Genomic DNA, 121896 nt, shown 5'->3' on the forward strand with positions numbered 1-121896 from the left:
CCATAATGAAAAATAATGTACATAATATGACTGAATAATTTTCCTGTACAGAAGAAATTAATACAACATTGTAAATCAACTATAAGTTGTTCAATAAAATAAATTTTAAAAAACAAACTCCTGAAGTTTTCATTTCAATAAAATAAATTAGAAAAATCAGTTCAATAAAATAATTAAAAAAAACAAACTCCTGAAGTTTTCATTTGCTTTCCTATGTGTTGAACTGATTTACAGGTGAGTTAAAGTGAACACAATTTAGAAAATTCAATGACTTTACAAAGAATATGAAACTTACAGCATTTTTTTCTTGTAATCTAATTATTGAATAAGCAATTAAGCTAATTTTTACTGAATTTATGAAATGAAAATCAACTAAACATTTTAATTAACTTAATTTGAAGATTTGTAACCTATGATTTTTTTTTAAATAGCGGAGTGATAAAGTCATAGTTCTGCAGCAATTCAGTATGTTTACAATAGGAATAATTTCACTTTTAAGATATACAAAGAAGATAAAGATGAACTAATGTATAGAAATTTTAATAGACCATGTCTTAGGCCTCTAAGTATTGTTCTTTTATAATAGTTATGGTTATAAGTGTAATTAATTCAAAGAGAATTTGATTTTTGTCAACTACAAGATTTTATCAGAAAAATACAAAGAAAATTCGTTTGGATATTGGAGGAGGGGTGGAGGTCCAGAAGAGACATGTCCCTAAGATGTTGTCAAAAGGTACTTAGGGGATGGAACTTTAATATCTAAAAGAGGTATAATGTTAAGTCAGAAGCACATTTTTCAACTCTGCAAGGACAATCAGAAATAAAAAATGTCAAAGACTGACCTCTCTGGTCCAAGTAATTATGCAATACCTAGCCTTCTCCTATTAAACTTTTGGCTAGAGAATTTCTTATAATTCTAAAGTTACAGAGCTAAAGTACTGCTAGCTTTATAGAAACAGCGCTTCTCAGAGTCCCATTCTCCTTCATTGTGGAGTATCTTTTAAGACAAATCATATCACCTTAAAAGACAGGGATGGAAAGATATGTTTAGAGATACTGCTTAGAATACATAGTAGAACAAACACAAACTAGGAGCTGGTGACTTTGTTCCTTGGTCTGACTCTTACACCTCTCCCAGAATGACCTGGGACAACTCATTAACTTCTGGGAGTTTCATAGCCATATGCCAAAGGTTTTTTGTTTGTTTGTTTTTTCAATTGTCAACTCTGAAGAATAGACTGACAATTTACATTTGGAGAAATACATATTCCTTAACTCATGGGAAAATGTTCATTCTCTAATTTAAAAAATGCAATTTAAATCAAATCTGAGAAACCACCAAACACCTACTAAAGAGTAAGAATTCCTTTTCATAAGTATTTGTGCTGTGCTGTGGGAGAAGGCAATGGCACCCCACTCCAGTACTCTTGCCTGGAAACTGCCATGGAAGGAGGAGCCTGGTGGGCTGCAGTCCATGGGGTCTCGAAGAGTTGGACACGACTGAGCGGCTTCACTTTCACTTTTCACTTTCATGCATTGGAGAAGGAAATGGCAACCCACTCCAGTGTTCTTGCCTGGAGAATCCCAAGGCCGGGGGACCCTGGTGGGCTGCTGTCTATGGGGCCGCACAGAGTCGGACACGACTGGAGCGACTGTGCTAAGTCGCTCCAGTCGTGTCCGACTCTTTGGGACCCTGTGGACCATAGCCCACCAGGCTCCTCTGTCCATGGGATTCTCCAGGTAAGGATACTGGAGTGGTTGCCATGCCCTCCTCCAGGGGATCTTCCCAACCCAGGGATCGAACCCAAGACTCCCGAGGCTCCTGCAGGTGGGTTCTTGATCGCTGGGTCAGGTCTTAGTTGCGGCACACTGATCTTTGCTCTTCGTTGTGGCATGCTGCATCTTTAGTTGTGACAAGTGGGATCTAGTTCCCAGGTCGAACCCTGGGCTCCCTGCATTGGGAGCTCGGAGTCTTAGCCACTGGACCACCAGGGAAGTCCCAAGAATTCCTTTTGATGATAATAATCCTTAAGGAGTAATGATAAAATTGGATTCACTCATTCATACACTAGGAGTTCAATAAATACTCATTAATTGACTATCCATTGGTGGTCTTGAAAATTGTTACTTGGGAATCAACATGGTTACATGTAGCAAAAACCATATTCTGGAATAGCTCACACATTATGCTGAAAGATGAAGGATGAGGGCAAACTATTTTTCCAATCTGTCCTAACTCAATCCACAGGCTAATAAAACTGAGTACTCTTAACTTTGCCAACAAAGGTCCATATAGTCAAAGCTATGGTTTTTCCAGTAGTCAAGTATAGATATGAGAGTTGAACCATAACGAAGGCTGAGCACCCAAGAATTGATGCTTTTGACTTGTGGTGCTGGAGAAGACTCCTGAGAGTCCCCTGGACAGCAAGGAGATCAAACCAGTCAATCCTAAAGGAAATCAACCCTGAATATTCATTGGAAGGACTGATGCTGAATTTGAAGCTCCAATTCTTTGGCCACCTGATGCAAAGAGCCAATTCACTGGAAAAAGACCCCGATGCTGGGGAAGACTGAAGGCAGGAGGAGAAGGGGGCGACAGAGGATGGGATGGTTGGATGGTATCACCAACTCAATGGACATGAGTTTGAGCAAACTCCAGGAGATGGTGAAGGACAGGGAAGCCTGGCATCCTGTAGTCCATGGGGTCACAGAGAGTCGGACACAACTTAGCAAATGAACAACAGCTCTTAAGCAGGCAGAGAAAAAAGAAGACAGGTCAATTTGTATAGGGGACAGTGGGCCATAAGACAGCCACAACCTCAGGTCACATCTCAGGTTGACACAAGGTACCCTGACAACGAGTTAATCACCCAGTCCATCACAGTCACACCCCTGGACCGCTACGACAGCCTGTGCTCACTCGAACCGGAGCAGCAGACCCCCTTCCCCCAGGTCTCCCAGCATCCCTGAGGGAGCAGCGCTGCCCACCTGCCTCAGAGAGCACGCGCACAGCTTCCATCACCGCCTGGGGTGGGGGTGGAGGGGGTGCTTGCCTTTTATTTTTTATTTTTTTAACTTTTTATTTTGCTTTTTTGTTTGTGTCCCCATCCTCATTACTGCCGCTCCCAGTTTTGTTTTGCTTTCTTTTCTTTCAGCCCTCTGCCAAACTCACCTCGGCGGTCCCAGCGGCCCTGCCTCCAGGATCTTGTCCTGCCCTCACCTTTGTGCCCAGACCAGGATGTGGGAGACTCTCCACTGCCTGCCCCAGGACCAGGCCTTCGGGCAGTTGGGGACATTCTGGTCTTTAATCAACAGAAAGCCCCTGGCAGGGCCAAAGCGTGGAGCCGTGGGGCCTACCTGAATTTCTGGCTGGGGCGCCCACGGCAGCCTGCCTCTGCGTTGCTGCTCCTGCCAGAGGCTGCCTTCTGGTGGCCCCCGGTGGACAGCGCCCTGTGCCGCCTTCCTTGCCCTGTCGTGAGGGTCGGAGCGGCCTGGGGCCGTCTAGCTCCCTTCCCGCTAGCGGTCGGAAAAGCAGTCAAGTCCGTGGCCTGGGTGGCGAGGAGGCGCGGCCCCCTGAAGCCGCGCTCAGGATTGGGTTTCGGGCTCCCCCTAGTGGACGGGGCTTGCGTTGCCCCGTGGGCAGCCAGGAGCTGGCGCAGAGCCTCCGGCGCCGCCTCTGGGCCCTGTCTTCGCCCCTCGCCTGCTCTCCTGACCCTGTGGATGAGGCAGCAGGAACTTTCGGGAGCTAGCCTTCCCACCCACTAGCCCCGAGCCGTCCCAGGGCTTCCTTCCAGCCAGTCTTACCTCCTGCTGGACCCCGTCTGAGAATGGGGGCCGAGATCTCCCTCTTCGCTCTGCCTGGGGCCCAGGGGCGCCATCCTCGGCTATTACACATCTTGCACCCAGAGTATTGAGTATTGGGCCCGGTGGACTTGGGTTGAAGAGAGGGTAAGGGTGGGGGCCTGGTACGTACCGAGGTAGGGGCCTCTGAGAAGGGAGGCCCCAGGCCATCTCACTCCTTCGCCCTCTCTGGGCCCCACATTCTGCAGCCTTAAGGTGAACGTGTCAGTGCCATGGGCCCTCACGAGCGTGCCTCAGACTCCGTGTGTGTGTGTGTCTTGTGGGCAGGCATCTCTGTACATCTGGGATGTAGATGTACGTGGTGTGTGTGCACGCGCATGCGTGTCGGGTGTGTGTGTGTGTGTGTGTTTGTGTGAAGGCAAGCGAGTCCTGGCCTCCAGTATGCATGGTTCGTGTAGGCTTGGGCTGCGTGCTGGGGACCAGGGCCGGAAGAAGTGTGGCCTAGCAGGGGAGCCACACTTGAGGTCCACTTCTTGCCCTGTCCCCGCTTTCCCCCCAACATCTCAATTTGGAATTTGGTTTTTGTGGTTTTGATCTCCCCACCTCACTTCCTGTAGATAGTTCACAGAGAGACATTCTGGGGTGGGAGGTGATGTGGATGGGTGGGGTTCTTCTTCCCTTTTTGTGTGTGTCTGTCCTTAATCTAACAATTCTCCCTCCTCCCCACTGGCCTGGCCCCCTTCCTTATATTTGTACACTCCTTCCTCTAATCACCCAATCTAAGGTGAAATAACCTTACTGTCCAGATGTCTTCCCTTGGGACATGGGCCAAAGTGTGGGCTTGCTTGCCAATGAATCCCAACTTCAGCTGATTATTCAAAAAGGCAAAAGATTCAAATCATTGAAACGCATAGTCCTACCTACCTTCTTACTGTTTCATTCTGTAAACAGGACTGTGTATTCTGATGATGGACCCATTCTCAATCAGATGCAGGGGCCTACTCCTCCTGGGCCTGCATCTGCACACAGCAGTATTCACTTCTTGCCTAATTTACTCCCACAAGACACCTATTTGAATCTAAGTCACATTGCTTCAATTGCTTTCTCTTGGTTGATGATACAAGATTTAATCACATTAGGAACCAAGGGACTGATGCAGTCAGCAGGTATTGACTTGCATAAGGCTGTCACTTTTGTTTTTTATGACAGAACTTGCTATTTATAAACATGCTGAGGTGTTTTCTCTCCTTTCCTTTCCTCTCAAAGTGGGATAAGCACAAATGAAACTTTGTTGCCGTAAAGTACTATCACAAAGCTTCTCTTACCTCTTAACCAAATAATCCTACTCCTAAAAGCTTTGTCTAAAAAAACAGTTCAGAAGTAAAATATCTAAAATAGCAGTGTTTAAATAGAGGGTATTTTGAGGAAGAGGGTATGTCATGAATGTTGATGAAAATGAAAAGGAAGATCAAGGTGAAAATGGAGTTTCATTGTTACTCAGCTGCTCAGTCGTGTCCAACTCTGTGATCCCATGGACTGCAGCACGCCAGGCTTTCTTGTCCATCACCAACTCCCAGAGCTTGCTCAAACTCATGTCCATGAAGGTGATGCCATCCAACCATCTCATCCTCTGTCGCCCCCTTCTCCTCCCGCCTTCAATATTTCCCAGCATCAGGGTCTTTTCCAGTGAGTCAGCTCTTCACATCAAGTGGCCAAAGTATTGGAGCTTCAGCTTCAGCATCAGTTCTTCATTCCAATGAATATTCAGGGTTGATTTCCTTGATTGGTTTGATCTGCTTGCTGTCCAGGGGACTCTCAAGAGTCTTCTGCAACACTACTGTTCATAAGCATCAATTCTTTGGTGCTCAGAAAAGAGTTGCTGGTTAAGAAAACTGAGAAGATGTCAGTGCCACTCACTGACATAAGGAATGCAACATGTGGCTGGTAGGGGCACAGCCAGTGCATGTGCTGTGTGGCTTCACCTGCCTGGGCATGAGGGTGGGAGAAGGCCTTTCATACTTTCATAATTCATATGAATTCATACTTTCATAAATGTTTAAAGCAAATAAGTGACAGTTCAAAATTTTTTTTCCAAACTGGCACTCTCAGCACCCATGCCTTCAGGCCATATCCACTCCCTCTCCTCCTCTCCAGTTTTTCCACAGAGTTTTACATTTTTTAGAAAGTTGATTTCAAAAGAGAATATGCGACAGAAACCATATGTGGCCTACAAATCCTAGAATACTACGATCTAGGTCTTTACAGAAAATGCTTGCTGACAGCTGATTTAACCAATCATCATTTTTACTGTCATGCTTGTAACTTCAAAAGAGATTAAGGAATAGGACCTGTTCAATCTCCCGTCACATAAAACTCACTTGAAGTGATCCTGTTGAGACATAATTTTATGTCTTCTTCCATGCTGCCCTCAAAAACTTCCCTGGGCCAATGCTGCCCCAACTCACAATGCTTTCTACTTCTCTATTTTCTGATTTTTATCAGCTGTGGACTCAAAATTATGCAACCAAACTCTCAAACATGGCTTCTGGATGAAGCTATCAGTAGCTCTTCCATGAGTAAATTGTGAATTTTAGTGAAACATTTTACCTCCTCATGTATCTTTTTATCTTTTAAGCTGTAATAATTCTGATAGCTAGATGTCATGGCTCGGATGGTAAAGAATCCACCCACAATATGGGAGACCTGGGTTTGATCCCTGGGTTGGGAAGATCCCCTGGAGGAGGGCATGGCAACCTACTCCAGTATTCTTGCCTGGAGAATTCCCATGGACAGCGAAGCCTGGTGGCTACAGTCCATGGGGTCACAAAGAGTCGGACATGACTGAGCGACTAAGCACAGCATAGCACAGGAAACTTCTGCCAATATACTGCAGGCACATGCAATATAAATCTAGGTTTTGCCAATGCTCACAATTTTTCTGTTTTGCCTATTTATGGGTTTTTTAATGGCTTCTTGTCTTTCCTCCCCCCTCTTAAATAGCTTAGTCCATATTGTCTTAAAAGCTGATCTTCAGAAAATCACTTTCTGTAACTTTCAGCTTTTGGGGTCTCTCAACTTCAGAATTTCTCCATGGGATTATCATTTAGTTTTCCTGCAATATTTTTGACTTAAAAAGGATAACTTTAATGGTGGGGTAGTAGTATTATTAAATTGGTTATCATACAAATCTGTTTCTCTCCAATATAAAATTCAGCTTTCTCAGATTATTTGCTTTAAAACAAACACAGAGAGGTCTGGGAGGAGTTAAGAGATGGTTCTACTACTGCGCATTAAGAATAGCTTGGCACAGGGAAAACATTGGGGAGGCTTAAGGATACAGAGGTGTTTGCAGGTGATGCGGTGAGAAAGTGATTTAGGAGAACTAAAGTGCCTTTGAGGTAGACTTCTGAGATTTGGTTCCCTATACTCTAAACTTCCTCTGATTCACTCTCAGGCCTTGTAGTTTGGTTGGGGTTGAGCCTATCAATTAGAAGAGACACCATGTCAGGCCTGAGATTGCTATCCTTAGGAAGATTTACCTGCAAGTTTGGCCCCTGGCTGAGATCTGGGAATGTAGATTTTGAGGAGGTTCCCAAACTGTACAAACAATGCAGTTGATGCTAAATACCTGCTTTCCTTTTAGGAGTCTGGAATTCTACTGTGAAGTCTGGCAGAAGATGCCTGTATGACCAGCATCCCGATGAAAACCTTAGACACTGAGTCTTGGTAGGCATTTCAAGTCATCACAATCTGATACTGGGAAAATGAAGCATGTCCTGGATGACTGCATAGGGGAAGAACCCTTGAACAGGGTGGAAGAAGACATAAAATTATGTCTAACAGGATCACTTGAATGCTTGTACCTAATTTCCTCTGGACTTCATTCACATGGCCTTTCTGATTTTGCTTTGTTTATTTTGATGTAATAAATCATGGTCATAAGTATAAAATTACATGCTGAGTTCTGCAGGTCCTGCCGGCAAATCACCAAATCTGAAGGAAATCTTGGGGTTCCCCAACACACCATCCTTAGCTTACATGCATGGGCCCTGATAGATGCAGGCCAATTAGCATACCCATCGTTTCTAGCTACTGTGACGAGTTAAGGGATTGCCTTATAACCCAGTCACAGCTAGTGTGACCAGATGAGACCTTCGCTGGGGCTTCTGGGAGAACCCAGTGGTCTCTCTTCTGCTGGTTGATTAGAAATGGGACTATAAGGCTGCACCTCTTGGCTAACGTCTTGTGACCATTAGGAAAATAACCTGGAGCTGCTGGGGTGACACCACATGGAGCTTGTGGATAAAGCAGGCAGAGAGATGGCAAGGAATTGGCCTGGCTTCCCTGGTGGCTCAGTGGTAAAGAACCCGCCTGCAATGCATGAGCCTCAGGAGACATGTGTTCAGTCAGGAAATTCCCCTGGGGAAGGGTACGGAAACCCACTCTGGTATTCTCGCCTGGAGAATCCCATGGACAGAGGAGCCCAGCAGGGTACAGTCCATAAGGTCGCAAAGAGTCGGACACCACTGAAGAGACTTGGCAGGCATGCATGGCACTGACTCAGCAATTTCCCTGCAAAGTCAGTCCTACCAGTCTAGATCGTTTTCAGTTTGATGAAAGGGGTTCATGCCAATTTGAATTGGCTTTATTACTTGCCACTGAAAGAATTCCAACGGATGCAAACTTGAACCATGCTAAAGGGTCTGACAGTTAAGATAACCGAGTAGGAATTATCACAGGTTTCTAAGCTGGGGAGTGTTAACCTGGGAAGTTCAGATGTGTTAACCTCCGGGGGCTGCAGGGAAGTGGGGGGTAGGAGGGTGGTGGTGAAAGACGAGAGACCAGTTGGAAAGCCACTAAAATGAACTATCAAGTATGAGGTACTATAGTGCCAGTGCTTGGGTAGCAGTGATATGGAGAAAAATCCTTAAATATTCAGGAGGTAGAAGTGATAAGAGCTGGTAAGATTGAATGTGGGGTGTGAGGAAGAGAAAAGTCAAGGTTCACTCTGATTTTAACTCAGCAAAAGGTGATGTTCTTAACTAAAACAAAATAAGAAAAGACAGACTTAGGAGTGGAGAGGAAGATCACATGTTTATTTTGGGCACGTGTTTGCAGAAACTATACTTGACCCTTGAACAATGGGGATAAGGGAGTTAAGAGGACTAACCCTCCATGCATTCAAAACTTCATATAGAACTTTATACTCAGGTCTCAGCTCTCTGTATCTGTGGTTCAACCAACCTCAGATGGTGTAGTACTGCAATATGCATTTACTGGGAAAAAAAAAAAAAGACAAGTATAGGTGCAGCCATGCAGTTCAAACCCAAATTGTTCAAAGGTCAAATGTATATGAAAATAGTCTAGAAGTCATTTGGCACTGTGGGTAGAACTATAGAATTATGAAGAGAACAGAGTTGAAAATAATAGAGTTATGAATACTCAGGTGATAGTTGGAGACACAACAGTAAATGAAATCATCTAGGAAGAAAATGTCTATCAAAAAGTGAAGACGGCTGAAACCACATCAAAAGTTCTGAAAAGACAGGTAGACAGAGGAAGTTACCAAAGAGACAAGTAGAAGTCAGAGAGATGCAGATGGAGGAATTTACCAAAGAGACAAGTAGAAGTCAGAAAGAGTAATCCATAGGTTCATTTAAGATGATAATATATTTCTCATTGGCGAATAAAAGAATAAAGAATTAAGAAGGATGGTGTATTCAATATTAAATATTACAAAAAGAGTAAGGAGCATGAGAATTAATGAGAAGCTACTAAATATGGATACCAGTAACTCTCTGATCACAAGATCAACAGAGATAGGTCAGTGAGATAATTAAAAGATCACTTTCTTAGTATGTTTTAAGCATCTAAGGTATACATTCATCAGTATATATTCATTATATATGATGAATATATATATTCATACTTCCATTCATCAGTGTGCTGTGGCATTTGATTAACTTTACTGTGCCATTTCTATTTGAAAGGACACTAAGCTGTTCCAGGCTCAAGCATAAAAGACAAACATTAAAAGACTGCCATTTGTTGTTTTTTTAAATTCAACTAACAAACAATGAATCACTCTAAATTAAACTTATATGATGCAGCAAAAGCAGTTCTTAGAGGGATATTCATGGCAATAAATGCCTATCTTAATAAAAAAGAAGTCTCAAGTAACTTCATTTCACACCTCAAGGAACTAGAAAAAGAAGAACAAATGAAGCCCAAATTTAGTAGAAGAAAGAAAAAAAAAAAATAGAGCATAGATAAAGGAAATAGAGGCTAAAAAAATAAAACTACAGAAAAGGTGAAGGAAACTAATAGCTGATTCTTTGAAAAGACAAACTAAATTAACAAACCTTTACCTAGACTCACCTCCCAAAAAAAGAGACAGAGAAAACACAAATAAATAAAATCAGAAATGAAATAGGGAATGTTACAATGTTACAAATAGGGAATTGTTACAATCACAGAAATAAAAAAGGATCACAAGAGACTGCTATGAACAACACCAACAAATGGATAATCTAGAATAAATTTAAAAATTCCTAGAAATGTACAAAGCCCCAAGACTGAATAATGAAGAAATAGAAAATCTGAACAGACCAATTATTAGTAAGGAAGTTGAATTAATATTCAAAAACCTCCCAACAAAAAATGTCCAGGACCAGACAGCTTCACAGTGAATTCCACCAAACACTCCATGGAGAATTTATATCAATCCTTCTAAAACTCCTCCAAAATTAGAAGAGGAAGAAACTCTTCCAAACTCACTTTACAAAGCCAGCATAACCCTGATACTAAACAAGACAAGAATGACACTAGAAAATTACAGATCTATATCACTGATAAACATAGATACAAAAATCCTCAACAAAATATTAGCAAACCAAACTCAATACTACATTAAAAGGATTACATGCCACGACTGAGTGGGCTTTATCCCAGGCATTCAAGGATGGTTCAACATCTACAAATTAGTCTATGTGATACACCATACATCAAAAAAAGGTATGGATAAAAACTGGATGATCATCTCAATAGATGCAGAAAAGCATCTGACAAAATTCAACATCCACTTATGACAATAACTCTCAACAAAGTGGATATAGAGGGATCATACCTCAATGTAATAAAGGCCATATATGACAAGTACAGAGCTAACATCATATGCAATGGTAGAAAGCTGAAAACTTTTCCTATAAGACTAGGAACAAGACAAGGATGCCCACTCTTTCCACTTTTAATCAGCACAGTGTTAAAATTACTAACCAAAGTAATTAGGCAAGAAAATAAGTAAAAGTCATCCAAATTATAAAGGAAGATATAAAACTGTCACTATTTGCAGAGGCTGTTATTGTTGTCCAGTTGCTAGGTCATGTCTGACTCTTTGCAACCCCATGGACGGTAGCACGCCTGGCTCCTCTGTCCTCCACTAGCTCCCAGAGTTGGGCTCAAATTTATGCCCACTGAATCAGGGATGCTAGCTAACCACCTCATCCTCTGCTGCTCCCTTCTCCTTTTGCCTTCAATGCCAAGGACATGATGTTATATTTAGAAAACCCTGAAGACTCTATACAAAAACATTAGAACTAATAAATGAATTCAGCAAGATAACAGGATACAAGATTAATATACAGAAATCTGTGCATGTCTTCACAGTAACAATGAAATATCAGAAAGTAAAAAAAAAAATCTCATTTAAAAATCACATTAAAAAAAAATCTATGAATAAACCTAACCAGGGTGGTGGAAAGAACTATACACTGAGAACTTAAAAAAACACTGATAAAGGAAATTGAAGGTGATACAAAGAAATGGCAAGATAATCCATGCTCTTGAAGTGGAAGAATTAATATTGTTAAAATGAATATACAACGCAAAGCAATCTGCAGATTCAATGTGATCCCTTGCAAATTGTCCATGACATTTTTTTTAAACAGAGTTAGAACATATAATGCAAAAATATACATAGGATCACAATAAAAAGACCCAGAATTGCCAAAGCAACCCTGAGGAAAAAGAACAATGCTTGAGGAATAACCCTCCCAGACTTCAGATCATACTACAAAGCCACAGTAATCAAAATGGCACGGGATTAGCACAAAAACAGATACAGAGATCAATGGAACAGAACAGACAGCCCCACACACCTATGGTCAATTAATCTTCAACAAAATAGGCAAGAATATACAATGAAGAAAAAGATAGTCTCTTCAGTAAGTGGTGTTACAAAAGCTAGACAGATGCATGTAAATCAATGAAGTTAGAGACTCCCTCACACCATACACAAAAATCAACTCAAAGTAGCTTAAAGGTTTAAATATAAGACAAAAAACCACAGAACTCCTAGAAGAGAACACAGGCAAACATTCTCAGACATAAATCACAATGACATTTTCTTAGCTCAAACTCCCAGGGCAATAGAAATGAAAGCAAAAATAAACAAGTGGAACCTAATCAAATTTATAAGCCTATGCACAGCAAAGGAAACCATAAACAAAACAACAAGACAACCTATGGACTGGGAGAAAATATTTGCAAACAATGCAAACAACAAGGTTTAATTTCCAAAATATATAAATAGCTCATATAACTCAATATCAAAAAAACAAAAACAAACAATCCAATCAAAAAATGAAGAGAAGACCTAAATAGACATCTCTCCAGAGAAGAAATATAAATGGTCAATAAGCACATGAAACAATACTCAACATCACTAACTACTAAAGAAATGAAAATCAAAATGACAATGAGGTATCACTTCACACCAGTCTGCATGGCCAACATCAAAAAGTCTACAAATAATAAATGCTGGAGAGGGTGTGGAGAAAAGAGAACTCTCATAAACTACTGGAAGGTAAATTGGTGCAGCCACTATGGAAAATAGTATGGAGGTTTCTTTAAAAACTAAAAATAGAGTTGCCATATGATTGAGCAATACCATTCCTGGGGATATATATGGGAAAGATGAAAACTCTAATTGGAAAAGATACATACACCCCCAACATTCATAGCAGCACTATTTACAATAGCCAAGACAAGGCAGTGACCTAAATGTCAATCAACAGATTAATGGATAAAGAAGCTGTGGAGCATACACACACAATGGAATACTACACAGTCATAGAAAAGAATGAAATATTGTCATTTGTAGCAGCATGGATGGACTCAGAGATTATCATACTAAGTGAAGGAAGACAAAGAAAGACGAACATTATATAATATCATTTACATGTAGAATCTAAAAAATACTACAAATCAGCTTATTTATAAACTAGAAATAGACTCACAGACACAGAAAATAAACTTACGGTTACCAAAAGGGGAAGGGGAGGGAGAGAGAAATTAGGAGTATGGGATTAACAGACGTACACTACTATACATAGAACAGACAAACAAGGATTTACCATATAGCATAGGGAACTGTGGGGTTCTCAAGTGGTTCAGTGGTAAAGAATCCACCTGCCAATGCAGGTGATACAGGTTTGATCCCTGGATCAGGAAGATTTCCTGGAGGAGGAAATGGCAACCCATGCCAGTATTCTTATTTGCAAAATCCCATGGAAAGAAGAGCCTGGTGGGCTACGGTCCACGGGGTCACAGAGTCAGACACGACTGAGCAACTGAGAACGCAAACAGGGAACTATATTCAATATATTGTAAAAACCTATAAAGAAAAAGAATCTGAAGCTGTACACCTAAAACTAATTCAATATTGTAAATCAATTCAGTTCAGTTCAGTTGCTCAGTCGTGTCTGACTCTTTGCGAACCCATGGACTGCAGCACGCCAGGCCTCCCTGTCCATCACCAACTCCCAGAGTCTACCCAAACTCATGTCCATTGAGTCGGCGATGCCATCCAATCATCTCATCCTCTGTCATCCCCTTCTCCTCCTGCCCTCAATCTTTCCCAGCATCAGGGTCTTCTCAAATGAGTCAGCTCTTTCCATCAAGTGGCCAAAGTATTGGAGTTTCAGCTTCAGCATCAGTCCTTCCAATGAACACCAGGACTGATCTCCTTTAGAATGGACTGGGTGGATCTCCTTGCAGTCCAAGGGACTCTCAACAGTTTTCACCAACACCACAGTTCAAAAGCATCAATTCTTTAGCACTCAGCTTTCTTTATAGTCAAATTCTCACATCCATACATGACCACTGGAAAAACCATAGCCTTGACTAGACGGACCTTTGTTGGCAAAGCAATGTCTCTGCTATTTAATATGCTGTCTAGATTGGTCATAACTTTCCTTCCAAGGAGTAAGCATCTTTTTTCATGGCTGCAGTCACCATCAGCAGTGATTTTGGAGCCCCCAAAAATAAAGTGAGCCACTGTTTCCCCATCTATTTGCAATGAAGTGATGGGACTGGATGCCATGATCTTAGTTTTCTGAATGTTGAGCTTTAGGCCAACTTTTTCACTATCCTCTTTCACTTTCATCAAGAGCCTCTTTAGTTCTTCACTTTCTGCCATAAGGATGGTGTCATCTGCATATCTGAGATTATTGATATTTATCCCAGCAATCTTGATTCCAGCTTGTGCTTCATCCAGCCAAGCGTTTCTCATGATGTACTCTGCATGTAAATTAAATAAGCAGGATTAAATACTTGACATACTCCTTTTCTTATTTGGAACCAGTCTGTTGTTCCATGTCCAGTTCTAACTGTTGCTTCCTGACCTGCATATAGCTTTCTAAAGAGGCAGGTCAGGTATTCTGGTATTCCCATCTCTTTCAGAATTTTCCACAGTTTATTGTGATCCACACAGTCAAAGACTTTGGCATAGTCAATAAAGCAGAAGTAGATGTTTTTCTGGAATTCTCTTGCTTTTTTGATGATCCAGCAGATGTTGACAATTTGATCTCTGGTTCCTCTGCCTTTTCTAAAACCAGCTTGAACATCTGGAAGTTCACATATTGCTGAAGCCTGGCTTGGAGAATTTTGAGCATTACTTTACTAGCATGTGAGATGAGTGCAATCGTGTGGTAGTTTGAGCATTCTTTGGCATTGCCTTTCTTTGGGATTGGAATGAAAACTGACCATTTCCAGTCTTGTGGTCACTGCTGAATTTTCCAAATTTGCTGACATATTGAGTGTAGCACTTTCACAGCATCATTTTTTGGATATGAAATAGTTCAACTGGAATTCCATCACCTCTACCAGCTTTGTTCGTAGTGATGCTTCCTAAGGCCCACTTGACTTCACACTCCAGGATGTCTGGCTCTAGGTGAGTGATCACACCATCATGATTATCTGGGTCATGAAGATCTTTTTTGTACAGTTCTTCTGTGTATTCTTGCCACCTCTTCTTAATATCTTCTGCTTCTGTCAGGTCCATACCATTTCTGTCCTTTATTGAGCTGAGCCTATCTTTGCATGAAATGTTCCCTTGGTATCTTTAGTTTTCTTGAAGAGATCTCTAGTCTTTCCCATTCTATTGTTTTCCTCTATTTCTTTGCATTGATCACTGAGGAAGGCTTTCTTATCTCTCCTTGCTATTTTTGGAACTCTGCACTCAAATGGGTATATCTTTCCTTTTCTCCTTTGCTTTTTGCTTCTCTTCTTTTCACAGTTATCTGTAAGGCCTCCTCAGACAGCCATTTTGCTTTCTTGCATTTCTTTTTCTTGGGGATGGTCTTGATTCACATCTCCTATACAATGTCATGAACCTCTGTCCACAGTCTGCAAATGGTTTGCCTTGGAAACAAACAGAGATGATTCTGTCGTTTTTGAGATTGCATCCAAGTACTGTATTTTGGACTCTTTTGTTGACTATGATGGCTATTCCATTTCTTCTAAGGGATTCCTGCCCACAGTGGTAGATATAATGGTCATCTGAGTTAAATTCACCCATTTCAGTCCATTTTAGTTCGCTGATTCCTAGAATATCTACGTTCACTCTTGCCATCTCCTGTTTGACCACTTCCAATTTGCCTTGATTCATGGACCTAACATTCCAGGTTCCTATGCAATATTACTCTTTACAGCATCAGACCTTGCTTCTAACACCAGTCACATCCACAACTGGGTATTGGTTTTGCTTTGGCTCCATCCCTTCATTCTTTCTGGAGTTATTTCTCCACTGATCTCCAGTAGCATATTAGGCACCTACCGACCTGGGGAGTTCATCTTTCAGTGTCCTATCTTTTTGCCTTTTCATACTGTTCATGGGGTTCTCAAGGCAAGAATACTGAAGTGGTTTGCCATTCCCTTCTCCAGTGGTCCACGTTTTGTCAGAACTCTCCACTATGATGCATCCATCTTGGGTGACCCTACATAGCACGGCTTAGTTTCACTGAGTTAGACAAGGCTGTGGTCCATGTGATCAGATTGGCTAGCTTTCTGTGATTCAGGTTTCAGTCTGTCTGCCCTCTGATACCCTCTCTCAGAGCCTACCATCTTACTGTTTTGTAAGTAGTTGATATTGTAAATCAACTACTGCTAAATTTTTAAAGAAAATCTGTAAACACACAAAGACCTTTATCTTGCCTTAAAACAGAACTCTATTATATAGCAGTATGAAAATGAGTATAAATATGAAAATTCATGTTAAAATTGGGGTATCAATAAATCAGAGAAGAGAAAATAATACAGTGTAAAAGACACCAAAGTAGCCTCTACTCATTTAATTTTCCTTACCACTTATAAATGCTATCACAATTCTAGAGACTGGACTTGGGTGAAAATTTTTATTATGAAGACATCGGTCTAAGGACAGAAGGATAAACATGTGCCAGCTTACAATTCCTTGTAAAAATAATAACAAGAAAAATTAGTAGAAAATAAAAATCTGAAAGTTATCTGGATTCTGAAAATGTTAAGCAATTCTCCCTGTACCTTAATTTTGATCATTTTTGCTGGATTATTTCTGCATATTTAGGTGAAGAGAGTATTTAATTTTTCTGTTGTAATTAATAACGTAGCACATCCTTCAGAGCTTGGCATAGTCTTTAAGAATCATCTGGAGCTTCTGGCTTAGCAAGATATTCCCTCTGGCCTTCAGCCTGCCACTAAAGAATGCCTGGAAAGGAGAAAGGGAAAGAGTACCAACCTTTGTTACATCACAGTTTCTATCTTTTTAAAAAAGATCATTGTTAAGACTGAATACAATTGAGTTAACAACTCTGGACAACAAAGGCAACTTTTATCTAGCAATGATAGTTTAATGATTATAAATAGCACCCAATTTTTAGATATCTAAGAAAAAATAAAGATGGCTTGTATATTTTAGAAAACCATAGAATAGAAAGATCTGGTGCTTCTGCTTCAACCTATGCTTCTGGCTTTAATCCATGTTCTTAAATGTGAATTTGAGATCATATGAATAAAAAGGCTTTACTGTATTACTAACAATAAAAACATTCAATTCAGAACTTTAAAAAATAGATTTAAAATATTTATTGTATCTTCATGAAACAGAAGGCCATATATTGGCAAAATAAGATAGTCCAACAAAGCGGTACATAGATCCTAAGCTGCAGCATCAGAATGCCTGGGTTAAAATCTAGGCTCTGCCCCTAAATGGAAGGTGAGCGTGGACAAGTGACTTCACCTCTCTGAGCTCCAGCATCCTTATCTATAAAGAGTAGGACAATAGCACCTAAATAGCAGCTTTGTTGTATGAGTTAAATGAAACAGTGTGCAAAGTTCTTTGCTTAGCGCCTGACATACAGAGGTAGGTATTAAGCTCATTATTACAAGTAAAAGGCCGTCATGTTAAAACACTAAGAGCTCCAGTTCTTTTCTGACCTGACAAAAGAAATGTGTGCAATTTCTCCCCCACTGTCAAGTAATCTAACAGTAAAATAAAAATGATAAAACACATACAGCTTACTAAGAAAACAAGATATGGAATATGACGTGAAAAGAAGTCTCTAGATTTTTAGCTAGATTGAAAAAAGTAGTAATATCCATGTATACTTAACATTACAAAGCAGCCCCACAAATAAAATGTCACTTGGGAAGCACAGCCATCAACCTGAACTGGGCATACTAGCAAAAGAGATGTTCAGAAAGCTTAAAAACATGCTCAAGACCATAGTGCCAGCAACAAGTAGGCCAGGACTTGAATTTGGGTGCTCTCTGCTTAACAGTCTCTCCTGATCATTAACTAGCAGCAACTTAATCTCAGTACCAAATCCTCACCACCTGGAGGAAAAGCAAAAACTACTTAAACTTTTTATCCCAAAATTAATACAGGATAATTTCATTCAATCAGGATCAAGTGCTAAGCTTTCACACTGGACACTGGAATTTTAAAACTAAGACTGCTTTCACTGCGCAGCTACAGACGTGATGGTCTGCAACTCCTGCAGAGAGTCACTACTGAGACCTGCTTGCCAGGAGCTACAATCTGAGAGGGATTTAAGAACCAATAACACCTATTTCCTTGAAGTAAATACACCAATATGTGGTGGTTGTTACTGAATAGAAGAATTTTGTAAAGAAATCTCTGTTCCTACTTAACTGTTTTCTTAGGACAGGTTCCTAGAAGAAGAATTACTGAATCACGGCATTTAGATTTTCTTGACCATACTTCCATTATCATGGTTTTCAAACTTTGTTCCTCACTGCACTAGGGCACTGCAGTGAACTCAAACACACTTTGGAGTATTTAAATTTTTTGAAGGAAATACAGTGACATTGCTCAAAGACAACACAAAAAACTACTCTTGTTTAGATCTAACTATTTAATAAACTGAACCATTAGGTATTTCTTTTGGCCGAGCAATGCCAAACAAACTTTTCTTTATTGAACTGTAAGTTGCCATAAAAGAAGTCAGTGAAACTCTCACAGTGCAGTCCAGAAAGACTGTATCAAATGAATATTCCTTCTAGCTACGTGTGAATTCTCTTATCCCAACCTTAATAATACTATTTCTCCAATCTTTGAAAATCTGAGGCAAAAATGACATGCTTTAATTTGCATGTTTTAGATACTGGGGAAAAATTAGTAATTGTTCTTATGTATGTTAGTCATCTCCCTCTCTCATTAATTATTGTTTCATGTCTTTTGCTCATTTTTTTTACACTGAGGTCTTATTGTTGCCCATAGATTTTTTAGGTTATTGACCCCAATATACTATGCACCATCATTTCCCCCCCTCCCCAGGTTTATGGAATGTCTTATAGAGGGAGCCTGACAAGCAGAAGTTTTACATTTCTACACAGCCTAAACTACTATTATTGAGCTTATGTTCCTTGTTTCTATCCTTTCTTTAATCTATTCTTGTATTAACTGAGCATCTAAAGTACCCTAGGCAATATTTTATGCTAGAAAAGAGACATCTCTCCCTGTTCTCAGGGTGCTAACATTACAATAGGTAAGTCAAAAAACAAAATGTGAACAAGTAATTAAAGACATAAATGCTATTAAGGAGGTTATGAAAAAATATAACAGGAGGGAACTACTCTTGATAAAACAAAGCCAGTCCTGTAAAAAGATAGGGATTGAAATTCCAGAAAAGGCAAATGAATAGACGTTGAAGGAATAAAAATCGATGGGAAGGAACTAAGAGGAAAGGCAATGTAAACTGATTTAGTATAAGTGATGCGGCAAGCAGGGAAGATGGGCGAGGGAAGCGTCACAAACAATATGATAACAGGTAGTTTAGATTTTATCTAAGTGCAAAAGAAAATCTTGGAGGTTTTTATCAGGTGGAATAACTGGTAATCTGATTTCATTCTTAAGAGATTATCCTGGCTCCCGTGCGAACAGATTGGTGGAAAGGCAAGACTAAGTGTAGTAAGACCAGTCAGGAAGCCAGGTGAGCGATGATGGAAACTCAGGTCATGATGATATCCCTAGTGATGAGAGAAGAAAATGAATACTAAAGATACATTTTGGAGAAATAACAAACAGGATGAAGGATACAAAGGATACAAAGGTAAAGAAAGATGCCAAGACAATTCTTGTATTATTGAGCATACTAATTTCAGTAGACAGATCACTGTGCCATTTCCTGAAAAAAGACTTGGGGGAGAAAATTAAATCACAAGTTCTAAATGGGGCATAATAAAGTATCCCATCAGAGACGCAAGTAGAGAGCTGGTTATATCACTGTGGAACTCAGAGAAGATGACTGAGTGAGACAATTAAATCTGCAAGATGACAACATGTAGATGGCTCTAAGTACCACAGGATAGATGGACTCATTTAATAAGAGTATTATTTAGAGAAGAGTCCTGAAATGAGCTCTCAGAAATACCAAAACCCAATGGCTGGGGGTAAAAGAAGAAGACACCACAGGAGATTAAGAATAGCCAAAGGTGGAAAAAGCAAAATAGGAGAATAAGGTGTCATAAAAGCCAATGAATGAAATTATTTCAAAAAGTTGGTGGTTAACTGAGTTAAATGCTACTAAAATGCGGAGAAAGACCTAGACAGAGAAATATTCACTGGATTTAGGAGTTTTATGGTATCATGTCTTATGTTTAAATCTTCAAGTCCTTTTGAGTTTATTTTTAACCTTTTTTTTAACATAGCCGCTAGATAATTTTTGATTACATATGTGGCTCACATTATTATATGGGGCTTCACTTCTTGGCTCAGACGGTAAAGAATCTGCCTGCAATGCAGGAGACCCAGGTTCAATCCCTGAGTCGGGAAGACCTCCTGAAGAAGGGAAGGGCTACCCACTCCAGTATTCTTGCCTGGAGAATCCCATGGGTTTTGTTTGTTTGTTTGTTTGTTTGTTTGTTTTTAATTAGTTGGAGGCTAATTACTTCACAACATTTCAGTGGGTTTTGTCATACATTGACATGAATCAGCCATAGATTTACACATATTCCCCATCCCGATCCCCCCTCCCACCTCCCTCTCCACCGATTCCTCTGGGTCTTCCCAGTGCACCAGGCCCGAGCACTTGTCTCATGCATCCCACCTGGGCTGGTGACCTGTTTCACCACAGATAGTATACATGCTGTTCTTTTGGAATATCCCACCCTCACATTCTCCCACAGAGTTCAAAAGTCTGTTCTGTATTTCTGTGTCTCTTTTTCTGTTTTGCATATAGGGTTATCGTTACCATCTTTCTAAATTCCATATATATGTGTTAGTATGCTGTAATGTTCTTTATCTTTCTGGCTTACTTCACTCTGTATAAGGGGCTCCAATTTCCACGGTTTTAATTACATGTGCAGCTCACATTGTATATCTAACATGTGTCTAATATTAAAACCAGGACAGCACTGCTTTAGACAATTCTTTTGTGAAAAGGAAAAAGATTTAATATGGCATGCTGGATGGGGATTGCTTTAAGACCATTGTTAGCTTGCCTCTGTGCTGTAGACCACTTACATCATGAAATGAGAGAGAATGATGCAGAAAAGAGTGGAAGGAGAGCAGCAATGACTTTGAGTAGATACCTGGATGAGAAATGAAGATGTCTTTGACAGAAAGAGGGAGACCTCCTTCAACGTAATATACAGGAAAAAAAAGAAGATGGATGCAGATGCTGAAGGGATTCTCTGACAGCTCAGATGGTAAAGAATCCTCCTGTGATGTGGGAGACCCAGGTTTGATCCCTGGGTCGGGAAGATCCCCTGGAGAAGGGATGGCTACCCACTCCAGTATTCTTGCCTGGGGAATTCCATGGACAGAAGAGCCTGGCAGGCTATAGTTCATGGGGTCACAAAGAGTCAGATACGACTGAGCAACTAATACACGCAGGTGCAGATGCCAACAGAATAGATCTGGTGATGGAAAGGTAAATATTTTCATCTGAGGTCTTTCTTGTTTTCCCCAAAGAAGCATGAAGAAAGGTCATCAGCTGAAGACAAATATGAAAAACACATCTCAGACAATAGGAATGGAAGCTTAGTGGAAAATCACGGTAAGATTGCTAGACAGTGCTTAAAGACTATTTGAGATTTGTAATTAAAATCTGGGGCTTCCCTGGTGGGCTCAGTGATAAAGAACCCACTGCCCAATGCAGGAGATGCAGGTCCAATTCCTGGGTCATAAAGATTCCCTTGAAGAAGGAAATGGCAACCCACTCCAGTATTCTTGCCTGGACAATCCCATGGACAGAGGAGCCTGGTGGGTTACAGTCCATGGAGTCGCAAAGGAGTTGGACATGGCTTAGCAAATAAACAACAAAAATCAGAATTTTAAAGGGAATCCAACTTGTCTAGTGGTACAGTTTTCCTCCTAACTCCTTCATCTATTCTGGTACAGATAGAAAGATGGCAGAGAGTAGAGTTAAAATAGGGTGGAATTTTCTACACAAGTAAGATGAGAGATATACGGGGAGATGAGGATATTTTCAAGGGAGCTATTATGATGGACCACAAAATCTAAGCTGAACAAGAAGAGACAAAAAGACAGAAGGGCGTTGACAGACAGAAAGTGGTGGTGTCAACAAACTGGAGGCCTCTGAAGTTCAACATCAGTAGTAAGAATCACAAAACAAAAACAAGCAAGGGATGGTATTGGAAAATGGTGATGTTTTGAAACAGGTATTGGAATTTGTACATTTTATACTTCCAATAAAGACAAAAGTTGATACAGAATGGACCGAAAGATAATTTGAAACAATATCAATAAACTAAGAGTCATCTGGTTAGAGAAGTCATTTTTATGAATGCTGAAGGAAGCCACCAAGGTTGACAAGAGTTGGTGCAGAGAGAGACTGTACACTAGGATATACGGTGTTTGACAGCTGAAGAACCGGGGTGAGAGCACCAAACTGGGGCAGAACATAATTGAGCCCAATGAGTTTAGAAAACCTCTAGTATTAATTAGAACTTCTCTAAGGACTAGATCTTTGAGACTAATAAACAGCTAGGTTTGCATCAAGTTTTGCCTCTGCTTTAATTTTTTCACAGTTAATTTCATTCTGTCTGGTATTGACAGAATGGTACATAGAATGACACAAACCACTATCATTTACTATGCAACTTCCCAGTATCATTTACCCCCAAAGACCTGATATTCCTAATGATTATACAAATGTTACATAAAGGTTTCCCTAAATCCTACATTTAATCCTTTAAAGGCATCTCAAGTATATCTTACAAAAGAACTCTTTTTTTTTCCTTTATTTTTATTAGTTGGAGGCTAATTACTTTACAATATTGTAGTGGTTTTTGTCATACATTGACATGAATCAGCCAAAAGAACTCTTAATTACTCACTCAGCAGTCATAATGACCTTTAAAAATCAGATGTCAATCCAGAGCTCAATACCTTCCTATCATATACAAGATCTAAACTCCTCACCAACATCTACAAGGTCCAGTATGATTAACCCATGCCTGCTTCTCCCTTTTCCCCTCCTGTCTCTCTCCCCACTGCTCATTTTGTTGGCCTCCTCACAGTTATATCCGATAAGCAGAGCTACTGGTGCCTCCAGCCTTTGCACTGGTTGCTTCTTTAGCCTCATGGTTCATTCCCTCATCCTCACTTTGTTCAGGTCTCTATCAAGTCGTTTTGGACAACCCTAACTAAAATAGTGCCTCCATCCTGTCACACTCTTAATCCAGGGGTCGGCAAACTACAGCCCAAAGGCCAAAACCAGTCTGCTGCCTGTTTTCATTCATAAACAAATTTGAGTGGAACTCAGTCACTCAGTCATAATATATATTATCCATGGCTACTTTATAAATGGCAGAACCAAGTAGTTGCAGCAGAGACCATCTGACCTGCAACAGAGACCATCTGACCTGCAAAGCTTACGGGACCCTTTACAGAAAAAGTTTGCCAACCACTACTGTAACCTGTAACTCTGACTTATTTTTCTCCATACCTGAAATTATATTTCTTTTCCATTTCCCTCCAGAACTAAGCTCTGCCCAGAGGGGGCACTGTCTTGTTTAGCCACATCAGGCACCCAAATAAAACGAGGTGCTAAATAAATTCCTGGGAAAGAATTAACTGAGAGCTCATTCAGTACCTCGCATTACAGTAAGCGCTTCATGCATTTTAGTGAATTTAGTTATCGTCCATTTAGTTCTTTGGGATTATCATTATTCATTTTACAATGAGAAAATTAAGGTTTAGAGAGTAGGTGGCAGAGCTAAGATTCAAACTCAGGTTTATCTGACGCCAAAAGAATGTATTTTTAACCACGATACAACTTTATAATTCTTTTCAGTCTTTCTATTCAGGGAAATTGAACATTTTCTCCTTTATTCAAATTGTTCTGTAACTTGTAAAGTTGTATTGTTTTCTGCAAATAAGCACTGTGCCTTTCTTGTTTTGGTAGTCATTGGTTCTTGGAAGTTTGGGCAGTTATTATGAACAAATTTTTTAAATTATATCTTCTAGTTGGTGTTGCTGCTATGTGAAAGCTATTTTTAATAATTACTGTGCATTCAACCATTTGTTTGAACTCCTCTGATCTAAGAATCATCTGATCTTCTTGGGATTTCTAGCTACATAATCATGATTCAAAAATTACAAAATTTCCTCCTCTCTTCTAGTTGCTACATCAGTTACTTTAATTTTGTGTGTCTGTGGTTACCCACAGGTTTCAGAACAATATTAACTTATAATGGTCAGTGAAGGTACTCTTGTTTTAATCATAATTTTCTACGGAAATGTCTCTACCTTCAGAAAGATACTGGCTATTATATTCCATCTTTCTATTTCCAGTTTACAGTGATGATTAAGACAAATTCTTAATCTTATATATCAGGGAAGAATGTCTAATTTTATGAAATATCATATGTTTTTTACCTCTGAACTAATGACGATAAATTAAAAGGTCTAGATATGAGTTTTATATTGTTTATGTGCTGAAGAAGCATTTCACTCAAAACTTTATTTTTAACAAGTTATTGGCTGAAAAACTCTATTAGAAAAATATACGATCTGTCAACTTGAAAACTGCAATCAACTCTGCCTTTCTTCAGAGTTGTAAGAAATCTGTCTTATAAACTAGAATTTTGGAGTCAGCCAAAAACTGCAACTGTAAAATACGAAGCAATAATGACAAATAAATAAACATTTTAAGAACTTTACCTTCTGAGGATCAAGCTTGCCCAAGACTACTTCCATGAAATCGTCATCTGAAAGTGTGATGGTTACATCAGCAGAGCCTTTTGCAGGGCCTTGATACACTTTTCCAGAACCAGTTTTCAGGTCAATAGCTGGGAAAAACAGGAAGAAACCAATATCAGTCATTTTTATCTTTACAACATGAGAATAAAATGAACCAAATAAATGCAGACTTTTTTCATAGTTTCAGAGTTACTGTGGTGTTAATTATACATTATATATTACCTATCACTTAGGAAAAAAAATTTTAAATCCTTTATTTTTTGAGATGTCCTTTTTATAAAGAATATGATTTTCAAAAGAATCAAATCAATAATAGTTTTTCTTCATTGAAGAAGTTTACACAATAGAGAGATTTGAAAAGTGAATCAATGTAGAATAATATAATGAAGTTAAGAGGTTGGAAGTTATATGGTTAAGGTCTTTAGATTCAAATAAAGATTCTACAGTCAACAAAGGAAGAAAACAGAATTTTAAAACAATTGCATATTGGTTGGGGTGGGGGAAGGGAATGCACACTCATCACCTTTCAATAACTTGAATTCATCAAAGGTTCTGCCATATGAATTAAATGACAGTAAAATTAAATTTTTAAAAGTATTTCAACTAGTCATTTATTTATAAAATGCTTATTGCCTTAACTGTTGTGAATAAAGGTTAAAATTAAAATCTTTTCCCTTAACTGTTTTAGACAGCAGGATTAAGTGTTCCAGAAACAGGCTGGGTAACTGGAAAAGCTATTAAAAATTTACCTCCTTCATTGCTCTCTATATAGCACAGAGCTTTACGTTAACGTTACATTTTAGAAAGTTTTCATTGTCACACATGTGACCAAGACCACTCATCCAGGAAGGCCAATTCCACTCAGCCAGCTTTAGCCTCTTGAATGTGCTTTCTCTACTACTACAAAGAAGCTGTGATCACATCACTCTTCCTAAGAGTGTGTAGGGAACTCCCAACTTAGGATCAAGAAAAGACACACACATGTAAGAAAAATTATATAGACTGGTTAGCCAAGTTCTGCTGCAAAAACAGAATTAAATCACGCGTACTGTCCACAGAAGAGAATTTTGTGAACTAAACTAAAAAAATATAAATAAATAACATGACTACCTACGGTCACCTTGAGGAAGAGAAAGAGTAAGAATGGAAACTTTTTGCTTTGTTTCATTCACTCATTTCATTGTTTCGTTTCTTCTATGGTTCTCAGACATTATGCAAGATACTAGGAATAAGGCGTGAAGAACAAAGGCTCTGTTCTTACTGGTACATACATATTACAAACATGTTTTTCCGTGTTATTTGTGTAGCTAAAAACAAGAGTAGAATAAGAGAAGGAGGAAGGCAGGCAGGGAGGGAGCAGGGAGAGAATACTGGGAGGGGTCAGAGGGTAGAAAGGAAAGACTAAAGAAAAGCAAACCTCTGACATGCAAAACATACTGTTTTAACTCCTCACAAGTGAGTCTAAGGCCCGCTGTATGCACTAGTCTTGCTCAGGAATAAAACTGGACTCACAAAAAAAAAAAAAAAACTGGACTCACACAATCTTAATACTTCAGCGTGGAGTAAGCCTCTCAGCTAATGAAGGCCCTTCTAATGAAGTGCTATCGACCCGCCCTCTCACTCACTCGGTTTTACCTGCTGCTTCACAGCCAGACTCTTATAAAGCAATACAACTTTTTTCTGTGGAAAGCTAATAACTAGTGCTGATAAACGAAAAGAGGGCTAAAAAGGGGAAAGTTCTTAGCAAGAAGACTAGCCCCGTCAGACCACCTCAGCCCAGCAGGGCAGAGACCACACCGGTCCTCGCTCAGGCAGCCGTCCAGCTCCGACATGACCAAGCACCACAGGCCTCAGAGGGGCCGAACCTTGAAAGACACAACGAAGATGCCTCCTACTCCACGGCCAAAACCAAGCCTGATGCCAGAACTCTCCTCGTTCTCTTTAGACTCACACTAACTTGGTTGTTAAAAATCCCGACACAGACACACCTCTGCCCAGCGATTCATTGTTGGTGTTGTCTGGATGGCGAGATACAGGAAGGAGCAGGAAGATGGGCGCAGTCCAGGATCTCTAGGTTGGAATGCATCTTTCAGGCCACTGAGCCCAAATCCCTTGGCTCCTAGACTTGCTCAAGGGTAGTCACTCTGTGTAACCCCAGTTCCACAGGTGAACAAAGTAGCTGAGCCTGTTCTCTTTAAACAGGTTTGCGTCTGCCATAATGTGAACAAGGCTGGGCCAACTAAAATGATTAGAAGAACATTTTAAAAACAGCTTGCAAAAAAAAAAATTAGGTATTCCCTAAGTCAAGGTACTTAGTCACCTATTTTATGTCATTAAGCACCAAGATGCAAAAAAGAGATGCCAATGTGGAATCATCTTCTAAAAAACATCATAAGCCAAAAATCTTAGGTACTTTCTACTGATGCCAGCTCTGATTTAGCTCAGGGACACAGACAGTGAGAAACAATGAAAATTGAAAAAAGATAGACACAGCTTAGAATCAAATCAAATCAGACACACAGATAACTAAAGAGAATAATGAACACTTTCAGAGAAACTGTTCAAGCTTCAAGATCCAATTTGATTGTTAGCTTTGATAAATTAGGACCTGAAGAAGATACAGTAAAACAAACAAAAACCACAGGCATCAATTATAAGTAAGTATTAACAGGATTCAAATATTCCCATTTTGGAGTGGAAATATAAGAAAAAACCCTTTGCCTAGGTTAATAAAAGGCAATTACTAAATATAAGCACATTTTCTAATACTGTCTACAAGGCAAGTGACACTAAGATAAGGTGAAAATATTAGTTGGTTATTGACACTATATTGAAGAAAATTATCCTATTTGTCAGAATGAATTGCTTGTATATTTTATAAATCTCTACAGAGTTCTATTCTGCCAACTGTGAGACACACAATTCCAGCAACTTTTCTCACTCTTGTCTCATTCCTTTCCATGACCAGTATCTTCAAAAATTCCGTGCTTTATATTTATAACTCAACTTCTAATATAGTTTCATCTATAGGGAAAAGGTAGAATTCCATCATTCATAGACAGAAGTAAGGACAGAACAAAGAAAGAATGGCAAGTGATGATACCTACATTTCACTGTTAATTGATAAAGATTTTTAGAGAAAAAAATAGATACTGAAATTTGGGAAACTAAATACATATTACATGTTTGGCTTCCTTTATCTCTTCTGAATTCACTTCCTATGAGCACAAATGTCTTCCAGAAGGACAAACACCAAAAATGTTAACTGTGAGTAGTGGGATTATACATCAGTATTTCCCACTTTATACTTACATACACCAAAATTTATATAATGAAAATACAGTCCCTTAAAGGAATAGCAATTGTCATGTTAAAAAGAAACTTGTATGAAACCAAAATCAATTGAACAAAATTTCAAAATGTTTTCTAGGAATATATAATAGAAGATGGTCTCAAAAAGTTTCAGTTGATTTAGAGATACATTTTAAATTTTTTACTATTAACAAGCATTTACAGTGATCTTTGGTTGTAATAAGGAATAAAACAATCTGATTTACATGGCATTTAAACAGGCACTCTAAAACAGTAATCTTAGAATAAAAACAATAAAAATCTACAAAAGAGTAGTTTCTACTGTGCAAGTAAAATCCTAAACCTAAAGATTTTTTCCTTAAAAAAAAGTCTGTATAGACACATTATCTGCATGATATGTAGTGTACAAATAATGAATGAAGATGGTTCATACCATCAGCTGTGGGACTTGCAGAAGCACAGTCTACAATCCTTGCTTTCAGGTACCACCATAGTATACTACTATGAGCATAGTATTATAGTATACTATGAGAAGGATTACAACCAGGCTTGAGATGGGCCTGAAAGTTTACATGGTCCTAGAGTATAAATAAGCCAATCACAGGCCACTTCGTGGAGCCCCTCAGCATTCCAGGGGCTCTTAGCCCATCTTAACTACATGAGATCTCACTGTAATATTTCACGATTATGAAGGAAGGGGAAAATTCTTGAGCTAGAAACTATTCTGAATGCTCCCTATACCACATCAGTAGATAGATGCTTGACTACAAATGAAAGGATCCTGTCACTTGGGATTTCAAGACAAAAAAACATGAAAATCCAAAAATTTTCAGGGAACATTCACTGGGATACTATATTTCTCCAGCATCTCTAGAGATTAGAATATTCTATAAAATAAACATATAGTTAGAATATAAAGAAAGAATGCTCTACAGATCAAAGTAAGGCTAGAGTATTCTATAGTATAAAGGTAAAGAAACGATGGTGAAAGTTCATTAATAGCATGTTTCATGACAAAATATGAATGGCTGTCAGCTACGGAATGAATGTTCATATCCCTCCAAAATTCATATGTTGAAGCCCTAATCTCCAAACAACGATGATATTTAGAAACAGAAAGAAAAAAAAAAAGAAAGAAAGAAACAGAGCCTTTGGGAGGTGATTAGGTTTATATGAGGTCATGAGAGTACAGCCTCCATAATGGGATTAGTGTCTCTCTCTAAGAAGAGACATGAGGGAGATGAACTTTCTCTCTGCCTTGTGGGGAAACAGTAGGAAGGCAGCCATCTACAAACCAGGAAGAGGGTTCTCACCAGAACCCAACCCTGCTGGAACCCTCACACTGGACCCTGCAGCCTCCTCACTACGAGAAAATAAGTTTCTGCTGTTTAACCTACCCAGTCGATAGTATATTTGTTACAGCAGCCTGAACTAAGATACTCTCATTGTTAGAAGCAGTGGCTTCTCAGTCTGTATGATTGATGATGAGAAACAGAATGGATGTATACTCACTTCACTGTCCTTTCGCCTATAGAGAAACACAGAGAAATCTGAAAAAGTTACGCATTTTTCTGTCACGACATACAGACACTGGATACTTAAAAACGTGCTAACAGATCTGGCTGACTAGCAAAGTGAGTCCACAAAAGTGTTAGTGCTTTTATTATGTGGATATAAAAAAAGAGAAAATTTTCTAATCTAGAAAAATATTTTTACTCATCTTTAGTAATTTCATCTTACCTTCCCCAACTTTAAGAATTAAATTAAAATTCGACCCTGCAGTCTCTTACTAGGCCACAGGACAGAAAAGTCTGTGCTATGATTAAGAATGCAGTTACACAACAGATAGAAAAGATATGGTAAAAAAAAAAATTTCTTCTCCCTTTCTCTTTTTATCACCTAATTTTTCTTTCTTCATAAAATGGTAGTAAGGTTCTTTTGGAGCTCCATGTAAGTGAATGGAAGCGTGACTGCTTTCTCTCTGCAGCAACTTGGCTCATATTGGATACCTTGCCAGGTTGCTAACAGCACTCTGATAGATAATTTTTCTAGATCAAATAAAATTAGTACCTTTGATTGCCAGTTTTATACACTGAGAAAATAATTATGATTTTATACTGATAAATAAGGTGATAATCCAAAATGTTAATTTGGGGGGGGAGGAAGAAAAGTGATTTTAAATCTGTTAAAATATAATGATAATTACTCAAAACTTTAAAATATTTCATTTAACTTGATGTACTTTCTTTATGTTTAAGAGGAATTTGAAGATTAAAGAAGCATACAGCTAAGGCAACCGTTTAAAGTACTAATTTCAGGTGTTACAATGAAATCTTCAAAACAGATTACTTTCATTTTAATTGATTCTTTTCATCTCTAAAAAACATACATGTCTGCGTGCCATGAAACCCATTGAACGTGAAAGTCGCTCAGTCATGTCCAATTCTTTGCAACCCCATGGACTATACAGTCCACGGAATTCTCCAGGGCAGAATACTGGAGTGGGTAGCCTTTCCCTCTTCCAGGGGATCTTTCCAACCCAGGGATCAAACCCAGGTTTCCCACATTGCAGGCAGATTTGTTTTACCAGCTGAGCCACAAGGGAAGCCCATGAAACCCATTATTTCCATTAAAAACAAAAAACACCTTACTGAAGAAGGTAAGATTTACCTACCTTCAAAGAGACAGGCTTTAGTTATAACAAGGATATCTTATTCCTATTGACTAAGAGTTATCTTAGAATGTTATAGGGACAGGACTTACTCCACTTGGCTGCAGTATTTTCACCTTTAGTGATATGCCACTCAAACACAGCACCGACTTTCTTTACCACCTCTTGCCCAATATCCTGAAGGCGGTGACCTATTTCCTTAAACACAAGGGTACTCTGAAGCCCTGAACCCTAGCAAAAACAGAAAAGATAATCATTTCATTTTAAAAGATATGTAAAAATGACTCAAGGGGAAAAACTATCACAAAATCAATGTGCAATAGGGTAATTTTTTTAAAAACCTGCACATAAAAAAGGCAAACTAGTTTTTGTTACACTAGTCTTCTTTCACACCTTTCTATTTATTTATGTCACCCAGAACCTCGATCCCCTTAATAAAAGAATTTTACTTTTATCAGAATTCAGAAATAATATTTTACAAGTAGACTAGGAACTAACTTAACAACTTATATCCTAATAAACTTCAGCAGGAAGATACTGGACAAATTAATCAACTTCTGTGATCTCATTTCTTCATTTGTAAAATGAGACTAAATTACATGAAACTTGAATTTCTTTCTAGCTCTAAAATTTCTTAAGTTTTTAATCTTAGATTCTTTTTAAAGATATTTTAATTTTCATTCAGTTATGTGATAATATGGATAATGAAACACAAATATCATGGATTTGAAAACTTCAACATTACAAAGTTAATATTCTGGAGACAGAATATAAATACTTTTATTAATTTCAGCATGTTAATAGACAGTAATACAAATGTTTTAATAAATAATATATGCTACTGCTTTTATATATGCACTGAATGCTTTATACAAATTTTTAAATCAAGAAAAAGGTATGAGATATTTAACTTTTTAACCTTTCTCCAAAATACTATTTACTTAAGATTTCTTATTAAACAAGTGATTTATTTACTTTAAAACTAGAAAATCAATTATATTCTCTTAAAAGATACCCTAGTATCACCACAAAAAAAGTTTTCTAGAAATTCATAATTTTCAGAATATTCCTTTTCTTCCAGGCAGTTTTGAATTCATGGTCTCTAGTTCAAGAATTAAGAATCTTTCATAGCTCTGAATTTTCTAAAGTAGACTGGACACTCTTAAAGTGATCTCAACTGAAATTCATAAATCAGGCTATGACTTGGACGCTGTACTGTGCTTCCTCAGTCCTGGCAGACTCTTTGTGACCCCGCGGACTGCAGCCTGCCAGGCTCCTCTGTCCATGCGGATTCTCGAGCGCTGCCATGCCCTCCTCCAGGGGATCTTCCCAACCCAAGGGATCATACCCAGGTGTCCTGCACTGGAGGCGGATTCTTTCTGTCTGAGCCACGAGGGAAGCCCAAGAATACTGGAGTGCGTAGCCTATCCCTTCTCCAGGGGATCTTTCTTAACCCCAGAATCAAACCAGGGCCTCCTGCATTGCAGGTGGATTCTTCACCAGCTGAGCTACCAGAGAAGGCCATGACTTGGATATCAGTGGTTATAACCTACCTCAGATGGTGTCTTCACTGAAACAGCAGACACTGGCACAAGATCCACATATGCATTTGAAATGACGATGTCTCCAGTTTCTTGGACCTTATAAAGCGTATGAGAGGGGGGAAAAAAAACCAGCTCACTCTATAAGGCCAATGAAAATGAAATTTTATTGTGAAACACTATAAAGTCTTTTAAAAGAAATTTACATTTTTCTTCATATGAAAGAAAATCATCCAAATTAAATAAATAGTTCATAAGTTAAATGTCAACAGGAATAAACATGAAAGCTTATGACTCACTAAAATTGTAATTAACCCTAACCATAGAATCAACTGAGGCCTTTCTCAAAAATACTTATGACCAGGTCTCATCTCCAAAGATTCCTATTTAAACGGTCTGAGTCTGAGCATTGGTATTTGGAGGATTTATTTTGCAATATAAATATGTCTAGTGGGGAGCCAGGATGAGAATTGCTTAATTCTGATAAATAGTAAAAGGCATGGCACAAAATCCACATGAGGCAGGGTACTCAAAGTATTATTTGTTTGGTTAATATACAACAAAACTGGATATGAACAGACCTTCTATTTCAAGTAGGAACTATACACAGTACAAAGTAAACACCTGAATAGCCTTTTTTCAGAATATTCATTAAAAGAACTCAAATTCTAATTCCTAATATGGCACCTAAAATTATTCCAATAGTATTCCTGTATAAAATTATGGTATTGCTACAAATGTATAGGATAATGTCTAAAACTTAAGGGTAGCATTTATTAAAACTGATTTTTAAGAATCAGGAAGATCATTGTCCCTTGACTATTTTCCATTATACTTCAGAAAAATAGATCTTCCAAACAATTTCTTCATTTTATTTCAAATTATATACAGTGGAAAGCATGAAAGGAAACAATTAATGAACAAAATGCACTTTAGAAAATTACTCTCTTGTAACTAAGGAAGGGAAAGGATTCCCACAAATAGCTAATAGAAAAAGAATACCTCTAATCACTGGGGGGAAAAATAGCAAATATACTGAATAGATAAGAAGATGTGCTTAGAATTTATCAAAATGACAAGAATGTATTATATTTAGACATTAAACTATTACTCAACTCTTTAAGTCTTTATTTATATGAATTATTTCTATACTGTTCATGATGAGAAAATAGAGCCCATAATTGTTTTCATGGTCTTTAATTCTTTTAGAGTTCATAATTTTATTCAAAAAATAAACTTACATGAAATAGTTAGAAAATAAGAGGGTTCGGGAATATGTGGTACAAACATTTATTCCAAGAGGATTTCAGAGGAAAGCCAGGATGTGTGTTTTTATGAATGGGGGAAAGGGGAGCGGTAATGGAATGCCTCTGAGGACAAGGCAGAGCTTCAACTGATGCTGAGAAGACAAAGGAAATTTGAAAAGTGAAATAAACTGTGCATAAATGAATCAGGGAAATGATACTGAGAGCAGCAGGAAGTAATAAGGAGTAAGGCAGCCATGCAAAGAACAGTTCTGGAAAGTTATTTATGTATGAAAGAAATCATGGTACAGTTTTTAAAAAAAAGTTAGGACCTAGGAATTGAGTGCTGAGACAGGCAGACCGAGGTGTAAATCCCAGCTCTACCACTTTCTATGCGACCATGAGCAAATTATTTAAAAGATCTGAACCCAGATTTTCCCAAATTAAATGTAGAGTTGTTATGCATAGTAGAGATAATGCGTTAGGCTGCTCATAGGTACTCAGTAACTATAAGCTGCTATTACTGTTGGTGGTGTTATTTAAATTGCTCAACACAAGACATTTAAGTAGTACAAATGATCAGGCCAAAAGGTATCAGCCTGGGAGATGTGTTAACAAAAATTATCTATAAAAAACTTACAAAAGGAGGATTGTATGCCCTCTTAGTATTTTACTGGAGCACTGCTAACAGCCTCACCCCCAAAAGCACTTAACTCTATAGGGAGATATACTTTATTTTTATTTTTTTCAATTATTTTTATTAGTTGGAGGCTAATTACTTCGCAACATTGCAGTGGGTTTTGTCATACATTGACATGAATCAGCCATGGAGTTACATGTATTCCCCATCCTGATCTCCCCTCCCACCTCCCCACCCCCCACCCGATTCCCCTGGGTCTTCCCAGTGCACCAGGCCTGAGCACTTGTCTCATGCATCCCACCTGGGCCGGTGGTCTGTTTCACCATAGATAATATACATGCTGTTCTCTCGAAACATCCCACCCTCGCCTTCTCCCACAGAGTCCAAAAGTCTGTTCTGTACATCTGTGTCTCTTTTTCTGTTTTGCATATAGGGTTATCGTTACCATCTTTCTAAATTCCATATATATGTTAGTATGCTGTAATGATCTTTATCTTTCTGGCTTACTTCACTCTGTATAAGGGGCTCCAGTTTCATCCATCTCATTAGAACTGATTCAAATGAATTCTTTTTAATGGCTGAGTAATATTCCATGGTGTATATGTACCACAGCTTCCTTATCCATTTGTCTGCTGATGGGCATCTAGGTTGCTTCCATGTCCTGGCTATTATAAATAGCGCTGCGATGAACATTGGGGTGCACATGTCTCTTTCAGATCTGGTTTCCTATTGATTAAGCTCAGATTCTTATGTCCCCTACACATTGGGGAGATATACTTTAATTTGTCTTGTTACTTGCTATTGATTAAGCTCAGATTCTGTGACATAAGATGTTACTTTGCGGGTTTTTGTGTGATCAAGATGCATATGATTTCTGTCTAGCAGAAAATATAACCATAAAGGATATGGTTTTATTGTTCTATAGAACAATTAACTTGTTTTGTCTCTTAACTCAGTAAAATTATTTTAGAATGCCTTCCCCATTGGACTACATAAACCCCATTGTTCTACTTCTCCTTTGAACCAGATTTATCATCTTGCTAGCACCCTCATTAAGGAATTAGTTTCATCACGTTTTCATATTATATCTATGAATCATTCCTTCAATTTTCTGAAGATTATATTCTGACATCTTGAATGATAAGTTGAGCCAAAAAGATTTGGTTGATTGGATTTTCAGAAATGTTATGTTAACAGGCACCAATTTAGTTGAGAATAAAACCGAAAATAAAAAACAAAGTACAGAGTCATCTTATTTTCAATTGAAAATTACCATTGATTTTTTTTTAATTCCTAAGTTTTACTTCATATACATAGTTATTAACCAAACGAATGCTAGGATAGAATATAAATTACAGGATATGGTGAAGAAGGTAACGAAACAATGTACCTCTAACCACCTCACTCATACCTTGGTTTGGAAATGGATTCTATTTCCTTCCTTCCACATCTCAGTCTGCAAAGTCTGTCCCGGGTATACTGGTTTTGCAAAACGAACCTTTAAAAGAACATGTGTTTAAGGGTTAAAAATGTTTTAATATAAAGTTTTTCCATTTGGGGAGGGGGATAGTTTCAGATGGAGGTAGGAGAGCATAAAAGGAAGAAATAGGCTTGACTATACTTAAATGCACAAAAACAGTAATATGATAAAATTAGTAAAGAAAGGTTATAGTTAGTATAAGTCAATTATCTTTCTAAGCATAGAATCAATAAATAGTTCACTCTTGACAAATCAAGACATAGAAGAATAACCATATTAAGCAAAGTTATACAGGCAACCATTAGTACAACTAAAAAAAAAAGCAATTAAAAGCGGTACTAATTAAGTCTGGGGAATAAGATCTGGGGTTGGCATATAGGAAAGAATAATTCTACCTTTTATTTCCTAATTTTCTATACTATTTTATTTGTTCTGTGTACATATTATTGGAAAATAATAAAAACTATTTATAATAATCACTATAAGTTCTAATAATGAGAATAATCAGTGTTACCAAAGACAAGACATCAGAAAATAAATTTCCACTGCTGCATGGAGCACAAACTGATAAAAGTTTTTGGAATTATTTGACACTGTCTTAATGACTTTTTTTTTAAGTGTATGTCTTGATACTGTGCAGATACTGTGCAGAGGGAGTTTTTTTGTAATTTATAATGGATGAAAACTTGAAGCTAACATACTGATATAGGTTTATGTTTGCTGCTGCTGCTGCTAAGTCACTTCAGTCATGTCCGACTCTGTGCAACCCCACAGACGGCAGCCCACCAGGCTCCCCCATCCCTGGGATCCTCCAGGCAAGAACACTGGAGTGGGTTGCCATTTCCTTCTCCAATGCATGAAAGTGAAAAGTGAAAGGGAAGTTGCTCAGTCGTGTCCGACTCCTAGCGACCCCATGGACTGCAGCCTACCAGGCTCCTCTGTCCATGGGATTCACCAGGCAAGAGTACTGGAGTGGGGTGCCATTGCCTTCTCCAGGTTTATGTCTATTAAAGTTCAAATGCAGCCAGTTAACATTTTTAATTAAATTAAGGTAAATTATAAAATATTAAAACAAAATAACAACAATAATTTTTTAAAGGTATACCATAAGTTTTTGTTAAGGCATACACACTGACATATGTATGCTCCTAACCATTTGATAATTTATAAAATAATCAATCTGCTAAAAATATAATTGTATATAATATTCTTTATGATACATGTGTATTAGAGGTATTTATAGCTATGAAAAGAAAACTTGCTGAATACCAAGTCAATGAAATAATAAAAATAATAATTTCAGTACAGTATTTCCTTTAAATGAAGTCACTAAGACTCCTTCTTAGTTACATATAATATATATTTATATATATTTATATATATATTAAATTAATGTAGACTAAGCATTATTATAAAAAACAGAGACATTACTTTGGCAACAAAGGTCCGTCTAGTCAAGGCTATGGTTTTTCCAGTGGTCATGTATGGAGGTGAGTGTTGGACTATAAAGAAAGCTGAGCACAGAAGAATTGATGCTTTTGAACTGTGGTGTTGGAGAAGACTCTTGAGAGTCCCTTGGACTGCAAGGAGATCCAACCAGTCCATCCTAAAGGAGATCAGTCCTGGGTGTTCATTGGAAGGACTGATGCTGAAGCTGAAACTCCAATACTTTGGCCACCTGATGCGAAGAGCTGACTCATTTGAAAAGACCTTGATACTGGGAAAGATTGAGGGCAGGAGAAGGGGACGACAGAGGATAAGATGGTTGGATGGCATCACCTACTCGATGGACATGGGTTTGAGTGGACTCCGGGAATTGGTGATGGACAGGGAGGCCTGGTGTGCTGCGGCTCATGGGGTCGCAAAGAGTCAGACATGACTGAGCGAATGAAATGAACTGAACTGAAGACTCCTTCTCTTCTCTAACACTAAAAAGGAACAAATATTTAAATTAATAATTTACATATACCTTAATTGCCTTGAATCTCGACACGTCATTATCTGCAAACTGCTGTAAAACATGCCTGGCAGAAAATCCAAATGTACATAATCCATGTAATATAGGCTTATCAAAACCTAAAAATAAGAGAGATAATTTAGTTAAAGACACAGTTCATGTTTAAAAACCAGTAACAATTAATTCAGAACTTCCAAAAATAATTTTTAAACTTCATTAATCTGAATCATACCATGTATTTTAAGAAACATGAAAAATATTCTATAAATAATGCTTCCTGGGGGAAAAATTATGAAATAAACAAAGAAAGAAAAAAAAATACAAGAAAGGAGTGTCAGAGATCTGGGGACACAAAGAATTATTTTGTTAGGTTTGCCTGTAACCATGAAATTATCCATGGTGATTTCAATATCCATGTATGTAGACGGTTCTTCCTCAACCTATCAGTTTTCTGCTTTCCCCTCCAATTACCTTGCCCTTCATCCTCTGTCCTCCAATGACCCTGTCCTTCACGATAACTCAGATATTCATCCCCATGGTCCTATCACAGACCTTGCACTAGCAGGAGCTACCTTCCACCATAATCTGAATTTCAAGAACACCATTTTCTGAACACTACTCCCTACCTTTCCACTGCCTTTGCATAAACATATTAGGAAAGGGCTATTTTTTAAACGTCACCAGTTAAACTGCCAGTCAGAAGTAGCAATGTCTTTATTATTTAGATAACTGAGCTAATATTTTCATTGACACATATTACTAGCAACTCACCTGCTAAGCTAGCAAAGTTAGGATCAATGTGTAAGGGATTCCAATCTCCACTGAGCCGGTACAAAGCAGCCTGTGGAGAGAGAATTATAAAAGTAACTAGCATATCAGTGCTTTCTGTGAATATATTAAAATAAAAACAGAAAATATGACTGGTTATTGCATGAGAAATGAATCATAATATACCCAACTCTGCTGCTGCTAAGTCACTTCAGTCGTGTCCAACTCTGTGCAACCCCATAGACGTCAGCCCACCAGGCTCCCCCATCCCTGGGATTCTCCAGGCAAGAACACTGGAGTGGGTTCTTGTGGAGAAGGAAATGTCCTTCTCCAATGCATGAAAGTGAAAAGTGAACGTGAAGTCGCTCAGTCGTGTCTAACTCTCAGCGACCCCATGGACCACAACCTACCAGGCTCCTCTGTCCATGGGATTTTCCAGGCAAGAGTACTGGAGTAGGGTGCCATTGCCTTCTCCGTACCCAACTCTAGCTTTGATTAAAAAATAACTATTTCAAACAAAAAAAGGTTAAGTGTAAATCAAATGCTTTTTGTAACACCTGCCACTGAAATCAGTTGGGAAGGGATGAGGACTGTGCAAAAATAGCAATGGGAACCAAAAACTACATCTGGGAATAACACTGGTTACCACTGCCTAAGGAGAAATTCACAAAAAGGAATCCATCAATCTACTCTCATTAAAACCCAATGAAGACAAGGTGTAAATGTTTATAGCCTCTTCTAAGCAAGCAAAATTTATGCCAACTTTCTTGTGGGGTGTTTTAAATTGAAGCCTATAACCCAATACTAGACATATAAACATCAAACACTTCTAATAAACTTTCAATCGACTGGGTGCCCTAAATTCTGAGATCAGCTCATCCAACCAAAAAAAAAAGAGAGAGAGACGAGTAGCTTGCCTTTAAGATTACATTTCTGGTTAGTCCAGATCCTCACATCACTTCCATACTTAGATAAGGCAGGGTTAGCAAAAAGAGATAACAACAGGGCTTCCCAGGTGGCTTCAGTGGAAAAGAACCCGCTGGCAACTCAGAAGATGAGGGTTCCATCCCTGGGTCAGGAGGATTCCCCTGGAGGAGGGCATGGCAACCCCTTCCTGTGTTCTTGCCTGGAGAATCCCATGGACTAAGGAGCCTGGAGGGCTACAGGCCACAGAGAAGCAGAGTCAGACGTGACTGAAGCAGCCGCAGACATGCACAAAGGCAACAGCAGGATCAAAAATTCACTATACTTGTCAGCATTTAAGTTGTACACTGGTCAAACGAAAAAAAAGTACTTCTCAGTACTGAAAGAAAGAAAATTCAAAAAAAAGCTAAGAGTAAGTATTTTAATGTATCTGTGTATTAACTTTGAGTCTGCCTCAAGAACTTTCTTATCAATTGCTATGTTAAGCTTTCCAAGACTATTAAAATGTTGTGCAAAGGCTAGCCATGTCAGCATACCTGATTTTCTTAAGTGTTTTGTGTTATTTTTAATTATTATTCTTTTTAAATAAACTTTATGTACAGAAAATAACATTTCCTACAATTCATAGGAAAATAGCATTTACTTTTTAATATGTTTTATATAATTTCAAAAAACTTTTTCTTTCCCATCACTCCATATGCTGGATTTCTAAATTATTCACTTTTTCAATGAATCAGTGTTTTTTCCCTTTATGTGGCTTCTAAAATAATTAAATCAAATCAACAATTATCAAATAGATGTGATTTACAAGATTCTGTATAAGTTGTAGAGGGTTAAATGATAAATTTTAGAAAGCATTAAAAAAAAACAAAACACTAGGCAAATATACATCATCATGTTACATACAAATAGAAAAAATGACAAACTTCAAACCTTAAATCCAGAGCTGGATTTGAACATCAGTCTGTCTGATGCCAAAACCAATCATCTATTCAGTGTCTGACACCTTCTCCTTTGGTAATTTAATAAAGAATTACATTTTAATGGATAGTATAACCAATGTTCCAAAGATTAACTTTATTTAACAAAGATGATAGCTAAAATTCTAATTGTTAGAATAAGTAGTATAAGATATATAACTGGGGAAACTAAAGATATTTGTCTTCTTTCTTCCCAAAGACAAAGTCTGACATCTGTTACCCTCCTATTCTTTGGTCTTCCTAGGTTACTGGGGATGAATTTTCTCTTTATTAATTATGACAAACCATGAACCATACTTGTAATATCATACCAATCTGAAGATCAAGAAATTCTCCTAGAGAAATAAAAAACAAAATATTCCAGAAGTGACACTGACAGAGCTAAAACTATGATTGCCAGTTTTCTTACTGACTAAAAAATGACTCATTTAATTTAAATACCTGGCAAAAAGTTTATGCTATAGTGGCATAATCCATTCCATTCCCACTTCTCCTTAAAGGTCTGTTCATCCATAATCACCTCCCGCCACTCTCCAATGTGAATTCTCTAATTCTTACTCCTTGTACATATATCAAGCTCTTATCTGTTATCATTATTAAGTTCTTATCCCCATCCAGGCCATACTGCAAGCTCTACATCTCTGGTAAGGGAATACACCAGTTTAGTTCAGAAGTCTCATTTTTCCTACCAAACTCTTTTGTGTATCATTCTCTAATAAGTAACACTTCTCTGAATGTCTTACAGCACTTATTCTACAATTCGAAACTTTGTCTTCAATCATTCATTGCTTAGAATAGATGCTCTAGTTAAGACATCTACACATTATTTCTAAGAGTACTTGCAGTTCCTCGTCAATAGATCACACTTCTTGATTTGTGTCTCCCACAGTACAGATCTAATTTAAAACAGCTCACATATCCCCTGAACTTTATGTAAAATTTCATGCAAAATGTTTTTAAAGAAATTGTACATAGTTTTTAATCACATTCTCAAATGACCATGTGATACAAATGGCCAGGAACCTCTGTGAAACGATGGGTGCCCATTATTCATACAAAAAATATCTGTTAACTTATAAACTGTTCTTTGTCACATAGCAAAGTACTCAAGTTGGTTAAAAGCCGATGAAAAGTTCTATTCGTCTGAAAAACCAGAAAAAGAAATTTTTTCTGCTTACTGTATAAAGAAACTCAAGTCATGGAAACTATTCAGCTTTTCTTATCTACAGCAGATACATTTTATTATTTCAGAAACCCAAGAATAATAATGGAGCATTGCTGGGCTTTCTGAACCATGAAACCACAGTCTTTTCTGTTCTTCAATGCCATAATAAAATTAATTTCACTATGAAGCTTTAATTAAACATAAATGAGTGTTTTCTTAAGAAATTGATAAGAAATAGGGATGGGAAGAACATTTAAAGGCAAAACTAACCTGAGATAAAAAGTATTATTCTATCACCCAATTATATAGCATTGAAAAAAACATGATTACTATGTTTCAAACTTAATTCTTTCTATCTCATGAAATTATATTTCTATTTGTTAGCAAACATAAATCCTGCAGAAGTTCTCATATCAATATGTCAAAATTAGTATCAAAAAATAAGTGAATTTTATAAATAATCTGCTGTCATTACCTGTTTTTTCACTGCATTACTTCACAGCTTTATGTATTCTGTTTTATATCTGCATGATTAGTATTCTGGCCATCTTAGAGAAGAACCTTCATAACTCTCAAAAACAAAGTGGCTTTTTTCATCTTCAAGGTCACCTTTTGTTTATTAAATACATCTTTGCATGCTTACAGAATCTGTTAACTGACAGGGTAATTTTATCTTCTTCATCAGAAAACATACTATTCATGCCAAACAGAACAGATTAAATCACCTGCTCCTTCTAAGATGCTTTATTGTACCTGTCCACTAAAGCTGGCACAAAATAATCTGTCTCCACGCAGTGCAGCTCAGCTTTCTTTTCCAACAGAAGAGAGGATAACTGAAATCTACCCTTTACTTTATCCTGTTCTCTAAAGTTTTAATGAAATTCTTCACAAAGCTAGGCAATCTTTTTAAGGCAAGCAATCCGCGCCAACAAAATATGATGCTGTCTCAACTGACTCGTGAAAACCACTTTATATTTTCTTTTGATATCTAGTGGAGAAAAACAACCACTAACTAAAAATTCACAAAGAACAAATTTCAACTACAGAAATATGCTGTTATTTCTATTATGTAGAATTCTTGTGAATTCTTAGGACTACTTTTGAATTCATAGGATTTACAGGGTATCAAGAGTTACAAGTTAAAGTGCCAGGAGCCAGGTGGCTTTAGCACTTTTCAAAATCACCTTGTTACCTGATTAAGTGAGGTGGTATCTGTAAGTACAGCATCAGGAGGTCTATCAGGTATGGCTACAGCTGCCTGAAATTTAAAAAAAAAAAAAAAAAAACACGACATGTTAAATAAGTTAACAAAATAATTGCTAGTCTCTTTACCGAAATTGGTATTTGACAAACCATGTTTCAATGTACAGTTATTTCTTGGTTTCCAGGACACCAAAATTTGCAGATGCTCAAGTCCCTTATACAAAATGGGGCAGTATTTGCATATAACCTATGCACATCCTCCCATACACTTTAAATCATCTCAAGATTACTTGTAATACCCAATACAATGTAAATACTGTGCATATAGTCTGAGAACTTTCTAGAAATTTTTTTTCTGGGTATTTTTGATCCACGGTTGGTTTAATCTGCAGATGCAAAACCCGCAGATGCGGAACACATGGATATGGAGGGCTGACTGTAATGAAATCTGTACGCTGGATAAAAAGAAGCTTTTCTTAATACTTTCAGCACATAATGACCTTTAAAATTCTGTAACTGTGAGCTTTGTCTACATTAAGAGTTCACTGAAATGACTCTGTATAATGAAAGGAATTATATAACCAGGTCCATTCTCTAGGCAACAAACATAGGGACTCTTCCCAATGCAAAAGCATACTTCTTTCCAGGGGAGGTCTTTGAGGTCAGTCTTTGAGGTTTGACCAACTCAGTGGACATGAATTTGAACAAATTCCAGGAGACAGTGGAGGACAGAGGAGCCTGGCATCCTGCAGTCCATGGAATTCCAAGAGTCGGACATGACTTAACAACTGAACAACAACAAAAATGATCCCGTGACAACTCTTCTTAGCTGTTTTCTTGCATGGTTCTCTAGCAAACTTCTAGTTGGACTAGTTTACTTACTGCTTCCACAGAGCTACCAGACTCCTTGTGAGTATCACTAAAGTAACTTTGTTTTTGAAACCATCCTTACTTTTGGTTCCAATTATTTGGTTCCAAAATGAGTCAGTTTCCTTGGGAAGAGCTTCCGAGCTCTCTATTTTTAGAGCCTGCCTTGGCCCCAGGCAAAACCTCTGCACCCCTGCAACAGAGATGAGGGCAAGGACAGTGGCCCACTTCTCTCCAAGTGACATCCTCATTTGCAAGAGGGTACTGAGCAGGAGTAGGAGCTTCTGGTCTTCTCAGCTTACCTCTAGCAGCCGGGAGCCCTCGTCCTGTGAGCAGGCTGGGGCAAGAGTTATCAGAGCCCTAGTATTCTTAACATGCCATCGCAGAACAAAACTCTCCACACTACAAGTGGGGGCTGCGTGAGGGAAGAGAACCCCATAACTCTCGGCCACTTTTACCTGGAATAGAGCTTCTGCTACACAAGTTAGGGAAGGTAGGAGTGGGAAATAAGAAAAATGAGTGTCCTGCTCTGCCTAGGAAGATAGCGTGGCCCTATCCTGAGAGCTGAAGGCAGAGGTGAAGGCCGGGTTAAACTGGAATAAAATCCAAATTACAAAATATTTTTAGGAAAAATATGGTTTGGGGCAGATTTTGAGAACTCAACAGTAGTTTGAATTGTTTTATATATAAGAAATATTCTAGACATTTAATGAGTGAAGGTTTTCATTTACATCAGGATCTCTGGTACATGTTAGGTTTTTCTAAAGAGTTTTGGGTGCAGGAAAAGTTTGTATTAGTAAAGATATTCCGGTAATTATCTCATGTACATTACACTTACCTCAGCTTGTAACACATATAACATGTTATATATTAAAATATACAAATATAAACAGCACTTCAAATCCAAGAACATATTCTGATTCAAGGAAGTTTAGATTACTAAAGCCCTACTCTGTAAAATTATACATATAGTAACTTCAAAATACAGATAAGCATCCTTAATGGCACACATATGTCGTTATGAAGTCGTAGCCTACCTTGGCTTTGTCTGATGTCCGTTTTCCACCAAAGCCTCCAGAACCAACAACAAAGATGGAGAACTGATTATAACATATAAGTTCCTCCTCAGAGTAAGAGTAGACTGAAAAGTAAATGAAAGAAGAAAGAAAAGAATTTATCATCAAAAGATATAACCAGTTAACCAATACATGATCAGCAATCCCTGTAAATGTTTCAGAAACAGATCGCCAGTCCAGGTTGGATGCATGAGACAAGTGCTCGGGGCTGGTGCGCTGGGATGACCCAGAGGGATGGGATGGGGAGGGAGGTGGGAGGGGGCATCGGGATGGGGAATACATGTAAATCCATGGCTGATTCATGTCAATGTATGGCAAAAACCACAATATTGTAAAGTAATTAGCCTCCAACTAATAAAAATAAATGAAAAAAAAAGAAATAAAATCCAATTACTAAAAAGGTTTTGCAATTTAAAGACACCCAAGTTTGGGTTACAGAGCACTCATTTTAATCATACACACAACCAGTCTCTAGAAGGCAGAGAAAGGAAGATCTTGACAAATCCTTTCGTAACTATGAAACAGCAGTTCTTCTACCTTCTTCTAAAACTCCCCAACTGCCCTTCATATTTCAGTTTTCTCCTTCTCAAACTTTTCAGACAATTTCACTATAAAAAGCAAACTAACACACATGAAAAGACTTTTTTATCACTATTAATTATCAGAGAAATGCAAATCAAAACTATGAGGGAGTACCTCACACTGGTCAAAATGGCCATCACTAAAAAGTCTACAAATAACAAATGCTAGACTGGGAGTGGAGAAAGGGGAACCCTCCTACACTGTTGGTGGGAATGCAAATTGGTACAGCCACTATGGAAAACAGTATAGAGGTTCCTCAAAAAACTAAAAATAGAATTGCCATATAATCCAGCAACCCCACTCCTGGGCATATATCCAGACAAAACTATAATTCAAAAATACACACGGACCCCTATGTTCATAGCAGCACTATGTACAATAGCCGTAACATGGAAACAACGGAAATATCCACCAACAGATAAATGGGTGAAGAAGATGTGAGACACACACATACACACAAAATGTGTGTGTACACACAAAACGGAATGCCACACAGCCATAACAAAAATGAAATGATGCCATCTGAGCAACACGGATGCACCTAGAGATTATCATACCAAGCGAAGTCAGAGAGAGACAGACAAATGTCACACGATATGTGGAATCTGAAATACAAAACAAATGAATGTATCTACAAAACAGAAACACATCCAGAGATAGAGAGAACAGACTGTGGTTGCCTAGGGAGACAGGAGGTGGTGAAGGGAGGGATTAGGAGTTTGGGATTAGCAGATGCATCCTACATACAGGATGGATAAACAAGGTCACACTGTATAGCACAGGGAACCATATTCAATATCCTGTGATAAACCATAATGGAAAAGAAGATGAGAAACAAAAGACCTATACATAGAAAACTATAAAACACTGATGAAAGAAATCAAAGAGGACACAAACAGATGGAGAAACATACCGTGTTCATGGATTGGAAGAATCAATATTGTCAAAATGGCTATTCTACCCAAAGCAATCTATAGATTCAATGCAATCCCTATCAAGCTACCAACGGTATTTTTCACAGAACTAGACCAAAGAATTTCACAATTTGTATGGAAATACAAAAAACCTCGAATAGCCAAAGTAATCTTGAGAAAGAAGAATGGAACTAGAGGAATCAACCTGCCTGACTTCAGACTCTACTACAAAGCCACAGTCATCAAGACAGTGTGGTACTGGCACAAAGACAGAAATATAGACCAATGGAACAGAATAGAAAGCCCAGAGATAAATCCACGAACCTATGGACACCTTATCTTTGACAAAGGAGGCAAGGATATACAATGGAAAAAAGACAACCTCTTTAACAAGTGGTGCTGGGAAAACTGGTCAACCACTTGTAAAAGAATGAAACTAGAACACTTTCTAACACCATACACAAAAATAAACTCAAAATGGATTAAAGATCTAAATGTAAGACCAGAAACTATAAAACTCCTAGAGGAGAACATAGGCAAAACACTCTCCGACATAAATCACAGCAAGATCCTCTATGACCCACCTCCCAGAATATTGGAAATAAAAGCAAAAATAAACAAATGGGATCTAATGAAACTTAAAAGCTTTTGCACTACAAAAGAAACTATAAGTAAGGTGAAAAGACAGCCGTCAGATTGGGAGAAAATAATAGCAAATGAAGAAACAGACAAAGGATTAATCTCAAAAATATACAAGCAACTCCTGAAGCTCAATTCCAGAAAAATAAATGACCCAATCAAAAAATGGGCCAGAGAACTAAACAGACATTTCTCCAAAGAAGACATACAGATGGCTAACAAACACATGAAAAGGTGCTCAACATCACTCATTATTAGAGAAATGCAAATCAAAACCACAATGAGGTACCATTACACACCAGTCAGGATGGCTGCTATCCAAAAGTCTACAAGCAATAAATGCTGGAGAGGCTGTGGAGAAAAGGGAACCCTCTTACACTGTTGGTGGGAATGCAAACTAGTACAGCCACTATGGAAAACAGTGTGGAGATTCCTTAAAAAACTGGAAATAGAACTGCCATATGACCCAGCAATACCACTTCTGGGCATACACACTGAGGAAACCAGATCTGAAAGAGACACGTGCACCCCAATGTTCATCGCAGCACTGTTTATAATAGCCAGGACATGGAAGCAACCTAGATGTCCATCAGCAGATGAATGGATAAGGAAGCTGTGGTACATATACACCATGGAATATTACTCAGCCGTCAAAAAGAATTCATTTGAACCAGTCCTAATGAGATGGATGAAACTGGAGCCCATTATACAGAGTGAAGTAAGCCAGAAAGATAAAGAACATTACAGCATACTAACACATATATATGGAATTTAGAAAGATGGTAACGATAACCCTATATGCAAAACAGAAAAAGAGACACAGAAATACAGAACAGACTTTTGAACTCTGTGGGAGAATGTGAGGGTGGGATGTTTCAAAAGAACAGCATGTATACTATCTATGGTGAAACAGATCACCAGCCCAGGTGGGATGCATGAGACAAGTGCTCGGGCCTGGTACACTGGGAAGACCCAGAGGAATCGGGTGGAGAGGGAGATGGGAGGGGGGATCGGGATGGGGAATAAGTGTAAATCTATGGCTGATTCATATCAATGTATGACAAAACCCACTGAAATGTTGTGAAGTAATTAGCCTCCAACTAATAAAAAAATTAAAAAAAAAAAAAAAGAAGATGAAAAAGAATGTATCTATGTAAAACTGAATCACTTTGCTGTACAAGAGAAATTAACCCAACATTGTAAATCCACCAAAATTTCAGTACAATTAAAAATTAAAATGCAGATAACCACACTCTAAAATTTTCAAACATTCTGCTGAAGCCCTCAACAGAGCCTGAAATATAAAAGGGGAAATAGCAAAAATGAAGGCATAAGCTTCTGGAAGGCAGGATCATGACCCTTTTGCTCATATCACACTCCCAGCAATTAGAATAGTGCCTGGGACAGAAAAAGCACCTAATAAATACGCATTAATTAATGAATCAATGAACAAACGACACGAGTGAGCACGTTAGTGAATAAGTAAGCAAGTAATAAATGAAAGACAGCTGTTCCTCTTTCTACTGACTACTATCCTTGTGAGAGTTTGAGCAGCATCTAAATCTCCAGCTCTGTAAAATTAGAAATGTGCTTTTGAATAACAGAAGGAAAAATGTAACTATGACAAAAATAAGAAAAGCCATGGTTATTTATATTTAAAATAAGACATTCATCTTTATTACACAGAAAATTGGATACCTAATGTCATCTATATTTTATCTACAAATTCTAATACATTATTATCCATTGTCAAGCTATAGGTAAATAAATGGAGGAGATCAAGAAACAAAAGTAAAAACTAAAGCTAAAATTACAACAAAACTTCATAGCGGTATGTTACATTTGGTAGAATGGTGAGAAGATTAAAAGAAAACTGGGAGAACTGTAGCCAAATGTTAGCCAACATTTGAAATGACAAGAAAACACAAATATCTAAAAAAGAAGAGGGAGAAGGAAGAAGAGGAAAAGGGGAGAGAAAAGATTCATGTTCTATGTGCCTATGGTGAAATTTTAACAAAAACATGTAATAGAAAAATACTTAAAAGCACTAAAAATGTTCTAAATATATTATTAAGTAAAAACAAGGCAAGTTCCAAAACAACATATTCAGTATAACCTCAGGTATGTATTAGAACAAAATGATAAAACCTACATTCCAAATACCAGATTAATATTAAACCTTCCACTGATACTTCCAAAATTTTTGATAATCTTTCTTGTTTTTGTTCTTAAACTTTATAAGATAAATTTTAAGCAAGGTGTCTTTGGCTTATGTTTAATTATTAGTATTTCAATATTTATTAAACTACTATAATCTTTTTTCCACCACAAATAAAATGTGTTAGAACCTATGGTGTTAGAACCACATTATGAGTTCAATACGTCTGAATGTGCAAGGTTAAAAACCTAACTACCACTTATAAGAATGATTCAGGGGTCAAATAGGTTCCCAGTACCAAAGAGCTAACATACGAAAGAATATTTACAACATAGCCTAGTTATCAACTGAGGGTTGTCTTTGTACTCATTCCTGCTAAAACATACTCCAGGAAGCATAATTCCCCACTGTGTTCACTAGACCAGCCACAATTCCCATCTCTGCTTTGGTTATGTTGTCACAAATCCCCTGAAATGTCCCACTCTCCTAACCCCTTATTTTCTAAAACAGTTCATAAATTTTTAGAATGCTAATCTTGCTTTCTCACAAATTGGAAGATAAATAGAAACTTAAATTTATCAACTTCTATGGTAAAGTATTATACTGCATACAAAGGCTATCAATTTAACAATATTATTGTAAGAACTGGAAATTAGTTACCATCCAGGAGCAGTACTAAACCGGATCCTTTATCCATGATATCAGCAACAACTGTTTCGCATCTTAATTTTCCTAAAATGTAAAGTAAAAATAATAAATGTACAACAAATAAATGAGACTGTTTTAAAAGCCATACGTAATATATTATATGAAGACATGAGAGAATTTAACATAACTTCCACTGGAAGTTCAGCAAAACTAAAAAAAGGCATGGTTTAGAACAATTTTCAATATGATGCTGAGTCATAAACATGAAAAGCAATCATAATGCCTGAGTTAGCAAATTTGATACATTAGTAATTCTGATAAATTAGGTGGTAAAAAGTAACAATTTTCAATCATTCAATGAACATTTCTTAAGCAATAATCAACACCATTTACTCCATTCCTTACGGAACCTCTACTGGCTTCAATGAGACAATGCTTCCTTCTAACCACTTTGTTCTTTCAGGGACTCTTCTTTCCATCATTTAATTGGTGACCTTTTGATGGATTATCCTTGTTTGAGAGTGAACCCATAATCTTTTTTTCCAGCCTGTTTCTCTTTTGTTCCCTACATGAATGAATGGTACTATCCACCCAGCTGCCATGGCAGAAACTTCAGCATGACGCCTGCCTCATAAATTAGTGTCTAAATATGTGACAAGACTTGAGTAGGCAGACATCAAGAGAAGTCAGGAGATACAAAAAGTTTTTTACTTCATCCTGAAGTCTACGAATAGCCATCTGGGCTTTTTAATAGGGAAGTGAAAAATACACTTGCATTTCAGAAATAATATTCGGGCTACAGTGAGATGAACAGATCTGAGAGGAGCAAGAATGGAGGCAGAGAGAACACTTGGAAAGTGAGAGATAATGGTGATCGAAATGAGGTAGACAGAAATAGGATCCTAAATGCACTGAAGGGAGAAAATCAAAGATCCTGGTACCTGCCTGGGTATGAAAGATGATTAAAAAAAATAAAATAATGCTGAGATTAACTAGGTTGCTGTCACTTTAATCTCCTAAGCTGATTCTGATTCTTCCACTTCTATCTCTCCACCACCACCTTTGCCTAAGCTACCATCATTTTATTTCAACTACCACAACAGACTTCTAACTAGTTACCTGCACATTCACTCTGACCAACTTTAACACATGCTCCATATTATGCCTGAAGCTATTTTTTCCCAGAGTCAACCTGATTATGCCAAATCCTTCTATTTTAAGTTCTAATGGTATCAAGTATGTTTCATCTGTAATGTCTATCACATATAGTTGTAATTATACATTTATTTGTGTGCTTTTTTTTTTTATTATAGGCTGCCCTCCCCAACAACTAGGTTATATGCTCCAAAAGGACACAGTCCAGATTTGTTTCATTTCCCATTTATTTGTAACCCTAACAGAAAGCCTTAGATGTTAGGATGCAACTGATAAATAATTGTCAAATTGCAGATGATATCCTGAGATAATCAACTCCACATTTAAACAAATACCAAGCCTACTTCTTTTATATCCCTACAGTTTCTCCACTTATATCCCTACTGATGCCTACAATCCTTGTCAATCAACCACATTCTCCAACCTAGATTATTACAAAAGTCTCTTACAAAATCTCCTTCCCTCTATCTCATCCTCTTATCCATCCAAGCATTACAAACAGGAGCCAGAGTCGATGCTTTCTAAAACCCACATTTGATCATATAATTCTCTCCTTACAGTCCTTCAGTGGTTATCTATTGTCTTTAAAATAAAAGTCAAACTTCCTCACATAACCACACACTGCACACTGCCTCAGATATGAGGAACTGTGTAAAAACAGTCTGTAATACCAAACTGAAGACTCAAATTGAGATGGCAGAGTAGGAGGACACAGAATTCACCTCCCACCTCCCACACAAACTCATCAAAAATACACCTCCACTGAAAATTAAGACTCCTATACAACCAAGACTATAAAAAAGACCCACAGGTAATCAGGTAGGAAGTGAAGAAAAGCAATCAGGTAAGGACCGGTGGGAGAGGACTCAAAGGAAAAGGGAGATGGTGTAGGGAGAGACCTTCCTGGGGGACTGAGCAATTTAAGCCACATATTGGGTGTCCAACAAAGGAAGGACAAGCTCCCACGGCTAGCTGGAAGGCCACTGGGACAAGAGGGTTATGGGAAGCCTAGAATCCAGGAGTGAGTGAATACTCACTTATTCTCAAGGCAGGGCAGAGAGGGCGTACTGAAACCACCTGGGTGGCTGACTGGTTTTCTACAAAAAAAAATTCTCTGGTTCCCAGCCTGAGCTGAGGGAACATTCCATCACCACACATCACATCACAGCTCCACAGTCTAGGCTGCCATGGATCAAGGAAAAGGCTCAGCTATAAGATGCTAAGGAGGTCCAAACCCTAAGCGGCATCTGAACAGGGAGGGGACAGCCATTACTGGTGACTGCACAGAGGGCCCAGATCTCTGATGGTGGCCAGGCCAACAAAGCCCATGCCCCAAGCCTCACTGAAACACCCATACCAGCCACTCCTCTACTGAACCACTCGGGGGCAAGGGTGTCAGTGCTTGAAGTGGGAAGAGCACACACCTAAAGGGAACTGAAGCAGCTCAGACCCAACCCTCAGGGCTTCTGCTCCAGCAATTAGAGAGCTGCCCCTGCCCCCTAATTGGGGGGGTGGGAGGTGGGGGTCTGGGGGTGGGGGGTGGGGTGGGGGAACAAAAACTAAGCTGAGAAGCCCCACCTAACATCTGACTACTCTTCCATCTCCAGCCCCACCCCCTACAAAGGTGATAGCTGTCAGCACACCCTGAGGAAAGACCCTAAATTGTGCTCACATCAAATCCAGCTCTCCCATCAAAGCCACTGGGCACCTGCAGACTGTACAGGGGCACACCCACAAAAGAAAAACCGTAATAATTGTTTCACCTGATTTCAATAGATAAAGAAATAGATAAGCAAAATGAAAATACAGAGGAGTCTGTTTCAACTGAAAGAGCAAGAGAAAATTCCTGAAAAAAACAACAAACGAAACAGAAATAAACAATTTACCAGATAAAGAATTCAAAGCATTAGTAATAAGAACGCTAACTGAATTAGGAAAAAGAATAGACAAATACAATGAGAGTTTTAACAAGGAACTAGAAATTTTTAAAAAAGAACCAATCAGAGCTGAAGAATATAGACTAACTGAAAAGAAAAATGCACTAAAAGGAATTAACAGCACACCACCCTTATGGCAGAAAGTGAAGAAGAACTAAAGAGCCTCTTAATGAAAGTGAAAGAGGAGAGTGAAAAAGTTGGCTTAAAACTCAACATTTAGAAAACTAAGATCATGGCATCTGGTCCCATTACTTCATGGTAAATAAATGGGGAAACAAAGGAAACAGTGACACACTTTATTTTGGGGGGCTCCAAAATCACTGCAAATGGTGAGTATAGCCATGAAATTAAAGGATGCTTGCTCCTTGGAAGAAAAGCTATGACAAACCTAGACAGCATACTAAAAGGTAGAGACATCACTTTGCCAACAAAAGGTCCATCTAGTCAAAGCTATGGTTTTTCCAGTAGCCACGTATGGATGTGAGAGTTGGACTATAAAGAAAACTGAGCACCAAAGAATTGATGCTTTTGAACTGTGGTGTTGGAGAAGACTCTTGAAAGTCCCTTGGACTGCAAGGAGATCCAACCAGTCCATCCTAAAGGAAATCAGTCCTGAATATTCATTGGAAGGACTGATGCTGAAGCTGGACCTCCAATACTTTGGCCACCTGATACAAAGAACTCACTCATTGGAAAAGACTCTGATGCTGGGAAAGACTGAAGGCAGGGAGAAGAAGGGGATGACAGAGGATGAGATGGTTGGATGGCATCACCGACTCAATGGACATGAGTCCAGGCAAGCTCTGGGAGTTGGTGATGGACAGGTAAGCCTGGCATGCTGCAGTCCCTGGGGTCGCAAAGCGTCAGACACGACTGAGTGACTGAAGGGAGCTGAACTGAGGTGATACAGAAAAACACGTACATGATCTAGAAGATAGAATACTGGAACTCACTCAATCAGAACAGTGAAAAGTAAAAAGCAGAGAACATTTTAAGGGATCTTTGGGTAATATCATAAATATCAACATTCCATTATAGGGGTCTCAGAAGAAAAACAGAGTAAAAATTTACTTGATGAAATTTGGCTGAAAACTTCCCAAGCCTAAAGAAGGAAACAGATGTCTAGGTTCAGGAAGCACAGAAGATTCTAAAGAAGATAAATCCAAACAGACCCACACCAAGACATACCATAATTAAAATGGAAAAAGCTAAAGAGAGAATTCTAAAGGTAGCAAAAAGAAAAAGAGAGGGTCATATACAAAAGAATCTCCACAAGGCTATCAGCTGATTTTTCTGCAGAAACTTTGCAGGCCAGAAAGGAGTGGCATAATATATTTACAGTGCCAGAAGGGAAACCTACAACCTAGGCTACTCTTCCCAGCAAGATTATCCTTCAGAATTGTAGGAGATGTAAAGAACTTTTTGGATAAGCAAAAATTAAGAGTTCATAAATACTAACCAACCCTAAAATAAATGTTAAAGGGTCTTCTCTAAATAGAAAAGGAAAGGATATAACAAGAATTAAGTATAGAAAAGGAAAAATCCCACTAGTAAAGGCAAATATATAGGAAAGACAGAGGCTCAAATACTTAAACAAGCTAGTACAAAGATTAAGAAACAAAAACCTGTAAAATCAAGTATGACTACAACAATAAGTAAAGAGATAAACATGAAGATGGAAACTATGACATCAAAAACAAAAAGTGTGGGAGAAGGGAGAAAAAAATATCGCTCTTTTAGAATGTGTCTGAACTTAAAGGACTACCTGGCTTAAAACAAATATAGTTATAGATCAACGTATATGAATTCCATGGTAACTGCAAATCAAAAACCTACCACAGATACCCAAAAACAAAAGAGAAAGGAACACAAGCAAAAGAAAAGCACAAAACCACAAAGGAAGAAACTAAAAGGAAAAAAAAAAACAGGAACGGCTACAAGAACAACCAGAAACAAATAACGCCAACAATGAAATAGAACTATTCGGCCTTAAGCAATCAGAATCTTATAATGTTTAATAAAATAAAGTTGTTTAGTCTCTAAGTCACGTTCGACTCTTTGCAACCCCGTGGACTATAGCCCACCAGGTTCCTCTGTCTGTGGGATTCTACAGGCAAGAATACCAGAGTGGGTTGCCATTTCCTTCTCCAAAATAAAATACAAAGATTTAGAAAAAAATTAAAGTACAATTCTAGCTACTGGCTAACCTCTACATTACATAATATGACAGACTTTTCTTGTGTTTTACCACCTTATATGGTCAGCATATAAATATTCTGACATCAGAGTAGCAACACAAAACAAATACATCAAATTAAAGTGAAAAAATGAGAAGCTCTACTGAACAAGTAAGATATTACTGAGAAAAATAAACTGATTAAGACAGACGTGATTTTACTTACTCTAAAAGAAAATAGGAAAAAGTTAATTACAAGACATCCTGTATCTTTTAACATTCTTTGCTTTATGAAAATCAGTACCAACACAAATACCTGAGAAAAGAACGAAGAATCACATTCATGGGACTGATTATACACAATCACTAAGTTTAAGATATACACAGAAAAATGCTCCTATCAGTTGTTGATCAGATTTTAAGTAGTTTATTGAAGTAATTTATTAAATAAAACTATTCGAATAGGATGATATTTAAGTAACCAAAGTAAGGACTAGTTAACATTGACATGGGGATTCCTGGTGGCTCAGCAGGAGAGAATCCACCTGCTAATGCAGGAGACGCAGGTTCAATCCCTAGGTCAGGAAGATCCCCGGGAGAAGGAAATGGCAACCCACTCCAGCATTCTTGCCTGGGAAACCCCATGACACAGGAGCCTGGGGGGCTAAAGTCCTTGTGGTTGCAAAGAATTAGACATATTATAGTGACTAAACAAAAAACATCAATATACACTAATGGCTGACATGCACACAAATAACTTACAATAGAATTTATTTAGTTACTTCTCTGCCAGTTTAACACATTGACACAGTTTGGAAGGTTAGTCAGAACATAAAATTATGGTATGATCAAGAACTCACCTGCTCTGGGAATTGGTTTATATAACTCCAAGTACTGCTCCCCATGAAGAATCTACATTAAGGTAAGCAAAATTTTGTCAGTAGACTTCCTTTCTCCATAGGCTCTTCTGTGAATACTGCTAATCCTAAGTGGCATTTCAGTGCCCACTTGTTCACATGACTACTTCCCCCAAACTATCTATCTCAGTTTGGCTCTTATTCCTTAACTATATTATTCAGAAATCATCAGTCCCCCAATGTAAAGACTATTGGCTCTCTGGAACAGAGAAGATACACTGTCTTCTTTCTTGACATTCTTAATCCTTGCTGAGTGATAATCGTGTATTATTTGCCATGGAGACAATAAACTCAGTATATTCCCAGGGCTTATCACCATGCTTGGAACATACTGGGTATCCACTACATATCTACTGAATAAAAATAAACAAACTAGTCAGTACTAGTAATTTCAGGTGATACCTGGCAAATACAAATGACTCAACCAAAACACAGATAAATATTAAAGCCATGGTTACAGCAAAAGCACTATCAATGCCAACAATTCCTTAGTGTTGTATCTTACAAATTACCTACAAAGAGTAAATCTAAAGACCTTGTGTAATTTCACAGCCACATTAACCTCAATTTATCAAAACAAGAATATAAGAATATAATATAGGAAAACAAGTGAACAATAAAAAAAAAAAAAAAAAAACCTGACCACATATCCAAATGACCACACTCCACTGCTATGGGACAGTTTAATTCCCAGTCTTCCTCAGAACCCAGAAAGGAAACAGAATGGGGAGGAGGATAGTGATGAGAGGACAAATGAAGGATGGCCTCAATATCATGTCTGGAAACTCAAGGTTGGGAAGACTGGGATTCAAATCCCAAGATGGCTATCATTTCCAGTCACAGATTTTGAATACCATTCATGATGTCCAATTCCTTTCAACTCCATGGAAGAATTCTGAAATATCAGCTTTAATTGTTTACAAGCACATTATCCAAACAGGAAAACTGTATGCAACAAATGCCATGGGAGAATGACTGAAACAACACACTTCTTGGCATCTATTTCTTGCCTCCCTCCCAACTTCATCAAATAATAAAATAAGTGTAGATTCTCATGGACTCAGAGAAGCAGTGAACTAATGATTCTCTAGTAAATGGGTTCTCCAATCAATCAAAATCACAGAAATCAGTTAAAGGGTCTACGATTCAACAGTTATCAACTGGGTCTATGACCTGAACCTTACTTCAAGAAATAAAATATATCCCACCTCAGAAACCTTCTCACAATTGTTTGCTCCTTCCTCCTTGAAACACCTTATTCACTCTGCTTCTCAAATACCACATTCTCCTGACATTCCTCATACCTCACCCAGTCTCTTTCTTCCCAGTCTCTCTTTCCTTCCCAGTCTCATTCCTCCCATTCCTTCCTTTTCATTCATTCCTTCCCAGTCTCTCTTATTAACTTCTCCTCATCTTTTAAACCTCAATTCACCACAGGATTCCCAAATTCAGGATTTTCTCTACCTATATTCATACACTGGTGATTTCACATAGTTTCATGTCTTTAAATCTCACTTAAACGCTAAGAATCCTAGGAGGACCATCCCCCAACCTCTAAACTCATATATTCAACTGCCCACTTTGTATCTCCACCAAAACCAACTCCTAATCATCCCCACCTTAAAGTAAACATTTATTTTATTATACATAGTAATACGTCATATGTAACTACTGTACATAAATATATTGCATATAATTAATTATAAATCATATATAGATATATATGCATATACATCATCCCAGTTAACCAGACCAAAAACCTTCATCCTTGACCCCTCTTTCTTTTCATGTACATCAAGCCTTGTGCTAGAATTACTATAATAGACTCCAAACTGGTTTCCCTGCTTCCATGCTTGGCCCCCATATAATCTATTCTCTATAGAGAAGTAAAAATGAGACTGTGAGTGAACATAGCCAGATCATATCATTCCTCTGTTCAAAGCACTACAAATGGCCTCTCATATTAATCAGAGTGAGCTGAAATTCTCAAGTGACTACAAGGCCCTCTTCTCCTATCACTGCCCCCTTGCTTATTTATAGCTAGCTGTATTGACCTCCCTGCTGTTCTAAAAATAAGCTAAGTATGCACCTGCCTTGGGCCTTTTTCACCTGTTCTCTCCGTTTCATATACTCTTTCCTCTTGCTCCTTCATCACTATGATCAGGTAACGATTATCATACGGAACTTACATATAAGGAAACTGAAGCTTAGAGAAGCTATTTACTCTTGGTCAAATAGCAACTAATGACACAGAGAGAATTAATAACATTATGCCAAGGTTGCAGGACTGTACACAATTGTTGTTTTCTTCTTTTTGCTTGCCTTTTCAGCTGCCTACACTTCTGTTCTCAAAAAGAAAAATCAAAAGACATGTTAAATCTTTATTCCTGAATCAACCAGTACATACTGTTGCATTAATACACCACACACACACTAATGTGACATTTACCAATCATATTTAAAGAAACAGAAAAACAAAGATTTCTTATTATGCATACCTTTGCCAAGTTGATTGAAAGCCCAGGAATCTCTGCTAATCCTCCACCCATTACAGATTTCTGAGCAAGAATAACTCCGAAGGTTGGCAAACAGGAGAAATCAGAACTCCCTTCATAAATAAACTTCATATCTTTTGGTTCCTTGACTGATGCTCCCACTCCAAGGGCATACATAATAGTGTCCAGTTCCGCATAAGAAGCATAAGATGGAGGAAGTTTATGCCCAATAGCTCCAGCCTGTGGACCAATTGTAGAAAATCATTTTTTCACTGATATTCTTATCAAATCTTTAAATTGTTAACTTTTCAAAACTATTAACTGTTACATATTTAGTTTTGTAAATAGAATGGTATTTTAGTGAATTTGAATGGAATATGTTTCATTACATTTGATTTTTAAATAAAGACAATTAAAAACATGTGGAAAAAGACTTCATTTACAAATAAGTACTTTTTTATTGCCTGCTTCTTGCTAACAGATAGGATATCTCATTCTCAACCTTCCTGTCTCTGATGATGGAAAACCCTATTAATTCAGTGATTGTTAGCTACTCAAAATTATTAAAAAATAACAAATTTATTATAAATAGGAATAGTGAATGGCTCTGTAAGCTCTATTATATAAAAGTCAGTATAAACAGATGAGCAAAACGCTGCTTAGTGCTTATTATAAATTAGACTCCCTCATAATAGTTTGAGTTAAAATTAGATTTTTACCTTAAGTTGTTACCCAGAACTGTTCTTTATCTAACTGGATATTATATTTTTCTACTTAGTGATGACCTGCCTAGCTAATTTGTGAAGCATATAGGTTATAAAAGAATGATGTCCAATTTTTGATCACTTTCATTTTAAGCAGGAGTCAACAAACAACAGATGAGACTTAAGAATGATTTTTTACATCTTCTAAGAGTGGTCTAACAAAAGAAAAATACGATTATGTGTCAGAAACGGTGTGTGGTCCATCTAGCCTGAAATATTTTCTATCTGGCCCTTAACCAAAAAGTGGGCCAACAGAGTAAAATCACATTTATAAACTGATCATATTCTCAGGGTTAAAATTAGATTGTTTATTTTATCACTATGCCTGCCGTGAGTCACAAAACACCACAACTGAATGTGTCAAATGATTTATTTCTTATTTATGCACTACAATTAAAAAAAAAAAAAGGAGACGCACCAGAGATAGTTAATCAGCAAACTTCACAAGAGCTATAACCAGACTTCTATTAGACTTTCTGACACAGTGGGAGACTTTTTTACTTGCAGCCATGTTGACATATTTCCAAAATACAATCTGTCAATGCTTTCTCTTAAAAGACATGACTCAAAAGAGGCACTAAACTAAATATCCTTTTCTAAAAAGTTAGAAAGTGACGAAAGTATGATTATCAAAATGCTCCAAAAAACAGAAGACACACTGAAGAAGAGTAGGTAAAAGTTACATTTAATATTTTAACCTTAATTCCATTCAAATTTTATACATATTTAGTACATGTTTTATAAAGTTTTACAGTCATTTATCTTTCCTATTTAACAATAAATTAATAGCTTGGAAAACCACTTTTTGCATGAAAGAAAAGAGAAAGAAAAAAGGAAAGAAAAGAAGAAATCTTTAGAGAAGTCAGAGTTTTAGGTTTTCTCCTCCACTTACAAATCCAGATGAGGCTGCTGATGCTGCATGACTGGTCTGATTTGCTGAAACTCCTTCACCTGAATTTATTTTATTTAGAGCTTCAACTATACTGCCAATGGACTCTAGAAAAAAAAAAAGGATAATAAATAATAATAATAATAATGCCTTTTATCCATCGATGGATGAATGGATAAAGATGTGGTATACATATATAATAGAATATTACTCAGCCATAGAAAGAACTGAAATCATGTTAAATAAAGACATGGGTGGACCCAGAGATTGTCATACTGAGTGAAGTAAGTCAGAATGAGAAAGACAAATACCTGTGATATCACTTATATATAGAATCTAAAAAAAATGGTACAAATGAACTTATTTATAAAACAGAGTTAGAGGTGTAGCAAACAAACCGATGTGACCAAGGGAGAAGAGGAGAGGGGAAGGGATAAATTGGGAAACTGTAATTGATATATATACACGGCTACACATAAAACACATATCTAATAAGTACCTACTGTTAGCACAGGGAATTCTACTCAGTACTCCATAATGACTAAATGGGAGATGAACCCAAAAAAGAGTGGATACATGTATATGTATAACTGATTCACTTTGCTGTACACTAACACAACATTGTAAATCAACTATACTCCAACAAAAATTAATTTTTAAAAAATCACTCCAAGGTCGATGAACCTAGAGCCTGTTACACAGAGTAAGGTAAGTCAGAAAGAGAAAAGTAAATATCATATGTGTAGTGCTAAGTCACTTCAGTCATGTCTGACTCTTTGCGACCTTATGAACTGGAGCCCACCAGACTTCTCTGTCCATGGGATTCTCCAAGCAAGAGTACTGAAGAGGTTTGCCATGGCCTCCTCCAGGGGATCTTCCCAACTCAGGGATCAAACCCACGTCTCTTACATCTCCTGCACTGGCAGACAGGTTCTTTACCACTAGTGCCCCCTGGGAAGCCCAAATATCATATATGAATGCATATATATGGAATCTAGGAAAACAGTACTGATGAACCTATTTGCAGGACAGGAATGGAGATGTAGACATAGAGAATGGACTTGTGGACACAACAGGGGAAGGCTAGGGGACGAAACGAGAGAGTAGCATCGACATATATACGCTAGCCCTGTGTGAAACAGACAAGTTAGTGGGAAGCTGCTACATAGCACAAGGAACTCAGCTTGCTTCTCTGTGATGACAGGGAGGGAAGGGGTCCAGGGAGAGGGAAGGTGGAAGAGAGGCTCCAGAGGGAGGGGATATATGTATACTTAGAGCTGATTCACGTTGTTGTATAGCAGAAACCAATACATTATAAAGCAACTGTCCTCCAATTAAAAATAAATTTAAAAATACCACTCCCTCTAAGGTATGGGAAAAACATTTGCACATGTGAAACATCTAGCCAATTATTGCACACTGCCATTTAAATAGTGGTATACCGAAAAAAAAAAAAAAGTGACATACATGACAAACTTCCAGATTTTTCTTATATAGAACTATATTTCATTTATACTGAAAAAACTTTTCAGTCATGAAATTCAAGTCCCTCAACTGCAGGATAACTAAAGATGCACAAACTGAATTTTCTCTTTAGGATTACTGGAATTTAAATAAGAAAGGGTGCTTTGGTAAACCTATTACATAAAGATCACAAAAGTATCATCTTTCAAGAGTCATAAAGAGCTAATGTTCCCCTGGTAAAATCCAAATAAATATAAGCTATTTCCACACACACACACACAATGCATTTGTTACAGATGTGACTGAGAAAAACTACAATGCTTTAGATAATCACGCCTGTAATATCCAGCAAACCTCCTACAGAAACTTCACTTGTGTTCATGAACTGACTATATGATGTCAGGCTATTATTACAGGAAAAACATGTGAAAGACTGAGCAGACGAAAGATAACTGGGTGTTTCCATAGACTCTTCACGTTAAGATTCTAAGCAGGCTTGGAGTTTTGCAAAGTCTCTGAGCAATTTTACAATTCTGTAAAGTGGGACCCTTGTCCACAGACGTACAATTCCAAGCTAGTGGAGGGAAAGTTAACTTCCCTTCTTTCCCCACCATCACCACCCCGCCTCCAGGATGCAACAGTCAAGATTACCCCCCAGGCCCCTATACAGGTAACCTCAGAAAATATTACTGAAAATTCTTCCATAGAAAACCACCCATTATGACCAATGACTCCAGAGAGAGTTCAGAAGCTGCTATTCTGAGATCTAAAAGGTTAATAAGAGACTCAAGGAGCATCCACATGTGCCCTAAGATTCCAAAAGCTCTTGGACCTTCCTAACAAACCTTAGATATATGGGCCTCCTCCTAAACTCAGACAAAAATGGTACCTAGACTACAGAATGTGAGATGACCAGGGGTTTTTGCCATTCCTGGGAAAGCTAGCGGAGAGGTTTCTTGCCTACTAATGCTTCTCTTACCACCCCATTTGGGTTGCTGCCTAGATAGGAGGCCATTTAACTGAAAGCATCAGGGCTTCCCTGGTGGCACAGTGGTAAAGAACCCGCCTGCCAAGGCAGGAGATGCAGGTAAGATCCCTGAGTCAGGAAGTGGAGAAGGAAATGGCAACGCACTTCAGTGTTCTTGCCTGGGAAATCCCATGGACAGAGGAGCCTCTCCTGGAGCCGGATGCAACTCCACGACTAAACAACAACAACCTTGGTACAGACTGACAGTACTGAACTCACAGACAGACCATCTGAATTAACTCTTGGCTCAAACACTGAGAAAGTGCGGCCCACTTATTCAACTTTTCTGGAATTCAGTTCCATCATCTGTAAAATGAGAACACTGATATGGGTGCTTGGAAAGTCTCGATTTTACAAACAATGTAAGGTTTTTTTCCCTAGCTGTACTTCAAATACTAGGGGTATCTTTTCATTTATAAGCATATAATTCATTAGTTAGCTTTTTCTTTACATTAGTCTAATACTTTTTAAATTAATTTATCTATTTTAATTGGAGGCTAATTACTGTACAATATTGTGGTGATTTTTGCCATACATTGATATGAATCAGCCACAGGTGTACATGTGTCCCCTATCCCAAACCTCCCTCCCACCTCCCCCCATCCCATCCCTCTGGGTTGTCCCAGTGCACCGGCTTTGAGTGCCCTGTTTCATGCATCAAACTGGGACTGGTCATCTATTTCACGTATGGTAATATACATGTTTCAATGCTATTCTCTCAAATCAACCCACCCTCGCCTTCTCCCACAGAGCTCAAAAGTCTGTTCTTTATATCTACGTCTCTTTTGTTGTCTCGCATATAGAGTTGTCATTACCATCTTTCTAAATTCCATATATATGTGCTAATATACTGTATTGGTGTTTTCCTTTCTGACTTACTTCACTCTGTATAATAGGCTCTGTTTCATCTACCTCATTAGAACTGATCCAAATGTGTTCTTTTTAATAGATGAATAATATTCCATGGTGTATATGTACCACAGCCTTCTTATCCATTCATCTGCTGATGGGCATCTAGGTTGCTTCCATGTCCTAGCTATTGCAAATAGTGCTGCAGTAAACACTGAGGTACACGTGTCTCTTTCAGATCTGGTTTCCTTAGTGTGAATGCCCAGCAGTGGGATTGCTGGGTCATATGGCAGTTCTATTTCCAGTTTTTAAAGGAATCTCCACACTGTTCTCCATAGTGGCTGTACTAGTTTGCATTCCCACCAACAGTGTAAGAGGGTTCCCTTTTCTCCACACCCTCTCCAGCATTTATTGCTTGTAGACTTTTTGATAGCAGCCATTCTGACCGGCGTGAGATGGTACCTCATTGTGGTTTTGATTTGCATTTCTCTGATAATGAGTGATGTTGAGCATTTTTCCATGTGTTTGTTAGCCATCTGTATGTCTTCTTTGGAGAAATGTCTGTTTAGTTCTTTGGCCCATTTTTTGATTGGGTCGTTTATTTTTCTGGTAATGAGCTGCATGAGTTGTTTGTATATTTTTGAGATTAACTATAAAACTCCTAGAGGAAAACACAGGCAAAACACTCTCTGACATAAATCACAGCAAGATCCTCTATGACCCACCTCCCAGAGTAATGGAAATAAAAGCAAAAATAAACAAATGGGACCTAATTAAACTTAAAAACTTTTGTACAATGAAAGAAACTATAAGTAAGGTGAAAAGACAGCCTTCAGAGTGGGAGAAAATAAGAGCAAATGAAGCAACTGGCAAAGAATTAGTCTAATACTTTTAAGCCAATGAAGTGGAATTCTGACATCTGAGAAAAGTTTTTTTAAGATATTTCTTCCTTTTTCCTTTTCATCATTTTCATTGATAGGTGATTGCTATTCATAGACTAAACTTACCTCAAATACTAAAAAAAAAAGAATACAGAAAATGATACTTCTAATGACATAATAATCATACCCTGATTGAGAAAAGCATAACAAAAATTTCAGCAAGTATACCAGCAGACAGGGAAGCGTCATTAGGATAAAAAGGAAAATAACAGGCTAGTCATTTTTCAGATATATTCTTCTATTTAACATTAAATATACCTCCAACTAATAAAAAAATTAAAAAAAATAAAAAAAAAAAAATAAATAAAAAAAAAAAACATTAAATATAATGCTGGGGGAAAAATAATCTTCCTGTAAAATAATTTCAATTCATTATCTTTCCTAGACAGGTCCTTTAAATTTCATATACTATAAACATACATGAGTTATACTAGAAAAAACAATATAATTTTTATTGGTCATTTCCTGTGGCATATCATAGACGATTCAATAACTCACGATAACAAGCATTTACTAAATGCTTTCTATGAGTTCAGCACTACCCTAGCACCAAATACAAAAGAAGGACACACAAGATATAGTCTCTGCCTCCAAAGGAACTCTCCAGTTAAGAAACCACCTACTTATGAAAAAAAGTAGTGGAAAGCAGTAGTGATTAGACGCTCAAGCAGAAGAGTTCAGCTAAGAGAGAGATCCATGAAACCCAGAATATCTGGGAAGATTTTGTTGAACATCTAGGGCTTGAGTTTTTCTGAAGAAGCCTTGAGATTAGCAGAGGTGATAAAAGGAGTAAGGAATATCTTAGAAAGGCAGAGAAACAGTAACAAGGACAAAGTGCTAAAACAAAGCAAAATCTATTCACCAGATAGAAAAGCCGTAAGCCTAAATAAAATAGACCTAAATAAACTTTTGAGGAAATTAAAAAAAAAAAATCAAGTCAGATAAGGAGCATGTGATTAGATATGGCAAGACTGAAATCAACCATCAGATGGGGAATAGACGCATCGAGCACAAATGGGTAAACACTTTCTACCACCCCCCAATCACACACACATGTACGGAAAAACTAGGATCATAAGAAAACTGGAAAAACTAGAGTTCCCTGGTGGCGCAGGTAATAAGAATCTGCCAGCTAATGCAGGTGACATGGGTTTGATACTTGATCCAGGAAGAGTCCACATACCAAGGGGCAACTAAGCTCGCATGCCACACCTCCTGAAGCCCTTGTGCTCTAGGGCCCACAAGCCACAACTACTGAGCCTGTGTGCTGCAACTACTGAAACCCACCTGCTCTAGAGCCTGTGTTCTGAAACAAAAGAAGCCACTGCAATGAGAAGTCCCCGCACTGCAACAAAGAGTAGCCAGTCCCGGCTCTCTGCAGCTAGAGAAAGCCCATGCAAAAGCAAGAAGATCCAGTGCAATTATAAATAAATAAAAAGACCACTGGATGCTCATATTTTTAAAATAAATAAAAAGAGGCTTGGAAAAAAAAAACGTAACAGGACAAAAAAAAAAGAAAATTGATAAACTGAGGAAGTAACATACGTATCTGAAATTGGAGAGTTCTAATACCTACTGGAGCAGAAAATGTACTGTGGATGACTCGAGCATCTAAGTTAGCACCGTTAAGAAGATAGTTCCATAGGAGAAGAGAATGCTTTATTGCCTCTGATTCCCCAGGCAGGACTGAACTCACTTCTTTACCTTGAATACTCCGAGGCTTGGTGGCATTATCGAAATCACAGACCTTTGTCCAGTTAGCCTTCACTGCCTCAGGAGTCATTGGCTGAGTCTTCTGTCTCACAAGGGCTCCAAGGCTTCGCTCCCATCGTACTGGTTATAGAAACAAAACTGAGATGCTGAACACATAGACAGAAAGTAGAATTCATGAGTCCGATTAATTTTTTTTTTAACTTCAAGCAAGATGGAATTTGGAAAAAAGATTCTAACTTCTAAAGACTTTTACGACAAGCCTTAAATGGCATTTTATTCTTCAAACCCATTAAGACAGTATTAAATTTCTTTTTTTAAATATTTAAAGCTGAAGCAAAAAACCTCTTTCTCCTCTGACTATGCCAGATACTACTGAAGGTAGGATGAATTACTGAATCAGAAGAAGTTAAATTATATATAATCACACAGAAAAACTGACTTCATCACCAGAGATAACTTAGATACTCCACTTCAAGGTAACAGAACAGAAAAGAGCATTGCTGGATAGCAAACTGAAATGGTAACAGGTCAAAGACTCCATATAATCAAATTAATGTATCAGACAGCCCCAAATAATTCTCCCTTTTCCTCCTTTTGCTCTTCCTCTCTATCCAGGGGAAGTCAACTTGATTGCCCAGATTCACAAAAATCATCATTGCTGCATAAGTTCCAAGATTTTTAACATTGTTTCTTTTTTAAAAGGCCTCAGAAATAAATAATCACTAATAACCTTATTTTAACATAATCGTCAGATTTTGACGACGACTAAAGTGAAGATTTGTCTTGGGGAATGACAGAAGTCTCTAGAGATTTCCTACTGATAAAGTTCCACATATGGCTTTTATTGCAATACCTACCCTTTCTTTCTTAAAGATATCACAAGATACTTAAAAACGTTTGAATGTTACTTCATAACTGGAGAGATCATTAATATTACTCTACTGTAACAGTGTCATCCACTAATGGCAGACTATTAAATAATTCAATTAATTTTGATACCAACATCCAACTGAAAACTTGAACTGGGATACTGGTATGTTCACAACATTTTTTAAAATGCCATAAAGTAATTATCCAGTTTGGAGCTCACAGCATTTAAGAACTGGGGGAAGAAAGGGTTGAAGCCAGACGAATTTACTATTGGGCTGAAGAAGAATAGCTCCAAGGAAGAAAAGAGTCCATGAGAGAAGTAGAGAACCTGCCAGTTGAGCCATCTAGGACACAGCTTCTCCCAACTTTTCAACAAATGCTCTCCCACCCACTCACTCCTCTGCTGAACAACCATGTAGGGTATGTCAGAGACAGGGACAGACAAACATCAATATAGGTACTGTGCTGTCTGAAGAAACAGCCAGCTCTGAAGAAGACAGGACAAATACTGAATAAGGACTGCCAACAGGAAAAAAACTGAAAACATCCCTGAACATGGCACAGGCGTGCACGACAACTTCCTTTATTTAGAAGACGTGTTTGCTATAACAATGTTTGAGTCTGATTATGCGTGCACTAGATCCCACGGTTAGACATTTGACAGCTCTAACTGGATATACAGGTTTAAAAAAATGGAAATAATGTATAGCAAAACAAAAATCAAAAGACACTTACATTTTCCAATCCATCCTGCTCCAACCTACCAAAAAGAGGGGGGGAAAAGTTATACCATCTAATGTGGAACTACTAATAGAATTTTCAAAATTAAAAAAAAAAACAAAAACAGACAGCTATTTAAGAGTATCGGAATGCTAGATGACAGTGGATGAAAAAAATGCTAAATCTACTAAAAACGCTAAATCTACTAAACCTACAGATCTACTAAAGCCCACTGGCCCACATGCCTTTGCACTATTTATGCTATCAAAGCAGAAAACTTAAGCAGCACCGACAGTAGTAACATACGTAGTAAGCATGACTCTGTAAGGGGTGATACCGGTTCTTCTATTGACTAGCAGCACGATCCTGGTCAAACTATTTGACTTCCCTATACCCAAGATTCCACTTATGTAAAATTAGGATAATAATACACTCTTCATGAGGTAACCATGAAGGTTAAACAATATAAAAACCAAATGTGCCCAGCGCATCACTTGAAATACATGTCCCTCTACAAAGACTTAATGAATAAAAACAAATAAATAAAAAGTAACAAAAAACAAAACCAGCATTTGACTTAATGAACTACATAGTCATTTTAATGAAACACCTTTATATATAGATAAGACAAATGACCAAATACATTAATCACCATGCAGAAAGATGGTATTTTTTTCCAAAAGTCATTCAAGGAAATCCTCAGAAGAAAATGTCTGATGGAAGAAAATCTTTTTGTCCTATCTTCAAACACCACAACTACAGTGTTCCAATGCATATGAGAGAGGAAGATATTATCAGCAAACAACACACTTCTCAGTGGCTGTAGGTTCAAGAGTGTGGCTTTTAATCACCCTTTCCTTCATATATATCTTAATAGGCCAATCAGCCTTGATGCTGTCAGTGGCATGGCATTGATGGCAGGAAAAACATCATCTTTTAACATATTTGGGGAGTGAAGCCACAAGCTGCAAATTCGTCTCAGATGCTAAGAAACAATAGCTCCAATTGACCCAAAAAATCTCTGCCATTCTAGATATTTATCAAAACTTTGCAAAAGAAGTGGCAACTTATGTTCGAGGTTTAAGTCAGGATATTACACACCTCTCTTACTGTATTTTGTACTCAATTTTGCATACCCAGTGTCCCTTGCTAAAAATGTCCACAATGTAGTAAAATAAAGCAATAACATACGAAACTTCACTTAGCATTATCCTAATTATCTGTGTATGAATGAGTGTGTGTGTAAAATGCATATCTAAAAAAAGAGACTACTCGTGTAAAATGCACATCTAATAAAAGACTGGGAGAGAATATACATAAAAATATGAATAGGAATAATCTCTGGATAGTAGTAATGTGGAAGATTTTATTTTCTTCTATACATTCCCCTGCATATTTGAAGTTTTCTAAAAAAAAAAAGCAGACATTTTTGTTCACAGAATTAATAACAAATATAAACGTAAAAGACAAATAGATTTTTAAAACTCCCTTAATAAGATATTAAGACACACAGGCCAAATTTGGAGCTCCACATGGCTTCATATTATTAAATCTCATCTTCTATAAACCTAGAGCCATAAGGTTCTTTCCACCTTTAATTTTCACAATTCACAATCAATTGTGACTGTGATTAAGAGAGTGGAGGTACCTACCTCTGCTTAGACCTGTATAGACTGCTTTTCACTAGTAAGTGAAACAGCTTTTTATTCAAATAAATCAGACTAATATATCATTAATTTCAAACTGAGCCAGGTTACTCTGCTACCAAGATATAGTTTTGGAGTCATGTATTTCCATATACAATAGGTTTATTATTATATTACCACAGAGAATCAAACAAAGGAGGATGGCCGAAAACATAACAGTTCAGGCTAGAAAAGAAAAAAAAGATCAAACTCAAATGAGGACTCAAAAATACAGGGACTTCTCTGCAGGCCAGTGGTTAAGACATTGCACTCCCAATGCAGGGGGCATGGGGTCAATCCCTGGTCAGGGAACTAAGATCCTATACGCTGCAGGCACAGCCAAAAAAAAATAAAATAAAATAAAATAAATATATATACACACACACACACACACACACACATATATATATTTATTTATTTATTTATGTAGCAGCATAAAGAAATCTGAAGGGATTTTGACTATAAAATGAAAACTGGATCTCACTGGATGGTGTGGTTATGTGTGGTTTTTCTTTTTATAACATTTATAAAGCTTTGCAACAGGGAAAAATAGAAAAGTTTCTTTTTAAAGTCAATACAACTAATAAGTTGTGTTTACTGATCTATCATACCCAGACTGAATTCCTGCTATACTGATATAATAGTTAAAATCAAAGAGTGACTGCTATGTATACTAAGAGTTTAAAAATATGATTTCCAGTTCTCACAGCAAAACCCCAAGAAAACTAAACTCAGGGAGATTAATCTGTACACTACTCCAGAGAGTCAGCAATTACCAGAGCAAGAAATCAAAATACAACTTGGCTGACCTTAAACCATCAGTTCTACCCTTTCACTTTACTACTCAATATCTCAATATCAAAACTACTCAATATCTCAATATCAAAAAAATAATATTTTCTGTATGACTAAATGCATCATACCCATCACAATCTTTCATCGGACAATAATATCAGAAATAAATAACTAGGGAAAAACAGAATTTACAAGTTGCTGTTACCTTCTCAAAAAAGGATATAAGTCATACTTGTTCCTTAATTATAACACAGACACAATATTAAAAAAAAACACGTAAGTGGTATCAACTGATATAGATTTTTACAGGCATAAACAATTGAAAAATATGAATTTTTGAATTTTTTTTTATATTTTATTAAACAAATATTGCTTTGGGAGAAAACAGAAAGGTGCAGAATACCTCAAACAAGCCACCATTTTCTTCACAACTCTCATGGCAAAGCCAAAGGACCAGGGGTGCCACATAATCCGGCTTTAGGGCTTCCAGAAGATCTGAAATATATAGTAAAGGAAACCCTTACAAACAGGAATATATACATATTCAATCAATTATTTTACTTTCCAAAAATTCCTTACTTATAAATTATAGATTCAGAGACTTTTTAAATAAGAAAAAAACCAAATATACAAAATTAATTAGTATTAACATCCAAGGCTTTTAGAAGAATCTTTTCATCCCAATGGAGACTTTCAGGTTTCTAACACAGAAAGCATCAGACATACCTTTCCAAGGTCAGTAACGTTCTGTTTAGAAGACAAGTTAAAGCTGTCTCAGCAAAGACTGGTGAGCAAAGGCATACACAGCATAAGGAACTTAGATACCAGCTATTCACAAAACTATTTTGCTCTCCCAGGAGCTAGAAAACTATAAAAGAGCCTTGACAAGTGTCATGACAGTAAGATAATGATGTAAAATGAACCGTGCAGCCATTACTGATGAGTCACAAAGTATAGGAAATATCTTCCTGTTGCATACCTTCTGTGAGCAACTTAGCAGGCAGAAATGTACTACACAAGGAGCATGAACATCTGTATTTTACTGCCGGCCCTGCCACAGAGGCAACTTAGGGCACTGAGAACATCACTCAACTCTCAAGGGCGTGTGTTGGCATCTGCAAGATGGTCGTCAAAATGCTCTGCCTGCCCATTCTACCAAGCTGTCCCAAGGTTCAAAGGAGATGTAATTTGTTAACACAGCTTATAAACTTTAAAGAATCAAATAAATGTAAATTTTAATTGTGAAATGACAAAATACAGTTTTACATTTTGAAGTGACACAGATGACATTTACAGTCCCTGTAAATGAAAGAGCAGCTCTAAAAACCTTTCACTTTATGGTATTCCTGATCCCAGAAACTGTGAGAGAATATATACTTGTTTTAATCCACAAAACTTGAAGTAATGTATTACAAAGCAGCAAATAACTAATACAACTTGAAAGTTCATGGGTATTCATTCTAAGATTATGTCTCATTTCATGCAATAAACATGTAAGTTTCATATGTGACTTTCCATTGATCAAATATATCTCAAAGGGGAAAATGAAATTACAGACGTCTCCACACACTACTCAGAACACCTGGTTCTCTAACAAATAATTCCTTTGATAGCCTGTAAGTGAATATTTCAGAAGAGAAGAAAAAACACTGAGGCAAAATAAATTTTCGGCTTTTTCTACACTATAAAAAAGTAATCAATATCAAAATTTAAAATAACAAAAATTTAGAATCTAAAGTGTCTTTTAAAAATGACCTACAATAATTCTCTTCTTTTACAGAAGAGAAAACAGGTCTAGAAAGATTAAGCTATTTGTCTAAAGTAGATCTTATTCTCCCAGTATCTTTCAGTAGAGTTTGGTGGACGTAAAGACACTACATTAAACATTGACTTAACTTCTCTAGAGGTACAGACCTGTCCAAATTAATGGAAATTACATTCTCAAAGGAAAGCGAATTTAAAAGCTATAGTTTTCAATATTTTCTTAAAGACTTGCTGCTTTCCCAAGAAAGTCTACAGATGATGGCAAAAAGTGACCAAGGTAGAAATCTAGCAAAGAAATGATAAGCATAAAAATCTAAATAGTGGTCATCTCTTGGCATGAAGCAGAGGAATAGAAAGTATAAAGTTAGATGCAAGTAATGCTTCAGTTCTTGGGTTGAGCAGCAAGTTCATGACTGTGATTACATTTGATTCTTTATTTCTTACCAGTAACCTAAGCTGTTATGCATATGTATGTAGCTATTGTGTGCATATGCATATATATATATATATATATATATATATATATATACACACACACATACTTAAAAGGGAGAAAAAAGTGAATTGTATCTCTTCTTCATATAATCTAGTTCTTTAACAAGAATTCCTTCAATAAGATATGAGAGTATAGAGAGTCTTTAAAATAAAGGACTTTTTTAAATGGCCATGTTGACAAGGAAAAGGAAAAAAATTAGATCTCAGGTACAAATAACTATTCAACACCAAAGCAAACTGGTTAGGCACAGCTCTTAGAAAAAGCCAGCAAGATCTAAAACAAATGGTAGCTCAAATGCAGAAAGTAAAATGGTACTGTGAATAAGCATTTGTATTCCATGAAGGGATAGGCTACCCATTCCAGTATTCTTGGGCTTCCCTTATGGCTCAGCTGGTAAAGAATCCACCTGCAATGCAGGAGACCTGGATTCGATCCCTGGGTTGGGAAGATCCCCTGGAGAAGGAAAAGGGTACCCACTCCAGTATTCTGGCCTGGAGAATTCCATGGACTGTATAATCCATGGGGTCGCAAAGAGCCGGACACAACAGAGCAACTTTCACTTTCACTTTCATTCCATGAAGCAGCTAATTTTAAAATAATTTCACTCATCAATTGTTTTGTACTGTTTCACAGAAGCTACTTTTAAAGTATTATAGATACTTTCTTTTTAAAACATATGTTAAAGCCAGGAGTATCAGAAACTACACACAGTTTTACACCAGTCAAGTATTTTGCTTATTATATAACCAAACAAATCAGCATTTATTGAAGATTGAAGGTGGGAGGTGGGAAAGATTGAAGGTGGGAGAAGAAGGGGATGACAGAGGATGAGATGGTTGGATGGCATCACTGACTCAATGGACATGAGTTTGGGTAAACTCTGGGAGTTGGTGATGGACAGGGATACCTGGCATGCTGCAGTCCATGGAGTTGCAAAGAGTCAGACACGACTGAGCGACTGAACTGAACTGAACTGACTGAAATCAGCATCGGCTCTTGATCATACATTTAAATTTTTTAATTTAAAAATTTGTTTCATGTTTTCAAAAAATAAAGTTGGCAGACTCCCATTACCTGATTTCAAGACTTACTCTAAAACTACAGTAATCAAAACATCACGGTATAGGCCCAGAGATCAATACAACAGAACAGAGAATCCAGAAACAGACTTACACATTTGTGATCAGCTGATTTTTGAGAGAAGAGCAAGGGCAATTCAAATCAAGAATGAGGAACAGTCTATAGAATAGGTGAACTGGTAGTTCCTTCAACAAATAATTGGCACTTTTTTAAAAAGGAGAATGAACTATTATGTTATTATGTTAAATGAAACAAGAGATACAGTAACAAATTTTTGCCTATGGGCTCTGTTTAGATCCTTGGGGATCTAAACCAACTCTAAAAAGATCTGCCTGCCAATGCTGGAGACATAAGAGACGTGGGCTCTATCCTTGGGTCAGGAAGATTCCCTGGAGTAGGAAATGTCAACCCACTTCAGGACTCTTGCCTAGAAAATTCCAAGGACAGAGGAGCCTGGTGGGCTACAGTCCATGGGGTCACAAAGGGTCAGACAGGACTGAGTGACTGAGCGCACACACACACACAGACACTCACAGAAACAAAATGCCTTTGTTTAGGTCCTTGTAGAATGAACTAACTCTACAAAGATACTTTTTAGGTAACTAGGAAGCTTTAATATAAACTTAGTATTAGACAATGTTAATGAATTATTTTAGTAGGATATTGGCATTGTGGTTATAATGTCCATATCTGTTGGAGAGACACACTTCCAAGTATATATTAGGTGAGAAGTAATGCCTGAGATTTGCTTTGAAATATCACAGAGAAAATGGGAGAGGGTAAAAAATAAGTCAATAAAATAAAATCATTTTGAGATATGCCCAGAAATATGCCCATTTTGAAATATGCTCTGTTCTCCTTAACAAAGGCCTATCCTTAAGGGAAATTACCAGAGCTTCAATTAGACAAGTGAAGCCCCTCTAGTCTCCTGTCTCAAATAAGGGGGGTGGGGGAAAGGCTAAGAAGCTCTTCTAAGAGTCAGCGTAAAGGGGCTCTGATCTTCTAAAAAAGTGGAGATGTAATTATACTAGAGAGCACACTCCCTCCCATTCACTTACAGTCACTTCAGCAGGGCTCCAGTATAACAACAGCAGATTACAACTGAGAGTGTGGCAAACATACACACTCTTTAACAAAGAGTATCTAAGGAAACCCAAAGACAACAGGGTACCCAAAAACAAGGACAGAGAGGAAAATGTAGTTTCTGACACCAACATCTACAGCAACCAATAAACACAATCTAAGTTCTGGCCAGACAAACGTAAAACCTCACAATCAAGTTCAATACACCACATTTTCTATCTACTCCCTCAACATGTCATGTTCAGTTTTCAACAACAATTTCAAAGCCTGCTAAAAGACAAGAAAAGTACAGGCTGAAGGGATAAAGCAAGCATGAGAACCAGCCGCAAGAGACTTCCCTGGCAGTTCAGGGGTTAAGATTCCGCACTTTCACGACAGAAGGCAAGAGTTCAGTCCCTGATTAGGGAACCAAGATCCCACACGCCACACAGTGCAGCCAAAAAACAAAACAAACAGAACAACAAACCAGAGATATAGCCTCAAATATAGCAGAGATTTTGGAATTATCAAACCAGGAATTTAAAATAACTGTAATTAACATGTTGAGGGCTCTAAGGGGAAAAAGTGGGCAATTTGTAAGAACAGATGACTTATAAGCAGACAGAAGGAAATGCTTTGGAAAAAAATCAAAAGGAAAGGCTAAAAAACAATGTAACACTCTAAAATGAAAAGAAGAATCAGTAAGCCTGAATGTATGTTAACAGAAACTTCCCAAACTGAAATGAAACACAGAGAGAAAAAAGAATGAAAAAAAAGAAGGGGAACAGAATATCAAAGAACTGTGGTATTGTATAATTATAAAAGATAAAGAGGCACATAATGAGAATACCAGAAATGGAAGGAAAAAAGAAAAAAAAAAAGGAAGAAGAAATAGTTGAAGCACTGATGTCTGAGAATTTTCCAAAATTAATGACAGATACCAACCATAGAGCCAGGAAGATCAGAGGATATCAAGTAGCATATAGCCAAAAATCTACACCTATTATTATGCATACTATATTCAAACTGCAGAAAAACAAGGAGAAAATCTTGGAGAAATAGAGGGGGAAAATATGCCTTATGCATAAAGAAACAAGAAAAGAATTATGTCAAACTCTCCTTCAAAAACCATGTTAGCAATAGAAGAGTGGAGTGAAATATTTCAAGGGCTGAAAGAAAAAAATTACCAACCCAGAATTCTGTAGCAGTGAAATCATGCTTCAAAAGTGAAAGAGATTAAGAGAATTTAAAAAACATGTTACAGATTAGGAAAAAATATTTTGCAAAACACTTATATGATTAAGAACTTGTTTCCAAAATCTGCAGGGAACTCTTACAACTCAACAATAAGAAAACACAGAGTCCAATTTAAAAATGAGCGAAAGATATGAACAGATACATCAACAAAAAAGACAAATAAATGGCAAAGAAGCACAGGGAAAAATGTACATCATGTGTCATTAGGGAACTGAAAATTAAAACAATGAAATACCTACATACCTATTAGAAGAACTAAAACGCAAAAGACTAACAATAATAAATACTGGCAAGATGTGGAGCAACAAGATATTTTACAGACAGCCAGTGGCAATAATGCATGATACAGTCATTTTGGAAGACGCTTGAAAATTTCTTACTAAGCGAGACTTACCATACAATCCAGCAATTATCCTCCTTAATATTTAACAAAATGAGTTGAAAACTTCACCCACACAAAAACCTGCACATGAATGTTCACAGAAGCTTTACTCATAATTGTCAAAAATTGGAAATAATCAAAATATTCCTTGATAGGTGAATGAATAAACAAACTGAGGCACCTCCATACCATGTAATATTATTCAATGATAAAAAGAAACTAGCTTCAATCGTCTCAGACACTGGGGAGAAAGAAGAGTGGGATGAAGAGATGGAACACAGGGGATTTTCCAGGAAGTGAAACCGTTCTGTATGATCTGTGATGGTGGGTACATAACATTACACATTTGTGAAAACCCATGTGATTGGATAACTTAAAGAATGAGCCCTAAAGTAAACTATGAACTGTAGGTTATATTGGGTTGGCCAAGAAGTTCACTCTGGTTTCTCCATCAGATGGTATAGAAAAACCGAAACAATTACTTTTTGGCCAACCCAATAAGAAGGGATAAGTACTGGTTCATCAGTTGTAACAAATGTAGCACACTGATGTAGGATGTTAAAAATGCAGGTAACTGTGTGGGAGGAGTACATGAGCACTCTCTTTACTATCTGATCAATTCTTCTATAAATCCTTTTAAAAAATAATCTGTTAATTTTTACATTAATTTTTAAAAATAATTATTATGAAACAGTAAGAATGCATTTACTTCATTCTGTTAAAAAAATACATATGTCCACCTACACAAAGAGAAAATTTACCTCAGTGTGTTAGAATTATGGGTCATTTCTTTACTTTTCCTGTTTGTGCTTTCCTAAATTTTATATAATTAATGTAAATTACACATCATGCTTTTTTAAATTGTAAGGAAATTTTTTAGTTACTCAAAAAATTAAACACTTTGGCAAAGTTCACTCCACACAGATATGTGGAGAACAGCACTGAAAAATTTAAACTTACGTTCAGGCAAAATGGTTTGGGTCATCCGTGATCCAGCAGTAGGGGCAATAGTGTTACAATGAATGTTGTTTTTCTTGCCTTCCACTGCAAGACAATTTGAAAGGCCCAGAAGACCCAGTTTTGCAGCACAATAATTTGCTTGGCCAAAGTTCCCATATATTCCTGAAGCTGATGAAGTCATGATGATTCTAAAAAGAAAAATCAATCTCTCAATCTTTTCTATGTTTTAATAATGTTGCGACTCTAAGCACTTTTTTTCTTTTTCATTACTATTATACCTGTCAAAAGAAACTCTGTATACTGGCCTTAGGTTCTTAAAGTCATAATTCATATACCTAAATTAATAACAAAAGTAATCTCTCAAAATTCAACTATAAGATTTTATTGTTTTAAAAAGAATCCCTGAAAAAAAAAAAAAAAGGATCCTTGGTTAGGAACAAATGAATTCAAGTGTAAAAATATATATTCATTATCTCTGAAAACAACAGTAAGTATTTACAAACAAAAAATAAACTGCCATTGACAAGTCAAAATCTTAGTAAGAAATATTAGATCCTGAAATCCTAATTCTTTAGTCCTCATCATTTTGCCCCTTTCCCTGTCTGGATAATATTAAATGCCTCATATTAAAACAATACCATCTGAAAATCTGACCTAATCTTTCTTACTCTACTTAGTAGAACAAGTAAAGTAAATCATACCATCTACTTTCAGAAACTGCTAATATCAGGATACACCAGAACTCTCCAATAAGAAAATACATCGCAAGCAATTTACTTCTAGTAGATGTATGTGAACCCTAAGTTAATAAGAATAGCCTTAAAAAAAAATAAGAATAGCCTTTACATTAGAGTACACGGAGCCACTTACTAGGTCTGCCACATCTGAGTCACACAGATGCAACTGTAAGGGTCCTTCTATTTCTGGTCAATAAAGACTAACTCATGTCTGAGCAATGCCAGCTGGTAGAAAACAACTACTCATCTCTCCCCAGTTGGTCACTGGACACACAAAATGATATTTTAGTTAGAGAATAAAGCAGAGCTGAATCCTCAATGTTTGTACTGCTAAAATATCTGAGAATGGCAGGAAAATCATTAATAATGAAAAGTAGGAGGTAAAAAGAAATACAAACTTGTCCAGCTCAGCTGATCCATGACTGACGCCAATTTAATGGGGAAGCATGTGCCAAAACTATATTTAAAAAGCCTGTGCATATCTGGAGGTGTATTTTTCCATATCAAAGCAATTCTTCTCCTCTATACACAAGAACACACATACAACATCTCTAATCTCCCTTGACACCCACATACAACTCTACCTTCCAAAGTTCTGTTTCTTCATGTGATCCCATGCTGCCCGGGTCACCAGGAATGAGCCCCGCAAATGAACTCTCTGGATTATATCTAAAACAAGAAATTTTTATCATGAATGTTGTAAAAAATTAGATAGACCTATCTCAGAATCAACATTAGCAATGATTTACTTATACAAAGATGTTCTTTTTTATACCTAGCATTCCAACTACTGTTAACATTGTACTCGGAGTAATCATTTTTGCTTTAGTCCCAATTATATATCCAATCAATAATTCGTATCTATTTTGCCTATAAATTATAATTAGATTATTGCAACTTTATCACAAATACAATGCCATCTAAATATGATGCCTGTACACACATCTAAATATAATGTCATCTTTAATATATGCCTATTTTATATAAAAATTCATTAATACAAATACCCAAGAAATCTACATGTGTAATTGGGACTCAATATAAACATCAATTAAAGCATAATCAAAAATCATCCACTTTATCATCAAGAAATGTTTATAAAATGTTCATAATATCCCTTAATCCCTACTTTTACCAGGGTTTACTAAGTGAGTTAAGAGTTGGGGGGAGGAGTGGAAGAGATGGAGGAAATAGGGAAAGGCAAAGTGGGAAAAAGAGAGAAAGAGATGCCTGCTTTTAGAAATGGCAATCTAATGAACAAAAAACTTGGAGGATGATTCAGATAGACAACTCTAGATTTAATTTTATCCTGATGAAGCCACTGCAGCCCCATCAGAGCTCAAAGCAAAGCACCAAGGTAAGTCTCCTTTGCCAACAAAACTTATCTTTCTCAGCTTCTCTTTTACTCAGTCATTACAAGGGAAGAGAAAACTAAAAGCCTGTCTTTGCTTAATTCTATGTCACAGAGATAGCTTGCTTCTTCCAAAAAGACTTCTGATAATCTTTCCCAGAAACACTCTATAAACAACAACATAATTCACCTCAGTTACTACGTCTGCCACTGTCTCAGATTGTTTTAGTTCTGGTAGTTAATGAACTAAGGGCAAAAAAGAGCAAATATGGAAAAATATTTCATAACAGCGACTGTTCACTATCTAAACTCAATTTTTCCAACATGACATTCCTAATGAAAAATTTTCCTACTTATTAGAAGTTTCAAAATAATATCTAGACTTTTCTCACACAGTTCTCAGATTTCCATCATTTTTAGTGCCTCACTCTTCCACAGCCTTCTCTTGCTGTTGAAATAACAATTATACAGCCAGACAAACACATAAAAAGCTGTTAAAAATACTGCAAGAAAATGCTGACAATCTCTCAGAAACAAACAAAAAAAAAGATGAAAAGCACAAAAACCTTTTAGATAACTTTCACCAAAAGATTTTAATTTTTTTAAATTTTTCGAAGGTTTAAAAAAAGGTTACTCCCAAAATGTTCATCATTTTTAGTCATAAAGCTTATTCATCACTTACATTAGTAGAAAGAATAGGTAGAAGCAAGATTTTCCTTAAGTGTGTAAGTACATCAAGTATTAGACAGCTAAATGGATAAGTATGTTCCATAGAGAATATTAAAACATCTTACCCCAGTCTCCATCACTTATTCTACTAAATGAACGGTCCCTCAGAATCCTAAAAATTGACATATTTGTTGAGATGAGAAACATGAGAAATACTAAAAAAAAAAAAAAAAACTTTGCAAATACATTACTTTATTGGAAATGAAAAAAGAAATACTCACCCAGCATTGTTGATCACAATATCTGCAATATAAAACATCCAAGTCACATATATAAAAGCAAGCATATTAATTTGCATTTGCTTAAAACTCACATTTCTTTCAAAAGTGTTTTTCTCCCCATGGAACAGTAGATAAAATAAGCAACAAGTGCTAGCAAAACAAAATTTTATACCTATAGCAAAAAAAATCTGATTCACAAAAGCATAAGAATCACATTATATTAGTGCCTTCCTTTCAAACCTGCATATCTAAAATTTTTTTAGATTTTTCCATCTCTACCTTCTGCCAAAATTCTATGAACTTATTTACAGAATTAGCAGTCACATAACTTAAGTTCTTAGAACTCAGCAGTAACCATAAGCCATCCCTCAGGCAACTTCAAAATTCACAGGGAAAGTTAAAAGTTTAAAAAAATTTTCCTTGCCAATGAAAAGTCAAAAGCCCAGAAAGGAAACCATTAGAATCAGAAACTGATAGCCTATATGAATACACAATTGCATCCTCACTATAAAAAGAAAGGGATTGTTTTTAACGTTCAACCACCATCTTGTGGCTATCTTCATTTCATGACTTCAAACCTTTAGGGCTTCCATCCCTGTGTCAGACAATATGTGAACATGTCTCTCACAAACTCAACCAAATATAGCTAGAAAAAATACACATGGTAGACCAAAAAAAAAGGGAGCGTGAACACATTAAAACTATAAAAATCAACATTTTTTCTGACTAGAAACATGTTGGGCTTTTCCTCCAGTAATGCAATAACCTGTTACAATGTATGGGATTAAATTATGACAATTAAACAATATATTGAAATACTTCTTAAAAATGAACTTTTATATAATTCATCTTAATTTGCAAGATACAGAATCACTTTAATCTGGATAATTATAATTATCCAAAATATTCCACTGAGTCCTCTATTGCCAAAATACTGATTTTTTATTTTCTAAATATAAAATTTAGGATTTAACTTTATAAAATTATATACATTTTATAATTTATAAATTTGGAACACGGGAAACGTCTGTTCAACAGGAGAGCCCCTCTCCACGGTGCCTCGGCCCGAGATGCTCGAGCAGGGAGTGGAGAGCCAAGGGACGCGCAGGGCCACGTTGGGCCAGCAGGCTGGAGGGGAACCCGGGTAGCAGCTCAGGCAGCAGCTCGGCGCGAGCCCTCTCTGCGCCCCAAGGGCACATCCGGGGCCCACAGGGCCCCTAGCGCCGGGTCCGCGGGTGGGCGGGGCAACGGGGGCGGAGCCTGGGAAGAGTCCCCGGTGCCCGTGGCCCGCCTTCCCCAGACGTCTGTCCCACCGGGGCGCCTGCCTAAGCACTTGCAATGCAGGAAGCCCAGGTTCAATCTCTGGCTAGAAAACTAGATCCCACTCACTGCAACTGTGAAGTCCACATGCCACAAAGAAGACCCCATGAGCCACATCTAACATCCAGTGCAGTCAAAAATAATTAAAATATATATATATATATATATTATTTTATATAACTATTATATAATTAGAATTATTTAATAACTATTAAATAAAATTAGTGTTAGTTGACCAGTTGTGTCTGACCCTTTGTGACTGCATGGACTGTAGCCCACCAGGGTCCTCTGTCCATGGAATCTCCAGGCAAGAATACTGTACTGGTTGCCATTCCCTTCTCCAGGGCATCTTTCTGACTCAGGGATTGAACCCAATCTGCATTGCAGGCAGATGCTTTACCATCTGAATCACCAGGGAAGCCCATAGTTATAATTACTTAGTAACTGTTAAATAAGCATTATAATAATTTAATCATACCTCTGCTATACATGCCTGGAAAATCCCACGGATGGAGGAGCCTGGTAGGCTATAGCCCATGGGGTCACAAAGAGCTGGACACGACTGAGCGACTTCTCTTTCATTCTTTCATTCGTTCTTTCTTTCTTTCTGATATACGTATATAATCATACCCCCAATATGTACATTGGGGGTATGATTAAATTATTATAATATCTTTAATAGTTATTAAATAAGTATAATTATATAATCATGTAAATTATTGTATATTATATATGTCTTTTTATATATTGGCGATATGATTAAATTACTATAAAAAGGAAACTTAGAGAATGCTTTTAAGTTTTTCTAAAGACCTTTAAAATACAAAAAAAAACCAACCAATTCAATACATACATGCATACAAACTGTCACCTAGAGCGCTTTGTGGAATAAGATTAGGATTTGTTAAAAAATTAAATTTTAAAACAAATCTAAAAATTTGATTACCAAGAAAGAGCTTTTAGCAAACAAAAGTAAAATAAAAAATAATTCATTAGAAAGGTAGAAGCTGCTCTGTAAGTACCATAGATGCAAAGAGACACTACCTATTCTTCCAAAAGCATCCAGTGCTGTCTTCACAATCTTCTCTCCTTCTTCCACTGAATCTGAAGGAAAGGGAAATTAGGGCAAAACTTTAGCAATAATCCTCACAAATGACTTCTAAATTCTGTGGATCAGAGTACATGACAGATACAATTCATTCAACAGAATTCATTTCCAGGAAAAATACATTTACATTGTAGGCACCTAACAAACTAAAATATAGATGATCTACGTTACAAAAGAAATCTAGTCCCTAAGACAATTCTTTAACCTACAAAAAAAAAAAAGAAAGAGGAGCTGGGTAAATAACAAGCATTTGACAAATAATATCAAAGACAGCACTGTCTAATAGAATTTTGTCTTATGAAAATGAAAATGTCCCTATTTCTGCACTGTCTAATACAGTAGCCATGAACCACATGCGGCTACTGGGCACTTGAAATGTGGCTAGCACGACAAATTGATTATTATTTCATTTCTATTGAATTTTAAGTTGTCACATAGGACTTCTCCTTAAGGATGCAAATGAGAATTTGAGAGGGAGGGAAAGAGGAGTGTATTTAATTTGAAAAAGCATGGTCAAGTCTATATGACTACATTTGGAAAACAAACCTATTGTTTTGTAATGTTGTTGCTTAGTTGCTAAGTTGTGTCCGACTCTTGAAACCCCATGGACAGCAGCCCACCAGGCTCCTCTGTCCATGAGATTTCCCAGCCAAGAAAACTGGAGTGGGTTGCCATTTCCTCCTCCATGGCATCTTCCCGACCCAGGTATCCATCCCATGTCTCATGCATTGCAGGTGGATTCTTTACCACTGAGCCACCAAGGAAGTCCATTTTTATAATATACTAACCATAAAAAGCAAAGCTCAATGAAATACGATGGCCTTGTTATTTCCTGCTAATCAGCCCAGGAGAAGGGCTGATATCACCACAGCTGTGTGTCAAATGGTCAGCTGTCAATTCAACATCACCAGTGTCTCTTTCTACTTTCTCTACAGTCACAGGAGGAGCCAGGGCCCTTCTCTGAGGCCCATACAGTCCTGAGTTAGGTCTTCCAAAAAGAGATAGTCACTTAAAAGGTAGAAAAGTAGGAGACTGCAGGGGCAGGCAGTCTCATGAGCAGGCTGCAGACCTGACATTGGCAGCACATGCAGGCAGGCTCTTGAGAACCACCTGCCACAGGCTGAGATGGTCTCCTACAGTCTCACTGACATGCGCCAGCCCAGACCTTCCGATGCTAAGTCTCTAACTCTGTATAAAACCCTTCACTCTGGGAAAACCAAGAGGGGCTTCTGTTTTCCTGACTGAATCCTGACTAATATACTTTGCATATCAAAACTGAGGGGCAGAGAGGAGAGTCTGAAATTTTCATCTTTAAAAATTAGGTTCTAAAACCCCAGAATTTTTTTCCAAAGGTGAGAACACTTTTCTAGACTCTCAAGAAAGAAATAAGATACTAAAGTATCTGTCTCATTATTCCTTTGAGTACACAAAACAAATCATATCCCATCTTCTTCCCTCTAAAATTTCAAAATAAAGTCACAGGCAATTTAATTTTCTCCCTGGCCCACAAAAGCAAGCTAATTTGCAGAAAAGTCACTAAACACTAGCTTTTTAAAAGTAAATCTATTCAAGAAGATACCTTACAAATACTATTAGAATCAGGCAGTCCTAAGATGGCAGAGGAATAGGACAGGGAGACCACTTTCTCCCCCACAAATTCATCGAAAGATCATTTGAACGGTGAGCAAATTCCACAAAACAACCTCTGAACGCTGGCAGAGGACACCAGGCACCCAGAAAGGCAGCCCACTGTCTTCGAAAGGAGGTAGGACAAAATATAAAAGATAAAAAGAGAGACAAAAGAGTTAGGGACAGAGAACTGTCCCAGGGAGGGAGTCGTGAAAAAGGAGAAGTTTCCAAACACCAGGAAACCCTCTCATCGGTGGGTCTGTGGGGAGTTTTGGAATTTCAGAGGGCAACATAATCAGGAGGTAAAATAAATAAACAAATAAATAAAACCCACAGATTACGTGCCTAACCACAACTCCCAGCAGAGAAGTAGCCCAGACGCTCGCATCCGCCGCCAGCAAGCGGGTACTGAACAGGGGGGCACAGGCTGCATTGCTTAGGGTAAGGACCGGGCCTGAATGCCCTGAGGACAATCTGAGGGGGCTAACGTGAGAAAGCAACCCAAACTGTGGGATAGCCAGAGAGAGAGAGAGAGAACTTTTCCGCAAAAAGCTCTAAGCTAAGGCACTGCCAGCCCGCTCACAGAACAAAGGACTGAGAGAATACCAGAGGAGAGCTAGCCTGCTGTAGACCGGCCCATTCCCTGCCAGAGGCAGAGAGGCAGGTGACAGCCAGAGCCAGAAAAGGGCAACCTTGGCCCCAGAGACGGCATCCTCTACCAAACTGCAAGCAGGCTCCCAGTTGTTAACCAAGTCTTCCTGGGCTCCTGGACAGTTGACATCCATCAGGAGGGTCACAGCCAGAGATCGGCTCCCCAGAGGAGACACAGGGCACACCTGAGACAGCGCTCCCGCTGCGCGCCCAGGAAACCGAGCGGCTGGGACGGGACGTGATAAGATGCACCGCACACCTGGGGAGAGTGCTCTTGCCAAGCACCTGGTCGCCTGAGCTGCTCGGACCTGCGAAGGGCACAAAACGCATGCCCAACAGAGTGTGCCTTCGTGGAGTACCCGATAACCTGAACCTGAGTGGCTTAGACCGGGGAAGTGCACGCAACCCAGGGCCCGCTTTAGACAGCTCCCCCGCAGAGCAACCTGGAGCCTGAGCAGTGTAGACCAGGAAAGCACACACGCCCTGAGCGGGGGCAAACCCAATGTGGCCCAGACACTGCGAGCACTCCCCGCACACGCCAGGGATGTTTGTCTGCAGTGCTCCTCCCTCCCCGCAGCACGACTGAGCAAGTGAGCCTAAATAAGTGACCACCTTCGCCCCTCTGTGTCAGGGTGGAAATTAGACACTGAAGGGACTTGCAAACAGAGGAAGCCAAAATAAACAGATGGAACTGCTTTGGAAGTAACAGGTGCAACAGATTAAAACCCTGTAGTTAGCACTGACACTGGAAGGGGCCTATAGACCCTGAGAAGTATAAGCTGGAAGGAGGAACCATCTGAAACTGAACTGACCCCACACTGCCCGCAACAGCTCCAGAGAAATTTCTAGATATATTTTACTATTATCATTTTTAAATTTTAAATCATTTTTTATTTTTAACTCCTTTATTACTCATTTAATTTTCATTTTTATAACCTATTACCCTGCAAAAAAAAAAAGAGACTCTATTTTTAAAGCAAATTTCATATATATTTTTTATAATTTTTGTGATTTTGTGTTTTTTTTAATATTGTATTTTTGAGAGTCTAACCTCTACTCTAGATTTTTAATCTTTGCTTTCTGGTATTTGTTATCAATTTTGTATCTTTAACAATCCAATCTTCAGTATCCATTTTTACTTAGGACTGTGATTACTGACTGGATTGCCCTCTCCCTTCAACTCTCCTTTTTCTCCCCCAGGTCACCTCTGTCTCCTCCTTCCCCTTTCTCTTCTCTACCCAACTCTGGAAATCTCTTTGGGTATTCTGGGCTGTGAAGAACACAGGGAAATGATTACTGGCTAGATCTGTCTCTCTCCTTTTGACTCCCCCTATTCTCCTCCTGGTCACCTCTATCTCCTTCCTCTGTCTTCTCTTCTCTATGGAACTCCATGAACCTCTCTGGGTGTTCCAGGCTGTGAAGAGCACATAGGGATTTGATTACTGGCTATATTGCTCTTTCCCCTTTTGATTCTTCCTCTTCTCCTCCTGGTCACCTCTATCTCCCTCCTCCCTCTTGTCTTCTCCATGTAACTCTGCGAACCTCTCTGGGTATCCCTCACTGTGGAGAATCTTTTCTCCATTAACCTAGATGTTTTATCATCAGTGCTGTATGGATGGAGAAGTCTTGACTACTGTAAGAATAAGACTGAAAACCAGAGGCAGGAGGCTTAAATCCAAAACCTGAGAACACCAGAAAACTCCTGACTCCAGGGAACATTAATCGATAAGAGTTCATCCAAAAGCCTCCATACCTACACTGAAACCAAGCCCCACCCAAGAGCCAACAAGTTCCAGAGCAAGACATACCACACTAATTCTCCAGCAACACAGGGACATAGCCCAAAGTCACACCAAACCCATAGACACTTCAAAACTCACTACTGGACACTTGACTGCACTCCAGAGAAAAGAGATCCAGCTCCACCCACCAGAACACCAACACAAGCTTCTCTAACCAGGAAACCTTGACAAGCCACTCATCCAACCCCACCCACATGGAGGAACCTCCACAATAAAGAGGAACCACAAACTTCCAGCATACAGAAAGGCCACCCCAAATACAGCAATCTAAACAAGATGAAAAGGCAGAGAACTACTCAGCAGGTAAAGGAACATGATAGATGCCTGCTAAACCAAACAAAAGAGGAGGAGATAAGGAGTCTACCTAAAAAAGAATTCAGAATAATGATAGTAAAAATGATCCAAAATCTTGAAAACAAAATGGAGTTACAGATAAATAGCCTGGAGACAAGGATTGAGAAGATGCAAGAAATGTTTAACAAGGACCTAAAGAAAAAAACAGTCAATCAATAATGTATAATGCAATAACAGATCAAAAACACTCTGGAGCGAACCAACAGTAGAATAACTGAGGCAGAAGTAGGATAAGTGAGGTGGAAGATAGAATGGTGGAAATAAATGAAGCAGAGAGGAAAAAAGAAAAAATATTTAAAAGAAATGAGGACAACCTCAGAGACCTCTGGGACAATGTCAAACGCCCCAACATTCGAATCACAGGAGTCCCAGAAGAAGAAGACAAAAAGAAAGGCCATGAGAAAATATTTGAGGAGATAATAGTTGAAAACTTCCCTAAAATGCGGAAGGAAATAGCCACCCAAATCCAAGAAACTCAGAGAGTCCCAAACAGGATAAACCCAAGGCAAAAAACCACAAGACAATTTCTTAATCAAATTAACAAAGATCAAACACAAGGAACAAATATTAAAAGCAGCAAGGGAAAAACAACAAACACCACACAAAGGGATTCCCATAAGGATTACAGCTGATCTTTCAATAGAAACTCTTCAGGCCAGAAGGGAATGGCAGGACATGCTTAAAGTGATGAAAGAGAAAAACCTACAACTCAGATTACTGTACCCAGCAAGGATCTCATTCAGACATGAAGGAGAATTCAAAAGCTTTAGAGACAAGCAAAAGCTGAGAAAAATCAGCACCACCAAACCAGCTCTTCAACAAATGCTAAAGGATCTTCTCTAGACAGGAAACACAGAAAAGGTTTATAAACTCAAACCCAAAACAAAAAAGTAAATGGCAATGGGATCATACTTATCAATAATTACTTTAAATGTAAATGGGTTGAATGCCCCAACCAAAAGACAAAGACTGGCTGAATAGATACAAAAACAAGACCCCTATACTTGCCGTCTACAAGAGATCCACCTCAAAACAAGGGACACATACAGACTGAAAGTGAAGGGCTGGAAAAAAGCTATTTCACGCAAATGGAGACCAAAAGCAGGAGTAGCAATACTCATATCAGATAAAATAGACTTTGAAATAAAGGCTGTGAAAAGAGGCAAAGAAGGACACTACATAATGATTGAAGGATCAATCCAAGAAGAAGATAAAACAATTATAAATATATATGCACCCAACACAGGAGTATCACAATATATAAGGCAAATGCTAACATGTACAAAAGGGGAAACTAACAGTAACACAATAATAGTGGAAGACTTTAATACCCCACTCACACCTATGGATAGATCAACTAAACAGAAAATTAGCAAGGAAACACAAATTTTAAATGATACAATGGACCAGTTAGACCTAATTGATATCTATAGGAAATTTCACCCCAAAACAATGAATTTCACCTTTTTCTCAAGTGCACACGAAACCTTCTTCAGGATAGATCACATTCTGGGCCATAAGTCTAGCCTTGGTAAATTCAAAAAAACTGAAATCATTCCAATCATCTTTTCTGATCACTACGCAGTTAAGATCAGATGTCAACTACAGGAAAAAAAAAAAACTATTAAAAATACCAACATATGGAGGTTAAACAACACACTTCTGAATAACCAACAAATCACAGAAGAAATCAAAATATGCATAGAAACGAATGAAAATGAAAACAACAACCCAAAACCTATGGGATTCAGTAAAAGCAGTGCTAAGGGGAAGGTTCATAGCAATACAAGCTTACCTCAAGAGAAAAGAGAAAAATCAAACAAATAACATAACTCTACACCTAAAGCAACTAGAAAAGGAAAAAATGAAGAACCCCAGGGTTAGTAGATGGAAAGAATTCTTAAAAATTATGGCAGAAATAAATGCAAAAGAAACAAAGGAGACCATAGCAAAAATCAACAAAGCTAAAAGCTGGTTATTTGAGGAGATAAAAAAAAATAGACAAACCATTAGCCAGGCTCATCAAGAAAAAAAGGGAGACGAATCAAATCAGCAAAATTAGAAATGAAAATGGAGAAATCACAACAGACAACACAGAAATACAAAGGATCATAGGAAACTACTATCAGCAACTATATGCCAATAAAATGACAACTTGGAAGAAATGGACAAATTCTTAGAAAAGTATAACTTTCCAAAAATGAACCAGGAAGAAATAGAAAATCTTAACAGACCCATCACAAGCACGGAAATCGAAAATGTAATCAGAAATCTTCCAGCAAACAAAAGCCCAGGACCAGACGACTTCACAGCTGAATTCTACCAAAAATTTAGATTAGAGCTAACACCTATCCTACTCAAACCCTTCCACAAAATTTCAGAGGAAGGTAAACTTCCAAACTCATTCTATGAGGCCACCATCACCCTAATACCGAAACCAAAGATGCCACAAAAAAAGAAAATTTCAGGCCAATATCACTGATGAACACAGATGCAAAAATCTGTAACAAAATTCTAGCAAACAGAATCCAACAACATATTAAAAAGATCATACACCATGACCAAGTGGGCTTTATCCCAGGATTCTTTAATATCCACAAATCAATCAATGTGATATACCACATTAACAAATTGAAAGATAAAAACCATATGATTATCTCAACAGATGCAGAGAAAGCTTTTGACAAAATTCAAATATCAAAACCCATTTATGATAAAGCAAGAACAGAAGGAACATACCTCAACATAATAAAAGCCATATATGATAAGCCCACAGCAAACATTATCCTCAGTGGTAAAAAATTGAAAGCCTTTCCCCTAAAGTAAGGAACAAGACAAGGGTGCCCACTCTCACCACTACTATTCAACATAGTTTTGGAAGTTTTAGCCACAGCAATCAGAGAAGAAAAAAAATAAAAGGAATCCATATTGGAAAAGAAGTAAAACTATCACTGTTTGCAGATGACATGATCCCCTACATAGAAAACCCTAAAGACTCCACCAGAAAATTACTAGAGCTAATCAATGAATATAGTAAAGTGGCAGGATATAAAATTAATACACAGAAATCCCTTGCATTCCTATACACTAACAATGAGAAAACAGAAAGAGAAATTAAGGAAACAATTCCATTCACCATTGCAACGAAAAGAATAAAATACTTAGGAATAAATCTACCTAAAGAAACAAAAGACCTATATATAGGGGGGGAGGAGCCAAGATGGCGGAGGAGTAGGACGGGGAGACCACTTTCTCTCCTACAAATTCATCAAAAGAATAACTGAACGCAGAGCAAACTTCGCAAAACAACTTCGGATCGCTAGCTGAGGTCATCAGGTGCCCAGAAAAGCAGCCCATTGTCTTCGAAAGGAGGTAGGACAAAATATAAAAGATAAAAAGTGAGACAAAAGAGCTAAGGACGGAGATCCGACCCGGGAGCTCTTAGGCGGCATTGCTTGGGGTAGGGTCCGGGCCGAGTGCCCTGAGGACAATCGGAGGGAACTTCTGTGAGTTGCCAACTTGAACTGTGGGAGACCAAAAGAGAGTAAATTAACCGGCCCGAACACACTGCCGGCCGTTCGCAGAACAAAGAGACCGAGAGGGTCCAGAGAGGAGCTCCCAGGCTGCGGACCGGCCCAGCCCCGCCAGAGGCAGGAGGCAGGGGGGAGGGGAAGGTCGCGGCGAGACACAGGGCGCAGGCACCCGACCGGCGCGGGCGGGGACTGGGGCTGGGGACGCGGAGGGCGGAAGGCGCGCGCGCCCGACTGGCGCCAGCGGAAACTGAGACTGGGTCTGCGGAAGGGAGTGGGCGCGCCACACCTGGGTAGAGTGCGCCCACCAAGCCCCTGGCTGCCTGGACCGCTCTGACGGGGAAGGCACAGAGAGCGGGCGCAGCTTTTCCTTCCAAGCTTTTGTGGAACACCCGAGGGCTGGAACCTCGCGCAGCGCGGGGCGCGCTCCATATAGAACAGCCGGGAGCCTGAGCAGCACAGACGGAGAAAGCAGCGTCAGCCCCTCCCGACAGCCCCAGCCCATCCCCGCGGCGCAAGCCCGTCCCTGCCCTGCAGAGCGACGGAACTAGCTACCTGAATAAGAGTCCACCTCCGCCCGCCTGTGTCAGGGCGGAAATGAGGCTCTGAAGAGACCGGCAAACAGAAGCCAAATAAACAAAGGGAACCGCTTCAGAAGGGACTGGTGCAACAGATTAAAATCCCTCTAGGAAACACTGACTACACCGGAGGGGCCTGTAGATATCGAGAAGTGTAAGCTGGAACGAGGAGCTATCTGAAACTGAGCCGAACCCACACTGACCGCAACAGCTCCAGAGAAACTCCTAGATATAATTTTACTTTTTTCTCTTTTTTTTTTTTTATTTTTTTTTCTTTTTTTCTTTTTTTTCTTTTTTCTTTCTTCTCTTTTATTTTCCTTTAAAATCCCCTATTACTCCCCCATTACTCCTTAACTTTCATTTCCACAGACTTTTACGATTTTTTTAATTAGGGGGAAAAAAAAAATTTTTTTTTCTTTTTTTTTTTCTTTTTTTTTTCTTTCTTTTTTTTCTTTTTCTTTCTTTTTTTTTTTTCTTTTTTTTCTTTGCTTTTTCTCTTCTATTTTCTATTTTTCTTTTTCTCTTATTTCTTTTAAAGTCCTCTAGTACTCCTCTACTACTCCTTAATTTTCATTTTCAATACAATATAACCTTACAAAAAAAAAAAGAGAAGCCCTATTTTTAAACCAAAGATTATTCTCTCCCAATCTTGACTCTCTGTTTTCTACCTCAGAACACCTCTATTTCCTCCTTTCCCCTTCTCTTCCCAATCCAGTTCTGTGAATCCTTGTAGGTGACTGGGCTACGGAGAACACTCTGGGAACAGACAGCTGCGTAGATCTGTCTCTCTCCTCTTGAGTCCCCCTTTTTCTCCTCCTGTTCATCTCTATCTCCCTCCTCCCTCTCCTCTTCTTCATGTAACTCTGTGAACCTCTCTGGGTGTCCCTAACGGGGGAGAATCTTTTAGCCATTAACCTAGAAGTTTTCTTATCAGGGCTGTATAGTTGGAGAAGTCCTGAGACTACAGGAAGAAGAAAACTGAAATCCAGAGGCAGGAGACTTAAGCCCAAAACCTGAGAACACCAGAAAACTCCTGACCACATGGAACTTTAAGTAATAAGTGACCGTCCAAAAGCCTCCATACCTACACTGAAACCAACCACCACCCAAGAGCCAATAAGTTTTAGAGCAAGACATACCACGCAAATTCTCCAGCAATGCAGGAACATAGCCCTGAACATCAACATACAGGCTGCCCAAGGACACACCTAACACATAGACCCATCTCAAAACTCATTACTGGGCGCTCCATTGCTCTCCAAAGAAAAGAAATCAAGTTCCACGCACCAGAACACTGACGCAAGCTCCCCTAACCAGGAAATCTTGACAAGCCAATCGTCTAACCCCACCCACTGGGTTAATCCTCCACAATAAAAAGGAACCACAGACCTCCAGAATACAGAAAGCCCACTCCAGATACAGCAATCTAAACAAGATGAAAAGGCAAAGAAATACCCAACAGGTAAAGGAACATGAAAAATGCCCACCAAGTCAAACAAAAGAGGAGGAGATAGGGAATCTACCTGAAAAAGAATTTAGAATAATGATAATAAAAATGATCCAAAGTCTTGAAAACAAAATGGAGTTACAGATAAATAGCCTGGAAACAAAGATTGAAAAGATTCAAGAACTGTTTAATAAAGACCTAGAAGAAATAAAAAAGAGTCAATTAAAAATGAATAATGCAATGAATGAGATCAAAAACACTTTGGAGGGAACCAAGAGTAGAATAACGGAGGCAGAAGATAGGATAAGTGAGGTAGAAGATAAAATGGTGGAAATAAATGAAGCAGAGAGGAAAAAAGAAAAAAGGATCAAAAGAAATGAGGACAATCTCAGGGACCTCTGGGACACTGTGAAACGCCCCAACATTCGAATCATAGGAGTTCCAGAAGAAGAAGACAAAAAGAAAGGCCATGAGAAAATACTCGAGGAGATAATAGCTGAAAACTTCCCTAAAATGGGGAAGGAAATAGCCACCCAAATCCAAGAAACCCAGAGAGTCCCAAACAGGATAAACCCAAGGCGAAACACCCCAAGACACATATTAATCAAATTAACAAAGATCAAACACAAAGAACAAATATTAAAAGCAGCAAGGGAAAAACAACAAATAACACACAAAGGGATTCCCATAAGGATAACAGCTGACCTATCAATAGAAACCCTCCAGGCCAGAAGGGAATGGCAGGACGTACTGAAAGTAATGAAAGAGAATAACCTACAACCTAGATCACTGTATCCAGCAAGGATCTCATTCAGATATGAAGGAGAATTCAAAAGCTTTACAGATAAGCAAAAGCTGAGAGAATTCAGCACCACCAAACCAGCTCTTCAACAAATGCTAAAGGATCTTCTCTAGACAGGAAATACAGAAAGGTTGTATAAAAGTGAACCCAAAACAACAAAGTAAATGGCAACAGGACCACACCTATCAATAATTACCTTAAATGTAAATGGGTTGAATGCCCCAACCAAAAGACAAAGATTGGCTGAATGGATACAAAAACAAGACCCCTATATATGCTGTCTACAAGAGACCCACCTCAAAACAAGAGACACATACAGACTAAAAGTGAAGGGCTGGAAAAAAATATTTCATGCAAACGGAGACCAAAAGAAAGCAGGAGTCGCAATACTCATATCAGATAAAATAGACTTTCAAATAAAGGATGTGAAAAGAGACAAAGAAGGACACTACATAATGATCAAAGGATCAATCAAAGAAGAAGATATAACAATTATAAATATATATGCACCCAACATAGGAGCACCGCAATATGTACGGCAAACACTAACGAGTATGAAAGAGGAAATTAATAGTAACACAATAATAGTGGGAGACTTTAATACCCCACTCACAACTATGGATAGATCAACTAAACAGAAAATTAACAAGGAAACACAAACCTTGAATGACACAATGGACCAGCTAGACCTAATTGATATCTATAGGACATTTCACCCCAAAACAATCAACGTCACCTTTTTCTCAAGTGCACACGGAACCTTCTCCAGAATAGATCACATCCTGGGCCATAAATCTGGTCTTGGAAAATTCAAAAAAATTGAAATCATTCCAGTCATCTTTTCTGACCACAGTGCAGTAAGATTAGATCTCAATTACAGGAAAAAAATTGTTAAAACTTCAAACATATGGAGGCTAAATAACACGCTTCTGAATAACCAACAAATCATAGAAAAAATCAAAAAACAAATCAAAATATGTATAGAAATGAATGAAAATGAAAACACAACAACCCAAAACCTATGGGACACTGTAAAAGCAGTGCTAAGGGGAAGGTTCATAGCATTACAGGCTTACATCAAGAAACAAGAAAAAAACCAAATAAATAACCTAACTCTACACCTAAAGCAATTAGAGAAGGAAGAAATGAAGAACCCCAGAGTTAGCAGAAGGAAAGAAATCTTAAAAATCAGGGCAGAAATAAATGCAAAAGAAACTAAAGAGACCATAGCAAAAATCAACAAAGCTAAAAGCTGGTTTTTTGAAAAAATAAACAAAATTGACAAACCATTAGCAAGACTCATTAAGAAACAAAGAGAGAAAAACCAAATTAACAAAATTAGAAATGAAAATGGAGAGATCACAACAGACAACACTGAAATACAAAGGATCATAAGAGACTACTACCAGCAGCTCTATGCCAATAAAATGGACAACTTGGATGAAATGGACAAATTCTTAGAAAAGTATAACTTTCCAAAACTGAACCAGGAAGAAATAGAAGATCTTAACAGACCCATCACAAGCAAGGAAATCAAAACTGTCATCAAAAATCTTCCAGCAAACAAAAGCCCAGGACCAGATGGCTTCACAGCCGAATTCTACCAAAAATTTAGAGAAGAGCTAACACCTATCTTACTCAAACTCTTCCAGAAAATTGCAGATGAAGGTAAGCTTCCAAACTCATTCTATGAGGCCACCATCACCCTAATTCCAAAACCAGACAAAGATGCCACAAAAAAAGAAAACTACAGGCCAATATCACTGATGAACATAGATGCAAAAATCCTTAACAAAATTCTAGCAAACAGAATCCAACAACATATTAAAAAAATCATACACCATGACCAAGTGGGCTTTATCCCAGGAATGCAAGGATTCTTTAATATCCGCAAATCAATCAATGTAATACACCACATTAACAAATTGAAAGATAAAAACCATATGATTATCTCAATAGATGCAGAGAAAGCCTTTGACAAAATTCAACACTCATTTATGATTAAAACTCTCCAAAAAGCAGGAATAGAAGGAACATACCTCAACATAATAAAAGCTATATATGACAAACCCACAGCAAGCATCACCCTCAATGGTGAAAAATTGAAGGCATTTCCCCTGAAATCAGGAACAAGACAAGGATGCCCACTCTCACCACTACTATTCAACATAGTGTTGGAAGTTCTGGCCACAGCAATCAGAGCAGAAAAAGAAGTAAAAGGAATCCAGATAGGAAAAGAAGAAGTAAAACTCTCGCTGTTTGCAGATGACATGATCCTCTATATAGAAAACCCTAAAGACTCTACCAGAAAATTACTAGAGCTAATCAATGAATATAGTAAAGTTGCAGGATATAAAATTAACACACAGAAATCCCTTGCATTCCTATATACTAACAATGAAAAAACAGAAAGAGAAATTAAGGAAACAATACCATTCACCATTGCAACAAAAAGAATAAAATACTTAGGAGTATATCTACCTAAAGAAACAAAGGACCTATACATAGAAAACTATAAAACACTGATGAAAGAAATCAAAGAGGACACAAACAGATGGAGAAACATACCGTGTTCATGGATTGGAAGAATCAATATTGTCAAAATGGCTATTCTACCCAAAGCAGTCTATAGATTCAATGCAATCCCTATCAAGCTACCAACGGTATTTTTCACAGAACTAGACCAAAGAATTTCACAATTTGTATGGAAATACAAAAAACCTCGAATAGCCAAAATAATCTTGATAAAGAAGAATGGAACTGGAGGAATCAACCTGCCTGACTTCAGACTCTACTACAAAGCCACAGTCATCAAGACAGTATGGTACTGGCACAAAGACAGAAATATAGACCAATGGAACAGAATAGAAAGCCCAGAGATAAATCCACGAACCTATGGACACCTTATCTTTGACAAAGGAGGCAAGGATATACAATGGAAAAAAGACAACCTCTTTAACAAGTGGTGCTGGGAAAACTGGTCAACCACTTGTAAAAGAATGAAACTAGAACACTTTCTAACACCATACACAAAAATAAACTCAAAATGGATTAAAGATCTAAATGTCAGACCAGAAACTATAAAACTCCTAGAGGAGAACATAGGCAAAACACTCTCCGACATAAATCACAGCAAGATCCTCTATGACCCACCTCCCAGAATATTGGAAATAAAAGCAAAACTAAACAAATGGGACCTAATGAAACTTAAAAGCTTTTGCACTACAAAGGAAACTATAAGTAAGGTGAAAAGACAGCCCTCAGATTGGGAGAAAATAATAGCAAATGAAGAAACGGACAAAGGATTAATCTCAAAAATATACAAGCAACTCCTGCAGCTCAACTCCAGAAAAATAAATGACCCAATCAAAAAATGGGCCAAAGAACTAAACAGACATTTCTCCAAAGAAGACATACAGATGGCTAACAAACACATGAAAAGATGCTCCACATCACTCATTATTAGAGAAATGCAAATCAAAACCACAGTGAGGTACCATTACACGCCAGTCAGGATGGCTGCTATCCAAAAGTCTACAAGCAATAAATGCTGGAGAGGGTGTGGAGAAAAGGGAACCCTCTTACACTGTTGGTGGGAATGCAAACTAGTACAGCCGCTATGGAAAACAGTGTGGAGATTTCTTAAAAAACTGGAAATAGAACTGCCATATGACCCAGCAATACCACTTCTGGGCATACACACTGAGGAAACCAGATCTGAAAGAGACACGTGCACCCCAATGTTCATCGCAGCACTGTTTATAATAGCCAGGACATGGAAGCAACCTAGATGTCCATCAGCAGATGAATGGATAAGGAAGCTGTGGTACATATACACCATGGAATATTACTCAGCCATTAAAAAGAATTCATTTGAACCAGTCCTAATGAGATGGATGAAGCTGGAGCCCATTATACAGAGTGAAGTAAGCCAGAAAGATAAAGAACATTACAGCATACTAACACATATATATGGAATTTAGAAAGGTGATAACGATAACCCTGTATGCAAAACAGAAAAAGAGACACAGAAATACAGAACAGACTTTTGAACTTTGTGGGAGAATGTGAGGGTGGGATGTTTCAAAAGAACAGCATGTATACTATCTATGGTGAAACAGATCACCAGCCCAGGTGGGATGCATGAGACAAGTGCTCCGGCCTGGTGCACTGGGAAGACCCAGAGGAATCGGGTGGAGAGGGAGGTGGGAGGGGGGATCGGGATTGGGAATACATGTAAATCCATGGCTGATTCATATCAATGTATGACAAAACCCACTGGAAAAAAAAATAATAATAATAAAAAAAAGAAAACATAAAAAAAAAAAGACCTATATATAGAAAACTATAAAACACTGATGAAGAAATAAAAAATGACACAATAGATGGAGAAATATACCATGTTCCTGGATCAGAAGAATCAATATAGTGAAAATGAGTACACTACCCAAAGCAATCTATAGATTCAATGCAATCCCTATCAAGCTACCAACGGTATTTTTCAGAGAACTAGAACAAATAATTTCACAACTTGTATGGAAATCCAGAAATCTCAAATAGCCGAAGCAATCGTGAGAAAGAAGAATGGAACTAGAGGAATCAACCTGCCTGACTTCAGACTCTACTACAAAGCTACAGTCATCAATACAGTATGGTACTGGCACAAAGACAGAAATATAGACCAATGGAACAAAATAGAAAGTCCAGAGATAAATCCACGCACCTATGGACACCTTATCTTTGACAAAGGAGGCAAGAATACACAATGGAGAAAAGTCAATCTCTTTAACAAGTGGTTCTGGGAAAACTGGTCAACCACTTGTAAAAGAATGAAACTAGAACACTTTCTAACACCATACAGAAAAATAAAGTCAAAATGGATTAAAGATCTAAATGTAAGACCAGAAACCATAAAACTCCTAGAGGAAAACATAGGCAAACACTCTCCGACATAAATCACAGCAGGATCCTCTATGAACCACCTCCCAGGGTAATGGAAATAAAAGCAAAACTAAACAAATGGGACATAATTAAACCTAAAAGCTTTTGCACAACAAAGGAAACTATAAGCAAGGTGAAGACAGCCTTCAGAATGGGAGAAAATAATAGCAAACAAAGTAATTGACAATTAATCTCAAAAATATACAAACAGCTCCTGCAGCTCAATTCCAGAAAAATAAACGACCCAATCAAAAAATGGGCCAAAGAACTAAACAGATATTTCTCCAAAGAAGACATACAGATGGCTAACAAACACATGAAAAATGCTCAACATCACTCATTATCAGAGAAATGCAAATCAAAACCACAATGAGGTACCATCTCATGCCAGTCAAAATGGCTGCTATCAAAAAGTCTACAAACAATAAATGCTGGAGAGGGTGTGGAGAAGAGGGAACCCTCTTACACTGTTGGTGGGAATGCAAACTGGTACAGCCACTATGGAAAACGCTGTGGAGATTCCTTACAAAACTGGAAATAGAACTGCCATATGACCCAGCAATCCCACTGCTGGGCATACACACCGAGGAAACCAGATCTGAAAGAGACACGTGTACCCCAGTGTTCATCGCAGCACTGTTTATAATTGCCAGGACATGGAAGCAACCTAGATGTCCATCAGCAGATGAATGGATAAGAAATCTGTGGTATATATACACAATGGAATATTGCTCAGCCATTAAAAAGAATGCATTTGAATCAGTTCCAGTGAGGTGGATGAAACTGGAGCCTATTATACAGGGTGAAGTAAGTCAGAAAGAAAAACACCAATACAGTATAATAACACATATATATGGAATTTTGAAACATGGTAACAATGACCCTATATGCAAGACAGCAAAAGAGAGACAGATGTATAGAAAAGTCTTTTGGACTCTGTGGGAGAAGGCAAGGGTGGGAGGATTTGAGAAAATAGCATTGAAACATGTATATTATCATATGTGAAAGAGATCACCAGTCCAGGTTCAATGCATGAGACAGGGTGCTCAGGGCTGGTGCACCAGGATGACCCTAAGGGATGGGATGGGGAGGGAGGTGGGAGGTGGGGTTCAGGATGGGGAACACATGTACACCCATGGTTGATTCAATGTATGGCAATGGTTGTCATATGTTTGGCATATGTCATATGTATGACAACTGTTCATGGTTATCAATGTATGGCAAAAACCACTACAATATTGTAAAGTAATTAGCTTCCAATTAAAATAAATAAATTGATAAAAAAAAAACAAATACTATTAGAATCAATGTATCAAACATAAAGGCTGTATTTGCTGTTTTTCATTATTTTTTTCTTTATTCTTAATGCCTACTTTTGACTCTTAAGTTTTTACAAAGATAAGAAAGTTACATATAGCAATGATTTCCTATGCAGAATGAAATATGAAAGCTGGGTACAGAAATGGGGCATTTCATTTCTTACACTATATTACTTTAAGAAATATTAAAAAAAATTTTTTTAAGAATTTAATGTAATTCTGTAGAAATATGAGATCTTTCAGCTTTTAAGAACAAGAGTAAGGACTTCCCTGGGGGTCCAGTGGCTAAGACTTCAAGCTCCTGATGCAGGAGGCCCAGGTTCAATCCCTGGTCAGGAAACGAGATCCCACAAGTTGCAACTAAGACCCAGTGCAGTCACAAGAGCATATTCATATCCACATTTACACTAAGGTACTGGTTATATCACATGCTCATTACTAAAAACACTAAATAAACAACTGAATAAAATTTAGACTTATGAAATAATATACATCAAAAAAAATCTCACATACAAAATCTGTGGCTAAACATCTTTGGCAGCCTTAGATAAAATCTAATTTCACATTGACACTGGAATGCTGAGATATTTGCTCAGTGATTTATTAACATGAGAAACAGCATCAGTTGAGGAAAAATAAAAGAAACAGTACGATTTTCTCAAATACTGTACCGTAGTTAGCCACTGCTTTTCCACCCTTCCTCCTTATTTCTTCAACAACCTTATCAGCAGCTAAGGAGCTTTTGCCAACTCCTGTGAAGTCCCCTCCTAGGTCATTCACTGCAATGCAAAAATAAACAAATAAGAATTCAGTTCTAGACCTCAAACGTACAAGGTGGAATGAAATTACATTATTTGCATATGTTTTCAGTCATCTTCCTAATTCCCTCCTCCTGTATTTCTATCCTTCTTAAGACACCATGATATATGTACTTTCAAAACATGTCTCTCTGTTTTTAAATACAGATATGAAGCAGTGAAAATATTTAAACACAGGTTCATGCCATGAAATTTTCAACTGTGCAATGCTTCTTTTTTGGGAAGCAAGAGACTGATTCAACCCACTTTTAGAAAAAAAAAAAAAGGAAAAGAAAAAAAAAATCACTTTTAAGAGTGTAAACAAAGGAAAACAGTATGGACATCCTTCACAAAAAATTAAAAATAGAACTGTCATATGATCTGGCAATCCCACTTCCATGTATTTATTCAAAAGAACTGAAATCAGGAACTAAAGAGATAACAGAACTCCAGTGTTCAATGCAGCACTATTCACAATAGCCAAGATGTGCAAACAATCTACATATCAATTGACAGACAAAATGGATAAAGAAAAAGTTGCCAATGTGCTATTATTTAGGCTATAAAAAAAAGAAGGAAATTTTGCGATATGTAACAACATGGATAAACCCTGAAGATAATAAGGTAACCCAGCCACAGAAGGCCAAATACTATATGATTGTACCTAAAATGGTCAAACTCATAGAATCAGAGAGTAGAATAGTGGTTGCAGAGATTAGCAGGAGGAGAAAATGGGGAGTTGCTAATCAGTGGGCATAAAATTTCAATAATGCAAGATGAAAATGTTCTAGAGATCTTACCTGCTGTACAACATAATGCCTGTAGTTAATAATACTCTATTGTACACTTAAAAATTTGTTAAAAGGGTAGATCTCATATTAAGAGTCCTTATCACAACTGAAAAAAGAAAAGAAAGGTTAAATACATAATGTGACATCTTCCCCATGTCAAGAAAGCCATTTACAGCAATGGTGATAAAGAACAAGCATATTAAATTCACACTGGTGAATTTTTGTAAAACATAATATGTCATGGTCTACCAAAAAAGAAATAAAACTATTTATTGAAAAAGGTCAAAAACTACACACACAACTAACATGTGTTCAGTCACTAATTTATACTAAAATATATGTAATTTATATGTTTCCCTAGTGGCTCAGATGGCAAAGAATCTGCCTGCAATGGAGGAGAACAGTTTCAATCCCAGGGTTGGAAAGATCTCCTGGAGAAGGGAATGGCTACCCACTCCAGTATTCTTGCCTGGAGAATTCCATGGACAGAGGAGCCTAGCCAGATACAGTCCATGGATTCACGAAGAGTTGGAAACAATTAAGTGACTTTCATTACATTTTTACATCTTCCTATATATATATAGATACAAACATTAACTGAACATTTACTATTTGCAAGGAAATCTACAGATGTATAAGAATGGTGCCTATCCTCAAAGAGTTTATAATGTACTGAAAGTTAAGTATGTGGTAATGTCTGGATGTGAGAGTTGGACTGTGAGGAAAGCTGAGCACTGAAAAATTGATGCTTTTGAACTTTGGTGTTGGAGAAGACTCTTGAGAGTCCCTTGGACTGCAAGGAGATCCAACCAGTCCATCCTAAAAGACTGATCTGTTCTGGCTGGGTGTTCATTGGAAGGACTGATGCTGAAGCTGAAACTCCAATACTTTGGCCACCTCATGCGAAGAGTTGACTCATTGGAAAAGACCCTGATGCTGGGAGGGATTGGGGGCAGGAGGAGAAGAGGATGACAGAGGATGAGATGGCTGGATGGCATCACCGATTCGATGGGCATAAGTTTGAGTGAACTCCAGGAGTTGGTGATGGGCAGGGAGGCCTGGCGCGCTGCGATTCATGGAGTCACAAATAGTCGGACACGACTGAGCAACTGAACTGAACTGAACTGAACTAATGCATTAATTGTATCATAAAGTATATAAAGGCAACATAACTAAGTAATATGATAACAAAGGTAATTTACACAATCATTCAAGGTTGAATTTACAAAATAACAGGCAAAAATAAATGAAAAGATAAATAATGTGTCAGTCACTCAGTCATGTCCGACTCTTTGCGACTCCATGGACTGTAGCCCACCAGGCTCCTCTGTCCGTGGAATTCTCCAGCCAAGAATACTGGAGTGGGTTGCCATTCCCTTCTCCAGGGGGTCTTCCTGACCCAGGGATCAAACCTGGGTCTCCCTCACCGCAGGCAGATTCTCTACCATCTGAGCCACAATAGATCGATGCCAAACATCTTGGTAAAAACAGAATTTAAGGCAAATACTGGGGACAAAGAATTAACTTGCATTGCAAAGTGATCATTTCTGTTGGGTTACTGCATAAACTGTGAGGAATATAATAATTTAAAAATTACTAATTAATAATGGCATAGAGATATACGCTCAAATTTAAACCCTCTTAATATGATCAAATTGATGATTATCATACCTGAAAAAAAAAATGCACAAGATCTTTTTTTCTTTTGAAGTATAACTCTCTTATGGGGGATTGGGGGTGAGGGTTGCAACTGGGATAGAGTAGTAAAAGGAGATAAAGGGATGACTCAGAGAAAAACTAGTCAAATGTATTTTTGTGCTTAAAGGAAATTAGTTTTTCAAAATGTAGACTGAGGTATATTTTTTCTAACAATATAGTCTTATCAGTCTTATTGCAAATAAAAAAAGCTACAAAGACAAAAAATAATAGGGGAAAGGCTTACATTATCCCTCAGAGATTTTTTTTTTAATGTTAAGGTTCTCAAGACTAAATTCCTATTAACTATTCATTATTTGAGTACAGTTACTTAAATAACAAGAAATAAACAATAAAAAAAATCAAGATTTTGAAACACATAACTAACAGTCTTCTAAGACCCTTTTTACCCAAGCAAGAGAAAGTTCAAAAGCAAATTGACAAAGACAATACTGAAGTAAATAAAGAAATGTTCAATTGTGAAATGAAACACTACCCCCAAGTGCAAACTATTCCAAGTGCAATCAAAGGTAAACATTGAAGCCTGAATAAATAATGACTGTGATCAATGATCAATGCAGTGAAACAGTATCAAAACAGATTTATTCAAGACAAGTATTCACCTCAGACAGGACAAATTTGACACTGACCTTACTCAGTTACCCTTCCAGAGCTAATTCACAGGGGTTACAATCTTAACTAGAAAAGCACTGATTATACACTGAAGGACTTAGCCAGCAGCAACATTAGAAGATTGCTTGTAAACAAAGAGCAATGTGTTTACACTATGTGACCCTGTCATCACTTATATATATGACTAATATTCCAATTATAACAATATTTTAAAATATCCCTACTGCCTACTGTTAAAGACAGATCTGGAGGAGAAGGGGACGACAGAAGACGCGATGGTTGGATGACATCATTGACTCAATTAGACATGAGTTTGAGTAAACTCCGGGAGTTGGCAATGGATAGGGAGGCCTGGCATGCTGAAGTCCATGGGGTCACAAAGAGTCAGAGATGACTGAGCAACTGAACTGAACTGACTGAATATTCCAATTATAACAATATTTTAAAATATCCCTACCACCTACTGTTAAAGACACAACTTTGTACATTGCTGCATTTAAGCTCCATACAGTTTTCTAGGAGTTTGGCAGGAACACTTGTTCCTATTTTTATAGAAGAGGAAAGAGTTTAGGAAAAGTTAGGTAACTTATTCCAGGCTCCAAGGCTGTATGAAACAGCAAAATTCAGACAAGAACCTGGACCCACCACAATATCACTCTGCTCCTCTAATGCTGTGAACAAGTTTCTTTTATTCTAATTATTTCCACTTAAAAAAAAAAGTCATGCTTGCTTGGAGAGAATACAGAAGAAACAACCTCTCTCAAACAAACAGCTTCAAAATACAGTATTTTTACTACTTATTGGTAAGATTATGATAGTTAAGGGATAGAGTCTTTTCAGCTTAAACCATCAAAATATCCCCAAAAGTGATATATTTGTAAATCCTCCATATAAAATCGAGCTTATAGCTCTGAAGAGCTTTTTTTTTTTTTAAGATGTAAAATCTTTTGCCTATTTCTGTAATTTTAAATAAATCAATGACTTGGATAGTCTATTAAAGACTATGTAAGTTTTTTTAATTAAAAATGCACTCTGAGTTTTTATTAAACACCTACTTACTATACACTAACCACTAGAGTAGGGACATATGGATCCAGAAAATTATAAACACACTTGGAGCCTATAAAAGTATCCTATAAATAGGAAAATGGATACCTAAACACAAAGTACTGAGTTATCAGCTATCAAAGCCTGAAAACAGAACCAGTTGGTGAGAATGGCTGTTTCCCCATATCCTTCCAACACAAGACATTATCATTCTTTTCAGTATAACAATTAAATGATTACAAATTATAGCCCATTATTTTAGCACTAGTAAGGTTACATTATTTTCATAGGCTTGTCATTTATATTTCTGTTCACTGTTTTGTCTGCTTAAATAACATTTCATTTGGGGTGCCTTTTTTTCATACAGATGTGTACATGCGGGAAGCATGCATGCTTGTCACTTCAGTCATGTCCGACTCTATGGAACCCTGTGGACTGTAGCCCACCAGGCTCCTCTGTCCATGGGAGTCTCCAGGCAAGAATACTGGAGTGGGTTGTCATGCCCTCCTGCAGGGGATCTTCCTAACCCAGGGATCGAACCCTGGTCTCCTGTGTCTTCTGCATAGCAGGTGGATTCTGAGCCACCAGGGAAGCCCCATGTACATGTCACTTATTTCTAAAGATTTTAATTTTTTATCATATACAAATTATAAATTCTTTTATTGAAATGTTGAAAGAGAAACAGCAGAGCATTAATATTATTTGATAGCATTACATACTTTGTTTTTTAACATTTTGTTACATAAACCAGATTGAGAAATCTGGATTTGTCTTTAGCAATCCTATTTGTGTACAGGGCTTGGTTCTCAGAAGTTGGTTTTCCTGTTCTCTCATGCTGTTCTTCAGCCCTGATTACTGGTCCCAAAGATTAGAGCAAGAAACACGTTTTGGGTCTCCTGATATCAGGGCTGCTAAACCAACTGAGGCAACATATATCACTTTTAGTGTGTTGGGGGGGAAAAATGTGATCAAACTGATTATCATCTTCCTCAAACTGTCCCACCCTCTCAGCAGCACTTTGCTGGCTAAGTCATTTCCCAGGTATTCTCTCTTTACTCCCATTTCTGAACAGTACATGCCACCAAGCTATCAAGGCTTGACATCCATTTCATTATGATTCTTCAAATACTCACTCTGTTCATACTCTGTACCCAGCACTGGGCTTGGTGCTTTGAGCGTGGGAGGTAGATAGTGTGTGTGCTGAGGAGTTTCCAGTTCTTCTGAGGAACCAATTATTGCCATTTCTTTCCTGTTCTATCATTTCATGCCCAGACTACTGTAAGTGCCTCCCCAGTGGCCTTTTCCCTCCAATCGTAATCATTCCAGGCTGCTAGCAGCCAGTTGTTGGGTAACGGCCATACAACAGCCTTAAGCTAAGTCATTCCCCCACTGAAAATCTGCAGTAGAACCCTATTATTCACTGCCTAATTTTCAAGATCCCTTAAAGTCAGACTTCATTTTACTGTTTCACCTTAGTATAATTAGTTTCTCCTCTCTGGGAAATTGCTTATATAGCAATTCCTAAGTTCCCACTTAATTATCAGGAGTAATAATGTTACAATGCTTTGTATCTGAAGAGTGCTCTATAACTGTGCTTACACATATTCCTGTTCACATATTTATTCAATCCAAGGATTTGACACCAGTAAGTCATATCTATGACCAAAGACATATCTATAAACTACTTTTATTTCCAAAGTAAAATGGTGCTTCCAAATCTACAAAATCAAAATAACTTTTATATGCATTGATTTTGCACGTGACATGCTTTACAATGAGTAATCTGAGAAGTGTATAAAAAGATGACAAAGGCAATATTATACTACAAGTGTACTTATTTTTTGGAGAGGTTATTTACTTTTTTTTAATGCTTTTAAGAAATTCAAACACTACAGATCCAAAAAGCCCTTTCTAACCCGTGTCCTATCACAGAGGTAACTGTTATTAACCATTTTTGAGATGTCCTTCCAGGCATTTCTGTTTCCTATGTTGATGCCTTTCCTCCCATTCTGAAAAGTTTCTGATAGAAAACAAAAGCATTAAGAATCATTTCATTGATATAGTAGGCCCAGTGGGGATTTCCTCCTGTATTCTGTTTATGTCTTGACTGCTACCAAAAAGTATTTAAAGTGCCTTAAATATAAAAGGCACGTGCAAGGACTATTAAAAAATGGAAAAATTAAGAAAATGTCACATCAGAGAAAGAGAAACGTACTCAAAGCATAGGCAAATGGTTGTTACCCTAGTTGAGGACAGTGTCAGGTTTACCCTTAAGCTTCCTGACAGTCAAAGAAAAAGTGCAAAACACAGTGTTGCCGCTATATTTTCATTGTTTGGCAGAAAGATACCATCTCCCTAGTTCATCAGAAGTCTTTTCCAGAATGGCCATAATGTATCTAAATATTTGAAGGCCTCCAAAATGTGGTAACAGTTTAGAAAGCAGTATCTTAAGTGAGGCCCCCTTAATTTAAGGGACTTTATCTGTCTCAAGAAGATAAGGCAAGAAGGCATCAAGGGTCTCTTTAAAGGAAGAAGTTGAAAATGAGCAACTGAGTCCTCCTGGGACTCCATCTCCTGTCTATCTGCACTCACCACCTGGGTAATCCGATCCAGTCTCCTGGCTTTAAATCCCACCTGGGAACTGAAAATAGATTTATATAGCTTCAATGTCCCCCCAACTATAGAGTCCTATGTCCCACTGCCTACTTACTATCCTCGTCTGAAAGTCTACAGGAATGTCCCCTCTCTGGGAATCTGGCCCTCCTCCAATCTTTTCCATCTCACTCTATCCTCTCTCCTTTTCAACCCACATCAGCAAATAATCAAATCCTGCCATACCTACCTTCCAAATATATCCAGAATTTAACCTCCTTGTACCACCTCCATCCCTACCAACTGTCTGAATCAACCCCTTCTCTTTTACAGATTATTGCAATAACCTGACAGATCTCTCTGCTTCCACTTCTTTTTTTTAACAAAAAATTATAAGTACAGACAATAGGAGTTCATATGACAATAAACCCCAACAGGCTCGACATCCTCCTCCACTTCCATCCTTACTCCTCCTGAACCTACTTCTCAGACAGCAAGCAGAATGATCAATTTAAACCTTAAAGCAGGTCATGAAAGTAGGTTCTCATTAGAAATCTAGAAAAATAGTGTACACGATCTTATTTGCAAAACAGAAATAGAGACACAGATATAGAATACAAACATATGAACACCAAGTAGGTAAAGGTGGTGACATGGGAATTGGGGTGTTGGTATTGACATATATACACTATTGATACTATCTATAAAACAGATAACTAAGGAGAACCTACTGTATAGCTCAGGAACTTTACCTAGCGCTCTGTGGTGACCTAAATTGGCAGGAAATCAAAAAGAGAGGGGCTACATGTACACGGACAGCTGACTCAGGTTGCTGTACCGCAGAAACCAACACGACACTCTAAAGCACCTATACTCCAATAAAAATTAATTTAAAAAAGAAAAACAATCCGGCTAAAAGCCAGTCCTTCTGAACTAAATGGTCCTACATGATCTGACCTCCTGTCCCCTCTCATCTCTCATCTTCATTCCCCTGGATGACATTACTCCAACCTGGGATGCCCCCGAAGCTCACTTTGATATAATCCTGAGCACAGTGCCCAGGACATGGTAGGCAGTCACTAATACTGTTTTTTTTCCCCCTTTACAAAAGAATTTAATGCTTGGTGTCATTTAATCTCCACCATAATCCTGGCAGTTATTAGGTAAGGTGGCTACTAATATTCAGACAAGTCATGTAACTGGACAGCACAGCCAGGATTCAAAGCCTGACCTAACTTCAGAGACAATTCACTTTCGCACACTGAAGTTCATCTTCTGGCTGTCAGGATCACACAACAGCTAAAAACACAGGCTCCGGCATCTGACAACAGGAACTTAGAAAACTCATCTTTACCAGTTGTCATGTAACTTCAGCACAGAAAAGAAATCGTGCCGATCTTACTTTAAAAGACTTCAACTTAAATTAACCCTAAGTGCTACTCCTCCAGTTCAAGAACAGAAAGCATTTTGCCTTTCTTACTGTCAAAGAAGAGGTTCTGCTTGCTGGAACACTTCAATCTTCTCTGTGTTCAAGCCCTCAGGATAAAAGTTACTATTCAGAGAACTTGATACGGCTCACCAACTGAGGAAACCTCAGACCTATTCCATTCCCAACATTTTCTTCAGATATGCACACACATTTCTTCAAAGATGTAATCTGTACAAAAACAAATTGTCCCTTATTGTAATTATCAGCCAAAGGCTTAGCAGTTCTTACACTCAGATTTAAGTCTCCCATAATGCTTGATATTATGGAACATAAAACATAGCAATCATATTAACAGGAAGCTAGAGAATATCTTAAGTGATACCCTTAACTTTGGGCTTGGCCAGGTGATTTTCCTTGGCCAGTGAAATGTGGGTAGAAGCGCCATGCCACTTCTAAACGGAAGCTTTAAGCACCACCATGGGGAACAGCCATGATGAGAGTCACGCCTTCAGCTGGGATCCTGAAATTATTAAGACACACAGAACAGACAGACAACGGACCAGAAGGTGAAGCATCAGGTAAGTGTGAAACTACCCTTTACTATCATAATCCAAGGAGATTTGTTTGCTGACTCAGCATAACCAACCAAAAGCTCTCTCACATGATAAACAAGCTACTCTTTGTCTTAAGGTTTTACTTCTTACTGGCCTCTGAGCTAGTCATAAGACTAACTGATCAGTAATTTTACCACAAACAAGCTCAGTTCAGTTCAGTCACTCAGTCGTGTCTGACTCTTTGCGACCCCATGAATCTCAGCACACCAGGCCTCCCTGTCCATCACCAACTCCCAGAGTTTACTCTACTGAGTCGGTCATGCCATCCAGCCATCTCATCCTCTGTCGTCCCCTTCTCCTCCTGCCCCCAATCCCTCCCAGCATCAGGGTCTTTTCCAATGAGTCAACTCTTTGCACGAGGTGGCCAAAGTATTGGAGTTTCAGCTTCAGCATCAGTCCTTCCAATGAACACCCAGGACTGATCTGCCTTAGGATGGACTGGTTGGATCTCCTTGCAGTCCAAGGAACTCTCAAGAGTCTTCTCCAACACCACAGTTTAAAAGCATCAATTTTTCGGTGTTCAGCTTTCTCCACAGTCCAACTCTCACATCCATACATGACCACTGGAAAAACCATAGCCTTGACTAGATGGACTTTTGTTGGCAAAGTAATGTCTCTGCTTTTTAATATGCTGTCTAGGTTGGTCATAACTTTCCTTCCAAGGAGTAAGCGTCTTTTAGTTTCATGGCTGCAATCACCATCTGCAGTGATTTTGGAGCCCCCCAAAATAAAGTCTGACACTGTTTCCACTGTTTCCCAATCTATTTGCCATGAAGAGATGGGACCAGATGCCATGATCTTAGTTTTCTGAATGTTGAGCTTTAAGCCAATTTTTTCACTCTCCTCTTTCACTGTCATCAAGAGGCTTTTTAGTTCTTCTTCACTTTCTGCCATAAGGGTGGTGTCATCTGCATATCTGAGGTTATTGATATTTCTCCTGGCAATCTTGATTCCAGCTTGTGCTTCATCTAACCCAGCGTTTATGATGTACTCTGCATATAAGTTAAATAAGCAGGGTGACAATATACAGCCTTCACGTACTCCTTTTCCTATTTGGAACCAGTCTGTTGTTCCATGTCCAGTTCTAACTGTTGCTTCCTGACCTGCATACAGGTTTCTCAAGAGGCAAGTCAGGTGGTCTGGTATTCCCATCTCTTTCAGAATTTTCCACAGTTTATTGTTATCCACACAGTTAAAGGCTTTGGCATAGTCAATAAAGCAGAAATATATGTTTTTCTGGAACTCTCTTGCTTTTTCAACGATCCAGCGAATGTTTTCAATTTGATCTCTGGTTCCTCTGCCTTTTCGAAAACCAGCTTGAACATCTGGAAGTTCACAGTTCACGTATTGCTGAAGCCTGGCCTGGAGAATTTTGAGCATCACTTTACTAGCGTGTGACGTGAGTACAATTGTGCGGTAGTTTGAGCATTCTTTGGGATTGCCTTTCTTTGGGATTGGAATGAAAACTGACCTTTTCCAGTCCTGTGGCCACTACTGAGTTTTCCAAATTTGTTACTCTGTCGTAAATCCTACATGTGCTTACTCCTGTCTCCTATTTTTTGCTTCCTCGGGTAAAAATATGCTGAGCAGAACAAAATTAACTCAGGAGAAAGGGCAGTGCATGTAAGACAATCTGGAAGCAGGGCATCTACGTTTTAAAAAGCTACAGCACAGGGCAGTGGCGGTTAGAAGAACGAAAACCATGGTAGCCTAGAGAATTCACAGCCAGGTCACAGGCTAACAAGTGGTAGAAAAATTCTGCGCTTTCACATAAACTAAACTATATCTGGTTCTCCAGCCAAGTTTGGTAAATAATTTTACAAAAACACGAACCTTCTACCTTTTTGGACTTTAACAGGCACCTGCTGCAATACCATCCCTGGGTCAATGACAAGAGACACACCATCCCTGTTTATCATTTCCTTAGAATTGAAAAAGGCCAACCTGAGTTCAACAAATTCAAAAGTAATAGATACAGGAATTCTGATCCACACGAACACATATTGCTGCAAAAGGTTTTACAAAATAAATTTATAAACTAAGATTATAACTCAGCCACAACCAAAAAAGTAGAAATTTACTCAACCAATCTCAAAGGCACACCAACCACTCCCCACCCCACCCCATCCCCAAAAAAGGGTTACAACAATAAACGAACCAATGAATAAAGTCCTTTCTTTACAAAAGGTAATATTTCAGGTCCTTTTCAAGATACAAAAGATAAAAAGAGACCCTAGCATTTATGGAGGAACTGAGTGCAAAGATGTAAATAAAAAGTTAGGAGTAAAAATATTAATAAATGAATAGCAATATCTTTTTAAAGAAAGTAAAGAAAAAACAGGCTGTGACATGACACATTCTTGGGACAATCTAGCAAAAAAAAAAAAAAAAGGTCTGAACTATACACACCTGACAAAATATCACAGTGTCAAATGTGTTGACATGGTGTTCTTCTTCTTGCCACAAGAAGCAGACTGGATTAACACACTGTGGTTATGACCTTAAACAACATCCAAGATTTCTGTGTTCCTTCCATAAAGATAAGTTACACATCCACATTGAGGGAAAAAGAATCAATATCCTGCTTAGGTCTTCTTGGTTTAGAGAACCTTTCTGCTTGTTAAGTCTTCTGTTACACACGTCTTCATAAACAAATTGGGAGAAATCTCTCTCTCTGTATTCCCTAGTAAGCCGTAAGAAAACTGCGATTGGGAGGCCAAAGCCCAGGGAAGATATTAATAAGTATTGGGGCATACAACTGCCCTACATACCTACCTGGCACCGAAGATCCATTTAGTTACTCCCCACAAAGATGTGGCTGTAGACAAACCCACTTCTATGACCACACCAACTGCCAATCACACCAGGCAAACCACTGAGATGACTAAAACCTCCCACACTGAGTGTGTTCTCAAATACCCCATCCTCCAACTGAATCCCCAGAGTAAAACTCAGGTAAATGTCCCTTCAATTAAAATTTTGTAAACTGTTATAAAAGCTCCCATTTGAAACATTTTGATGAAAGAAATTAAAAAAACAAAAAAAAAATCATACTTTGGATTTCCTGATTTCAAACTTCCAGTTACGAAAATGCACTTACTTCTTTCCTTACCAATATATTTACACTTACATGGATTCATCTTCTACCAGTCTGCTACAAGAAAAAATTACAGCCCACAATATATCAAATGCAAGAATTTTATAATGAACATCTGCTTATCTTTCTCAATTCTATTGAGTTGCAAATTCTAGTTTACTTTAAAAAGTAAGTTGCAAAATGAATAAATAAATAAATAAAAAGTAAGTTACAAAAATCAGCCTCAATGGGGAAAAGATTTTGCTGGCAGAAGAAAAAAAACTGGTGATAAAATTTGACCTTGACAAATTATTTGATGTAAATACAAAGGTGTCTGTCTTGTGAAGACTGTATTTTAGTTCCTAGGCACTAAATGAAAAGAAAAATTTATCAACTTACCAACAACTGATGCACCTCTTTCTGCAAAAGCCAGGGCATAGGCTCGGCCCAATCCTATTGAAGAAAAAGGAAAAAAAAATCATAAAGTTGAGCAAATGTTAGAATAATTTTTTTGGTCTATTCAATCCAATCCCTATTGAAAAGTAACTGATGTGCAATTAATTACAAGAGTAGGCTTCACTGGTACTCTCAGCCTCTACTGTACCTATTTCTACTTTCAGGAATTGGAAAACTTAAAACTATACTTTACACCCATTTTACCTACCATTTCCTACATTCTACCTAGCTTCTAGGATGCTAGAGGTGATCTGTGTTCCACCATTAAACGCATGTGCATGAAAATGCACGTGAAATGAAATTTGGAAGGAGGTAATGAGGAAGAAGTCACCATACTGTGACAACTGCCCAGTGCTGCTGCTTAGGAAGCCAACTTCTTGAAGCTTTCTAGGTATTCAGTGGATATACTGGCAGCTTCTAGATCAAGCTCCCTAATCTCTGGATGGCAACTTCCGTTCTCTAGGTTGCTAGAGCAAGTGACTATTTGGGCAGTGGCAGTTCCAAGGGCAGCCTCAGAGATAGTGGCTCCACTAATGGACCAGTTTTAGAAAAGCCAACTGCTTCTACTGAGTCCTCTCCTGTTTCAAATATCTAACAGTTTCTACATTCTGCTCTGAACCTTGACTAGATAATCACCACATACACAAAAAAAATACTTAATTCAGATTCAAAGCTATAGAGTATAAATTTATACATCCAAAAATGGAAACATGCCTATGTAAACTTTATAGGCAGAGAATATCTTAGGAAGACTATTAGAGACTGGGAATTAGTGGTTCACCTCTGAGTAACAGAATTGTGTGATTAGCAACAAAGAGTGGAAAGCTTACTTCTGTATTTTTTCAATCATTTTAACATGTACACATTTTTAAAAATTGAACTGATATACATAGTGGTAGTTTATCTTGCCTTGAGAAGCCCATGAACAGTATGAAAAGGCAAAACGACAGGACACTGGAAGATGAACTCCCCAGGTCGGTAGGTGCCTAATATGTTACTGGAAATCAGTGCAGAAATAACTCCAGAAAGAATGAAGGGATGGAGCCAAAGCAAAAGCAACACCCAGTTGTGGATGTGACTGGTGATAGAAGCAAGGTCTGATGCTGTAAAGAGCAATATTGCAAAGGAACCTGGAATGTTAGGTCCATGAATCAAGGCAAATTGGAAGTGGTCAAACAGGAGATGGCAAGAGTGAATATCAACATTCTAGGAATCAGCGAACTAAAATGGACTGGAATGGGTGAATTTAACTCAGATGACCATTATATCCACTACTGTGGGCAGGAATCCCTTAGAAGAAATGGAGTAGCCATCATAGTCAACAAAACAGTCCGAAATGCAGTACTTGGATGCAATCTCAAAAACGACAGAATAATCTCTGTTCGATTCCAAGGCAAACCATTCAATATCACAGTAATCCAAGTCTATGCCCCAACCAGTAATGCTGAAGAAGCTGAAGTTGAACGGTTCTATGAAGACCTACAAGACCTTTTAGAACTAACACCCAAAAAAGATGTCCTTTTCATTATAGGGGACTGGAATGCAAAAGTAGGAAGTCAAGAAACACCTGGAGTAACAGGCAAATTTGACCTTGGAGTACAGAATGAAGCAGGGCAAAGGCTAATAGAGTTTTGCCAAGAGAACACACTGGTCATAGCAATCACCCTCTTCCAACAACACCAGAGAAGACTCTACACATGGACATCACTAGATGGCCAACACAGAAGGCAGACTGATTATATTCTTTGTAGCCAAAGATGGAGAAGCTCTATACAGTCAGCAAAAACAAGACCAGGAGCTGACTGTGGCTCAGATCATGAACTCCTCATTGCCAAATTCAGACTTAAATTGAAGAAAGTGAAGAAAACCAACAGACCATTCAGGTATGACCTAAATCAAATCCCTTATGATTATACAGTGGAAGTGAGAAATAGATTTAAGGGACTAGATCTGATAGACAGAGTGCCTGATGAACTATGGACGGAGGTTTGTGACATTGTACAGGAAACATGGATCAAGACCATCTCCAAGAAAAAGAAATGCAAAAAGGCAAAATGGCTGTCTGAGGAGGCCTTACAGATAACTGTGAAAAGAAGAGAAGCAAAAAGCAAAGGAGAAAAGGAAGATATAAGCATCTGAATGCAGAGTTCCAAAGAGTAGCAAGGAGAGGTAAGAAAGCCTTCCTCATCAATCAATGCAAGGAAATAGAGGAAAACAATAGAATGGGAAAGACTAGAGATCTCTTCAAGAAAATTACAGATACCAAGGGAACATGTCATGCAAAGATGGGCTCAATAAAGGACAAAAATGGTATGGACCTAACATAAGCAGAAGATACTAAGAAGATGTGGCAAGAATACACAGAAGAACTGTACAAAAAAGCTCTTCACAACCAAGATAATCATGATGCTGTGATCACTCACCTAGAACCAGACATCCTGGAATGCAAAGTCAAGTGGACTTCAGGAAGCATCACTATGAACAAAGTCAGTGGAGGTGATGGAATTCCAGTTGAGCTCTTTCAAATCCTGAAAGATGAGGCTGTGAAAGTGCTGAGCTCAATATCCCAGCAAATTTGGAAAAGTCAGCAGTGGCCACAGGACTGGAAAAGGTCAGTTCCATCCAATCCCAAAGAAAGGCAATGCCAAACACTGCTCAAACTACCACACAATTGCACTCATCTCACACACTAGTAAAGTAATGCTCAAAATTCTCCAAACCAGTCTTCAGCAATATGTGAACCATGAATTTCCAGATGTTCAAGCTGGTATTCGAAAAGGCAGAGGAACCAGAGATCAAACTGCCAACATCTGCTGGATCATCGAAAAAGCAAGAGAGTTCCAGAAAAACATCTATTTCTGCTTTATTGACTATGCCAAAGCCTTTGATCCACTGTGTGGATCAATATAAACTGTGGAAAATTCTGAAAGAGATGGGAATACCAGACCACCTGACCTACCTCTTGAGAAACCTGTATGCAGGTCAGGAAGCAACAGTTAGAACTGGACATGGAACAACAGACTGGTTCCAAATAGGAAAAGGAGTACGTCAAGGCTGTATATTGTCTCCCTGCTTATTTAACTTATTTGCAGAGTACATCATGAGAAACACTGGGATGGAAGAAGCACAAGCTGGAATCAAGATTGCCAGGAGAAATATCAATAACCTCAGATATGCAGATGACACCACCCTTATGGCAGAAAGTGAAGAACTAAAAAGCCTCTTGATGAAATTGAAAGAGGGGAGTGAAAAAGTTGGCTTAAAGCTCAACATTCAGAAAACTAAGATCATGGCATCAGTCCCATCACTTCAAGGCAAATAGATGGGGAAACAGTGGCTGGCTTTATTTTTGGGGGCTCCAAAATCACTGCAGATGGTGATTGCAGCCATGAAACTAAAAGACGCTTACTCCTTGGAAGGAAAGTTATGACCAACCTAGACAGCATATTAAAAAGCAGAGACATTACTTTGCCAACAAAGGTCCATCTAGTCAAGGCTATGGTTTTTCCAGTGGTCATGTATGGATGTGAGAATTGGACTATAAAGAAAGCTGAGTGTTGAAGAATTGATGCTTTTGAACTCTGCTGTTGGAGAAGACTCTTAAGAGTTCCTTGGACTGTAAGGAGATCCAACCAGTCCATCCTAAAGGAGATCAGTCCTGGGTGTTCATTGGAAGGACTGATGTTACAGCTGAAACTCCAATACTTTGGCCACCTGATTCGAAGAGTTGACTCATTGGAAAAGACCCTGATGCTGGGAAAGATTGACGGCAGGAGGAGAAGGGGACAACAGAGGATGAGATGGTTGGATGGCATCACCGACTCACTGGACATGAGTTTGGGTAAACTCCAGGAGTTGGTGATGGACAGGGAGGCCTGTCATGCTGTAGTTCATGGGGTCGCAAAGAGTCAGACATGACTGAGCGACTGAACTGAACTAAACTGAATTTAAATTAACTCATAAACAAGTAAACAAATAACAAAAGGAAGCAGCTAAATTATCAAGCTCTTCTATAAAGAACCCAAATTATAAATTTTTCCAAAACTAAAAGATCACCAAATAATTTACTTTAAAATTTAATCTACTCTAAATGGATGAGCAAGAACCCATCCAACACAGTAACTCAAGCCTCTTCATATTTTATCAGATCAAGGCTGAAGCACTAGATTTAAACATGAGGTTTTCAACGAAATCAATACTCAAGACCAGAATGCAAAAAGTGGTAACAAAGTAGAAAATCATCAGATGAAAGGAATGGGACACATCTCTAGTAGAGATTGATCTCAGTTAATCTGAGTATTATCTCAAAACCAAGCTATACAATTCACTGAAAAGGTATGTGAGTAATCTATTTTTATCATAATGGCCCAAACTGTACACAAATCTGTACATAAAGTTAAAAGTGAAATTCTCTTTCCTGTTTCTAACACCACCACTAGTCCATTAACAGATTCACTCTGTCCTCCCATGTTTGTGTATCTATGCTTATATAAACATCATTTAAATACTTTATGTGTTAGTCTGTCTCCCCAAATAAACTAGAAGGTTCTTAAAGGATGAGATTTATGTCATTCTTTCCCATTTCCCACAATGGCCAGCACAACTGTAGAGTCAAAATGCACAAAGAAATTAAATTCAAGAGCCTCTCTTTTCTCTCAATCCTCTTTCAAAGCCTGTCTTAACTTTCTCCTGCACCTAAGTTCACTGTCAACCATCCTCTCTGCCCTATTTCTCTTCTGACCTTAACTTCTTTCGCAGTGTCAAAAATCAGTTCATTCTTTTCTCACAGTGCTTGTTCAGTGCTCCTCTCAGTGGGTTTGACTGCCCTCTGCTTCAAGTTAACAGAGTCTCTGAGACTAGCTTCCTGGACTATTTCACTTTCTAGGTTTACCCAAAGGAAGTCAAACAGCTTCAAAGTCCCTCCTGACTTCAGAACTTCCAACTACTCACACACTTCTTACTATCTCCAGGCCTACAGCTTGCTATTTTATAACCATCTCAAATTCACAATGGCCAGACTCCCTCTTCCATTGCCCAGTTCCACCACTCTCACATTTCCATCCCCAGCAACCGCTACTACCATCTGCTAATAAATACAAATTCCCGTTACACCACCCATCGTGCCAAAATTGTTTACCAGCTAGACAATTCTGACAGAGAAGGCAATGGCACCCCACTCCAGTACTCTTGCCTGGAAAATCCCATGGACGGAGGAGCCTGGTGAGCTGCGGTCCATGGGGTCGCAAAGAGCCTGACACAACTGAGCAACTTCACTTTCACTTTTCACTTTCACGCATTGGAGAAGGAAATGGCAACCCACTCCAGTGTTCTTGCCTGGAGAATCCCAGGGACGGCGGAGCCTGGTGGGCTGCCGTCTATGGGGTCGCACAGAGTCGGACACGACTGAAGTGACTTAGCAGCAACAGCAGCAGACAATTCTGAAACTTCTTCCAAGTCGCCCAATAAACTCTTCAATATTCCAAGCTAAACAATAGCACCTCAATAGTGCCAAGATATTTCTTCTCATTTCAGAATATGAGTGAGTTGAAGTCAGACTAATTCCCAGACATGGGCCTGGCAAGCACTCACAGCCAGCCTCCTGGGATGTTCAGCAGAAACGCAGTTCTACAGATCCATATCCTTAAAGGAGAATGCCAAGGCCTCAAGGGCAACAGTCCGTGTTCTGGGACTGCAATTAGATCTCAATCTTTCTTTTCTAATGACGACCGAATGTAAGTCTCTACTTTCCCACATGTATCTGCTCCAGATCAGTATTCAAATTTAATGACTAGTAACTGTAACATAATCTAGGTTCTTTAAGACATGGATCAGTTTATAAACAAGAGGCGCTAAATCCAGAATTGTCTAGTAACAACTCATTAGTTCAGTTCAGTTGCTCAGTCGTGTCCCACTCTTTGCGACCCATGGACTCAGCACACCAGGCTTCCTGTCCATCACCAACTCCCAGAGCTTGCTCAGCCTCATGTCCACCAACTCAGTGATTTCTTCACTCTTCTCTGGTAGTATATTGGACACCTACCAACCTGGGAAGCTCATCTTTCAGTATCGTATCTTTTTGCCTTTTCATACTGTTCATAGGGTTCTCAAGGCAAGAATACTGAAGTGGTTTGCCATTCCCTTCTCCAGGGGCCCACGTTTCATCAAAATTCTCCACCATGACCTGTTCGTCTTGGGTGGCCCTACACGGCATGGCTCATAGTTTCACTGAGTTAGACAAGGCTGTGGTCCATGTGAACAACTCATTAATACTTCACAAAATCAATTTAGTGTGTTGTAATCTGCATTTACTTAATGAAACAGAATAGAAAAGTTCAAAGTGCACTGCATGTACTATGTTTCAAATACAGATTTTGTGTGTGTGTGTGTGTGTGTGTGTATACTGGGTATTGGCATATAACTGTTATTTCATACTGTGAATCACTCACTGTCAAAAAATGGCTTCACATATGAGTGCATTATTTATTTTCAACAAAAACTAAGCATAAACAAAATGTTTTCCCCAAAACATATGATCATTTCAGAATGAAAATAGCTATGGATATAAAATATTTGGCCACTAATTAATACTAAAGACGTTTTCTAAAAGGAAGCATGAGAATCCACTTTATAAATGAAAATATGAAAATATGTATGATTTAACCCTGGTGGCTCAGAGTGTAAAGAGTCTGCCTGCAAGGCAGGAGACCCAGCTTTAATCCCTGAGTGGGGAAGATCCCCTGGAGAAGAAAATGGAAACTCACTCCAGTACTCTTGCCTGGGAAATCCCATGGACAGAGGAGCCTGGCAAGCCCCGGTTCATGGGGTCGCAAAGAGTTGGACATGACTGAGCGACTGACTTCACTTCAACTGTTCTGACAGTTGTGACTCTGGAGTTGTGACTCCATTGTGACTTTTAATATATAATTTAAATTAATTCTGCATTAGGTCCATTCTTGGTATAAGGCACTACCAGTAGGTAATCAAAGGCCCATAAGGTCAAGATTCTTGCACTTCAGTTCACTTCAATTCAGTCATTCAGTCGTGTCAGACTCTTTGAGACCCCATGGACTGCTGCATGACAGGCTTCCCTGTCCATCACCAACTCCGGGAGCTTACTCAAACTCATGTCCATTGAGTCAGTGATGCCATCCAACCATCTCAAATGAGTCAGTTCGCATCAGGTGGCCAAAATATTGGAGTTTCAGCTTCAGCAGCAATCCCTCCAATGAACATTCAGGACTGATTTCCTTTAGGATTCACTGATTGGATCTCCTTGCAGTCCAAGGGACTCTCAAGAGTCTTCTCCAACACCACAGTTCAAAAGCACCAATTCTTCAGCACTCAGCTTTCTTTACAGTCCAATTCTCACATCCATACATGACTACTGGAAAAACCATAAGCTTTGACTAGACGGACCTCTGCACTTGGAATAGTGTAAATCTCACTGCAAAGAATCCATGTAGGTATGAGTAGTTTGTTTTAATTTTTGTCCTTTAAAAATAGAGCTATTTCACATAATAAATCTCTACTTTGCTTCTGAAATACAGGAAGGTCGGGCCCACTTCAGAAAGACCTTTGCTCTCCAGTTCCTAATGCCCCACCCCTCACTCACTTTATCCCTCTATCTCCTGCCTGAGTCCAGCAGTCACTTGAGTTTACAACTCCATGCCAAGACTCCAGTGGACTTGACAGTACTGTGCTTAGCTTGATAAGCATACAAAGTCCAAAAAGGAGAACTCTAACCAGATGCCTTTTCTAAAAAGAAGGCCCTCTTAAGAGCTTAAAAATCATACGACAGAGGAAAAGACAACTAACTTTTCAAAGGCAAGGGGCTGACATCTCTACTACTGGGGACAAGGGGTGGGGAGTGATTCCAATCACCAGATGGCTTTTCTGCCATGTTTAAAAGGCTAGACAGAGGCCTAGAGAGTCTATTGACAGGAAGAGTTGCAATTGATACGCACAGATGAGCGCTGGAATGAACTTTCACCTAGTCACGCAGCCCAGCCTGGCCTCTGTCCTCTCCAGATCGGAAGCTTTGAGGGGATGGGGGGGTGGAGGTGGGGAGAGCTGCACCAGGAGTTTCTGGGTCCCCACTCAAGGCTGGCCAGCCCCACCTCTCCACCCTCAGGAGATTCGGCGACCTGAGAATAGTCATTGTCCATCCTCCCACTCCCACCCCCACCGAGTCCAATCAGTCGCTCCCTAAGCCGCCTAGTCACCGCGGCCCGCAGCCCAGATGCTGGGACAGCAGCTATAGCTGCGTGCGTAACCCCGACCAAAGGAAAAAAACAAACAAACAAAAAAAGTTGGGCCGGGGGTTCCCAGCAGGACAGTGAGCTGGACACCCGCCCTCCATCCTTCACATACTCACCTCCCCCCGCGCCGGTAACCAGTACCACCCTCCCGTTGAACCTCAACATCGAGGCCATAAGTCCAGTCTGCAGCGGCCCACACACACACTAGCAGAAGTAGTGCGGAGTGGAGTTCAGACTGCGAGGCAGGCAAGACGGAGGGAGTGACCGAGGGCAGGACGGTAGCGACCTGCCAGCTTCTGAGACGGAGAGGGACGCCGTAGTTTTGCAAGTGCGCCTGCGCGGAGATCTCTTGGAACTCTGGGAAATGTAGTCCAACATGACTGCAGTCGCGGCCCTGCTCAAGAGACTTGGCTCCGAAGGACCAGTTCTGCGTAGGAAGTAATGGGAGCTCGTTAGATCTGTTTGGTAAAATGGCTGACTGTGCTCAGTTTATTTATCCTCTAATCCATGGTTTTGTCATTCACTCAGCAAGTGTTTCCTAGATTTAGGCGAGATTGCAGCTCCTCTCTGGTAATAGCTTTCAGAAATAGCCCCTTAGAAGTAAAGGCACACTCACCAATAGATAAAAGATTTCTGGAAATCTAATCCCTGGACCTCTAGGGAAGCAAGTACAGTCAATTGACACTATTGAAATTTGGGGACAGATAATTTTTTTGTTCATTGGAAGGACTAAAGCTGAAGCTGAAGCTCCAATACTTTGGCCACCTGATGCAAAGAGCCAAGTTATTGGAAAAGACACTGATGCTGGGAAAGATTGAAGGTTGAAGGCAAAAGGAGAAGAGGGTAGCAGAGGGTGAGATGGTTAAATAGCATCACCCACTCATGGACATGAGCTTGAGCAAACTCTCGGAGACAGTGAAGGACAGGGAAGGCTGGCGTGCTGGAATCCATGGGGTCACAAAGAGTCGGACACGGCTCACCAACTGAACAACAATTTTTGCTATGTGGGGTTGT

General features: G+C 38.3%; 1 protein-coding gene across 1 annotated transcript; it reads right to left on the reverse strand.

Moving 5' to 3' along the window:
• Positions 1-16479: 16479 nt before the first annotated feature.
• HSD17B4 (hydroxysteroid 17-beta dehydrogenase 4) lies at positions 16480-121196 on the reverse strand. Its single transcript, XM_043912295.1, has 24 exons — positions 120999-121196; positions 112568-112621; positions 100166-100273; positions 82378-82437; positions 80014-80035; positions 79858-79904; positions 78297-78381; positions 76976-77163; positions 70378-70469; positions 67510-67534; positions 65896-66024; positions 59914-60017; positions 58261-58497; positions 55706-55757; positions 49590-49661; positions 44598-44701; positions 42683-42748; positions 38425-38494; positions 37666-37772; positions 35628-35714; positions 32345-32431; positions 30884-31022; positions 24770-24897; positions 16480-16825 (listed from the first exon to the last, which is right to left on the reverse strand). Exons 1-24 carry the CDS (start codon positions 121054-121056, stop codon positions 16736-16738), a joined length of 2211 nt encoding a protein of 736 aa, XP_043768230.1. The 5' UTR covers positions 121057-121196; the 3' UTR covers positions 16480-16735.
• Positions 121197-121896: the final 700 nt, after the last annotated feature.

Source organism: Cervus elaphus, chromosome 9 (assembly GCF_910594005.1).
Source record: "Cervus elaphus chromosome 9, mCerEla1.1, whole genome shotgun sequence".
NCBI classification, from domain to species: domain Eukaryota; kingdom Metazoa; phylum Chordata; class Mammalia; order Artiodactyla; family Cervidae; genus Cervus; species Cervus elaphus.

Excerpts from the sequence above, each read along its gene's own strand:
- HSD17B4 (XM_043912295.1), bottom strand. The coding sequence starts at position 121,056 with ATGGCCTCGATGTTGAGGTTCAACGGGAGGGTGGTACTGGTTACCGGC. Across the intron at positions 44,702-49,589 it reads TTTAGTACTGCTCCTGGATG|TCTACTCTTACTCTGAGGAG; the intron begins GTAACTAATTTC and ends TTTACTTTTCAG. Across the intron at positions 42,749-44,597 it reads GGACATCAGACAAAGCCAAG|GCAGCTGTAGCCATACCTGA; the intron begins GTAGGCTACGAC and ends TTTAAATTTCAG.